The sequence below is a fragment of the Myotis lucifugus genome, unplaced genomic scaffold (assembly GCF_000147115.1).
Source record: "Myotis lucifugus unplaced genomic scaffold, Myoluc2.0 scaffold_31, whole genome shotgun sequence".
In the NCBI taxonomy this organism is placed as follows: Eukaryota; Metazoa; Chordata; class Mammalia; order Chiroptera; family Vespertilionidae; genus Myotis; species Myotis lucifugus.
Window position 1 is genome coordinate 946,061 of NW_005871079.1, and position 125,051 is coordinate 1,071,111.

The 125,051-nt window shown below is 43.6% G+C and overlaps 1 protein-coding gene across 1 annotated transcript; it reads right to left on the reverse strand.

Annotated features, from left to right (window-relative positions):
• Positions 1-26,448: 26,448 nt before the first annotated feature.
• On the reverse strand, positions 26,449-115,615 carry TRPM3 (transient receptor potential cation channel subfamily M member 3). Its single transcript, XM_023752353.1, has 13 exons — positions 115,511-115,615; positions 112,629-112,658; positions 111,418-111,707; positions 109,587-109,815; positions 106,046-106,213; positions 99,335-99,475; positions 92,302-92,430; positions 87,080-87,331; positions 81,202-81,376; positions 39,416-39,566; positions 39,104-39,303; positions 35,980-36,112; positions 26,449-28,409 (listed from the first exon to the last, which is right to left on the reverse strand). Exons 1-13 carry the CDS (start codon positions 115,586-115,588, stop codon positions 26,957-26,959), a joined length of 3,429 nt encoding a protein of 1,142 aa, XP_023608121.1. The 5' UTR covers positions 115,589-115,615; the 3' UTR covers positions 26,449-26,956.
• Between the last annotated feature and the right edge of the window lie 9,436 nt (positions 115,616-125,051).

Consider the following 125,051-nt stretch of genomic DNA (forward strand, 5'->3'; position numbering starts at 1 on the left):
GGGCTCGGCCCACGTGATCTCTCATCTCCTCCCTTACCCACCGCAGGTGGGACCAATCTACTTCTGCTCAACAGGCCCAGCTGCGGCCTCAACAAACATTTTCAACACGCCTGCAGGAAGCCGCTGTGGTTCCTTGAGTTTGGCAAGTGAGATGAAACCGGTTTCCCCTACTCTCAGCTCTTCCAGGGAGTGAAATGTTAAACTTGTAAGATGGATACAAGAAGACAAGAACAAGCCACTAGAGTGGATCCAAAAGTCAGGGGGGTGTCTCACTACTGGGGATATGATATCTGAGATTTAAACAAAGTGTTTTCCTCATTTCCTGGTGCCCCTAGCCCTCCCCTGTATTCAGGCTAAAGATTCTGCTTCTCCCCCACACCCCACACCCCCTTCTTGGTGAATGAATGACTCAGCAAAAATGCAGAGAGAAAGCTAAAGGACCAAAGAGGCTTGAAACTCCTGGCAGACATGGTAATTCGAGGAAAAAAGAAAAGCTTCTGAGTTTTAAAAGCTTAAGTCTTGGAGTTTCAAAAGCATGGCTTTCAAGGGGACTCAGGACACAGAGAATATATGATGAGTAGAAAGAATGAAAACAGGCACACAGGGAAAGCTATTCCAGAGTGAAGTCGAGGTGGGAGGAGAAATACTGGGGAGGAGTAGGTCCTTGAAAAGAGTTCCTGTTTCTTGCACGTCCCTGGGCCAAGGCTGGGTGAGGAATGATGGGGCCCCAGGTGAGTTTGGGAAACTGAGGCCACTCTTTCCTGGGGTGAGTCAAGAAGTGGTATGGAAGGTGAAGGTCCTCAGACAAACCTTCTGAGGTTCTCGAAGCGCAGGGGAGGGTGAGGACTTGGGACAGGGCGCTGTGCTTCTGAGAGTGGCAGAGGCACAGAGAGATGGCCAGAAGGAGGAAGCAGGACAACAGGGCCAGGGCGGTGAGGGTGGGGACTCCGCTGTGATACCGGCCGGGTAGATGAAGACCAGGCATACCCCTCTCCTGCCCGTTTAGGAGCCCTGAGGAATGAGAATCTACAGAGGTCCTGAATTTACCGAGATGAAATTTCTGCCATGGAGCAGAATGGGAGCTGGGAGGGGAATTTACATTTAATCACAGAAAAGGAAAGGAAGTTACCTCTTGGTTACATTTTAGCTGATATTTGTATGCATTACACAGAGAAAGATGTTCCCCAAGTTATACTTATGACATGACATTTTCTGGTTCTTGACTATGGCTGGGAATTGTCATTTATGGTCTCTTTCAGGAAGCATGCAGCTTACTGCAAGGGCTTCCTGTATCCGGAATATTGGGTGTGGATCTGGTCAGTGAACTTCAAGAAGGACCTACTGTTTCAGAGAAGACTCGGGATGGCCAGTCCTGAGAGAAGCAGGAAGCTGGCGGGGACACCAGATGTGCAACTGTGACTGAGCCTAGGAGCACAGTGCTGATAGGCAATTGAATCAGAGTCGGCAAGAATGAGAGCTGGGCCCATGGATTGTTCATGAAGTCCTGGAGCATTATAGATATAGAAACTAGGCCAACTAAGTCAGATTGGAGAGAAGAAAAGACAGAATAGCTCATAGAAGATAAAATATCCTATATAATAAAAGGGTAATATGCAAATCGATTGAATGGCAGAATGACTGGTCGCTATGACACACACTGACCACCAGGGGGCAGATGCTCAATGCAGCAGCTACCCCCTGGTGGTCAGTGCACTGCCACCGGGGGAGGCCGCTCACCCACAAGCCGGGCTGACAGTGGCGGTAACTGGAGCCTCTCCTGCCTCCGTGGCAGCCCTAGGGATGTCCAACTGGTGGCTTAAAGCTGTCAGGCGGACATCCCCCAAGGGCTCCTGGACTGCTAAAGGGAGCAGGCTGGGCTGAGGGGGACTCCCCCGCCCCCCATGAGTGCAGGAATGTCATGTATCTCTGAGCCTGTTAACCCTATGAGAAAATACAGGTTGTAAATATTTTAAAGAAGGAGTTAGTTTAGGGTTTCTTGACCTGGGTAATTCTTTGTTGTGGAGGAAGGGATTGTCCTGGGCATTATAGCATGTTTAACAGCATCCCTGGCCTCTACTCACTAACAGACAGGAGCCCTGCCCCCTGCCCAGATGCAGTGATAGTCAATAATGTGTTCAGATATTTCCATATGTCTCCTGGGGGGCAAAATCACCCCTCGTTGAGAACACTGGGTTAGGGTTAGGATGAATCATGAAATTGGGGTTGTGCAAAAAAAAATAAGTGGGGCCTGTCGCTAAGTAAGTCTGGAAATGCTGAGTTAAAACAAGCTAAACAGAGCTTTGATTGTATTTGTAGGCCTTCTGAGGCCTGCAATATGCCAATGGACACATTAAATCTCCGTGGGAACGTGTGGGATGAGCATGCATGACTACACGCTGGGCATCGCTATGTTATGTATCTATGTCTGGCCTGTAAAACATGAGGGTTAATAATAGCAAACATGTCATTAGTGCTTTACAGATGGAAGTATCTGCCAAATAGATTCTGGTGTTTCCTTATCACAATTCTCCAAGCTAGGTATAATTATTTCTTCTTAGAGCAGAGAGAGCCAGGACTCAGAACACTGAAACATTTGCCCATGGCCACACAGCCAACAGATGGGGAGGCTGGGACTTGAACGGGTGTTTGATTCTCAGTTCCTTGTTCTTAATGGGTTCCTGCCACATCCTGGGCATGACCCTAAGTTTCTGAAACTGATGTTGTGCCAGCGTCAAGTGCATCCTTGCTCTCGGTGACACTCTTATATTTAGAGTTCTCTCGAGAGACTTTGCCGGCTGGGTCCACATTTACGTGGGCAAATGGAGGGCTTGATGGGAAAATATTGGCTATCTTCAGCAGGATAGTGTCTTTTGATTACAACTCTTAAGTAAAACTTTTTTTCTCCTTTCTGAAAATAAGAAGAAAAAAAAACACCCCATAATTGTGTAGTTTTACTTTTTCCTTGGTTGCCAGGAAGCTCAGATGCAAAACTTCCATCTTGTCTGACAGTTTTGTGCCCTTTCCCCTTGGTTCTCTTGTTATTTATTGTGTGTAGCTTTATACAGTGTGTATGCTGCCTCAAATGGTTGGCGGGTAAGAGTGGATGTATACATACATACATATAATTAATGGAAATTTTCCAGAATATTCATCCCTAAAAAAACCACCCACAATACTTAAAAATGGTTCCATCTGGTTTTATTTCCTAATCATATTAGAATACCCATGTGTGGGTTACACTTGAGTGAAAGATAAGTAGCCGTTTATATAGGATAATTTATTATTTCTTAAAATTTAAACTGATATTTGTACAGTGTTTTGGGTTTGCATAAACATCTTTTAAAAATGTTTTTTTTTAATTGATTTCAGAGAGGAAGGGAGAGAAAATCATTGGTCGGGTGCCTCTTGCACACCCCACACTAGGGATCAAGCCTGCAACCTGGGCAAGTGCCCTGACTGGGAATCGAACCCTGACTTTCTGGTTCATAGGTCGATGCTCAACCACTGAGCCATGCTGGCCGGGCTGCATAAACATCTTATCTGATCTCATCAACTCTGAGAGCTGGAGCAGGTGTTATTAATGACTATTCTCATTTGACTGCTGCTGAGTAAACCTAGACTCAATTATTGTAGGTGATTTATTTTCTCTTTCTAATGTTACTGGCCCAGACTGGCTACTGGAAGAGCTGAGAGGTAGAGCTGCGTCTTTTACCTCCGAGTGGCATCTGGGACCTGAGCAGGGCTGGTGGCCTGTGCACATGCAAATGACCTATCTCCGCCTTCTCCTCCCTCCCCCACATTCACACTCCAGGGTTCAAGAGGCGGCAGTAGCAGCCCTCCTAAGCTCGCTTTTCCCATGGAGCCCAAACAGCCAGTGTCCTCAGGACAGTGCCCCAGGCATGCGCACCAGGGACAACGTACAAGATAGCCCGGGACTGGACATTTTTCAGAATTCTGTTAAATTCAACAATTTCCAATTGTACGGTTGCTTACTAGATTAGAAAACCTGAGATCATCAAACATAATAGATTTTGTCTGTTGCACCTGCGTGGCAATTTTTAAAGTAGCAGTGTATATATAATACGTCCTCACTTAACATCACCGATAGGTTCTTGGAAACTGTGACTTTAAGCGAAACGGCGCATAACAAAACCAAAGTTACCACAGGCTACTAGATAGAAACAAGAGTTGAGTTCCTACTGCATAGTTCTGGTCACAAAAGCATCATCAAACTTCTAAATAAAGACCCCCAAACAGTGCTGATATTAAACACTGAAATAAACCGAGCTATACATACATGTAAGAGGGATGAGTAAAAAGTAAGAAAATTCTCTTCCTACCCACCAGTTCCAGTCCAGGGTGCGGGGTGGCGGAGCCTCTCCTAGCAGCTGAGGGCACGCAAGGTGGGGCCCACCCTGACAGGACGCCCTTCCATCCATCGCAGGGCCCCTCACCCCCACAACCCCCACCCACTCCGACTGGGACAGGGAGACACACCAATTCACCTCGTGTGCACATCTTTGGGGTGTGTGTGGGGGGGGGCGGGGGGGGGGGACCGGAATCCCCGGAGAAAGCCCAAGCAAACATGAGGAGAATGTGCCAACTCCACACAGACAGTAGCTCTGGCCGGAAATGGGCTTTTTTCTTTTTATCAACGTTATAACCAAACGACGTTATTCAAGGACCAGTGGCCATAACAAAATCTCATAGACTGGGCAGTTCTAACAACAGGAAAGTATTGCTCACAGTTCTGGAGGCTGGAAGTCCGAGCGCAAGGTGCTGGCCAATTCCGTTTCGGTGAGAGCCCTCTCTGGCTCATGGAGGGGCCGCCACCACTGTCTGCACGTGGCCTTTCCTCAGTGTGTGTGTCTGGAGAAACGGGGAGGGGGTGAGAGAGGGGAGGAGGGATAGAGGAAGAGAGAGGACAAGAGGGGGAGAGAGAGCACACAAAGAACACGCCCTTCCGCTTCTATGACACCACAGTCTTTTTCAATTAGGATCCCACCTTTATGACCTCATTGAACCTTAATGACCTCCTCAAACTCCTGTCTCCCAATACAGTCATACTGGGGCTTAGGACTTCAACATCAGAATTTGTCAGGGGGGACACAATTGAGTTCACAGCACGCAGATATGTCATTAGGAGCAATTTTTATTCCCAAGGTTCATTCCAGGTGGGATGGGGCTAACTTTTAAAGCAGCTGTTACTAATGGACTAAGCATAGTGCACACAAAACACCTGCAACAAATGGTTACACCTTCAAAACACTCTGGTTGCTTCTGCTATGCCGCATGGAATTCCCTTTTAAGCTGATATTTGGAGTCCTGCACTCACTGTAACTGCGAATCTTTTAACACTGGCCAACGTAATAGTAGAATTAGCTGGGAAGAGGGGAAATGTGTGTATGAATGTATGTATGTATGTAAGTTAATCTCGCCTGAGGATATCCTTTCCATTGCTTTTTCAGAGAGAATGGAAGGAAGGGAAGGAAAGATAAAGATAGGTAGATAGATAGATAGATAGATAGATAGATAGATAGATAGATAAAAATTGTTGAGAGAGAGACACACATCGATTGGTGCTGTGCCTTTGATGGGGAATCAAACCCGAGGCCCTTAAGTGTGCAGGCCGACACTCTAACCACTGAACACACTCGCCAGGGCTAAAATGTCTTCTATTAGCTGTTGAGAATGGCTCAAGCAAAATCCAGTTCTCATGGATACCATGATCTCATCGTTTTTGCTTTAATAAAGCATTAATTTCTCCAAAGTCTTGTCTTTTATCTCGCTTGCAGTATAAGTTAAGAGCAATTAAAATCAATGATTTGCTTATTGCATGGTATCATTTATCATAAATTTGCTGCCTTTGCTATCTGTAAAATGTCTGTCGTCATTGATCAGATGGTGAAATCACAAATCCTTCATCTCAGGACTGTTTGTTATCTAAGGCCATGCTTGTGTTCTTTTTTATCTAATTTCCTTAATTGTATGCGAATGTGCTAGAAAATGGCCAACTGAGAAAGGAATTTTTGGACCACTGATTGTCAATCATGGATCATCTCTGTTTCCAATTTCTCCCTCTTTAAAGCATAACAGATCCCGAGCTTTGCACAATAAAGCCACAAATGGGACTAAATTATGCTGAGCAAAAATAAATTCTTTTACTGAGAATTTCCCAGGAGTTTTGATATTTTTGACTCTTGCTCACTAAATATGGAAAAGAGTGAGACACCATGAGAAGCAGGGGAGCTGTTCTGCTTTTTTTAGTCCTTTTAAGAAATCATTTCATCCCTTTAATGCTGTGTTCACAATATATCAGAAATCCCCTCCATGTAGAAAAGTCACAGCCCCCTGTATGGTAGCAGTTCTGGAGATGTTCTCTAAGTTTCCAATTTTATATAAGGAAGAAATCTTTGTGAATTATAATTTATATTTTCTAGTGGTCTGAATATTGCCCAATATATGGAAATGGACAATTTACAGCGTCGTTCATCTTTCAGGAATTAAACCCCATTTGATAATGTCTTTTGTCTCCCAGGCTCACAGTATTGTCCAAATTTAGTGGGTGTGTCAGTGGAAGGGTGGTGGGAAGTACTTCTGCACAAAAGCGAGGGAAGGAATTTTGTACTCCTTTATAAACGTGTAGGATGCCTTTTTATGAAGGGATAGGCATGACCAGGAAGTTCACGTAATGCAGTTTATCCGAAGGATATAATTGTGGAAATCAAGAAGACCTGGAACACTCTGAACAGTTCAATGGCGCAGCTTCACCAAAAATGAATGTACTGTTCCATGATCTGTAGGACTCATCAAGAATTCCAGTAGTTTGACAATAGTATCCATCCAACAACAACCTGGTGACCTGCAATCCTCCCGATTCTTTCATATCTTTCTCTGGTGCCACTTAATGTGCTTCCCTGTCCCTTTTGGCACGTGCAAACTTGTAGTAGACCTAGAGGTTTGGTTAGATGATTCGTCTTCATTTTCTTCCTCTTCTCCTCCTTATTCTTCTTGCTATGACTTCACAGTTAGTGGTGTATTTTTTCGTCTGGTTATCTTTCACTTAGTGTTGTGAGTAGCCATTGATATTCATTGTCTGAATATCACACACACACACACACACACACACACACTGTGCGTGAGTGCACCAGTCTTAAAACAATAATACCAACACCACAACCAATAACATAATTACTAAATATAGTTGAAAACTTTTTTTCAGTTCTATATTATAAACTGATTTGAAATAGTTCATCTCTGTGTGGTTATGCCACCAACTGGACACATAGGTTTCTTTGCTTTCTATTGTTTCTGATTTTTAGGGTTGTTTTTAATTAATCTTGTTATAATTATGCAAAAACAATAATGAGATCTAATGTTAAATCTACAAAAGAAGGTATATGCAAAGAAATTGAACTCTTTCCATGTTCCTCCCTCTACCTATATCTTCCTCTATCTACAGGTAACTTTTAAAAAATTATAGCTTATTATTCCACTTAAGAATATAAGCAAATATGCATATTTACTTTCATCCCCCTCATTCTTAGGAAAATGACATATCATACATACCCTTTTCCCTCTTTGCTTTTTTGTACTTAACAGTCTACCGTGAAGATCACCTTTCAGTGGCCTAGATAGTCCACATTCCGAGAAGGGCGTGTTTCTAACTGCTCATGCACTACCCAGACCTTTACAGCCTTCAGAGCCACACAGCCAAAAGCAAGACACTTTTAGAAAAACCTCATACACTGTTGGTGGAGATGTTTATTGTTGCAACCCCTTTGAAAAGCAATTTGGCAAAATCTAGAAAAAATGAAGGTGTGTTTCTACAACCCAGCAATTCTCTTTCTAGAGCAACTCTTAATGTTGAAGCATACACTATCATGTATAATAGTGGCAATAAAAAACCTTAAATGTCCATCAAAAGAAGAAGGACTAAAGTAAACTGTGATATAGTTAAGTGATAGAATACTATACAGCAATGAAAAGAAATGAATTAGATCAATATGTAACGATATAGATTTCAAAAACATAATTTTAATAAAAGACAGACAGTAGAGTGAGTATATTGATGCGTTACTCATATAAAATTAAAATCTACAGGACAGCACTACATGCTATTTATGCTACATAGAGAGTAACAGTATTAAGTCATGAACAAAGGTGCTTTTCTTTGTGGTGGGAACAGAGAGTTGTACTTCATAAATTGAAGTGTTTTTATAGCGTTTGCCTCTCTGTTTCTCTGCTAATTGCTCTGTTTTGCCTAGTTTCTCCTCTAGGAGTGAGCATTGGTTGATTGATTGATTGATATTTCTACTTTGATTCATTTTTGCCAAGAAATAGCAAGAGAAATGTATTTACCATGCTGGGCAGCAATGCATCCTGGGGGACCAGGGTGGAGGCAGCAATGGTAGTTGAACACCAAGGTCATAACTATTTGGTGATCCCTGCAACTTTCCAGAAGGAAGGTCTTGTTGTGTAAACATGTCAGATCTCTCAAAACTACATGAAATCAGTTTCCTGAGATTGCAAAATGTCAGTTAGAGAGCTACGTGTTCTGTGACAGTGTAAAGTGCACATTTTCATCATCATAGAAGACAAAAACAAAGCAAGACCGAGTCCCGGGCAAGGGCGGGCGGGAGCCACGGTGTTCTGGATTGGGAGAAACAGCCTTGCTTGACAAGAAATGAGATCTTGGGCTACAGGACACAAACTGGCAGTCCGCAGGCATTTTTGTTGAAATTGTTTTGGAAAACATTTTTTGCTGAAATTTTATGGAAAAAATATGAAAAATAGCTCATTTTAAAATGTTTAAACCTGTAAGTATTGGGGCATTTTACATTAAAAAAAACCCAGCTATCTCAATTCTCGTGGAACATCAGAATATTTTGTCTGACTGGGCCCACCGTGCAGCTTGGCAGGCAGCATTCAGCTGGAGGAGCTGGCCCTTTAGGTGGAACATGTGCTCCAAGGCTAACCACAGTCCCCACCTGATAGTGACATTGATGTCACCGGCCTGATGATCACACTGAGAATGCCTGGTTTAGGGCAGCAGATAATGGCATTTGTATTTCTCCCGCTAACACCTTTTCCTCCTTCCAAACATTTCAGTCATGTGTTTTCAACTTTATTTATTTATTTAAACATATTTTTATTGATTTCAGAGAGGAAGGGAAAGGGAAAGAGAGAGATAGAAACATCAATGATGAGAGAGAATCATTGATCGGCTGCCCGCCTGCACGCCCCACACTGGGGTTTGAGCCAACAACCCAGGCATATGCCCTGACTGTGAATCAAACCATGACCTCCTGGTTCATAGGTTGATGCTCCACCACTGAGCCATGCCGTCTGGGCTCAATTATATTTATATTGAATCTCAGAGGACTTGCAAGGCAGGGCTGCTAGGGCCCCACCATCCTTCCTTGGGGCTTTGTTTTATGTGGGGGTTGGGCAGTGTGATTCAATTAAAATTACAGCCGGAAGGTCCTGGAAGCCCTGCTTCCTCAGTGGCAGGACGATGGCCTTGGTACTCATCCTTGGTGCTACGTGGGCATGAAAGATGGCTGAGTAAAGAAAGCAGAGTGTACCAGGCAGCTCAAAATAATTTTTACAATTCTGAATGTAGACCACACTCTATTATTTATAACACCTACAGCAACACATCCTAGAGAACTAAGTCTAATTAAGAATTCCTGCTTATTATCTAGTGAGAAAATAGATTGTGATGAGTCCCAGACCCCATCCATGCCTATGGCATGGGGTGGGTGTGGGAGGGTGAGGGCTCACCAGGTGGTTTCTGTCAGAATGAGGCAAAAGAGACCCAACAACAGGCTCAAATAGGTCATTCAATCGAAAGGACTTATTTCTACAAGGCAATGTCTCCGAGGACTTCTTGTTCAACGCTGTGGGTAGCGGTGGGTTCAGATGAGTTGGTATAAATGAGAAGGCTCCAGTACAATAGATATTGCTGGACTAAGTGGAGCACATGCAGCCGTAGCTGGACTTTCTTCATAAAGTGGGCACATGCATGATGTCAACCGAGGCATGTCAGGAAAGCAAGACCCATAGAATCCCCTCCCCCTCCACCAAAAGTTTCCAAACTTCGTTTTCTGTCTCTGCTTCTTCATCTGCCCAATATCACATCATAGACACAGAGAGTCATTCCTTTGTACTCAGACACTATCCCTAGGCATTGCCTTTTTTTGTAGAAATATCTTCGGGGCAGGCTTTTAAAAAGCTTTTAAAAATACATTTACTGTCTCTGCCAGGCTCTTTCTAAAGCATGAATTCATGCCCAAGGTCACACAGCCAGTAAGTGGTCACCAGGATCAGAGCTCCTTTAACTCCAAATTCATTGCTCTATGTAGTGGTTTTTCATGTATGTTCCTTTGAATCCTGGAGTGCTGGAGATCCTTCAGTGAGTCTGTGAAGTCATAACTATTTTCATAGTCATACCAAGAGAGCATTTGCCTTACAAAAAACAAACCTCTCATTCCTTAATGAATGTATGGTGGAAGTCTTTCAGAAGCTTAATGACATGTGATCACAGCAGATCCAAGGCAGAAGCAGATCTGAGAATCCAGCTGCCTTCTAGTAGTTAAGCTGGACACTAAAGAGGTTTGCAAACATGTAAAACAATGACATTCTACTCACTATTTTTTTTTGTTAATTTTGGAACTCTTTGGAATTGTCAATAATTTTGAAGAGTGTTAAGCATCCAGAGATCACAATATTTGAGAAACACTGCCATGCGGTACAGTTAGCATGGTGCCTCGCTATCTTCATCTGAGTATGGGCTGGATTATTTTTCCTCTGAGAACGCTAGTTAGAATGGCATGGGTGTGAGAGTGGGTTGGGGAGAAAGGTGGTCTCTACCCATGGAGGATGCAGACTTAGACATGAGGAGGTAGCAGGAAAGTGTTTGGGAAGAGGAGAGGGCACAGAGAGGGGAGTGAGGCAGCACTAGGAACAAGACTTTCTCCCTGCTCAGGACTGATATGGTATCATGGTAAGAACCAAGACATGGTTCAGAAGACCTGATTTAGGAAAGCACTTAGAAATGGTGTGATCTGGGCAAATCACTTATCTTCACTGGGCTGTTATGCTCCTTGGACCAAATCAGGATTTTCAACCCAGTATTGTGATAAAATAATAGGTAATGATCCCTATAGCAGTAATTAAAGCTAAAATAAGAGATAAAATAGCAAAGTTTGTAAATAATAAAAAATTAAGGCATATTTAATATCATCTTCTATCACAATGCTACTCTACTTGCTTGAATTCTGATGTGCTTTTTTGACTGGGACTACTGTTGACCCAGAAAGGCTTAGCCCAGGGAACGTAAGTTACCGTAGCAGAGAAGAGAGATGAAGAGCCATTAAAAGTAGATGACATAGTAAGGTTCTCTTCCAGCTCAAAATCTCTAGAATTCTAAAAAAGTCTTTGGTGCCCATCCTGTAGACACATGTCCTCAAAGAACAGAAAAGAGCCTACTTAGAAGGAAGGTCAAGAGTCATCAAACATTCCAGCCACAGCAACCTGGGGGTATTTCTCAACTCTGTCACCTGATATTTGTGCCTTCTTAAGCAAGAGATATAATCGCTCTGTGAAAAGAGGGTAACCATGCTCACTTTATAGGGTGATTGCAAACTCTTCAATGAGAAAGCATGCATCAAAGAGGCTGGCTCACAGCCAGCAGTCAATAAACATTGGCCTTCTTGTTTCTCCACATGCACAAATAGAGAACTGAGAGGTATGACATGGAAGGTTTGTCTTTTTTAGTGCCTCTGAATGAGAGGGAGGGCTGCCTCAGAGTGAGGTTTGAGCACTTAGATGCTGAATAGGAGAGGAGGCACTTGGGTAATTCTGTCTTCTGTAGCTGAGCAGGTCTGGACCTGCCATCTTGGTGACCTCTTCCTTCCTGGCCACATGGAATGTCTCCTCATTCATTTCTGTTCCCCTGGGTCCCACTTCCTGGGAGACATGATGGATGAACCACAGCCAGCAAAGACTTTGCTCCCCATTTATCATCTTCTGGCTTGCTTAGTGGAGCTATTTGCTTCCCAACAGGTGAGTTGGATGAGATAGATTACATGTTGTCAAAATAGCAAGTAATGGGAAGCTGTGGTCATTCCTTTGTGATGTAGAAGTGGGAAACATTTAAGCATTTCAATTTAACTTAACAGCAAGCTCAGGAAATGGATATTTATGATTCCCAATCCTCTCTCCCCTATCTGTTTTACTTATTGGCTTTAAAATTACCACAAAGAGTGCCTTACTCAGGCTTTAAAAAACAATCCTCTTGGCACAAAAGTATTCGGAAAAGACAAAGTAAACACCGACGGGAATTAAACATTATTTTACAGAACTTGGTACAAATAAACATGGTAGGCCGAGATCTGAGAAGATGTCAGAATTCATTGCTTAGTTCCATTAAATGAGTTCTAATTGAAGAGCTGCCCTTTAGCAGCCGAGAACATAAAGAGCCATAGAACTCCCAACGCATGGTTTGCACGCACTCTGAGAGGCAGGGGAGTAGAAAAAAGCATGGGTTTTGGAGGCCAGGAATTTTGGGTTTGAATTGGGGCTCCACTCCTTACTAGGTGTGTAACTGGAAATGCCTTTTAACCATATTGAGCCTCAAATTTTCTATCCGTAAGTTGGAGGTAATAAAATGTACCTTGCAGAACTGTTTTGAAGATTAGACACAAAAAGTATGTCACTCACGCAGTGGTTCTCAACCTTCCTAATGCCGTGACCCTTTAATACAGTTTCTCATGTTGTGGTGAACCCCAACCATAACATTATTTTCGTTGCTACTGCATAACTGTAATTTTGCTACTGTTATGAATCCTCATGTAAATATCTGATATGCAGGATATATTTTCAGGGGTTGTGACCCACAGGTTGAGAACCACTGAAAGTGTCTTATAATAACAGATGCCTAATAAATGGTAGCTCTGAGGATGAGGACGGCTGTAGCTTGTGCTGACAAATGGGGTACAACTAATTTAACCAGAACTATTTGCCCTGTAGGGTTACCTCAAAGCACTCTTTTATAAACATATGCTTCTCAGCTCTGTCCTCTAGTGTGGCTGAAAATTACTAGGTTTTGGGAGAGGTTTACATAATTAATTGACTAGCTTAACATGTATAGTCACAAGCTGCATAACTAACCTCAGGAAGAAAGTACATTAACCACTACAAAAGCATATGAGCATATGTATACTGTGTAAGCGTAAGACCAATTGCAGGTACTTTATGGATGGATAGTATATGAGAGGCTCCACCATTAGTATTTCCCTATCTAGAGGTGGCAGCAATAACTTTGAAATCACTAGCCGAGACCGGTTTGGCTCAGTGGATAGAGTGTCAGCCTGCGGACTGAGAGGTCCCGGGTTCGATTCCGGTCAAGGGCATGTACCTGGGTTGCGGGCACCACTACAAAAGCATATGAGCATATGTATACTGTGTAAGCGTAACTCTCATCGATGTTTCTAACTCTCTGGATAGTATATGAGAGGCTCCTGTGAAAAATCAATAAAACATATTAAAAAAAAAAAAGAAATCACTAAAAGCATCCCTGAGAAGGGGGGTGGTAAGTACCTTAGAATCACTTGTGAGAGACACTCTTAGAAGGACACATTGTCTTTGAGTCACTGAGCATGGCTTCCCTTAGAAGGATGTACAGGAAAAGGGAGCATCATCAGACTCACTCTTCAGAGTTATAATGGAAAAACCACCTGCTCCCTAATGTGGATCGTTGGGAAAGGAATGGAGTTAAATCCATCACAGAGTCCATGAGGTAGAAGATGACAGAATCAACTGGTATCAGCACTTGGGGGTGGGCTGATGTGCTGCAATGAGTCTGTGTATATCAACCAGAGAACTGAACTGGGGACCTCTGGAGAAGGCACCCAGAGTTCCACTTAATACCGGTGGGTGGGGATTAGCCTCCTTAAGCAGACACAGCAGCCTGTTCTGGGATCTAGACTGAAGTGGTCTGGTCTCACAGTGGGCCAGAATTGTGAGGACTGTGCAGGGCCAGACTTCAACAATGGCAATGTGTGACAACAGCGCAGTGGTAGGCTGATCAGCCTCATTCTCACTTCACTTGAGTATGAAAGTAGGACTGATCCTTTGGATTAATTCTCAAAGGGGGGGGGTGCATTTTGCAATCCCCAATGTAATAATGATTTAGTCAAGGGCTGTATTAACTGATACTCAAACCATCAGGTGAAAGATTGTTGGGTTAATGGCACATTCACATATTACCTAAGTATCACCCCAAGGTTACTTGTGCGTTATGAAGGGAAAAATGTATCATCACATTGGAGAGATCTAGTATCAAACTCAGCACCACTGTTAGCAGTGAAATACTTGGCACTATGCGCCACCAAGTGTGATGTGAAAGTATGTGAGATATTTGTGAAGTATTCTTGCCAAATAGGTTAACCTGAATCTGATAAAGTCTTTACACTAAACTTCTAGTTTACAGGAAATATGGGAACAGAAGTGCATAAACAGGACAGGAAAAAATAATTGCACAGGTTCAGAATATGGGGCATCCTACAAGACAATTGGCCTGGACTCTTGAAAAAGTTAAGTTATGAAGAATAAGTGTGTGCTCTAGACTAAAAGCCTAGAGAGATATGCCAACCAAATGTGATGATTTGGAAAAGAAAACTTAGCCACAGAAGTAAATTTGGAAACCATTGGAAGAAATTTAAATATGAACCGGATACCAGAAAGAAATTAAGGATCATTGCTAATTTCCTCAGGCACGATAATGGTGGTGTGATTATGGGGGAGAATATCATTATTCTTAGGAGATAAATTTTGAAGTATATGGACATGAAGTGTTTTAATTATTGCAACTCATTTTTCACATATACAAAGAATACAGAAGCAAATAGAGCAAGATGTTAATAGTCACTGAACATAGGTGGAGGGTATAAGAGTGTTCATTGTCCTATTCTTTCCATGTTTCTGTGTGTTTGAAAATATTCATAACTGAGAGTTAGTGGAAAAAAGAAGGAGTGAGAGACTCAAGAGTCAATACCAGCCTTGTGCTAGCAAGACGAGAGGATGCAAAAATTCACTGGAAAAACGATGAGATGTGACAATAGTTGTAGTACATGTTTGTGGAACAGCAGTTTATAGTGGGTTTAAAAAATAGCAGACAGCCCGACCAGTGCGGCTCAGTGGTTGAGCATTGACCCATGAACCAGGGGGTCACGATTGGATTCCTGGTCAGGGGGTCAGGGTACATGCCCGGGCTCTGGGCTCCATCCCTAGTAGGGGACATGCAGGAGGCAACCGATCAATGATTCTCTCTCGTCATTGATGTTTCTCTCTCTCCCTCTCTCTGAAATCAATAAACACTATAAAAAAATAGCAGACAAAGCCTGTTCACTTAGAATGTCTGTGTGACAGAGAGGAAACCTAGTTATGTGTCAATGCCATAAAGTCACGATGAGAAAGGCCGGTGTTTAGATATGGGTGGCTTTCTTATCAGCAGGTGGTCCTTCATGGAGGCGGGGAGCCTGCTCTGAAGACAAAATGAGATAATGGACAAGACTATTGGTTAAAATTCATTTGAAGGCAGAACTTACAGTTGGAGGGCTGCAGAATCTTTGGTTTGCAGGAGACTGCAAGGTGCACAGTCTGTTCGCATTGCCTTTGTCAGGAATAGATTGATTCACTTAATTCAGGATCTTACTGTCTCGACTCCAGCGCATTTGTTCGGCAGCTGTGGAGGAGGATGGGTGAGCGCCTGCTGCTTACATCGTGGCTCATCCAGCTGTCAGCTGGAGTCCTTCTGCAGATAGATGTTTCAAAACGACGGTGCCAGCCTGCACGGAGTCTCAGAGCTTTAGAGCTGGGAAGACATTTGATTCTTAACCTGGGGTTCAGAGGCTCTCCCCTTGGTGGGCGAGTGTCCGGGGTTCCCCGGTCCCCTTTAAAGCGTCTCCAAAATCTAACCTCTTTTTTTCCCCTAGGAAGAATGCTTAGTTTTCCACAGAGTCTGATAAATGGTTAGTTATAACTCGAGAAATTGAAGAGCCACTGACCTGGTACAACCTCTAAACCCCACATAACAGACAGAGAAACTGAGACAACAAATTAGGATCAAAAGCAGCTATAGAAATTTTGGAATGTCTGTACACTTTACAGAACTGACCTGGTTTTCTGCCGCTGCAGACTGAGCTAATGGTCCAGTAAAATTGGTTGAATAACACAGAGCCACTAGGGAGCTTTTGCTGTTGGGATAGAAACCCCAAATAGCAGAGACGAGTCTGATTGAAATCCCTAAGAAGGCAACATAAATTAGGAGCAGTCCCTGCGGTCTCTAGAAGCCAGTGACATGGTGGGGACCAGGCAGATTCTTTTGCATGGATTACATCTGTGTTCTGAAAAAAAAATCATTGAGAAATATCTGTGTCAACCAATTCCATCCCTCTACCCACTTCCCACCTTTTGCCTAAAATCCTTTGCACCTCTTTCCTCTGCCATACTTCTAAATGTCACATTTTTTACCCAGAACACTTCAGTCACTTTCTTCTTATCACAGAACAAAGTCCAAACTCTAATCTGGCATTTATATATAAAACGATGAGTCACTTTCCCCCATCTGGGACAGGAGAATAATAATGTCAATTTCAAAGACATGCAGAGAAGATTAGGGGAACGGAAGGGGTTGTTATACTTTCCCACCAGCCTCCAATGTGAGTCCTCTGCCCTGATCAGGTTGGTTTCCTCCTGTTCCCCAAGCACTTCCTCATCATTTTTGAGGCTACACCTTTGTTTCTCCTGGGACTCCAGCCTCGGAAATGCCTCTCATCTTCTGTCTTCTTTAGTCCTGTCTATTAGGGCCCAGCCAGGCTACAAATGTTGATCCTTTCTTCTTAATCCTAAAACCATGTCTAGTTTGCTCCACACAGAGGCTCAGAGTGGATTGTGTGGTCCGATTCCCTACCCGACTGTGGGAGTCGTCCACACACCGCCTTCCTGGGGGCCATTTTGCCTCAGCGTGAATACTTCCAGTGTTGAGGAGCTACACTTGGGCCGCTCAGCTTCATTTTTCCCCACAGCTCCAATTAAATAGCTACAACATATAATTATATTCTTAGTCATGACAGTCTTGCCTTTTGAATAAAAATTTCAGTCCTTCCAGAAGAATAAAATAGCTGCTTGGAAGGCATTGATTGTATTTATGCCTCAAATGATAATTTCATGACATTAGTAGTTAACCCACTGCTACCACGTTTATTATCTTTTCTTCCAAGTTTTACCACTCCTTGGAGGAGGCAACTTGCCCTTACAGGGCACATGAGTGTTGTGACAATGCCTAGAACGGGTTTCTGAACAGAGAGAAGGCAACAAAAACCCTCCTGGTTGATATCTATTGGTGCTTAGGCTAACTCCTCTTAGACCACTTCAGATTACTCTTAAACAGCATGTAAGTTTTTTGGAGAGAAAAAAAAGTTCTGTTGCAAAACTCTTTACTCCTTTTGGTGTATTCTTTCAGTCCTTTTATTATCATATACAAATATATTCATCTCTGTATACCTGGTTTAGTTTTTGCAAAAATTCATATTCGACCATATATGCTGCTCTGAGAGACTTAATAATATACCAATGACATCTTTTCATGTCAACCTACAAAGATTTAAATATTTTTAATGGCTCCATGGTATGGCATATTGTCTCCTATTGATCAATACATGTTGTTTCCAATTGATGCTTGAATTCTGATTTCTTTACCTGAAAACATATTAAAAAGATAAGTTTGATTATGACACTTCCACTGACAAATTCGCCCAGTGTTAAAGGTTGAATTTTGTAGTAGCCCCCCCCGCCTCAAAAAAAATTCTTACATTGAAACCCTAGCCCCTTGTATCTCATAATGTGACCTTCTTGGGGTAATGGGGTCATTGCATATGTAATTAGTTAAGATAAGATCATACTGGAGCAGGGTGGGCTCATACTGGTGTTTTTTTAAAGGTAGCCCTAGCAAACGAAGTTTTGACAAGCATCCCCAATGTTACAGCGCTTCATCCTGGTTGGAACCTCCAGGCAGCCTGGCTTTGCGGGCTGCAGCTCCAGCATGGACCCCAGTTTTGAGAATGAGGCTTTGCTCCCAGCACTTGTATTTTACCTTCCTTTCCCATGGGCTAGGTCTAGTCAATACGCTGAAAATGGAATGGCTGACATAATTTTCTGCAAGCAACTTGTCTATGTTAATAAATATGTACATTTATGTTACAGATACAATACTCAACCATGTGTTGAAATGGGTTTTTAGTGCTTGAGACAAAGAATATTGGGGCAACAGTTGATGATTTTGAGAGAAAACAGGCCTTCCCATGATGACATAGTGTCTACCCTGATGATATGTTGTAAGATAATGACTGATGCAGACCCAGGCTTCCGGAAAAGGATTCATACTATAAGAAAGCAACATGCTAAATGCCTGGGAAGAGGCTAAGTTAGCAATCTCAGGAAGGGTAAAAAAGAAGGAATTGCTGAGAACATGTTACTGATGAGGGTATAATAGCCCAGGCCTTTCTATGGCAAGCCACGTTCTGGCTTTTAATTAAATAGGGTAACATAAACAAATTCATTCAGAGAACTCCAATGCTATCTCCTTCAGGGAAGCCCTACATCTGTCTACATCTAAGATCTTGGCAGCAAATGATGGTTGACCTGATTTTCCAGGAAATCTGAGGGCACATGGCCAAATATGGTATGTGTTACATAAGTGAGTGTATTTCTTAACATAAACAAGTTGCTTGCAGAAAACTATATGAGCTATTCCACTTTCAAAATATTGACTAGACCAAGTCAATGGGAAAGAGGAAGAGAAAGGAGCTGGTGGGAGCAAAGCCTCATTCTCTAAACCAGGGTCCATGCTGGACATGCAGTCAGTGAGACTGGGACTGCCTGAGAACCCCAACCAGGAGGAGGCACTGTTACATCCGGGTGCGTGTCAAATTAATGTTCCTCTTACCTGGATTGTACTCCTGTATCATTAGTTAAACCTCCCCTGTCCTTCAGGGTACATTCCAGTGTGGCCTTCTCCACAGACACTTCCCTGAGACACAGAGCATCATCTCTGAACCTCTAGCTCTTATTTTTCATCCTCTATTTCTTAGGCAACTAGATGGTAATGACAAGATTGCACATAATTACATCGCATTACAGCTAGATATAAAACTCCACATGGCAGGGCGTTTGCCACTTTACTCACTTTGGCACACCACCGGCACATAGTAGGTACTCAACAAATATTTTTTTGAATAAAGAATTGCACGTATATATGTTCTACCTTTTTTCCCCCACTGTTATTTGAAATAAAAACATTTGTTTGCTCAAGGACCATTGCTTCTTCTCTTTTTGCAGGAGCTGCAACCAGTTACTTAACGAGGGATGGGATTGAGCCCTTTCTCCCGCCCCTCAGCTCTCTCCAGGCCAATCCCATTAAAGATCCTAATAATATACTTGAAAATGGATTGTGGAAACATGCCTGCTGCACCTTCAGTGTGAAGACAAGTTCCTCGTGTCTCTCTCATCCAGGCAAATTGCTACCTTAAGCTTTTCCTACTTAGAAATTCAAGAGCTGCCTTTTCATATCCTTTAGTATAGGGATCCATACTCCCATGCATATAGGGCTCTCCAGGTAATGTTAATGAACGAAGGGAACCATTTGCAGAGACAGAAGGGAGTGGTAGGGATTGTGGTATATCACAGAGCACACGCTTCTTAGAAAAAGGCAGCCAAGATACCATGATTGAGGTAGTGATTGTCAAATGGGAATACAGGTCTTGTGTTACCAGATCTTCAGATTTTTCAAGAGAAGTCAGAAATATGGAATTAAGTGGGAAATCTATCCATTTTTAAATGATTCAAATTTTTAAAAAACACTGTGCTGCCCACCAACACCCCTTCTCTGCTAGTTAGATGTGACCCATATGCCGTCAGTTCGCAACCTCTATTTATGGGCCCTAAGCAAGTATTTCTGTGGCCCCCAACAGTTCTTGGCACGCGGATGGCAGAGATCAAGTGGCGGCAAATAAACGCACAAGGAAGTCCAAGTCATATTTTGAACTACTGAGGTTTCTCTTTTTTTTATTGCAAAACATGTGTTACAGAAATTTCAGAAAGTTTTTCCTGTGCTATCTGCCAACTTCTGCTTCGAATTACATATCTAAACAAACAAGCTCAAAGTGCATTGTGAATCCAATAATAGACCTTTAAAAAAGAACAATTCCTCTAAGAATTTATAGATATTTTACGTCGACAGATATGCAAACCGCCGCTTGTCCATACATAAAGAAGGAAAAGATTATACATATTTAACAAACCCAATTCCAAAATTGTTTTTATCATAGGAATTCCTTTAAAAATGATATTTCAACAGTATCCCCCATTACAAACTATGGTTAGCACATTACAAACGGGAGTCTAAGCGCTATGTTAGGAAACGGCGACGAGGACAGAGACGGCAGGTATTGCTGTGCACCGCAGGAGCAGCAGCAGACACTCAGGCCAGATGCTGTGGGGACAGGAAGCAGGCGAGCCTGACACCAGGCCACGGCACTCTCCTGACTCTCCCTCACAAAGATCTCCTGCGTTCCGGTCCAGAATGATGGGGCACATATCATTCGGGAGAACGGGATGCCCCGAATAGGGTGAGCTCCTTTCTCCCGCCCCGGTCCTCAGTGTGTTTCGTGTATACACTCACTGAGTTGGAATCAAGAATCTGATCCCCGTTGGCTCTAAATCACAGGTCCCGAGCTATTGCCTTTGGGACTGAATGCTGCTGGCAGGTACATTTGTTTGGCTAGCGCGGTGTTTACACATCTGAATGTGAGCGTCTCCGTAGTGGGACGTGTGCTCTCTCATGCCCTACAGACCCTGCTTCTTCCTGTTGTCTCTCACCAGTCCCATCCACACACTGTGTTCTGCATCCGGCTCCCCCCCCCCACCTCTCTGAGTTTGCAAGCCCACCATCTAAGTGCAGATGGCTGGCTCTGATGACATGTGGGAAGCTGGGGTAGAGATGTGAAGGACCCTTTTGGGATTCAGACAGGCAAAGAATTGGTTGCAGCTGATACAAACACCAGCCAAGTTGGTTGTGTGTGGGTAGAATTGGGGGAGGAGGCTATGTTAGTGGGAAGATCAGGGCTGGGACAAAGTCTGAATGTTTGGCTTTTGTTAAGTAGCCACTGTTTCAGCTTACTGTGCCCGAGTCCATGGGGTCCTGAGGTCACGGGAGCCAGGGTCTGTTGGTCTGGCCAAAAAGCATCTTGTACTGGGCTAAGAGAAAGGACGAGAGTCTAGGGGGTGAAGAAGATTGCTCTCCAGGCATGAGGCTGAGCCCCCACTGTGTCCCCCAGCTCTCGGCAGCCTGCCCCCGCCAGAGCAAGGCCTGGGTCTAGTTGGATCGGACACTCCTCAGAAAGCCTAGGGATGCGTCCCTCTCCAAACACTGTGCAAACAGGCAGTGGCCTGAAGGGAAGGTGGGGGGGGGGAGTTCACCTCACTCTTATTGCCATGGAGACTCCTCGGCCCCTGAAATCCTTAGGCCACATGTAGAAATTGTCTTGATTTCATTCGCAGCGATCAGTGCAAGAGATGCATCAGATAAAAGTCACACAGCTACATTCTCAAGTGCATTACAAAGAAACAAGAAAGGGGGGAAATCTTGTTTTCCTTACATCACAACCAACTCCTCCTTCGGTTGACTCTAATCTGTGAGAGTGAGAGAGACAGATGTCACAGGAAGAGAAAGCTCAGGCGCTGCAGGCTGAGAGAACAGTGTTCTCCACTCGCTTGAGGAGCAGTCACCTATAAGACTGGGCAGGTTGGCTCCTCTCTTTCCCTGATGTGGGATGGCTTCTAATAATGAAATGGTAATTTTTTTTTAAAAGGGCAAACTCTTCAGTGTCACCCAGGGCCCAGTCACCCATCTCTCTGGCCCCCAGGCAGGCTCAGCTACCAGAGAAAAGCCACCAGGTAGGAGGGAAGTCATATATCACTGGACCACTCATTCATACTGGTCTGCGCATCCCTGCACTGTCATCAATGCGCTTCTCACTCTCATCTCTGGCTTAGCAATTTGTACCCAGTGGCCCTGAAGAATCAGAAATGTGTCTTTCCTGTATCACAGATGCTCCAACACCTAGACCGCAGTAAACCCAAGAGGTGTTGGCTAGCCACCTCCAGGCCCCATCGCTATACACCCTGTGGTTAATAATTTACTATTATTTCATATTATTTGTTCAGAGCTTAAAAAAAAAAGACTGGAAAAAAACCCCTTGGTTACTTTTTTGTTTTTAATTTCTAAAACTTGAACATAATCTCCAAACTAGGAAAGCCCAACATTCTGAGTGGGTTCCTAACTGGTTTCAGTGTCACAGCAGGCAGGAGTCAAAGGCTAGGTGCCTTTAAAAAGTCAAAAGAAACGCATAAAGCCGTGCATGCATTCTGTTGCCACAAAATTAAGACTGGGTTTGAGCGGGATTACTTCATTTAAGTCACATTGCTATTGTTAAAGAAGAGTGAGTTATAATGCAATATCTAAAACAAGTATATTACCATCTACACATTAGCATCACTTTATCTAGAAACAAACATAGTAGTGCTACTAAATGAGCGTATTTATAAAATACTGTACACTGCTTCCGCACCGGTCAGCAGATGTAAACAAACAGCTAATTAAACTGGAGTTTCAAATGTTAGTTTAAGTTCATTTGTCAGATAGTCTTTTGCATAACATGCCAGTTCGTCTTTCACAAAATCACAACGTGCCTACCACAACTCGCAGGGCTGGACAGAGGCTGTACATCGGCTTATACAAGTACTGTATAGTGGTCTACAGGAAAGTCAAAAACATAAAGCAAATCAGGAACAAAAGTGCCCATTTCATGAGGATGCTAAGTCGCAGGGAATTGGGGACATGATTAATCCTGGCAACATGTGCTTCTTTATTGAATGTTACAGATTTGTAAATGATTATGAAGCTGTCCTGTAATGTTCATTAACACAACCACATGCTACAACTATGCTGGGTTAAACATGGGATACATACATGTTTACATGTATTTTATAGTACAGCATTGCCCAAGACGTTGAATGGTACAGCCTCTAGATATAGCATGATGGATGACTGGATAATATTTATTATCATTGGAGAAGTTAAACAGCCCAACATTGAGGAAGATTAGACTGCACAGCCTCAGAAAGTAGAATAAATGCACTATCCAGTGATCCACCAGAACCTTATCTATAGAAACCATCTTTTAGAATACACTGGAAACATTCAGAAGAAACACATTTTGTGTTTTTTACAAGTACATTTCTTTCCATTTGATTATATAATCAAATATATATATATATATATATTCAAGGGGGAACTTTCAAAGTGCTAAATAGTATGTTAGACCTAGAAGCCTAGACTTAAAAAATATCCAGTTCTATAAAGTGCTGCATTCTGACCGCTGATACACCGTCTGGCTCGGAGAAATACACAAACAAGCCATGGCAATTATCCCCAAGCCTTCCAGTTCCTCATTCAAATCCATTAAGGAGGGCCTTTCTAACTATAAACATAAGGTATGTTGGTTAGTCAGGAAATTTCCACGGTCATTTTCATAAAACATCCCTTTTTTTTTCCCAAAAGGACCAAGCAATTTAGAATAAATCATTACCTATAGTAGTATATAAAAATTGGCACCGTAGAAGCAGATGATTAAACCAAAGCTATCACTTCCTTGAGTTCTCTATGACTTTGTTTATGTTCCTCAGTAACTTGCTGCTCATGAGCTGCTTCATGCACAGAGACAGGTCATTAACGGCCCCTCCAGCAGGGACATGGCGGAATAAATGAGCAGCACGCAAGCTGACTGTACAAGGCCACGGAATCGATGCCACATCAGTGTGCAAAGGATCCAGGAATAGAAAGAAATGGATTGAAACATAACACATACATGCGCATGGGAAAGAAATGGCTCATGACTGTGACACAGTTTGTGTTTGAAGTCATTGACATTTGGCTTATATATCTCACACACATCCCAAAAGAACTTTATTTCCATGCACAACAGAAAAACAGGCAGTCCAAAGGTCAGAACTGGGAAGTATTTGTTTCCCAGGTCCTGTCTGTTCACTCCAGAAAGCGCGATGGAAACACCAGGCTTATACTATCCCCCACTTTCAATCTGGTCCAGAATAAGACTCTGGAGGTGCCGTGAGGTCCTGCTCTGTGGTCAGTGAACACTGCCTTCACCTCCTGCTTGGATTCCTCCAGGCTCCCTCTCAGAGAGTGTGAGTGTGCTCCACACCTAAAATCATCCTTAAATCAGGACGTAAGCACATCAAACTAGCAACACCTAATCTAAGGAACGAATATAACAAAAGCTCGCTTCTAACTCTGGTGTCGAGACTTGGCCTTCCTGAGAATCACAGAGAATTGGTCTCAAAATGTAAAGTGCCTATTATAACCATATTGATTATGAACAAACACGGTTCCTCTTCCTATCAATCAATATGGAAGCAGGGGTAGAGGAACCCTTTAAAGTTACATTGCAACTTGCATGTCTAGACATTTTTTTCTGGGGAGAGGGCCCAGAGCTTTCTTCAGGTCCTCACAGAGATTCGTGACTCTAGGAAGCTTAAAGGGAACTGATTTATTCTCAGACCAAATGCATGTTTGTTGAGGGAGAAATAGCCAATTTGGGTTAAAAAAAAGTGTTTTTTAGGGTCATTATATACAAAGGATTCTGGTTGCTCGTTTCTGATTCACCTAAATACTAAGGAGTGAAAAAGGAATTTCTTAATTCTTTATATGTGGCCTCATCACTATTCCTACACCTGAAAAGTTTATTCAGAGGTTAATAAAAAAGTCAAAGGCTAGAGGTTTTGTCCTCATATTTACTTGATTTCACATAATGAGAAAATTGGAAGTTCATATCTACAACTAAACAAAAGAACCAGATTTTGTTTAGGGACCAGGAACATTAAGTCATTGTCCTTCAAGACCTTATTCTTTTTTAAAATCAATGATCCATATAGAAATCCAAAGATTTGAGGGTCAAAATTTCTTTATCCCACTTCAAATCCAGATTCTGATCTGGAAGTGTGAATACCTGTACCCTAGAACTCATAATACTATCTGAAAGTTAGGTCTGTTCAGATTGAACTTGATGTAATCACTTTGTGCAGGAGAAACCAGACTGACTGAGATGTTATGATGGTGACTGCATTTGGACAAAAAAAAAAGGGGGTGGGGTGGGGGGGGGTTAAGGGCAGGTAGCAAGTCATTTTGACAACTCTAGTTGGGTACAAGAAAAAGTTAAGGTTATAGGGATTTTAAAAAGTATAATGTCAACATCTGTTGAAATATAATGAATTCTTTCAATGAAATTCCTTGGCTATTAAAAATTCTGGTTATACCTCAAGGTGATAGAAAAGTCCAAGCCTCTTAAGAAAGCTCTATATGCTTGTTTATATACTATATATAACATGTCTCCGTGTAAATGCATATATGTGTGTATAAGCAGCATATGCTCTAGAACTCTTTACATGGTTTATCTGCTTTCTATTTTAGTCTACTGTATCTTTTTTATAGCTCTGCATATAAGAAAAAATATTCATGGCATGTCTGCATCTGATGGCTCTGGGTTGATACCAAACTCCCAGTCAATTCTAAGGTTATTTATGGTTTTGAGACTTCCTTAAAAAGTACTTTGGAACATTTCCATAAAAAAGATACCAGCCCTTGAAAAACTCCGATTAAATTTATGCTGAGCTCAGATTGAATGGCAAAACTCTAGGTATGAAAATATCCACCAGATAGTCATATATAAAATGGTCATGTGATGAGTGGTGTGAAAAATTGGCAGTTACATCTTGGAGGTGTTCAGAAGACATGGTGGAGTCATGCACATGATGAAGGTCACACAGCAGCGTAACACACGACATGGATGGGGAGAATACAGCAATATCCCACACGGCAATGTTAGGCGCGTGCTGCCCACTATATTTTTTGTTAGTTCACTATTATATATTCAGTGAGCGAATTCCTTGATGACAGGTGAGATACAAATAAATTAAAAAATATAAAATTATTTAGTTACATTCATCCTGAGCTTGCTCGACTATCCTTGAATGCCCACTGTATATAATAGGCCACTTGACATTTGTTTTTTTTTTTTTAACATCAATTCTTCTTTCATTCCGCTCGCAATACAGAAAAGGCATTTCTTTTCCCTTATTTTCTTCAAAAAATATAAACAGTTGTGGCACCAGAAGTGAATATATAAGAGACAGGTGAACTATGACTGTTACCTTGTTCTTTCTTTACAATGATCAATTACAGAAGTGGTGGCATGAGAAGGATGTGGGACGTTAGGTAGAACTGCTTGCTGCCGGCTTATACTGAATAAAAAGGATGCTCTTCATCAGTCACCAGTGATGGAGCCAATGTGAAAAGAAAACAGAATTGAAGTTTAGAATATCTCATTTGTATGCTGGCCACTTTATTTTATTTTATTTCGCAATTTAGCCCTGCATCCTACAACTCTTCATAACGGTCAGAAATTGCAAGACGCCTCCTGGCACGGAGAATGCGTGAAGCCCCTTCCTTCCCAGAGCTCGAGGCTTTCCGAAGTGACTAGTGATACACATTCATCTCAACCCTCCTTCTCCCTCTCTTTCCCCTCCCTACCCATCCGGGGTGAGCATGACAACATATCCCCTGTGTTTGGGACTGGGCCAGATCAAATGCTTTCTCGGCCCAGAAGTCACTTTTGAGTGAACACCTCCTAAGGCATTGCTTGTTTTGCTCAGCTAAGACTAACGCAGGTAGGTTTCGAGGAAGGGGAGCAGGTGGAGTTCGGGGAGAATTCTAGGGCTGCATTCGTGAGCCTCCTGCAACGCTGCTCAGGAGGGGTTAGTTGTGCTTGCTTTCAAAGCTGTGGGAAGCGGACGTTCTGGACAGTCTCCGCATGGACAGGCTGTCCCCGCGGCCCTCGGGCTTGGAGGACTTGCTCCTCTGGAAGGGGTTCCGCAGGCTGGCTGTGTTCCGCTGCCGGTCGAGTTTGTCACTGATGGAGAAGCTCTTCCTGGTGTGGGCGTACGGCGCGCTCGGCTCCTCTGCCGAGTAGCTGTTGGCGCGCTCTATCTTGGGAACCGTGATGTTGTTGGACAGGGTTCTGTCTGCGTGATCGCCCTCCTGCGAGGGGATGGCCAGGGCGGCTCTCCGGCCTTTGGCCTCGTTCTCCTCAGTGTCAGAGCTGGGGTGGCTCAGCTCTGCTTCTCGCTCGGGGTGGCAGCAAGAGGAGTCCTCCACTTTGCCTCCGAGACCTCCGGGGAAGGTGGCTCTGTCGGCAATCGCTTGAGGGGCATTGACACACCTGGTGTCAATACAGTCTGTAATGCTCGTGTATTCCGCCGTTTTCACGGGCACCCCGAAGTTGGCGTAATAGCTCCTCGAGGGAGAAAACATAAAGCTGTGCGACTTCACGATGGGCGCCTCCTCTAGGAGGAAGGGCGTGCTGGGCAGGTAGCGGCTGCTTTTGGAGCGCTCGATGGCGTGGTACGTGGGGGGGTCAGCGTCCCAGGGGTTTTGGCACTCTGGGAGGTGGGTGTAGTCTGAAGAGAAAGATCTCGTGTCCAAGGTGGTGACGTCCTCGAAATCGATGCTCCGGCTTGGAGGCCTGTCGGTGGGTGCGAGAGTTGCATAGGCACTACTTGAAGGAGCGGTGGAAGGAACTTGAGCCAAGAAGCTTGGCTCGCCCAGCCCAAGGATGTTCATGGAATTGTCCAGAGGGTCGATATCACAGTGGAGCTCATCCATGGCCGAGACATAGATGTCTATACATGATGACGGTCTTCTGGAATCGGGAACGATGGCCAAGGTGTTCGCAGGGGCTGCAGGAGTTTTGGACTCCTTTGCTAGAGAGTGGGAACTAGTAGCCCGGTGCAGGCTCAGGGACCTTTCTTTGAAAAGACTTTCCAACTTTTCTATACCACCTTTGTCTTTCATATTGACCGAATAGAAAGAATGGCTTCGCATACGGGGCATTAGGGTTGGAGAAGTTGGGGACATGGTCTCCTCACCTGCAGGGTCTATACTCTCTTGGAGCTTGAAGGTGTTCCCCTCCTGGCTGTTGAAGCTGCTCTGGCGGACGATGTAGGCTGCGTCCGTGCAGTCCGAGGAGGTCCGAGAACGGATTTTGTTGGACTCGGCTCGCTCCAGACCTGTCAGACGCTCCAGGGCCGTGGCCATGCGCCCGATGAGGTCCTCGAGCTGCGCCAGCCGGATGTCCACGGTCTGGAGCGAAGCCTTCATGCAGTGCTCTCTCTCGTTGACTTCCTCCAGTCGCATGGACATGTTCTCCACCCTGCGGGAAGCAGAGAGAGGGAGAGTCACTCGGGGCCAGGTTCCTCTGCTGGAGGCTTAGAGAGCATGGGCAGAGAGGGAAAGCCGGGCCTGGACCTTGGCCATCCATGTCCTACCAGAGGGAAATGGAGCGGGTACAGGTGAGGAGGGGAGAGGGGGGAGAGAATGCACGATGCTGTCACCGAGAATCATGGAATCCAAATCTTTTTGAGCTGGAAGAGGCTTTAGAGACTATTGAATCCAGTGATTTTTAATGGCTAATCCCACTTCCCCTCTTTGATGCAATTTGATGCACAATCCTGATCAGTAAACACCAAACCAAAGCTGAGTAGTTCTTATTGGCGTGGATGCCCGCCCTCGTACCACTCCCATGGCTGAACTGTGGCTTGGGACAGGGCTCAGTGACCTAAATAACTATTAGGGTGTTGGCTTATCAGAGTCCCTAACAAAACCAGAATGTAGCATTTTGATGACTTGACCCAGAATTTTGCAAAAGAATGTTATTATTTTATTTTTTTGGCAAAAGAATTTTAGAGTCTAGCTATTCTTATTGCAGTGTTTCTGGACTGGGATTAATTTCATTTTGCATTTATATAATGATCTTTTTTTGTTGTTGTTATTCACAATAACCTTTTTAGAATTTAGTACCTCCAAAGGAATGAATATGGTCCTGTTACTGAGGCACCTGGAGTTGATTTAATCGAATCCAATCCTGTCAGTAATAAGAGAGGAACAAACATCAAGTAATTTAACCAAGATTACATAAGGTGACTTGTGGTAAAGTCTGGAGCGTCTATCAGTAAGTAGGCTAGCCTACTCCCTCCTCTCTGTCTCTCTGGGTAGCTGATCACAGAGGCGTTATTTACAGTTATTTCGAGGTCTTGACTCTCTCCATTGGAAATCTGTAGGGGCACAATCTGTCTCATATTCCTGTTCCCATTTCCGTGTTGCCAGCCCAATACCCCCTGGTGTCGATACAGGTTCACTGAGCCAATCAGTGTTATGAACTTGATTTCAATTGTCTAGTAAACGACCTGGCCATTTATTTACAAAGAGAGAAGCCACATATTTAACATAAAATTGTGCCATATGTTTTCACCTGCTTAAATTAACTTGGAAAAGACAAACCAAAGCAAAGTCATGGTTTGAGCTCAAATGTTTTAAATGCCCAAAGGCAAATCTTTTGGAGAATCTGAATGCAATCCATTCTCAACTTTTCCAGAGAGGATAAAGATACTTTCCCAATGCCCTAACACAGTGGTCGGCAAACTGTGGCCCCTTGAGTGTGGCTCTTCCACAAAATACCACGTGCCAGCCCGCACGTACAGTGCGATTGAAACTTCGTGGCCACACTCAAGGGCCCAAAGAGCCGCATGTGGCTCGCGAGCTGCAGTTTGCCAACCACTGCTAACCGGTTTGGCTCAGTGGATAGAGGGTTGGCCTGCAGACTGAAGGGTCCCAAGTTCGATTCCGGTCAAGGGCATGTACCTTGGTTGCGGGCACATCCCCAGTAGGGAGTGTGCAGGAGGCAGCTGACCAATGTTTCTCTCTCATCGATGTTTCTAACTCTCTATCCCTCTCCCTTCCTCTCTGTAAAAAATCAATAAAATATATATTAACAAAAAAGATACTTTCCCAACACTGCCAATATGCACAGCAAATCACTTGACTGCCTGCGTGTACAGAATACGCTGTGCAAAGAACGGTGGGAATCAGAGCTGGGTCCCCAGCTGTTGTGCTAGTGGGGGTGGTGTGTTAATAACAGTAACACCTTTTTTAGGGAGGTATATACATTTCAGTGCCAGAAGGAGGCATAAGAGGCAGTGGTTCCCCTCTCTGAGAGACCTGTGGGCTTAAAAAACAAAAAACAAAACCCTGCTCTCCTGCTGGTCACGGTGGGGGGAGGGGAGCGTGTGATTCCTTCCCTTGGGCACATTTCTTTTTCTTTCTGAATCCATACGTCTCCCCCCCCCTCTCCTGTCCTCCCCCCCCCCCCCCGCCAACTCACTCCATTGTCTCTGTTCTTTTTTTAAAAATAGATTTTTATTGATTTCAGAGAGGAAGGAAGAGGGAGAGAGAGATAGAAACATCAATGACGACAGAGAATCACTGATTGGCTGCGTCCTGCATGCCCCACACTGGGGATCAAGCCCACAACCCTGGCATATGCCCTGGCCCCTGACTGGAAATCGAACTGTGACCTCCTGGTTCATAGGTCGACATCTAACCACTGAGCCACGCTGGCTGAACTACTCTGTTCTTTTATCCTTTAGCTTCGCTTCACCCAGCCTAAGGTCTTGGAGACATTTTTTTCCTTTGCTCTTTCTTGCTGCCCCATAACCAGCTCGGCACGACCCAGGGTCCAGGCCCCCTCAGCCACCATGGCCAGGTATATTCTCAAAAGACTTGTACATTGAGCATTTCTGCATCTGGCAAACCCCATGCTAGTCACCCAGCTAACACAGCTATTTCAGAAGGAAACTACAACTTTTCCCTGTTTCACTTTGTTTTGTGGTATAAACATAGCCTGAGAAACAAATTACTTAAAATAATAAGTTTGTGTGTCTTGCAGACTTATAATTTACTTTTTCATCATCTGGCTGATGGAGTTTGATTCTGCAAGTACTGCAATTTCATATTTTGCAATACAATAAGCTTTGGGTAAGTGGGTAAAATACTTCTTCATTAAAGTCAGGAGAAGGGCAGAGCGTGCATTTCTGTAGAATGAGACTTTACGTTTCGGGTGCTCTAGGTACTGGGTCCCCCTAGTAGCTTTTTAGTGTTGGCAGAGTAACAAAAGGCAGGATAGTTTTCTTCCTCATCCTCCTTTCCTGTCTTGGAGCCCAGTGTGTACAGGGCTGATACCGAAAGAGATGAAGATGCTCTTTTAGTATAGTTGCATATGATCATTGGTCTGAGCACTGTGAAATCTCTCTCTGAACTGTGGGGACCCTGCTCCTCACACCTCACTCCCTTCAGCCCCAGGATCTTACTCTGCGGAGAAACTAGCAGGTGAGGGACAGAGCTAAGGCACCAATATGAGGCAACAGAAGAGTTGGGACCCGGCAGTAAACGGGACACAGAGATGAAGAAGCCCAAGGAGATGGGAGGAAGACAGGCGGTGCAAGGAGGAAGAGGATCCTCTGGGAAAACAGGAGGTGCCCAGTGGGAGCCCCAAGAGTGAAAAAGTGTGGCCTTAGGGCACGGAAGGAACTGGGGGAGGGAACAGGGTAAAAAAACCATTCTTCACAAAACTTTCCTAATGGCTCTGAGGCTCCCAGGGACTTTGGAAAAAAGTAAAATAAAAAAGGACTGTTTTATCCATTTTCTTCCAGAATTCTGGATGTGTTTAACAACCTAACTGTATAATAATTTAGGTCATGATGCAACTGATAGGGGTTTAATGTAGGAGTTATAAAAGAATAAATGTTCCCAGAGTCAAATTTATGTTTGTTCCATAACTAAAGTGTGCCCCTTAATTTTTTTAAAAGAATTTATTGATTTTTAGAGAAGAAGGGAGAGGGAGGGAGTAAGGAAGGGAGGGAGAGGAGGGGGAGAGAGAGAGAGAGAGAGAGACCCTGATGTGAGAGAGAAACATCAATTGGTTGCCTCCTGCATGCCCCCTACCAGGGATCAAGCCCACAACCTAAGCATGTACCATGACCAGGAATCAAACAGACAACATCCTGGTGCACAGGATGATGCCCAACCAACTGAGCCATACTGACCAGAGCAAGTGTGTCCCTTAATTTAAAAAATAAATTCTTGGAAAGTTAAGTATAAATGTGCATGCATGACAGATACAAATAGCTCTGAGGAACAAACCAAGAGTTTTGGGTCATGATTGTTAGTGATTAGGAGCTCATGCTGGTCAAACCACTCAGGAGATAAAATGGAGATAAGAATGATACAAATTTATGGAACAACTAGAGGCCCGGTGTACAAAAATTTGTGCACTCGGGGGGGGTCCCTCAGCCTGGCCTGTGCCCTCTCTTAGTCTGGGACCCCTCGGGGGATGTCCACCTGCTGGCTTAGGCCCGCTCCCTGGGGAATAGGGCCTAAGCTGGCAATCAGACATCCCTCTGGCAGCCCGGGAGCCCTCAGAGGATGTCCACTTGCCAGCGGGGAGCAGGCCTAAGCTGCAGTTGGACATCCTTAGCACTGCTGAGGAGGCGGCAGAGGCTCCCACCACCACCACTGTACTGGCAGCCATCAGCCTGGCTTGTGGCTGAGCAGAGCTCCCCCTGTGGGAGTGGACTGACCAGCAGGGGGCAGCTCCTGCATTGAGCGTCTGCCCTCTGGTGGTCAGTGTGTGTCATAGTGACCAGTCATTCCCAGTCGTTCTGCTGTTAGGATCAATTTGCATATTACCCTTTTATTATATAGGATAGAGGCCTGGTGCATGGGTGGGGCCGGCTGGTTTGCCCTGAAGGGTGTCCCGGATCAGGGTGGGGGTCCCGCTAGAGTGCCTGGCCAGCCTAGGTGAGGGGCTGAGGGCCATTTTCAGGCTGGCCACATCCCCTTCAGGGAGAGGGGTCCTGCTGGGGTGCCTGGCCAGCATGGGTGAGTGGCTAATGGCTGTTTGCAGGCTGGCCAAGCCCCCCAGCAGGGACCCATCACCCCATGAGGCTGTGGCCAGCCTGGGTGAGGGGCTGATGGCTGTTTGCAGGCTGGCACAGCCCCTTCAGGGTGGGGGTCACCGCTGGTTTGCCTGGGCATCCTGGGTGAGGGGCTGATGGCTGTTTGCAGGCTGGCCACGGCCCCCTGCCACCCAAGCTCCCAGTGGAGGCTGACTGGAAGCAGGTATCTGGGATTTATTTATCTTCTATAATTGTAACTTTGTTGCCTTGAGTGGAGGCTGCCGGCCAGGGCAGGCAGGAAGCTTGGCTTCCTCCATCACTGGGGAAACCAAGCCTCCTGCTTGGTCCAGCTCTGTGGCTGCCGGCCGCCATCTTTGTTGGGTTAATTTGCATATAGTCACTCTGATTGGCTTGTGGGCGTGGCTTGTGGGCGAGGCTTGTGAGTATAGCGGAGGTACAGTCAATTTGCATGTTTTTCTTTTATAAGATAAGATGGGAAGCCACAGGGGACAGATAATAGAAGTGACTAAGTAACAAAAGAACGAAAGACTATGGATAACATATAACTCCTGCCTTAAACCTATCTGTGGTTTGACCAGAGTCAGCTCCTAATCACTAACAATCATGACCCAAAGAAGGCAGAAGCTCATCTTTTTTTGGCTTATACTATTTTTTTAAATGAATTCCATACATCCTAAGTTATTCCTGCCTCTCTTTGTCTTGAAAAGTTATAACTTGACTGTACTATGAATAGTTATGTGTCTATCACTTTTTTGGATCTAGGTGAAGTGAAAAAAGGATACAAAGCCTATTGGCTCAGGAAAGATACTTTTAGATGAAAAGATGACACTAGGAGTAATGTATGTCCCAGTTTGCTTTCATTGTTATTGCCAAGAAGAAAAGTTACCATGTCCTAGAAGATGCTTGAGAGGGGTAAATGGAGCCACTCTTCCCTTAGTTATCTCTGTTCCCTTGTGCACCTCATGGTAGTTCTGATGTGTCCAGTGCAATTCTAGTGTTTAAAGATGCTATTTTTGGCACATTTACAAACGTAAAACACACCAATACCACTGCCACCACCATCAAAAACAAAACCCTAAACACAGACAGTGGCATCAGGAGCAAAAGAAGGCCTTGGTTTGGGTTCACTTCTCTGGCACCTGGGCTTGGTTGTGAGGTCATCCGGGTCTTTCTGGCCCCCATTACTCCAGAAGGTCAGCTAATGCTAGGGCACACACACAAAAATAAGCCTGCACTCCGCCCTGGATTTCTGGGAATTGCTCACCCTAGTCACCCTCCTGGAGGGTGGGACTCCTTTTCCGCCCAGAGAGGAACAGGGTCTTGGGGGAGGAGTCTCCTGAAGTGTTTGCAGGCGTGGGGTGAGAGGATCAAGTAGAGAGGTGCTAGTTCCTTTCCAAAAGGAATTGGTGATTTAGTCCCAATGAGTCACATGCCCTGCTGCCTGCACCTCTCAGGCTAGTTCCCCAGAGAGGCAAAGGCTTCTTTGTGTCTCAACACTTCCTCCCCTGCCTTTCTTTCTTCCCAGTCTATGGCTTCCTGAATTCAAAAAGCATTTCAAAGGCCCCTGGACATAGGCTTTGGAAATAAGTCTGAGCAATGGGCAGTGTGTCTACATGGCACAATTTTCTGGGAACCATATGGTTATGTGCCCATTAATAAATAGCTTTTTCAAGGCCTCAGAATGAGGAAGATCTTTGGATTTGCAGCTCCTTTCTGAGTGTGCCAGAAAATTGCTTCACATCATATCATCATGGAATGTTCTATTTTGCAATGACAGATGTGTATAAGATCTATTCATGCTTTACACTTTATTAATGTTGGTTGAGTACCTCTGGATACAATGGCATATGCATTATACACCTACCTGTGTAGGCTGCATTCTTTGAAGAAATAAAGGGCCAGGGACAGAAAAAATGCCATTTGTATAATTTCTGCAGAACCACTAGAAAATGTATAAAGTGGGTAAGCAGACAAAATGTCATTTGGTGAAAACTAGAGGTGACGGACTCAAATCTTGGGAAGTGTGAATTACATTGATTAAAATCATCAATATATTCTATATCCCTTTTCCCACTATTTATAATTTGCTTCTGATCTCTTTATATTTAAAATATAAATGTTTAAAATGTGAAGTTACACCAAGTGCTCTGTACCACTCTGGGTGTTCTTTAGAACTGGTTCCCAAATTCCAGGTTATGACTGTGCCAGCCCAGAATGATGTTTTTATTAGTCTGCAGCAAAATGAGGAAAGTAAGACAATGTGAGTTCCTTTGCATAAAGCTAGACTTATTAAATGAAAATGATTCTTTCCTGTTTATTTTGAGATTTTTCTTAGAGCCCTGCTAGTCCACAAAACCATTTTGTCAATGAGATCTAAAAATATATGACCACTGGGTAGAAAAAAACTGCTTTTATTCCTTTGCTTTTGTCTTGTTATATAAGAAGAAAAACTAAAATAATTCCTGAAAAAACCTAAAAACCTCAACCATGATTCTATGTAATTCACAAGTCTCGTGCTGTTGTTTATTCAGAAGGTACTCAGCACGCATGTAAGCCAGGCACTAGGACTGTCTATACTTTGGAGAAGATGCTCAGGGTGTACATCATACACAGACCTGCTGGAGAGCCTTGGGTTGGGCTGGGTTTCTCCTGGTTTGTGTCTGGGTCAGAACTCTCCAATTTCTCGCTGAGCAAGTAACTCCTGCCCTGTTCTGAACATAGCCATGTCTAGTGTCCAGGAAGGTGGCGCCACTGCCTGCTGGAGAATCTAGGATCTGTATATCTGGGATTTTGATCTGTGAACCTTTCAGATAACATTCCGTGCTCTCCTAAGCTTCACAATTTCTTGGACAATAAAAATAAACACAGGGGTCTCTGATATTTTTTGTGTGCGGCTGCACAAACAAAAGCAATGGATAAAGCATGCCATGGCATAAAACCTCCCAGGAGACATGTGACCAGGGGACACACCTTTCCGAAGTCACCCGTATCCTCTCATCATTGGACGAGTTGAAGTGATCGTCCTTTTCTCTGAAATATTCCTCTATGCACTGCTCTTCAAAATCATGCACTTTCTTGAGCTCATCATCAGTTATGAACAGTTCTGTGGAAGAGAAATGAGATGTGAGGCAGAGAAGTAAAAGCGATGGTGCCTGATCTGTGGGCCTAATGACATTCCAAATGTGAACCAAGGTTAGGGGAACGGGCCTAGATTCTCTGCTAAATCTCAGACTAAATCCAAACCCCATCAGGCAAAGTGTGTCACTGTCCCCTTCCTGTGCATTAGAGTCACCGTTGTTCTTTGAAGTCCATCTGAACGTAGCTGATTTACTGCAGGGACTGGTTACAATCATTCAAGTTGTAAGGCCAAACATGTAGCTAAATCAAGGAAAGGGAAGGTACACAATGAATGGAGGTTTCTCAAAAGTTCCATTTCCAGCCTGGCTGGTGTTTCTCAGTGGTTGAGCATTGACCTATGAACCAGGAGGTCACAGTTCAATTCCTGGTCAGGGCACATGCCCAGGTTGCTCGATCCTCAGGATGGGGCATGCAGGAGGCTGCCGATCAATGATTCTCATCATTGATGTTTCTATATTCTCCTCCCTTCCTTTCTAAAATCAATAAGAAAGAAAGAAAGAAAGAAAGAAAGAAAGAAAGAAAGAAAGAAAGAAAGAAAGAAAGAAAGAAAGAAAGAAAGAAAGAAAGAAAGAAAGAAAGAAAGAAAGAAAGAAGCTCAATTTCTGGGCTGAGGAATGTGGCAGACAGACACTGTTCACTGGCCTTACTAAAAGCCCCTTTGCAACCTCATTTCCCCTTTCCCACTTCCTACTACTGAGGCTGGAAAGCCAAATACACACATTTCCAGCCTCCCTTGAAGGTAGCAGCTATGGTGAGACCCAGTTTAGCCCAAGAAACTGCAGGGAGGGGAAGAGATTTGCTTTCTTGATAAACTGTAGTGATGTGGCTGCGTCTTTCTACATTTTTTTACTTTCTCCTTTTCTTTTTGCCTTGAACATAAATGATGACGGAAAGTGCAGCAGCTATTTTGCTACCTCGAGACAAGACAGTGCATTCACGAATAGCTGAGCCTAAAAATAGGACTCTGGGTCTGTGACTTCAGTGAGCCACTGTTGTGCTCGGGGTTATCCACCTAGTTGCTTTGTGAGCAAAATGAAGCCTTATTTATTATTATCATTAATTATTCTTACTCAACCTTCTTTTTTTTAAAAAAAATGTATATATTTATTGAGTTCAGAGAGGAAGGGAGAGGGAGAGAGAGATAGAAACATCAATGATGAGAGAGAATCATCGATTGGCTGCCTCCTGCATGCCCCCACTGGGGATTGAGCCGGCAACACAGGTATGTGCCCTTGACCGGAATCGAATCCGGGGCCTTTTGGTCCACAGGCCGGCGCTCTACCCACTGAGCAAAACTGGCTAGGGCTTTATTTTATTATTTTAAAATAAGATTTTTAAACCTCACCCAAGGATTATTTTTCCTCTTTTTTTTTTTTTTAAGAGAAAGTGGTAGGAAGAGGGAGAGACAGAGATAGATAGTTAGATAGATAGATAGAGAGAGAAACATCGATGTGAGAGAGATACATTGATTGGTTGCCTCCCACACACAGCCCTGGAGCCTATAACGGAGGTTAATGACCTGAATTAAACTTGGGACCCTTCAGTCCACAGACCGATGCTCTATCCACTGAGTCAAACCAGCTAGGGAAAAACCTTATTTATTTGTGCTATTGTTAGCCTGGTTTTCTGTTAATAACAGGGAAACTAATTCATAACTGATACAGGCATAGAAAGTGATCCACTGTGAATCTGAATCCTCACCCCCTCACCAGCTTTCTATTTGTCTAAATTTATATTTTATATGGAAATAGTGAACTTTGGAATTCGTAGTCCCTTCCAACTCTCCAATTTTAATGTCTAGAAAGAAGTCAGCATTGTTGTGTCAGGGAAGTTGTTAAAAGTTTTAGTCTTAGAGAAGCAGGTGGTTAAATGGTTTTGGTTTCAAACTTTAGACCCACCAGTGATCACCTGGAGGGAATTTCTGGGCCTTCATTCTAGAGGCTCGTTCAGTAGGTTTGGTGGAGGTGGTGTACTTGAGAAACCATTGTAGCTTGCTTGGATGGGGCTGGATGCCCAATGGTTCTTAACTGTGGGTGGTACCCAAGGGACACTTAGCATTCTGCAGGAGCTATTGCTTTTTAATGTGTGGAACCGGGATGTGCAAAATCCCCTACAATGCGTGGGACAATCCTATCACTGAAGTATTGTTCTGCCTCAGTGCTAATAGAACCTCCTTTTAGAAACACTGGACTAGAAGGTGGTTGGTGGAGGGGCTTCTGTTTTGCCCTTTGAATACTGGAAAGCAGGGCTGGTGTCCTCATGAAGTCACATTAGCACAGTCTCTAAGGCTTGGAAAATGTTCAAGGCCTACAAAACGGTAGGTGCAGAAACGATAATGGAAAATCAAGCGGAGTCACCTGCAACTCAACTCATGTAAGAGGCTCAGATGACATATAATGCAGCCTTGGGAGCCTATAAATATGGCTGATATATTTCGTGGTGGGACCTCTGGAAAGTAAGAATCTTAGAACCTAGGAAGGCACTGAAACAGCCCTGCTGGAGGCTGGTTTTATCTCACTAAGAAAGATGTGAGGCTGCCTGGCCAGTGTGGCTCAGTTGGTTGGAGCATCATCCCATGCACTGAAAGGTCATGGGTTCGATTCCCAGTCAGGGTACATACCTAGGTTTCGGGTTTGACCCCCCAGTCAAAGCATGTACGGGAGTCAAACGATCAATGTTTCCCATTCTCTCTCTCTCTCTCTCCCCCTGCCCCTCTCTATAAAATCAATGAGCATGTTCTCAGGTGAGGATTAAAAAAAAAGAAAGAAAGAAAGATGTGAGGCTAAGAATGCTTGATTTCAGCCTCTACTGTCTTCTTCCTGGCACTGTTTCTCTGGCAAGCCTGCCCCTCTGTTCCCTTCCAAGCTGTCAGAGACCACAGTCCTGCAGGACTGCCAATGGGAAGCAGTAGGGCTATGGAATGGGTGGCTGCTGGGGGCTGTCACTCAAAGCTTACTCAGGCCGTAGTCCCTTTCATCTGGGTCACCCTCATGCTTCCTCCATCGGCAGCACAGGTGCTGGAATATCATGGTCATGTGGCTGAAGATGATCAGAGGTGGGGGCAGAACTGGCCTTTCGTGGAAAGTCATGATGAGCTGATACCTCTGAAACTTCCACACTTGGTTGGATATTGATTTTACCTCAAAAAACGTATTGCTGAAATAGAGACCAGAGAGAATGAGGTGAGAAACTCCACTGCTTTCTGAAGCATCACACCCTTCTAGTGCCCCCACTTTCTCCCAAGGGCTCTGATGAAGGGCCCACGTACTTAAAGACAGCGATGAGGAGGTTGACCAGCAGGATGTTCGCCACTAAAAGGTAGCAGGCCATAATGGCTGGCACGATCCAGGCTCCAGTCTTGCAGGGAGGCAGCTGAATTATTTTGCCGTCCTCTCGGGTCTCATTCTGTCCACAGGGAGCTGCAGGAAGCAACACAGGCAAAAAATGAGAAATGATGGCTATTTGAATTAAAAAAAAAAAATAAGACTGATTGTATGAGAGGGTTTTTTTTTTTTTGGTTTTGGTGGGTTTTTTTGTTTTTTGTTTTTTTTTTGGTAGATGGAGGAAAAATACAGCCATCTCAAGACAAACGGAAAAAAAAAAAAGAATAAAAAAAAAGCCAACATGGAAAAATGAAAGCTTCATGACTACCCCAAGGGGCTGCTGCTACTCCAGGGGGGACCTGGTTCCTCCTGTCTCCCAAGTTGTCATTCACCTTGAAAGAGATGGGTGGAGCCCCAGTTTGCTCATGTTGTCCCTTGACCCCTGACTTTCACGGAGGGGCCTTGCTGTCCTTAGGAAGCCCGGTGAGGGCTTTCCTGGGGAGCAGTGGGAGGAGCAATTTCAGGACCCCAACAAGTTACTTTCTGAGTTGCTGTGGAGGCCAGAAGCCGACAGCTGTAGGAGCAGCATGGAGGGGCTATTGATTGGGAATTAACACCAGGGCAGCTGTTAATTGCTGCAAGAAACAACCGGGGGCTCTGAGTTAATGATTTGCTGTCTCAATGAGGAAGGAACCAAACCGAGCAGTGTCTGGGGAAGTATTTAGAGGGCTTGTCTCTAGCTGGTCCTGACAAATGGCATTTCATGGCGAGGGCGTGAGCGGTGATGGGCCAGGACCCCAGAGCCCTGAGCCCTGAGCCCCCCGCTTTCTTCCAGTAACATTTCCATTCCAAAAACGTGCTTTTCAGGGCACAGGGAACAAAACCCAACTGCACTGAAAAAAAAAAAAGGGCAAATAGGAAAAAAAATAGATCTGGAGGTGGGGGTGAGGAGGAGGGTGATGTGTGGGACTGGGGGAGCGTGAGTAATGTGCTAATGAGGCCTGCTTAGAGTTTCCGGGTAACTTCAGGGGAAAAGGAATCCTTGACAGAACTCCTTAGTGCCGCCCAGACAGCAGGGTTCAGGGAGTGAGATGATGGCCTCAGGTGACCAGAGATGGGTGAGTCAGCCTCCCGCTCCAGCTGTCCCTCTCCCAAATTTGGCTTTAGAACAGGGTCCTTTTGCAGCTATCTGTAAAAAGGTGGTGGGACAATGAAGAGGTCTCAGCAGGTGCCACAGGCAGCTTTTGAAGATCTGCCAAGAAGGTTAGCAAAGTTGACCCAGAATCTTCGTAACAAGAGTACCTGGCAAGGGGAGTCCGATCTCTTATCAAGAATGACTGTTTCTAAGCTGCGCACTTTTCTGTAGTCTCCTATACTGGCTGCACAGGGATCACAGGGGAGCTTCAAAAAAAATGCCAGTGCTTCTCTGAGGGTGGCCCGGGTATCCGTATTTCTTTAAAAACGTTCCAGGTAATTCTCAGGTGCCGCTAAGGTAAATTCACTGAGCTAAAATGACGCTAGAAAAGTTATGTGATTTCTGACATGCCCTCCAGGCCAAAATGCATCTTCTCCGGCTATGAGGGTTCCCATAATATCAGGACACCAAGACCCTGAGTTTATAACCATAGAAAGATGGCCCAAGTGCTTCCTTTGGATCTGCCCGCAAGATGATTGGGTCTTAAAATCGGATGTTTTCAAAGAGCCAGCATCTTTTTTTATCATTGGTAGTGGTGGCATTAACCACCCAAGACAGCTGTCCCTTGGAAGGAAAACCTGGTGATGGAGGCCCCCACTGGCTCCAGGATGAAGGCCAGACTCTGAGGGTGGCCGGCCCAGTGCCATCTCTGGCCACTTCCCACTCCTCCTTCTAAGCCCAAATTGGATCAAGTTCCTGGTAGTTCCTAGAAATGTCATGCTGTCTTTTATGGCCTGATTTGCTTCTTCTTCTTTTTTTTAAAAAATATTTTTATTGATTTTGGAGAGAAAGGGAGAGATAGAAACATCAATGATGAGAGAGAATCATCAATCGGCTGCCTCCTGCTCGCCCCACACTGGGGATCGAGCCTACAACCCGGGCATGTACCCTGACTGGGAATCGAACCATGACCTTCTGGTTCATAGGTCAATGCTCAACCACTGAGCCACAGCAGCTAGGCTGAGCTTTGCTTCTTTTGCTTCTAAAAGGCCCCTCTGGCACCTTGCTCCCACTCCAGTCTTCGCTTGGGTAAATGCTATTCAATTTCCAGTGCTCACTTAGCTCTCTAAAGCCCACTCTAGCTCACTTTCTGCCCCTGGGCTTGGGATAGGTATTGACAATGATTTTCTGCTTGACCCTGCTCTACTCAGGCTCTCCTGAGCTCTTTTCCAAGTAGGCCTTTTGGACTTTTGTGTTTGTCTCTGCATTGTTCAATTTTAGCAAAAATCCTGCTAAGTCTGTTTAGCTTGAATCCGCAATATCTGATCACAGTTGATATCTAATCAGGTTTCTCTTCTCCACCATCCCTCAGATATGTCTGATCACCCTGGCCTACCATCAGCAAGAATCCTGTTAGGTCAGGTTCGCCAGCATCCTCCTTTTCCCTGATGTTTCATCTTAGGAATTTTCCATCCACTGACCTCCACCGTGCTCCTGCTATGAATGCCCAGTTTTCCTTGCTGTGTTCAGAGTTGAGTCCCATCTCTCTCCCCTATTACAAAGCGCCATGGCAGTGGTCCCACCCTCCTGAATAAAGTCTTCCTTACCATCTCTAACAAGTGTCACAATTACTTTTTTCTTTAACACATAATCTTTGTTTAGTAATTCCATCTTCCTTATAATCCCAGGGACACTCTGCTTACCCCACCATGTCACTTACTCATCCGTGTCTCACACGAGATCCCCAGTGGGAAAATCGCTCTTCATGGTTGCCCATTACCTGCTCAGTGCACACACACAGGACATCCACACGTTATCCACACATGATCACTGTTTGTTGAATGACAAGAGGAGATTACTGACAATGACAGACATTTCCCACAGCTCCACATGCCTGCTCATGACGGACGGACCCAGCTCTGAGCGGTTATTGGCTCCCTCGGCTTGGGAAGAAGGCGTCTCACGCTCAACCCGTCTGCAGGGTCTCTGTTACCCACTTGGCCACAGGCCAATCACTTGCTTTGCTTTTCTCTCCTCAGGGTCCCTTGCCCCACTCACCCACCCCCTCCTCCCAGCTGACCTCCCGAGGGGCTCCCTCCTGTGCTGCCCTTTTCTCTGGCTCCTGCTCAGGTCTCTGTGGGGAAATGATATAGAGCAGCAGAAAGAGCTGCTTGGGGTAAGTTACAAAGTGCACAGTTTAACAGATGTGGTCCCCAGTCTCCATTTCTCAATGACATTCTGAGATTTCTCTTTACGTTCTGTGAGAACTTAAACTTGGGAGGGGCAGAGCACAGCCATCTTGCTCTTTTGACCCCATGTTTAGAGAAGTGTGCAGATACTTCCTTCACAGGGTCACTGACATATCTCTAGATCTCTGCTTGGAGATTCCTCAAAGGCTCCCTATAAAAACTGGACCAGCCTAATACCTTTACACAAGATTTGCTTTGATGAAGAAACTCCCTGCCAATACTTTGGGAATTAATTTATTTCAGCTTCTCCCATACATTTTATTCATCCTGCCTTTATAGAGGTGTATTACTTTAGTGGCTAGAAATATGCATTATAATCAGGCAGACCTGGGTTAAAACCCTGAGTCCACCATTTTCCAATGATATGATATTAGCCTACTCCACGAACTTCAGCTTTCTTATCTGTAAAATGGGGGTAGTAATAATATGGAACGAGGGGGGAGATTGTCAAGATCATTAAATGAGATAATGCATGCAAAGCACTTAGCTCAGTATCTCACACGTAACACTGGGTTAACATTAGCTGGTGCCATCCTTAGTGTTGTTACTTTTGTAATGAATAGACTTGAAGTTCCTCAAGGTTAGGGACTATGCCTTATTCCCCTTTGTTTTGCAACCACTATGCGTAGCATTTATTCTCCAAGCACTTAGTGAGCGGTTATAATGTTTTGGGTACAGAGGACATTGGGGATCAAAGAGATAATCCCTGTTGTTCAAGCGCCTCATGGTTAGTAGGGGGCACAGACAGGGAACAGAGCAGGGCATTAAGGTGTGATGTGAGCTCTGGGGGCTCTGAGGAAGCACTGCAGAATGGCTGCACCCCTCCAGCCTGGGTCACACGAGCAGTCGGGTAGGCAGAACCAGCCCCGAGGACCACCATCTAGATTCTACAGCAACAAGTGCAGCATAAATGAACTAGATGATCCTTGTGACAACGATAATGATAATAAAAATGAATCATTAAGAAACAACCCTCATTTGGTAATATCAGCAAAGAGGCAGCGAACATTATATGCAGCAGTTAGTGCAAAGCGCTATTCTATAATGGCTCCTAATGATGTCTTTGTTCTGGGTATTTACCTGCGTAAGAAAGTGCTCTGTCTCAAACTCACAGATGCCTACCACTGATGGGCTGAGCTGGGCGAGTTAAAGCCCTGACAAGCAGCAGATTTCATGACAGGGGGTACGTTGTCTGGATTGTCCTGAGACACCAACCAGTATCTGGGGTTCATGTTCCCAGGGAAATGCTCCCTGGCACATGCATCCAAGATGACACATGGGTGGAAGTTTAGGGGCATGTGGGCTGGTGACTGCCACTGTGGCTCCGCCCTCCCCGCTGAGTGGTTATTCTCCCAATCCTCTTGCAAGAAGTAAATGAATAAACACTATCACCTACATACCAAGCAGCATGCTGTCAACCTCCCCCGCCCCCCCGCCCCTTCCTTGGTAATGAGGCAGAGTGCCTCTAGTGGATGTTTGCTGCTTCCACCTGCCCAACATACATTTTTCCTCTGGTAAGAGCATCCTGGTTTCCCTCTATGGAATCACCCCTGCCCCACTGCCTCAGTCCATGCAGTTTGGGTGAAATGAATGCAATTCCATACTTAGGAGATTAATCAGTGTACTCTATCCCCTGATTGCAGTGATTGGTTCAGAGATAGACATGTGACCCTCTCCTGAGCAGCCAGAGCTGATGGGCATCAACTTTGGGAGTTTTGCTGGAACTAGTTAGTATGAGGCAGGAGCTCTCTTTTTACAATGTGATGTAAGGCTACCAAGTGGAGAGGACCTGCCTGCGAGTGACTGGATCACAGAAAAGAGAAACTGACTCCTGATCCAGCCAGGCTTAAGCTAGCCCCCTTCAGTTATACGAACCATAAGATTCCTTTCTTTCTTAAGTCAATACTACTTGGGTTTCTGAGTCCTGGCTAATACAATCACTCTCACCTCTGCCTGCTGTCCACCGGCCAGCAGTAAAAGACACATTTTGGGCACCCCACTCCTGACCGGCTGCATGTGGAGGAGCAAGAAAAGACCGGAAGGGGCACTGGGAATGGGACATCTGACCTGATACCAAGGTTGAATCACAGTGTCAAGGCTTTGGGAGCTGGAGCCACTGTTGCTCTCCTTCTTCCCCGAAGTATAACGGAGCCTCAGGGGTCTACACTGGCCTCTGACTCAGCAACTAATAACACAGATGCCACCTATTATCAAGTAAGTAGGGTAAATGCAGTTGGGAAACTTCGGCCAAGCACCTGGACACAACCAGCTGCTCCCAAAGGGAAGAAAACCTGTTTCTAGAAGCAGATAAATTAGGTCACAGGAGCAGAGGCGCGCAGGTGCAGGGGCAGAGTGGGAAGGCCACGTCTGCGCAGTTGCGGCCAAACCAGAAGGATCAAACGTTTGGAGACTCAGCCTCTCCCTGGTTATCTGTGTGGGTCACGTTGCCACACGGCATGTGTGGAGGAAGGAAGGTGGAGGTGCCATTTCTGCTGACGAGGCATTAATAGGTAGAAATGAAATGGATGTTTGGGCTCCGAAATAATGATAGCTTGTGCAGTCAAAATTTGATCCTAGTGTGTGAATGATAGTAAGAAAGCTCTCCCTTTGCTTTGCATGCTCTGGAGAGCAGCCTTCCAATAATTGGACCTTCTATTTTTTCATAAAAACTTTCTATCATAACTAAAACAAAGGTCAACAGCATCCCTCACTAGAATATAATCAAAACAGCAGCTAGAATACTTCCTGGCACATAGTAGGTGCTCAATAAATATTTGCCAAATGAACACATATTGTACATTTGACCTGCTTTGTCAGGCATTTCTGCAAGTGTTACCTGATCAGTTTCACTGGGTCAGTGTTTTTTTTTTTTTCCTTTTTAAGATCTCGTGTCACCATGACCTGTCAGCATGAGATGGTTCCTGTAAGAGCAGATATTTATTTGTTTGTTTTTGCAATTGCCAAGTTTTATGACTAAAGAAACATGCCTTGTGTTTGGCAAAGGCTATAGCAGATCTCCCGTCTGAATGCTGCTGTGTGAATCTCCAGGCACACCAGCCATAACACCCCATCCTGTCCTTGTGCAGTCCTGTTAATCATGACACACTTTCCTGCTGAGCCGAGTTTGGTCTTGGAATCCTTTTCAAGACAAAACTACCAAAAGCACAACAACTGAAGTTGACACAAGGGAGTGAACCTTTCCCTCAGTTCCTTCAAAAATGTGAATATGAGGTCTGGGGTAAAAGATCATTTTTGTGCGTGTTTTCAGGATCCTCCTCATGCCCACGTTGCCTGGCCAGTACCCAACCTAGACCACTTCATAGTTGCCCAGGAACCAGAAAGTTGGGTCAAATCAGACATCCTGCTTTCCTCAGATTTTGAGCAGATTGTGGGACCTCTCCGTCATGCATCCTGGGCCCTTAGACACTCGCACTGTTCATTTAAAAGACAGCTTTTAAAGTGGGTATTTCTCCAGGAAATTCTCATCCTGCTTATTTATTTGGGATCATCAAATGTGAAAGACAGTAGATATTAGGGAATAAACATCCGGGAAAAGCATAGCATGTGCCAGCTTCAGTGCTGGGCACTTTACATTGGCCATTGCATTTAAGCTTCCCAGTAACACTGTAAGAAATATATTATCTTTGCTTCACAGCTGAGAAAACACACACTAAGGGGTGACATGGTTTACCCAAGACCACACAGCTAATAAGGGATAATGCAAGAACCATCCCCTCGTTCATTAAAAAAATACTGAGTTCTTGCTATGTGCTAGTGAGATTGGCACTGGAGATGTAATTATGATGATACAGAAATGAATCCTATCTTTTCTCTAACCACAAAGCTTGTATATACTGTGCTCTATCTCATGTGGCCTTTCCAATGTAATAATACATGATAACAGTGACCACCTATTGCATGCTTAAATGTAAGGCCCTGTGCTATGAGCTTTACATATATCACCTTATTTTAATCTTTACAATCATTATACCCATTTTACAGATGAGGAACTGAGGCTCAGAAAACTTTAGCATCTCTGTCAGTATCTCAAAGACAGCAAGAAGAGAGATAAGAGGTCCACTCAGGCCTGTCCCACTATGAAGTCTCTTTCCCCTGTGCTTCTGAAGAAGGAGCCCACATGGGGTTGAGAGGAATCTCTCAATTATAAATAAACTAGAGGCCCAGTGCACAAATTTGTGCATGGGTGGGGGACTGATCGGGACTGTCTTGCCCAGTCCAGGGGGAGGGACCATGGGAGATTGTCTGCGAAAGCACACTGACTACCGGGGTCAGCTCCTGTGTTGAACGTCTGCCCCCTGGTGGTCAGTGCACGTCATAGCGACCGGTCGACTGGTCGTTTGGTCGACTGGTCGTAACAGTTGCTTAGATTTTTATATATATAGATAGACAGGTTAATAGACATCTGAATTTTTCTTGTTTCCATCAACACAAATAATGGCCTGGACAGTTCAGATGAGGTAACAGATGTATGGAACACTGTACTTCAGAGTGTGGAGAAAGAAATTCAATTCATATAATAGGTATCAGGTATAGGCACCCATGTCCCAAAGATTAAGACATTTGCCCTTTTGATATCATTCTATAATATGAGAGGAGAAGAAACACTTATTTATTTAATGCACATACCACACTGTTCCCCCAAAGCATGTGAAATTAAAAAAACACCAATGTTTGATATATTCAGCATCATTTAAAAAATTTAATAAAGAAGGATATTTCTCAAAAATTGTCCCTCCCTCTCTTGTCTGAAGAAATGTCTCAAAAGCTTATTCCAAATCACAGGCAGTGGAATAAAGAGCTTAGTTTAGTGTATGACTACATTTATCTTATTTTTTTTAAATAAAGGATTTTCAACTAAAAATCCATCTTGAGAAGATAAGGGGACAAAGAGGATTTTTCTACCTCCTTTTGAAAATCCATACAGTTTACCATGGAGGATTTAGGATGCCATTGGCACAGCTTCTATAACTGAGTCCCAGGGTGAATTAAATTTAGGTAACTCTGCTTTTTTGGCCTTTTTCCTGATACAGTGTTTTTCTTGGTGAGACAACTAGAGATGTCTCCCTTTGTATGGCTACATCTTTCTAGAAGGGTCTTGATCTGAGAGTCTTAGTGGTAGATCCAGGCAGAAGTTTTGTTTCTATTAAATTTAGGTAACTCTGCTTTTTTGGCCTTTTTCCTGATACAGTGTTTTTCTTGGTGAGACAACTAGAGATGTCTCCCTTTGTATGGCTACATCTTTCTAGAAGGGTCTTGATCTGAGAGTCTTAGTGGTAGATCCAGGCAGAAGTTTTGTTTCTATTTATTGCAATAGGCCAGCACCAACATCCTCTAGTAATGAGGGGCAGGAAGGACAGAGGTAATTGAAAAGGTAAGCGCCAATTTTGTAGAGTCCGGAGCACCACCCCAGTTCAGCCTGTTACTTCTTTTTGTGGTTCATTTCTTTTCCCGGCTCCAAATCCAACTGCTGGTTAAGATGCAAATCGGTAGTGCCGTGGCACAAAGGCAAGCGTCAGAAAGGAGTAAGAGGAGGCCTCAGTTCCTTCATCTGTGAATATAAGGACTTGGACTGTTGGTGTTCCCTACAGTGTGGTGCACACACGACTCGGGAGGTCCGAGATGATTTTAGGACACAGGAACAGGACATTAAATAACATTGAACGGGATAGTGAAAAAGCGATGACTTTTTCAAGCCTCTTTCAATCTTCCTGACTCCATCAGAGAGACTGTGTCGCGTCGGGGATAACAGTTCTTTTTTCTTCTTTTTTAAAAAAATATTTTTTTATTGATTTCAGAGAGAAAGGGAGAGGGAGAGGGATAGAAACACCAATGACGAGAGAATCAATGACTGGCTGCCTCCTGCAGGCCCCACACTGGGGATCGAGCCCGCAACCCAGGTACATGCCCTGACTTGGAATCGAACTGTGACCTCCTGGTTCATAGGTCGATGCTCAACCACTGAGCCATACCAGCTGGGCAGGGTCACATTTCTTTAACATTCCTTCACATTTGCTAAATTCCCTTTGTGGTCAAGACTGGGCAGGCTGAAGGCTCAAGCACCTGGACAGAATTTCATAACAACGTGGTGTTTTCATTCTGCTTTTTCTATGGTTATCTTCTATTTGCATTAAGTCATACTGATTTTTTAACTTATGACCACCATATTAATTTTAAAAAATAAATTTATTTAGATTTGAAGAATGAGCCAATTTAACTAAAAATATTAAAGAGTTTCAAAACAATGAGTGGGTTAACTCAGTCACCACAGGGCAAAAAGAGAATTATGTCAGGGCTTCTGATCTATTTGCTATATGCACACATGTTCAGCTTTGAGCTATTTAGAAAACACAATTAATTTGAATAACCCTCATTTTTTGATCTGGCGAATTAGAAAGCAGGTTGTCACAAGCCTAGTATGTTGTGTGTGAGTTCTGGGGAGAAAATTCACTTCCCTCTGTTATCTTGGTCTTGTGTGATTGCTATTCAATATATCTAGCTTTACCTAGAGACAAAATGGTCATTTTTTTGCTGTCACTTGAGAGGGCTTCAAAATTCCAACCTTGGTAGTTTATTATTTGCTATCAGGAATTAGTATCAGAAGTTTGACAGGGAAGTATGTACATCTGTACTAGCCTGTTGTACATGTTATGAGTTTGTTGCCATGATGTAGCAGATCGATTGCAGTAATAGCTCCAATGCCTCTTCCTTCCCTGTATCCAAGCCCCTTTGTCATGTGATTTGATAGTTATTCTCACTAAATAGGTAGGATCTATGACCTTGCCCCTTGATTCTGAGTTTGGCCATGTGAATTTCTTTGGCCAATGGGAGATCGGCAAATGTGACCAATGCAGCCCTAGCCTGTTTGGCTCAGTGGATAAAGCGCCAGCCTGCGGACTGAAGGGTCCCAGATTAGATATCGGTCAAGGTCACATGCCCAGGTTGCGGGCTCAGTCCCCAGTGGGGGGCGTGCAGGAGGCAGCCAATCAATGATTCTCTCTCATCATTGATGTTTCTATCTCTCTCCCCCTCTCCCTTCCCCTCTGAAATAAATAAAAATAAAAATGTGACCAATGCAGAACCGTGAGAAACCCTTGAGTGTTTCTGTTTCCACTCTTCTATTCAGCTAGCCTGCTGGAGGATGAAATGCACGTGCCTCTGCTCCCAGTCGCTTCTGTTGTCTGAGCTGAGACTGTTCTGGGTCAGCTGACAGCCAGCTGATTCCCTGGCAGGTCACTGAGGGTGACTGAGCCCAGCCAAGTCCGGAAGAACCATCTAGTCAACCCACAGGCTCCTGAGCTCAACAAATATTTTCAGCTTTAAACCACTGCCATCTGGGGTAGTTTGTCCTATAACATTCTCAATAGGTAATGTAAAAAAATACCTGATATACATGCTCCACTTCCCTTGTCCTGTTCACAGCCAGGCAGCCTTTGGTCTTTCAGGTTGACAAAACCCTTTCCTAATTTCTTCACCAATTCCCAAATTCAGGCCAGGTCCCATCATTGCACAAAAGAGCAGGTCCCATCATCACCCAAGGAGGAGCAAGTTCACTGACTGACCAATGACTATTCAGACTCTGTCTTTAGAAATTGAACTGAGGTGTGAGCCTTTAGGTGAGGGCAGGTGGTTAACTGAAAGATCGTATAGAATCAGACCATGTTAAGTCATATAAAAGCAAAGCAAGCCATCTGAGAGGGGAGGGGGGAAAAAGGGAAGAAAGAAAGGGGAGAGACAGTGGAAGAGCAAGAGAATGTGAGAGATGATTGACTGACTGAGACTGGAGAGAAGCAGAGAGAGAAATGGCCAAAGTGGTCAGGTGTTCACATTCTGGCTCCCCATTTCCAGTCAGCTCACACCCTGCTTTGTGTCCTGTCGTTGAATGCCTTTGAGTCTTCTTCTTATTTGCTTACAGTTGATCTTTATTTAATCTAGTTAAGTGGGTTTGGTTTTATTGTGGTGAACATTTTTCTCTAGTTAACGCCATAGAGAGAACCAGCTCTCAGGCTGGTAGTTTCATCAGAGCCAAAGATCTTGAAAGACTGCTGGGAAACCCCCGGCAATCACGGAGGGGCCAGTGAGAAGGGGCCCCGGGAAAGGCTGGGAGGGTGGAAATAAAAAGCATTTAACTTACAATTTTAAGGAGGGCTCGCCTTATTCATTCTGCTATTTGTCTAAGCAAAACAGGGTTAAACTATTTTCTTCTTCAAACGAAAACAAAAAAATTCAGAGAAAAAAATCACATAAATGATTCACTCTCCCAAATTGTTATGCTACCGTCCATCTCCATTGTAATTCTTGACTGTGATTTTTCATCACAACTCATCGTGTGGCAGCAATACACCCTCCAGAGCTACAAGGTCAGGAACAGGTGTCCCTTCCATCACAGGTGCAGGGAGCTCGATTCCATTCTCATCGCCTTAACAGCAGAAGGTTTCTCCTCGGGGTCCACACCACCTTAATGGCCATGCCACACATTAAGAATATGCTCGTTGTTTTGTTTGAAATAGGATTGCATGATTTTTCAGAAACCCATACATCTGTCCCTTAGAGTATCTGAAGAGGGAAGAGCCAAGGCCTTTTCAAGAAGAAAAAGCCAGCAACCATACATTAGGGCTTTCTGTGCTGAGGATGGTCAGTCCAGTGAGCCACACTGTGCATTCCTCTACGTGGACAACAGCAGGGACACTAGACAGTGTCAGCTCCACAGAAATGATCCAGGGCTCCTGTGGACTCCTATTGGATTACATCCTAGGGGTTATACGACACCCAGGGAAAGAATCAATGTGACCCCGAATATTCAGGAACATAAATATAAGCAAACACATGTTCCTGTGGACATAATTTACAAATTCCCTGGTAAACTACAGACAATGCAGGAAATCCATTTGTACTCACAGCTCACACTCCTTGCTGATTGGCTGGTGCACTCTCCTCTGCAGGCTCCTGATCCCCTTACTGTCCTCTTAATCCCAGGCTCTATTCTCCCAGCTCTCTCTCTTGTTAAGACCAAGCTGCCCACTGAGCTCTGTTTACTATTAAAACTTGAGCTTTCACACTTCAACTGACGATGCTCCTCAAACAGTAAAGGATTCAGATCGTGATCAGTCCATGTTCAGCTTCAACCTAAATGGCTACGAATGGGCTCAGGTTCCAGTGCCCATCACCTGCTGTCATGTGGTGAATGAGTCAACTGTAGGCCCAATATAAACAACATTACTATTATTATGTTGGGTGACAGTATACCCTTGTACAGGGGATTAACAACTTCCCACCCCAGAAAACACTGACATAAATCAGTTAAAATAAAATAAACACTTTCATCTCGAAAGATTTATCTGTTAAAAATAATAAACTCAGGTGCCGAACAAGTGGATCTGATCCATTGTTTTGGGATCTATACATAACTGATTCATCTTACGAAATCATTCTTTGAAGTCAGTAGGCACAACACACTAACCTTGGATGGGTACAGTTTACGTCCCAGATGTGACATTTTGCCATCTACATACTATTGGGTCAAATAAAGTGTCTGAACCTGAGTTTCCTCATCTCTAAGCTTGATATAATAATAATAATAATAATAATAATAATAATAGTAGTAGTAGTAATGGAAATAGTAATAATAATGATGATGATGGTACATGCCCCGCTTCCCTCACCACCAATTCAACAATGTGCCATACATGTTCTAAGTGTTTGGGATACACCAGTGAGCGAAATGCCAAAGATCCCTGACCTTCCACAGCCTGAGTTGGTGGTAGATGGACAGACACGCAACAACAGCATAATGAAAAGTAAACTAAGTGGTATGTTAGAAGGTGATAAGCACGGTAGAAAAGAAGGAAAGGTAGCAGGGCAAGAGGATCAGGAGTGTGTGGGTACCTGGGAGCCGCATTGAGAAGGTGAGATGGGCACAGACTCCAGTCTTGAATGAGGGAGTTGGCCCAGAGGCTCTCTGGGGAAAGGGTACTTAGAGCGGCAGGCACTGCCGGGGCAAAAGCCCTGGGGCAGAAACCTGTCTGCTGTGTTCTGTGAACCATAAGAAAGTTCCAGCGTCTGAAGTAAAGCAGAGGAGAGTCGCTGGAGAAGAGGAAAGAGCGCTAAGGGGTAGAGGGAGGAGAGCATTATTATGTACTGGGTTCCTTTATTGGCTTTATTAGAGAAACGGAATAATTCCCCTTCATCCATTCTGGTTCCTGTCTGATGGTTTCTCATTCCACTAAGCCCTCTCTTCATTACTTCAGTGTTTCTGAATAGATCCCCAGTGACCTTAAATGAAGTAGGGACCGACCGGCTCTCCCTGGTGGGAGAATGGAAGGCAGTGAGCTCTGGGCCTCGGCAGTTTGCAGTGGCAACTCAGAGACTTCCCTTTGCATCCAGCTGCCATAAGCAAATAGACGGCTGATAAAAACAGGAGCCCGTGCTCACTCAGGCTTTCTCTCAATCCGACCCACATATATAGCTGTCTTGCCTTTACTGGCCAAGCAGCAGCCCGCCGAGGGAATGCTGAAATCTGATGTAAGCACAATCCACTTTTATAGATAGAAGAAACCCTCCCAGTAGGAGGCTTGGGAGAGGGAACAAGGTTCTTATTGATGACTTCCGAGCACAATCCCAGCCTTTCTCATTACAGCAAAACTCCTTAGTGGTTGCTGCTTAGTGCAAACTGTTTGCGAACCTACTGTGTCAAAGAACAATAAGCTTAGGTACAGACAAAGCCCCTTTGTTGCTTAAGTAACCTTTCTGAGGCAGCATTCCCAAACATAAGCGGTAGCCAGTGCTTAAACTGAAAATGTCTCACCAGTTTTATTCAACAGTTTGCACATCCATCACAAAGTCCATGAAGAGGAAGGATAGATCCACATTCTCATTTCATTCCTTTGTGAAGATAGGAAGGTTGTTATTTCTTTTTGCAGTAAAATTGATGGTTTATATAAAATCTGTATTTTTCTCTTAGACCTGAACAAAATCCACACACACACCCCAAAGATGCTGCCGGTCAACTGAGTTGACCATGTTGGTTAGATTATATTTGAAAATATTTTGTCATTGCACAAATTACAAACTAGTAAAATGTGAAAACTGACCTATATTTATTTTTAAAAAATATGGCCATCTGATTTTTAATAAGCTTATGCCTTACACAGCCCCACTCTAAACAATGCTGTGTGGTGGCATGTCCCTTGGCCAACTTGGTCTGAATAGACCTGTGGAAAAACTCAAAACCAAACCACAAGCAGTATAAAATTGGCTAGTTTCTGGGTCCAACATAGAGAGGAAGTAAGTCGGGCTTTTACTGACTCTATCCCTTGCCTAATTGTGAAACTAAGGCTGTTCCCTGGGCTCTGGTAGACCAGCTTGTGGGTTGCAAACTTGGGGAGTCTGTAACCGACTGTTCTGTCTTTATTTCTCCACATCTGTACTCCTACTTAATCAAGAAAGGATGGCGAATGTGCAGGCTCTGTCCTGCACGCTCAATGACACATTACACACACAGCCAGGAGAGAAGAAAGAGAAGAGGTAAGCCCTAAGCAGTTTGGCTCAGTGAATAGAGACTCAGCCTGCAGACTCAAGGGTCCCAGGTTTGATTCCCGTTAAGGGCATGTACCTTGGTTGCGGGCACATCCCCGGTAGGGAGTGTGCAGGAGGCAGCTGATCGATGTTTCTCTCTCATCGATGTTTCTAACTCTCTTTCCCTCTCCCTTCCTCTCTGTAAAAAAAAATCAATAAAATATATTTTTTTTTAAAAAAAGAGAAGAGCTAAAAGGAAGTTTGGGTTCAAGTCCAGCTTGATTACTAAGTTAGCTAACAAGATAGAGAGGAGTAGCATCCTGCATGCATTTAATGTAAGACCTGACTACAATCACATCCTAATATAAGATGCAATTTTATTTAAGGCGAAAAAGACCAATGTCCAGTAGACCGAGATTGAGTATTGGCGCCACAATGGAGCATGACAACTTGGACAGACATAAGGTAGATGGCCAAGTTTTTCTCTACAACTTTTCAAAGAACAAGGCTGCTATGGGTCTGATGAACCAAGTTTTAAACTCAAGAACAGCAAGCATTTATCATAATATGGCAAACAATTGTGGTTACAACCATCCTAGGGATGGATGTGTCATTCTATGCCAGATGCTTTCACATATATTAGTTAATTCTCATAATAACAAACACAATTTTAAAAAAGATATTAAAGAGGCTGCTCATTAAGACAAAATGACAGAAATTCTGCAAGAAAATCTTTAGAATGTCCCACCCATTCATTTACTTTAAAACATTTTATTTGACAGACAATAAAGCACTTGCTATAGTCCAGGCATTATTTTGCCTGCTTTATAAATTTCAGCTCATGAAAAATGTGAGAAAAAAAACATGATTGTGTCTTAGTCGCTCCAAATGCCCTAACAAAATACCATAGACTTGTTGGCTTTTAAACAGCAGACATTTATTTCTCACAATTCTGGAGGCTGGGAAGTCCAAGACCAAGCTGCCAGCTGATTCCATTCCCCAGTGAGAGCCCTCTTCCTGGCGTGCAGATGGCTTCAGATGGCAGAGAGGAGGAAAGCTGTTGTCTCTTCTTAGAAGGGCACTAATCCCATCATAAAGTTCCCACACTCATCTAAATCTAATTACTTTCAAAGGCCCTATCATAGTCACATTGGGGGCTAGGTAATCAACACCTGAATTTTGGGGGGACACAACTTAGTCCAAAACAGGTAGGTACTATTATATCCATTTTACAGATGAATAAACTGAGGCACAAAGGGACAAGTAACTTGCCCAATGACAGACAGCTAAGTAAGAAGCCTCAGAGTGTGGATTCAAACCTATGATTTTATCATCTAAACTACACACATTGTGCTATTTCTCATAATGAGGGGGTTGAGAGTTATGTTAAAGTCCAGATGGTTTGAATGCTCAGACATCTGCATTTAGACTTTCCTTGTGTTTCATTCTTTTATCTGGGTCAGTGGTTCTCAAACAGTGATGTCCATTAGTCATGCTCTTTCCATGTTATAAAGAGTTTTGAGACTAAATTTGACCATAAGTGAGATTTGGCCAACAGGCTTACTTTAAGAACCACATCTATGTGGCTGATACATTCAAAGTAAATGGAAAATGTATATTTATCACCAAAAATATAATAAAAACTTTTAAAGTCCAATTTTCATTTTATTTATTGTCCGATGATACCTTTGGAAATGAGTAAACTGATATTCTTTGGTAGGGAAATGAACAATTCCAGACTGGGAGGTGTCATTTATAGTGCCTTGGACAAGATGAGTCATCCCACAGACTTGAAGACTTGATTTAAGTCCTCTTCAGGTCTCCTTTATCCCAGTTAACAATGCAAACAGTCTGTTTTTAACCCATGGAAACAGAGAGCTCTCCATTTCACTAGGGTGTACAGATAAGCTCAAGAATAAGCAGTTTGCTGAGGCGTAGCTATTAGCCCTCACTATGACTGATAGCTTCATTTTGCAGAGTAGTGTTGCGTCTGCAGTAGAATCTGTTGAGAAGAGGCTGAGGACTGGCCTAAAATAATGTATAAGCAATGAACAAAGCCAAATCTTGTTTTGCTGTGTGTCATGAAAAATAGTCTATTATTTCATGTTACTAGGTGAGTTAAGGAACTGGTTATATCAACAGTTGCCATGGATACTCACTGCTCCAACTGGTCCCAGATTACAATAGGGAGCAGTGATGTTGAGTTGAGGAATATTAAGCGAAGGGCTTTGATTTACCAACTGGTGGAAGTCTGTGTGTCAGCATCAGACACCAATGAAGATGTTCAGTCATGTTTATGTGCTTCAAAACCCAAGAGAATTGCCATTGTTATGGCAGGTTTACTGGGCCAAGTGGGCAGAGTGGTCCCAATAATATATTCACTGCAGTGCTCTTTTCATTTAATTAACTAAATTTTCATATGAATTGGTTTCTTTTTTGTACTTATGTCTTGCTTATGTCTGTCTTCAGTCTAAGTTATATTTCCATGGAACCGACTCAGAATATTGATCCACAAGCTCCTGAGACTTAATTTGCTCTCTTTTGAGATTTAAAGAGATAAAGTTAAGGATGTTTCCACCTTTGTATAGATTTGATCATCTGAATTACTTAGTGCTCAAGATTGGAGTCACGTTAGATTCTGGGACTCTTTGTGAAAAATCTTGCTAGGCAATTCATAACTAGGCCTAATAAGATATTGTACACATGCAAAATAATGGAATTGCATTTTTAAACATTCTGTAATTTAGTGCTTTGGGTTTTTACTTTTTCTAATTTGGGTTCACCTGATATTTAAAATTAGTAAAGTTTTAGGTCATTTTATTAAATAATATTAGGTCAAATTTTAAAAAGTCAATTTGCTGGAGAGCAACATTTGGCTATTTTTTTCTTCTCTGCCTAAGGGAATCCTGGTGTAAATTAACTCGATTGAATAGAGGGTCATTATGATCTGACCACTTGACTGTTGCATAGAGCAGATCCAAGAACCAAATGTCCATTGAATGGCCAGCAAATCATTTAAGAGGAGGGAGAGGCTAGCCAATTGCAAGTAAAATACTTGATAGCATTTTATAGTCTATCTTCCAGTCTTCCACGTTCTCTTTTGCTCCTTTTGCTCCATTGTCTATCATTCTCTGTTTTCTTTCCTTGCTTATTTTTAAAGAGATTATGAGTTCAATCTTCTACTCCACCAGAATAACAATGGCATTCGTTTTGAGCTGGCCAGAAAATATAATGTTCCCTCTTGTGTGTCCTACCAAATGCAAAACCCTTAACATCTGTTCTGAGGTTGGACAGGAAATGCCTCTCCTCTGCAGATTATAGGTCTGCAGTGAAAGCCTGTCTCAGTCCAAATCCTGCCACACCACACAAACACGAGAGGTAGGGAGCTCTGAACCCAGGCTGTGGTGCCAGCCAGGATGGGTTCAAGTCCTAGCTCTGCCATTTATTTAGCTGTGTAGCCTTTGACACATCATTTAAAGCTCTCTGGGCTTCAGTTTCCTCAATTATACACTGAATGATTATCATACCTACCTCAAGACTGTGGAGATAAATGAATTGTTGTTGATAAATATGAGGCTTTAGATAGTGCTCAGCACATAATACACACTCATGAAACGCTGGCCATTTCTGTAAGAGCCCCCTACCCTAGAGGCCCCTAACTCAGGTTCCTGAGCCATGAGCCAGGGTTCAAAGTTCAGCTTCACCTCACAAATAGCTGTGTGACTTAGGCAAATTACTTAGTAGGTCAAACCATATGAACTTTCTGAGAGTCGATCATTTTGTTCTACAAAAATGGCAACTTCCTAAGGTTCAGCTTAATATATAGATAATATTTTTTGTGCCTCAGTTTCCTTACCCATTAAAAATAGGAGCAATAGTCCCACCTCATACCTTATAGAATTGTTATGGGGAGTAAATGAGTAAGCTTTCATAAAACATGTGTTACAATGACTGATATATAGTGAGTGCTATTTAAGTATTTGCCATTATTATTTTTATTACCCTCACATCTCATTACTGCTTGAACTAAACTTTCCCCAAGAATAGCCTGCTTATTAATCCCCCTTTTTGTTTCTGTCAATCAGCCTTTCTGCCTTACTTGCAATGGCTCTCTGCTCCTTCAAAGTTGGTCTCGATTCATCTGATTGATCCGCCCTCTCCCTTCCCTCCATTTCTGCCACGTCTCTTGGCATTTGTATCTTCACTGAGGACGTGCTGTTTTCTGTCGGGTGGCAGAGGTTCCCATGTTGTCTTCATCTTCAGATATCGACCCTGAAGCGTAAGGATCCAGGGAAGGTATGATGTTTCTTCTGCTTCAATGGTTTCTTCTTATGCAATGATTACTTTATATCTTTAGAACATTTTCTTAAGTTATGTTTAAATGTGGGACCCCTGATGTCTCCGTTTTTTAAAATTTTAAAAAATATATATTTTATTGATTTTTTACAGAGGAAGGGAGAGGGATAGAGAGTTAGAAACATCGATGAGAGAGAAACATCAATCAGCTGCCTCCTGCACACCCCCTACTGGGGATGTGCTTGCAACCAAGGTACATGCCCTTGACCAGAATCGAACACCTGGGACCCTTCAGTCTGCAGGCCGGCGCCCTATCCACTGAGCCAAACTGGTTAGGGCCTCTCTATGTTTTTTAAAAAAATGGACTTTTAAAAACCTTGAATAATTTTAGATTTATAAAAAAGTTGCAAAGAGAGTACAGAGAATTCCTGTATCCCCTTTACCCAGTCTCCTCCAATGCCAAAGTCCTACACAACCCTTGTATATCTGCCTAAAGGAAAAGATGACATTGGTACATCACTATGAATGAATCTTCAGACTTGGTTCAACAGTTCATCAGTTTTCTGTTCCAGGATCCCATCCAGATGCTGCATTGCATGTGGCCATCACATCTTCTTAGTCTCCTCGGGTTTGTGATAGCTTCTCAGTCATCCGTGTTTTTCATTAACTTGACAGTTTCGAGGCGTACTGGTGAGTCATTTTGTACTGTCACTCAATTTGTGTTTGTCTGATTCCCTCTCTCCCATGATTAGACTGGGGTTATGGATTTGGGGGGAAGAATAGCACAAAGGTCAGCTGTCCTTCTCATCATGTTATAATGGGAGTAATTGATACCAACACAGCTTCTCACTGGTGAAGGCAACCTTGATACCTTTCTGGGTTATTAACAAAGTACAGTTTTTTATGTAGAATTTTCTATATGTTAAAAGTTACCAACCATCCAAAGATAGTAAGTAGCTAAATCCCTAACCTCATAGCATTTTTGAAGCACTGAATAGACTTGTTCAGTTGTTCTCAACCATATCAGATCCAACATCTTCATTTTAAAAGAAATATTTTCTACTGCCTCCTTTACTATTCTGAAATAACATTTATGAGTAGCACAATTTACCTGTACACATAATCACAGAAAGGTCAATATAATGTCCTAATTTTAATATAAAGGAGAAATAGAAGGAAGGTAATTTCAATCAAATCATACTTATTTTGATATATAAATGCTGAGGTCTGACTAGTCTACAAGACACAGTGAAATGGTCAGATGCTTCTACCTCAATGAAGAATCTCTATGAATGAGACCAGCCCAAATGTAGACTGATAGAAGACTCGAGTAGAATGAGCAGCATTTTCATTGCTGAGTTGATTTTCTAAAAGGGTGAACAACCCTTGGGAATGTTCCGAAGCAAACAAAATACCATTGCCCTCAGTGCTCATGGTGGTTTCATTCCTGGAAAAACGCACTGCTTATTAAAAACATGCAAAAACATTGTGTCTTTAAATGTAAAATAGAGTTAGGCTCAGATAATCATAACCAGGCTTTTCACCTGCATGAATGTCTCTGGGACACTGGAAAGCTGTGTGGGACAGAGAGAGGTACTTGATTGTGGGGTGTCCTGTGCTGGCAGGATATGTACCCTCCCTGGACCTCATCTACTAAATCCCAGTCAGGGAGGACAAACAAAAAACACTCCTTGAATTTCAACATAAAACTTCCAAAATATGGAGGCCATGCTGCCCCAGTCTACAATTAGGAGCTGGGCTCAGGCCCATGTAGCCAGCACAGGAGGGAAAAACTTAGCCTGGAAGTCAGGCTTGCCAGCTTCTAATCTGCATGACCTGGCGCTTGTTGAGCCCTTAACAGTACCTACTGGTAAGTCTTGGATTGATGCTGATTGATCAAATCATGCAATTCACACACCACACACACACGCAAACACAAAGATGCACATACATTCACATGGCATATACACCCCCCACCACCACTATAACCACCACCATAGTCACTACAACTCAATTCCTGTACCAAACTCTTCATAGATTTTCCATTAAATGTAGAGGTAAATTCACATCCTTTTACTGGCCTAAAGGCCCTGCTCCACCTGGTCCCCCTTCAGTTTTATTTCATACTAAAGACCTGGTGCACCGATTCATGCACCAGTGGGGCCCCTTGGCCAGGCCTGCAGACATCCCCCGAGGGGTCCCTGATTGTGAGAGGGCGCAGGCCAGGCTGAGGGACCCCATGGGTGCACGATTGATCAGGGCCAGCGGGGGACCGCTGGAGGGCTCCAGGGCGTGTCCGGCCCGTTTTGCTCAGTCCCGATTGACTGGACCCCAGCAGCAAGCTAACCTACTGGGCGGAGCGTCTGCACCCTGGTGGTCAGTGTGCGTCATAGCTATAGGTCAAACGGTCGAATGGTCTCTTAGGCTTTTATATATGTAGACTATTTTTTCCCTTGCATGTTATGCTTCCAACGTGCTGGTCTTCTTTCAGTTGCTTGCAAGGGTTACCTCCTTTCTGCCCCAGGGCCCTGGCACGGACTATACCACACCCTAGACTCTTCTCTTACTCATTGCCTGGCAAACTCTTTCTGATCCTGCATAGCTTAGCTTATAAGTCACTTCCTCAGAAAGCCTTTCCCACGAGTCTCCTTGTTAGATGCTCTCACAGCTCCCTGTATTTCTTGAACATATTCTCATCAGAACTTATGCTTAAGTATTTGTGTGATTCCGTGTTTGATATCTGACGACTCCATTAGGCTATTAGGTCCCCAGGAGGCAGGAGCTCCCTGGATTTACTCATTACCATACCCCCAGCACATAGCAGAGTGCCCAGAACAGAGTGGGTCCTAAATATTTGCTGAACCCATCAGTAGATGAATAAGTCTATTAGCTGGCCAGAATGACTTTCAGGTTGGCTAGAAGGCAGACACAGTAAGGCAAACAAACTTGTGGTTTTTCCTGAGTAGTAGGAGCAATAGACTCTTGGTTCTATTTTGTTGTGAGGAGGCAGAGGCATGCTATTTGAGACAGCTTGTTTTGGCTTCACTGTTTCACTAGGATTGGTTTTAAAAGAAAGTGGTGGAATAGAGGAGGGAGGGTAGAAGGTACCTCGCTGTTCAGACAAGTCAAGGCTCTGGCATCTACCTAGAGCTGCCTTCCCTGCTGGAAGGGGCTGGTGGCTCAAGTAACAGCTTTGCAAGCTGTGGCGTTATAGGACTCGACCCTACAAGAAATCTCACTTCATCCTTCCCCTGTTACTTAACAACACCTTCTGTCTGAGCAGCTCTTGGTGTTGTGTCTTTTAAAGTGCAAATTTTGTTTCATTCTTTCCCAAACTTCAGTCCTTTGGGTATCACACTCATTAATTTGGCATATCTGCACATGGCTAGTGCTATTATTTATTAATGTTTTCCTTTGAGTACATCACACCCTGACATCGATGCAGATTTCAGCTTCATCATAAACACTAATATGCATGAACTCCTGTATTTCTTAGGCTTAGTCTATTCATTTGGGAAGGACTGCTCTTTTCCTTCACAGGGTTCCTGTGGGAGATGCACACCTTAATTTGTTAAGAATACTGAAGAACAGAGAGGCCCGCTGACTTGCTCAAGGTCACAGAGTCATCGGAGGTGACAGAGCAGGCATGCAGAGGCTCTGGTTCTGTCCTCGGCTGTCCCTGCCCCACTAACTGAAACCATTCTTAACCCAGTTCTCCACCCACACCAGGCATCCCATGCATGTGAGCGGCTATGGGACTAATCATCATCCCAAAGCAAACTCTTCCGGAGGTTTTCCCCCTCTGAGTACATTATACCCAGACATGCTGCTGGTATTTTGGGGCTAGCAATAAAAAAAAAAAAGATTTTCCCTTGCCGCTTTGGCTCAGTGGATAGAGCGTCAGCCTTTGAACTGAGGAGTCCCAGGTTCAATTCTGGTCAAGGACACATGCCCAGGTTTCATGCTCAATCCCCAGTAGGGGGCATGCAGGAGGTGGCCAATCAATGATTCTCTTATTGGTGTTTCTCTCTCTCTCCCTCTCCCTTTCTCTCTGAAATCACTTAAAAATATATATAAAAAATAGAAATAGAAATAAACATTTTTATTGACCTTAGAGAGAGGGAGAGGGAGAGAGATAGAACATTGATAACGAGAATCAGTGATTGGTTCTCTCCTTCATGCCCCCTACTGGGAATCAAGCCCAAAATCTGGGCATATCCCTGACCAGGAATCAAACCCTGACCTCCTGGTTCATGGGTCGATGCTCAGTCACTGATCCACTTTTTAATTGCCTCTTCGCAATTTGTAATTTTGCATTCCTGTTTACATTACTAGGACATCACAGTGTTGACTGAGTGCTATTTTGACATAATTCATGGGACAGGTACATCTCTGCTTGAAAGGTAGGATGTGTTTTTCATGTGAGTGTCTAATTCATCCTGATGGTGCTTCCAAGGGCCTCCCGTGTGTCCCCACCCCAGTGCCAGGGGGACCTTTCTGTGAGGTCACAGCACGGCTCCTCCAGCACAGGCAGCTCCCTCCTGATTCCGGAAGCTGTAGGCTTCTGGAATATTCTCTGCCATCCCGGCAGCCAGCATATGGTGGCGTGATGTTTCCTGAATGATCACAGAGTTGCTGATTCCGTTCTTCAATCCAGTCCCTAATTTAGAATTAAGTCGCACACTTGCACCAGGAATCCCACCATGACGCCTTATACCAACTTAAGCTGCTTTACAGCTTAAACTCCAGTCACACTGGCATCTTTTCTCATCCCAGTGAACACATTGAGATCATTCCTCCCACACAGCTTTTGTCCTTGCGAGTCCCTCTGTCTGGAATCTTTCCCCCCAATTTCTTGCCACACCTGTTTTCATCATTCACATTTCAACTCAATCTTATCTCTTCAGGGCCTTTCCCAGACCACCCCACATAAACCTGCACTCCCAACTCCTCACCTCAATGACTTCCTAGCCTGCTACTTGGATCTATTTCCTTCACAGAACTTACTGCCACCCCAAAGTAACTTATTGTTATTAATTTTTTACTTACTATCTCCCTCCTGCCCTCAGTAGAATGCAACTCTCCTGAGTCGTTTACCACTTTCTCTTCAGCACTGAGTAAGGCATTCAATAAATAGATGCTAAGTAAACAAATGTGTAACTGTGGTCCAGCCATCACCGTGGGATGCCAGCAAAGAGCTGGACTGTGGAGTCCGATGGGAGAAACCTTCTGTTATAATGTAGACATAGAGCACCTGGCTTAGGGGTTCGATAGGCCTGACTTCCCATTCTGCTTTTGCCTCTTCCTGGCTGTGTGCTGTACGCAAGTGAGCCAATCTCTGCTCTTTATGTACACCCACCGTAATCACAGCTGAATGAGGTGCGGTGTATCATATGCCTGGCCCAGTGCCAGCCACTGTAATAGGATCTCAACTAATGTCAATGGACTTTTCTCCACCCAGAAATGCCAGGAGAAACACACGAAACTCCCTTTGTAACACACTTGCAGCCAGTAAAGAACTCAGCATCCTTACACAATCTGCCTAAGTACAGCTGCCATACACTTTTCATAGAGCAGCGGCATTTTCGACACTTGGTTATTTTATGTGGACTCCTGACAGGGTGCATGATCTTAAATGCACCGAATAGAATCGAGCCTTTTAGTGAATGACCTGTTACAAAGAGGTGTCCCCCGCCCTGTACACTCAATTACTGGATGTATAATAAAACCGCACGCGCTGCATGTCGTTCCTTCCGCAGCGGAACATTATGTTCCTCAGGTGGCTCCGTGACTTTGAAGTGCTTGTCAGGGACTGGCTTTCCTGGAACCATTCAGTTCACGGTGGCATTTTTCTTACAAAGCCCTTGTTCAGAATATTAAAAAGGGCACGCCGCAGACTTCATTCCTTTGCTTCAAGGGCTGTGATTTTGTAAAGCCGGACCCGTGGTCCCCTCAGGAGTAAGACAGGGGCTCCAGCAAATGTTCCAGAACAGCTTGAGTCTGGTCCAGTGGTGCCACGTTGGTCAGTAACTGTAACCAGTGAGTCTGATCGCGGGGAGGGTGCGTCTCCTTCCTCCTTCATCGAACCAGATCACTTCATAGGCCTTTGGAGGTCGCTCAAACCACTTTCCCTCTTAATCCGTGATGGTGTTTTTCTATTTCAAGAAAAATCACTGGCATCTCTCAGACATAAACTTGGGAAGGGAAGTATTAAAGTCTGCCAGCCTTCACCTGGATGGGCAAAATATTTGGTGAATTCTAAACAAGTTAAGGCTTCTGGATTCTTCTCAATCTTCAATGGTAGCTCAATGTATTCTATCCAAACTGGTACCCAAGAGCAAGACACAGGATCTACTGGTGTTTGTCATGTTCAGACACCATCACTGCATGATGTCCTAACTTGGTCTTTGGTCTGAAGATAGAGTGAGCCGAGTGGAGAGATGTTGGGAAACTCTGAGGGATGGGCAGATGGGGGCTTGGAGCACGCCGTTCCTGATTTCAGATTGTGAGGACGTGGGATCTTCTCACATTCGCCCTCTTTAAAACTTTGCAGATGTCCACAACAACTACTTTGTGTCACTTTTCCTTGAGAAGCAACAATACGAAGTTGGAATTTTGGATTCTGACAGACCAGGTTTTCGCATCCTCAGTGCTACTGACATTTTGGGTTGGATAATTTTTTGGGGGGTGGGGGGTTGGGGGTGTCCTCTGCGTTATAGGATGAAAGCAGCATCCCTGGTCTCTACCACTAGATGCCAGTAGCATCCCCCCACGTTTTGACAACTGAAAATACTTCTAGGTAGTGCCAATGTGCCCTGGAGGGCAGGGGTGGGGCAAAATTCCCCTGGTTGAGAACCAGAGAGAGAGAGACCTAACTGTGGGAGATTGTTTTGTGGTCACAGGAAAACTTGGAGAGTATTCCAGCTTCCCTTGGCTGTGCTGGGCCTTTTAGGCCTTTGAGTTTCCTGGGAAATAGATTTTTGATGTACCTACAGATAGGCAAAGGTTGGACTAAGGGAGAAGGTGAGAGGGCGGTACCTGAATGCACTGAACTCCTCTCCTCTGTCTTCCTCCCTCTCCTTTGCACCTGTTAGTCTTTTAGCGGGGATAGGCCAGGAGAAACCTGGCTGCATTGGAGACGCTGGTGTTGGGAAGCCCAGTGCCTGCAGACTGAACTGGGGGAGCCTGAGGCTCTTAGAACTTCAAGCACTCCTGATATTTAAATCCAGGCATCAGCAATTTACGGCAGACGTCACAGAAGGTGGTTTTTGGAGGCAAGTGGAAATCTGCCAGGGCCCTTGGCAAAACTGCAATGTAGGCAAAGCTGTGTTTATCACCACCTCTCTTCCGGAACCTCCCCCACACCCTGTCTCGCTTTCGGTGCCCTCCAGGCACACCACCGTGGAGCCTGGCGCTGTCCTCTGGCTGTTCGAAGTCCAGCTCACCCGGCCTGAGCCATCTGCTTCATTACCTGCCCGTTTCCTCTCTCCTTCCCTGAATGCTGATCGGGGCTCTTTGGGGGTTAAGATGAAAGAGTCACATACTTCACACTCAGGGGAGAAGAGAGAGTAGGGTTAACCTACTCAGGGGATGCTCCCTCTCTTCCAAGCTTGCCACGCCTCTTGAAGACATTTTGGAACACAGGGCTTTTCTATGGCTTATCTTGTTTTCCTGAAATGAGCATCGATGTTGTCTAATTTCCAGCCACAATCTTCCCACTTGGCAACAACAACCTCTGAATTTCATAAATCAGAGCTTTACCTTTAAAAGGGGCCCCACACCAGGTGAACAATGTATTTCCCACAGGAAAAGATCTGAATTCCTTAGTTTGGCACACAAAGCCCTTTACAATCTACCTTTCTAGCCTCTTCTCCGTTCATTTATTCAAATATGGTAGAAAAGGTGGACACAGACCCTGCCCCCACCTTCCAAAAATGCAGATAATCCAGTAGGGAATCCACCTAAGAACCAGACAAACACAACAGGGTGCCATGTGCTAACCCAGGGTAGGTATAGGAGGTTTGGGGACACCTTGTAGAGGAACTAACCTCCGACTGGCTGGTCTAGCAAGAAAGTCTCACTTCTCTGCTGTCTCCACACGCCCACAGCTGGTACACCGTGTCACCCCTCTCTCGCTTTGGACATGATGGTTCCTCTGTCTAGAATGCCCTCTCAGGATCTATCTGGGACATTTTTTAATATCTTTGCAATCCAGCTTAACTGTTACCTCCAGGGGAATTTCTCTGGCTGCATTTTGCCCGCTCTTGCTTTTCTTCACTTCATTATGTTCCGCCCTCACCACCACCACCCCACACCACAGGCCACCTACCCACCAGCAACAGTATGTTCTTTCCTTTGACCTAAGTCTTTATACATCACCCCTAAGGAAATAGGTATCATACTGATTTCCAATGATTTGTTCACTTGTCTATCTTCCCCTAAGACACGTTTTTCCAAGCCGAGGCAATAACACGTCTCCTTTTACCCTTCAGCTCCCAGCACAGTCCCTGGCACGCAGATGTGCTCAGTGAATGTCATCGAATGAATACACCCACTCAAACTAGACTCTGGAAAATGGGATGGCAGAGTGATTGCTTTATTCCTTGTTATACTACCATGTGAGATATATCAAACATACAGAAGAGTCCATAAAACATACACATGTCCAGTGTAAAATGAAAACTCATACAACACTACCCAGGTCAAAAAATAGCCCCCTCTATTCTTAAGTCATCAGTGGATGTCATGTACTTGAATTGAGCATGTCACTAAGATGAAGACTCAAAATTCTGTATCTGACCTGAAGTGATTGGGGTCTTCTGCCAGGCATGTCCTCATCTTGAACCTCAGGCCTGAGATTCTAGATACCAAATATTTGGCTGAAAGCCACGCAAAAGATCACTTGGCAGACAAGGTCTGAAATCCACTGCAGAAAGCTACTCGCTCCACTGGACAGAGTTCTGTAAAAGATCTAGGGCACCTGCCTTCCCCCTCCATCACGAGGCTGCAGGCTTGTTTAGACTCTGTCACGTTTGAGAAAAGACAACCTGTGAGCCTTGCTGGGATTCTCTGCTAACAGTTAACCTGCGTTGAGATCAGTCTCATTTTTGGTGGCTGTTAATACAGATCAGTTCCAATCCTGCCATGTTATCAGAAGGGGGGTACTCTGCTCTGCTTGGAGTGAAAGCAGCCATCTGCTCCCCTGCGTGGTCAGAACACTGTGCCTTTGGAAAGGCGGTAGTTACAGGATGCATGGCAGCCTCCTCCAGGTGGCACAGCATGGAGTTGGCAGGGCTCTCTGCTTGGGTCTCATCTGGTCCCACTGCTAGGCTCACACAGTTTGCTCTTCCTTCCTCAGCTACCTCCACAACAAGGGCTTTCTCTCCCTTCCTCTCTCATTCCTTCTCCCCCTCTTTTCCTTCCTCTATTCTTTGTTTGTTTGTTAATCATCATGAGAGGATATTTTTAAATCGATTTTTAGACAGAGTGGAAAAGAGAGAGGGGGAGAGACAGAGAGAAACATCGATGTGAGAGAGACACATTGCTTGGCTGCTTCCTGCACGTGCCCCAACCAGGCCTGGGGATGGAGCCTGCCACCAAGGTACTTGTGCCCTTGACCGGAATTCAACCCTGGACCCTTCAGTCTGTGGGATGACACTCTAGCCACTATCTAAACTGGCTAGGGCTCCTCTCTTCTTCATAGCTGAACAACATTTGCTCTCTGCACACAGACTAGAATGACGACTTGTTCAATGAATATTTCTTGAACCTAATTTAACTAAATTGCAGGAAGTTACCAACTCTAAGATTCCCTTTGAGCTCACTTTTTCCTCTCTTTCTCTGAAGCATGAATCCATGATCCTTACATTTAACTTATTCCAAATTTTAAATTCCTTTATAATAAATTTAATGCCCTTTCACCCTCTCAACTGACAAATTTCTAACTCCTTTATACATAGTCATTGAAATCTTTTTTGATTGTGTAAAGCTGATATCAACCTTGCTCTCTTTTTATTCCTTCAGGAGGTTTAATTTATGCACCGACTATTTAGTGAGCACTGACCACAGTTTTCGATGCTGAGGCTACAGCAGGGGACATAGAATTGGCATTCCAACGCATTTTTATAGTCAGACACTGAGCTGTCCAATAGGGTGGCCATGAGCAACATGCCACTTTTAAAGTTAAAATGTAAATTAATAAAATTAAAATTAAAAATTCACTTTCTCATTCACCCTGGCCACATTTTCAGGGCTCACTAGCCACATGTAACTAGAAACTACAATCTATACATATAAAGAGGTAATATGCTAATTTGTCCATTACGGTGTCCCAGTCACTAACAGTCTGTGGGCGGGGATGGGGGCGGGGACTTCCACCCCCACTGCTAACGTCAGGCTGCCTGTGTGCATCCCCGCCCAGCGCTGAGGTGAAGCTGCCTGCCTGCATCCCTGGCTAAGGATGTGACACTGCCTGTGTGCATCCCCATCCAGTGCTGACGACGCTGGGGGAGGGGGGGTGCGGGGGAGGGGAGTGGGGGGGGGCTTGACGGGGGACCTCAGGCCCCACCCCCCGCCCCGTGGGGCTTGATGGGGGACCTCAGGCTGTGCCCTCACCTGGTGGGGCTTGATGGGGAACTTCAGGCCACACCCTCCCCCCCGCACCCCCTCTGGCACCGAGCCGGGACACCTCAGGCCACACCCCCCCCCCCCGCCCCAGCGCCAGGCCAGGGGACCTCAGGCCATGTCCCCCGCCTGGCAGAGCTTGACAGGGGACCTGAGGTTGCACCCCCCCACCCAGCACCGGGCTGGGGAACCTGATGCTGTGCCCCCCACCCAGAGGGGCTTGACGGAGGTGGGGCCAGCCAGGTCTGGGTCTCACCCAATGGGGGTGGGTCGGCTGCGTCTGGGTCTCCCGTGTTTTCGAAGTGCGTGTGGGTGTGGGTGGGGACTTGACTCCAGGTCCTGTGGCACGCCCCAGACTCTGACAGGAGGGAGATTTTATTTACATTTTACTAATTTTCTTTCATCTCTGACACTTCTATTATAGAGAAAGGGCAAATAGCAATATTAAAATATTTCTTCTAATTAATTCCCTTTTAATGTGCATGAATTTCGTGCACCGGGCCACTAGTATCAGACAAAGCAGATCTAGACCAATTCCATTGTCACAGAAGATTCTATTGGACCGGGCTATTCCGGAAGAATCTGCTAGGCCTACTCCCATTCTAAGAGTTTAAGAAATCCCTTTGTAATACCGTGAGATGATTTTTTATGACAGATTATTATTCTTTCACAAGCCACACTCCTCTTTGGAACACGAAGATTATATATAGAACATCTGGACCTTTAGTGCCAATAGGTTTATTTTGGGGATCCTGTTTTTATTTACAAGATGGTTAAATCAGTGAGATAGGATCAAATTTTGAAATACTCATTTTTCCTGCCTATCTTTCAACCAAGTATTGGCTTTGTACCTGCTTAGGGGGGATGGGTGTTCAAAAAAGAAATAAGTGGAATTATAATAAAAATAAAGTTGATTTTCTGGCAGCATCTGCATTTGTGGTCTGAGAGCCACACTCATGCCTATACCAGCGTGGTTTCCTTATGCACTCACTCAACAAAAGACATAATCTTCTCTTTTGATCTTTTTTATTTGAATCAGTAGAATAAAAAAATGAATGCACAAAGCAGTGTCATCTTATGTATTTGGATAAAATGTCAAGTAGGAAATTGATTCCATCCTGGACCTCTGGTTTCACACATTCCTCAACTGAAGTAGGGGGAAGGAGTGGATGCAATCGCATGACTGGATGGTGTAGATGAGGGGTCAGTGAACTACAGCCCATGGGCCAAATCTGGCACACTTCAAAGGATTCTTGGCTTAAGTATACTGGGATTTGGGGATCCATTTCATGTTTACTTTATCCACTGAGAGAATCACTTAGGAAGTTCATTGACTTCAGGCATGTGGCTTTCATTTTTCATAGCGAACGAAGAGCTCCAGTCTTCCCGATCTATCTTCAAATTGCAGCTTTTCATTCATTCCTATGATTAGTTTGGCTGCTCTTCTCCAGCTCAATGTATTCATATCTTCCTTGAGAAATAGTGATCAGTATTATTCTTGGTGTCCCAGGCACAGTACACAATACGGCTTTGCAATAGGTAAAGATAGCCCCTTCTGTTTTATTTTTAATGCTATGTTAGATGTTTTCTAACAGCATTTTGGGTTGAGTTACACACCATGATGGTGTCTCCAGTATTCAGTCTATAGCAGTGATGGCGAACTTTTTGAGCTCAGCGTGTCAGCATTTTGAAAAACCCTAACTTAACTTTGGTGCCGTGTCACATATAGAATTTTTTTGATATTTGCAACCATAGTAAAACAAAGATTTATATTTTAAGATTTATATTTTTGATATTTATTTTATATACTTAAATGCCATCTAACAAAGAAAAATCAACCAAAAAATGAGTTCGCGTGTCACCTCTGACACGCATGTCATAGGTTCGCCATCACTGGTCTATAGTGATTATTTCTTACCTGTACTTGATTGTATCTAGCTAGAGTATGGAGTATTCTTGTTTTTTAGTGACTAATTTCATCTTAAACACGCTCATTGTAAACATTCTCTGCTACTTTTCTGCTGACACACACGAAGCCTCTCTGAAGTCCCTCGCTGTTGGCTTAGTATTCAGGATTGCCATAAACTTTAGTTTCTTCTCTAAATCTTGTAAACTCCCATTTTTATGTTTAAAAATATTTTTATTGATTTCAGAGAGGAAGAGACAGATAGAAACATCAATGATGAGAGAGAATCTTTGATTGGCTGCCTCCTGCACACCCCCCACTGGAGATCGAGCCCGCAACCCAGGCATGTGTCCTGACTGGGAATTGAACCGTGACTCCTGGTTCATAGGTCAATGCTCAACCACTGAGCCATGCTGGTTGGGTCAGACTTCCATTTTTAGATCATTTTTCACATGTTGAAGAGCACAAGTTTCAACATAGTTTTTAAGGAAGCCATACTGATTTGCCTTTATGGAGGGGCACACAATTTTTATCCCCTTCCCCCAACTCCGTGATAAGTTATTTCCTCATAGAGACAAAATAGTTCCAACAACTAGATGGGAAGTAACTTTTCTCTCCCAAGTACAGCTTTTTGGGAAGTGGTTTGGTGCTCTTTTGAAAAGGTTTCGAGAATTTCAAATATGTCCCATCTGCTTATGCCTTCCTTTTCATAGGGTTACGTAGGACTTACTTGGGGTGTTTGTGCTAGAGTAGAAAAAGCATAGGCTTTGGAGTCATGAAAACCAAAGATGTACCCCAAATACTCTGCTAATGGCAGAGTTACAATGCAGGCTGAAAAGGGTCAATTGGACCAAGCACTAAATTTAATTATAGGCAATATATTAGCAAGTTTAGACAAGGTTAAAGAAAAATTGAATACCCCAAGTTGATAATAAGAGCTCATTCTTGTGAAAGGTGTTTCTCTAGTATCACAGACCACTGCTAATTTCAAAAGGAGAGCCTCCTCTGAGATAGAGAATTCCCCCGCCATCTGGGGAAGTTCCTCTTTAGAATCTGGTTGCTCTGCATCACTACACAAAGTCTAGAGTTCCATCCTTTTAAGGCACCAGAACAATCTGTCCCCAGTACGATCTTGAGCAAAGGTCACTAGACTGCCTGTGAGACCTAGGTACCTAGATACCATTAGCCTCATCTGGCCTCTTAGACTACTAGGGTTCCAGTCTTTAGCTGCCTCAGAACTCTGGAAAAGTTATTCCCACCAGACTTCCTTTACCTGTCATCCTCTATTCCTGCAATGCAAGGCCCTCTGGTCAACTATCCTCCCCTATGCTACTGTCCTCAAATGACACTGGGCTTTCTGACCACTGAATTTTCCCATCACTCCTCCCTTTCCTCCCTTGCTCCAGAGCCTTCTGGAACACCCTTGGCACTGAACACAACTCTACTGCTGTCTCTTATGTTTATAAGCCCACTAGAGGCCTGGTGCACAAAATTTCGTGCACTGGAGGGGGGGGTCCCTGAGCCCAGCCTGCGCCCTCCTGCAGTCTGGGACCCATCACTCCTTACTGCCCGCCTGCAGCAAAGGTGGAAGAGGCTCCCGCCATTGCCATTGTGCTCGCCAGCCATGAGCCCAGCTTCTGGCTGAGCAGCACTCCCCCTGTGGGAGCGCACTGACCACCAGGGGGCAGCTCCTGCATTCATTGAGTGTCTGCCCCTTGGTGGTCAGTGTGCATCATAGTGACAGGTCGTTTCGCCATTTGGTCAATTTGCAATTAGGGTTTTATTATATAGGATATTTTCTTGCCTTAAACAAAACCCATTTTGCAGGAAGACACCACCTTCTTGTAACACTGTCAAATGGAAATTGTACATTCTTGTACATCCACCACTGTCATTCCCATAAGCAATGTCTGCATTTTCATTGATACTCTTCCTCTTCCAAATCACTGTTTTACACTCTTGTGCAAAGAGCCCTTTCTTTGAGTTTCAGGTCTTCCTGACCAGAGTCTTCTTTTTCACACCTCCTGTCATTTTTACAAACACTTCAATATTTGTATTGACAAACACAGAAGAACCTAGCTTCAAGACACTTCAAGACCTCAATTCCAGCATATCCTAGAATCCATTCTCATGGCCATCTCTAGACATTGTTTGAATAGTTCCACCTTTTAATTCTGAATGGCAATTTACTATTCTCTGACCACATCATCTTATCATCATTACTCTTAGGATTCTTAGTTCTCAATTTACTTGGTGCTCAGGCTAGACCTTTGATCACTTTTTTTCCTCCTAGGTACTTACTAACATTATACCTTTATTTTTAATTTTTATTGTTTTTGTTAATCCTCACTCAAGGATAGTTTTCCATTGTTTTTGTTGTTGTTGTTTTTTAGAGAGAGTAGAAGGGAGATGGAGAGAGAGCGAGAAAGAGAGAGAAACATAGATGTGACACATCAATTGGTTGCCTGCCACACGACCAGGGCAGGGAATTGAATCTGCAACCAAGGTATGTGCCCTTGACCAGAATTGAATCCGGCTCTATCCACTGAGCCAAACTGGTCAGGGCTATACTTTTATTTTCTTCTCCTGCCATCTTAGATCTCAAAAGGCATAACTTTAAGAACACTTGCAAGCATCTTCAGAAAGGCTAGTCCTCTTTCTTTCTGCCATAATGACACTGCAAAGCTTCAATCTTAGATTAATCCAATTATTTGTTTTTCTTGATCTGGACTGCTGAGTCTTGACTGAGAAAATAGAAAACTGAGCTATGCAAATCGGTGGCCCTAGAGTTCCCAGAGTGGTGATTACAAAACATTAGAGTAGTTCCCCTTATCCAAGGTTTCGCTTTGAGGTTTTAGTTACCAGTGGTCAACTGCAGTCAAAATAATTAAATGAAAAATTCTAGAAGTAAACAAGTTTTAAATTGTGCGCTATTCTGAGTAGCGTGATAAAATCTCACACCATCCTACTTGGTCCCACCCAGGATGTGAATTATTTCCTTGTCCAGTGTATCCATGCAGTATACTCCCCTCTCATTAGCCACTTAGTAGCCCTCTCAATGATCACAGTGCTTGTGTTCAAGTAACCCTTATAGCACCCTAACTTTACTATGTCACAATCCCTACGTAATTCATCTCACTTCATCTCATCATGTAGGCACTGTATCATCTCGTATCACAAGAAGGGTGAGTACAGTACAATAAGACATTTTGAGAGAGAATGTGAGAGAGAGAGAGAGAGAGAGAGAGAGAGAATGAGAGAGACCATTCACAGAACTTTTATTATAGTATAATTCTTCAATTTTATTATTAGTTGTTATTAATCTCTTACTGTTCCTTATTTATAAATTAAACTTTATCTTAGGTATGTATGTATAGGAAAAAACAGTATATATAAGGATTCAGTAGTATTTGTGGTTTTAGGCATTCACTGGAGGACTTGGAAAGTATCCCTCAGGGATAATGAGGAACTACTGTACTCTTCTTCTCAAAGCCCCCCTTCATTGATACCTCCCATACACATACAATACTTCTCTCTCTCTTCCCTAGTAAATGCTTCACCTTGATACTCATCTACTCTTGAAATCACTGTAATTGTCTTTTGCACTCACCACTGAAATGATTATTCTCTAGCCAAAATTACCAGCGACACCCTGAAGGTCTCATTGAATGAACACTTCTAAACATTCACCCAATTAAACTCTTATCTTGCATTTGATACTACTGATTCCTCCATTCTTAGCATTCTACCCTGGACTTCTCTTTACTCTCTACCTGTCTCCCCTGGCAAGCTTACTCTCTTCCATAGCTTTGACAGATAGTTATGTTCTTGATCTCCAAATCTCTAGGTCTAGTCTAGCTCTTTCTAGTTAGCTCCAGAGTTTGATATATAAAATAACCTTCTTCATGGTTTTCTGGGAATTCCCATGGGAATCTCAAACTCAATCCAATCCCAACTGATCAACTCCCCTCCTCCCCATCCTTCTTCTTCCCAGGTTCTCTACATCAGTAAATGATATCATCTTTTAGACCAAGCATGTCAAACTCGCGGTCTGTGGGCCGCATGCAGCCCACAATGAATATTTTTGTGCTCCAGCCAATATAACGGTATGTAAGAAACGTTTTAATAAAAATTTTGTAACTTAATTTTTAAAATATTTGTTATACATAATTATTAATAACGAACTACAACGTTTGCTACTGACTGATAACTATAATCATGTTGCATTCATTTCCCTTATGTGCCTTACATGCAGGCACACCATTTCTCTCCACTAATACTAGCAGCGGATATTTTAGCAGCTGATTGCCACGTCATTAGTCTTGGACTGACTTGTTTGGTGTGCACAATAGGAAATATTTCGCTTTAGGAGAACAAGAAAAATAGGTTTATTTGCATTATGCTTATTAATTTGTGCAGTTATTCAGTGTCTGGTAAGTTAATGTTCAAGAAAAAATATTAACTTTTATTAAAATGTTCTATTATTTTATGTTAACAATGACTCATTTTATTTCAGCCCTTTGTGTTCAGCATGTCTCTATCGAAATAAACCTACGTTTCTATGAAAATTGAAGCTTTTGTTTTGTTTTTTTTGCATAAACTTAAACCTTGTTTATTTGGCCTGCGTTAGCCTTTGAGTTTGACACGCTGGTTTTAGACTAAGCCAGAAACCTTGGAGTGACCTTCAATTCCTTTATCTTAAATCCTCATCCACTTCCATCTCCTCCATCTTCACCATCTGACTTTTGTCCAGGTGCTTCTGATTTTACCTTCCTGAAGTCTCTTCTCCACCCCAAATGCTATTGCATTAGCTAATGTCCTCTCACCTCCCATCTCAACTCCTTTTATGGACCCTTTACAGTTTTGCTGATAGCGCTCACTAAATCATATACCAGATCATGGCATTATCCAAGCATGGAGTGTGAGTCTTCCAAGATCTATACTCCTGTCTCTCTCTTCAGACCCATCTGTCCTGCTTCCTGCCTCCTGCCCTTCATCTTACAGCCAGCCATATTAAGTTACCTGCCGTGCCTGGAACTTTCCATGCTCGCTCTCAGTGTGGAATGCCGTTCTTCTCCCTCTCACTCCTCTGCTCCTTTCTGCCTAGCAAACATCTGCTCATATTTCAGGGCTCAGCCCAACCTTCTCATTCTTTGCCAGGTTATATCTATTGGGCTCCTACTCTCACCCCAGAAGAACTGACTACTTTCTTGTTTGGGCTCCATCTCCACATAATCCTGTCAACATCAGTTTCTCTCCTGGACGGTAAGCTCCTTGAAGACAGTTTATCTGTCACGTGCATCCCTATACCTCAGTGTCCAGCTCATTAATAGAAAAATATCTAGTGAATGAAGAATGGACCAATGAAAAATGAAGGCCAAGCTGGGAGCAAAGGCTCAGTGAACATTATGATAGTGGAACAAATGTTGATCACACTGCATACGGAATCACCACAAGGGCTTGTCTGCCGATAGTGCTGCTGTTTGTAAACCCACTAAGCCTCAATGTGCACTGTAAACAAGTCAGGTGGGTATTCCCGAGAATGTAAGCTGACTTTCAGGGACAGAAGATGGGGGTGGTGGCTCATATTGGCTGGCTTCCCTAGCAATTTGTGTAAACAAAACCCAGCAAAACAATTCCCCCTCTCCCAAAAGTTGGCACTGTCTCAAGTGTTTCTTCTCCAAAATACTTTGTTTGGCCAGGCAACACTCCCCGTGCAATAGCTGTTGGGCATTAGTGTGCGCTGCATCCTTTAGAGGTCAGTCCTGAATACCAAACAGATGCAGAGCCCGAGTCCCCAGAACTGGAGTCTAACAATTGAAATGCATAACAATATCCATCTTCTCTGTTCACACTGCTCTAAGTTTCACCATAAGCAGGCACATTTTAGAGACTGGCCTTGAGTTATTCTAATTTCCATACCTGAAGAGAGGAACAAATAATTTGAGGCAGAAAAGTAATGCAGGAGAGGGTTTTAGCTTTCCATGCTCACTCATACTCTTTGTTTCCTGATAAAAACAGCACTTCAAATCAAGTCAACATCACAGAGACAACAGGGGTATAAAATAGTGAGGATTTTTTTAATAGAAAAATTTTGTACTAAGTAGAGCAAAACCAAACCAAAACAACAAAAGAACCCCCTCTTATTCCAGATTACCTATTAATTTCAGATGGAAAAGCCCTAGGCAGTAAGAGAAAATAAAATTGACCCACGCGTTAAGTAGATTGGCTAATTTAGGGCGAGTGGAAACAGCCAAATAATATTAAGTTGTCATGGTAGAAAGTAGTGCTTTCGTATTACTACCCAAACTTGTAAAAACACTCAGAGAAGCAGAAAGAAGGACTAAATTTAGAGCCTGGTTTAATGCATTCAAGAGCATGACTCATTTCCCCCCTGTCCTGGTACGGCCTAGGGAATCTGTGTGTACGACAGGCAACACAAGGATGCCTTGTAAATAAAGAGTCTTTTCATTCATTCAGAGGTGGGAGGAATCTGCCAACAAAGGTGAACTTCCAGGTACCTCACACACCCAAACAGAACCAGATTTCTCAGCTGGCGAGAGGCCCACTAGCTTTGCCCTGGCCTTGGCATGAATATGCTGGAAATTGATTTTGCTGCGCCTCTTCTCTAAGTGGCTTTTACCTCACTTGGGCTCCAGTGGGATCCTGACCAGCTCTCAGAAGCCATGCAACATGGGTCACCTTAATGAGATGCCCAAAAGAATGTCATCATTTGGTAGCGAAGCATTTAGCAACCGGCAGCCTAAGTCACCTCATGGTGGCCCCTAGGCTGGGTCTTAGGGAGTTAGCCTTTTACATAACAAACACCTGGGGTGATTTTGAGCTATTCGGAAAAAACAAAGTGAAAACAAACAGACTAACAACAGCAAGTTCTGTTCCCATCAGTTCATCAGGGTGTTGGTCAAAGTGTCCAGACAGAGCCGCCCATTGCTGTCCCTTCCCCAGTTTCACCATCTGCTGCTTCCAACCACGTATTTGCACTCACTTCTGCTCCCACCACCAAAGCAAATATTTTAGCCTCTACAGATTATGGAGACTAAAGCCAGACTATCATTTGTGTTAGCTCAACCTGGTTTAGAGGTAAAAGCACCCATGTTATTTTCTGAGTTTACAGTGACTCCATTCTTTATTATTTTTCTTTTAGTCTGTAAATACATCTGGAAAGTAACCTTATAAGTCTTATTCTAGCTTTTTTGGCTTTACTAGATAGTCTCTGGGTTTAGGGAAAACTACAAAAAGGTAATGTACATAGAAAATCTGTTGTTCAGTATCATTGCTCCCAGAAGTGAGGGCATCAAAGCTGTTCTCCCTTCTGAGGTGTAAGACGGAGGTTAGCGACCCAATCCTAGGGCCCCATTATATAGCCATATATATTCATCCCAATGAAGAAAGATTATTTCCCCAAACATGAAATGGGTTCAGCAAGTTTGCAGTTAAAAGCAAAAAGTTAGATATAGAGCGCGTGCATTATGTTAGAAATGAGTCGCTCTGAGGTGTGTGTGAATGAGCAGCACTTGGAGAGGCCCACACAGGGCACAAGGCAGCATGGAATTGGTAGGCCCTGGGCAGGGCTGTGGGTCAGGTGGATATGAGATCCGATCAGCCTGAACACATGCTTCACAAACCAACCTAGACACGGCACAGAAAAGAGGCAGGACACTACAGGCCAGCATACATGATGTGTACCTTTCTCAAATAGCTTGGTACTTGGGTCTCCCAGGCAGTTCTGAATGACCGGGTGGGGTAGTCACCCAATCCCCCTTGGGCCCACCCAGTGCCATAGCATGAAAATCAAATAATTTAGAGGACAGGGATAGCCAATGACCTTGGCCAAATGTGATGACAGATTTGGCGGAATCTTTCTATACCCATTTGAGAAAGGACAAATACTCTTTAGCACTCTAGATAGAAAACTGGCTGATTTAGCTTAGAACAGTGGCTTCGAACAGTTCCTTCAGAACATCAAGAAGGAAGTGGCTAGGGGAAGCGTGTCATGAAGGTTGCATCCAAGGCTGGGTCGGTTACATAGTGGGATCTGGGGTAGAAATTTATCCTCACACACATAGAGCACCACAGATCTAATTAACAATGTGGGAAATCTATTTTCATACTTCACTCAGACGGAACACCTCTCTTCTGTATCCGGGGTGGTTTTCAAGTTCTAAACTACAATCAGCCCTTCTTTTAAAATAACAAGAATAAATCCTCTTATTCAGCCAGATGGAGGTGTCTGTTGCACTAGGCTGGGTTCATAGTACAACATCAATAAATGGCCACTTGTAGAGGGACAGACAGAATCCCATTCATAAAACACACCTGTACCTCCCTTTCTCTCCCATCCCCAAATGTTACCTTGTCAAAATACCCGGGGGGCTGAGTCTCATTTTAGGGAACAAAGGAAAATGAGAAAAGGCAAAATAATGTAAGTGGAAAAGCAATTTCTTGCGGGGGAAATAGTACATTTGGTCTCTGAGGAGAAGGATCATTGGTGGGCTTTTGAAGTATTGTTTTGCCTCGAGGGACCATTTGAAAGGAAGATTCCAAAAGAGTTTTCTCTGGAAAGCTGTCTTGGTGAAGGCTGCACATTGTCAACCAAAGATATTTCAGCTAGGAGACCGAGTCAAAATTCTTCCTCAGTGAGTTGGCTGAGTCTTATGAAATGAGTATTTGTTCCAATTAGCCTTCTTGCCTCAGAAAACTCATTCTGAGAGGGAAAGGGTATTCGTTCAAAATCCACCAAGGAAGGGAAAATGACGTGGAGGTATGTTCTGTCTCCTGTGGACACATGCTCTTCCCCGGCCTGCAGGATTCACACTCTTTGGTGCTTTGTCCTTATTTTCCTGGTCTCAGTCCTACTTGGGACTGGCGGGGGTGGAAGAGGGATGCTGACTGGAGTCTGCTCTTGCTCTTAATAAGCTCTACTACCTGGTTATGTAACCCTAATCCATGTCCACAGTCCAGGGCTCAAATGGCTGGCCTGTCAGCAAAAAAATGTCTGAAAAATGTTAATTCAACAGTGTTGGAGGGATGTTATTTCTAGAGCTAAAGTCCTCAGGGGAAATGAGAAATAGTTGCTCCTGGGGTTCGACTCCTCCACACGGAAAGATTTTTCTTTCCTGATGCTTTCCTCTCAAACAACTTCCCAATGCCTGGTGCGCCCTGACATTTGGTCCAAAAAAAATTCTGGAACAGACTCCTAGGATACAACTATCTTCACACTCTATACAAGGAGAGTGTTTATTATTGAGAATCAGCACCTATTAGGGCTTGAAACATCAGGGGCCTGGCTGCTGCTGCTGCTCGCTCCCCACACTAAATCACTTCATGATATAGATACTATTTTATGTTTAGCCTTTAGAGCAAGCAACTCAATTTATAACCTAAGGCATTTTCCATACTTCCAGGCAATGAATACTAGCTTCTGTTGAGTCTCAAAAGTACATAATTTAAGACAGTGGGGAAAGGAGCTGGAGAATAGTTTCCAGTGCAAGGAAAACACCATGCAGATGTTGGCCCTCACTCTTGAATTCTGATGGTGAAATTGAGAATTGTTTATTTGTTCTAAAGTCAAACCCAAGGAATTTATTTTTTACAGGCTGGGGTAGGGGTGGGGAGTAGTGATGTAATTATATTACTAATACTGAAATAGTCAACACATGGCCCTAGGATTTTAAATTCCCAAAGAATTTCAATCTTGTTAAATGGTTTATTTCTTGATCAAATTTGGCATAGCAGATGTTGATTCGTGTCACAGAAAGGACATACCTGAAGAAACACCCGAGGATTACTTTACTAAAATTGTATATTCAGCTTCTGTAATTGTTTTTTTTCCCTCCAAGGTAGCAAGCTAGGAATTGGTCCTCTATCTTGAGCCATTTATTGAGAACAAACAAATGAACTTGGAAAAGACATGACCCGATTGAAGTTAAATACCTGACTTTGGTGTATGAGAATCATAAACTTGCTTACGGTCTATCTGGTCCGCAAACACCTCCCCATAAATCATCCAATAGGGCATGTAGAAGATGTTCTTGGCCAACTTCCATGATGGCTCCTCATTGGGAAAGAGAATGGCTTGCCTGGCAACCCCAAAACTCATCAGCACCACCAGCATAATGATGACAAAGTACATCATGTCTATCATCTGGAAGGGTGGGGAAGCAGAGGGAGAAACAAAAGAAAACTCATATGATTGAATGTTCCAATGACACTGACCTTGATGGGAACCTTTGAAGGAGGTTCACTTTCGATAATGCTGATAAGGGATGTTTAGATAGGGAGCTGTGCCCAGGTAAAAGGACACTTGGTTTATTGAAACCAATGTCCATGGAATGTTATAAATAACTCAAAAGATCATTAAAAACAAACAAATCCTCAAATATATGCCCAATGGAACCCCTTCATTTTCCATTGTTGTCTATGGGACCTAGTCAAAACCAGACTTAGGAGTCAAGTAGCATAGAAACTTGGGTATCTATATGAATTTAGTACTAACTTTTTCTCTGCTCTCATGGGAGGCAAATGTCCTTCTTGGTTTCTTCCTTATTAGCAAAATTGGAATTGGGACAGCTGAACTATTTGAAGAATTATTGTAATGTTGTAAATTCTCTAAGTTCTGAAAAGCTAATGAAGAGGTGGAAGCTCATGAAAATAATCATTTGTAAACAAAGCTAGGCCAACAAATATCCATCATATTCCATCTTCTCCTTGTAGCCCCACCTCACTGCGTGGTATTCTACAATAAACCTGTCTTACAGAAGAACCACTCTTCCTGTACTTCTCTTGCAGGATATGCTATCAGTTAGGAAGAGTGTTTTCATAGGCATTAGAATCAGGTAGCCCATTCCTGTGCCTGCTGTTGAAAGGTTGGATTTTCATCTTGACATGTTCATAAAATCCTCTTTTGACTGCTTTCAAGTACAATGTTATCGCTTGTTTCTCTTTCTTCTTTTGTTTGTTTTTATGACACATGCAATTTGGGATCTGTTTCTTATATGCCAAATGACTTTCCTATTATCACCAAACATAGATGAGAATGTAATAACTATTATTTTACCTGGTCAGAACCCACTGCCTTCTTCTTTTAGAAACAGTTCCCACCCATTTGGGCCAGGCTTGGTTAAACATGGTACCACACCCTCTGGCAACAGCAGTCATAGGAGGGAAGCATGTGACACAAGAATCCAACCAGAATCCTTTCTTTGGATATTTTTCAGCTGAAGCTGGGAAAGAGGCACTGCCTTTATCTCTCTGTAATGATGTTAATCCAGAGTGTCTGAGTTAAGTGCCCCACTACTGATCAAAGTGAATGAAGCAGATACTTGAGAGAGAGAGAGCGAGAGCGAGAGCGAGAGCGAGAGAGAGAGAGAGAGAGAGAGACTGACTGACTCAGTCCTAACCCTGGTTGAGAGCCTGACTGCAGTAGCCCTTAAGGCCAGTTCCATCACATCATGGCAAGCTATAAATCTATCTATCCCTCCTGGGCGTACGCCAGTTGGAGATAAGTTTCTATCCTTGCATCAAACCATCTAATACAAAAGACTATTTTTTCTTGGATATCAAACTTCCTCAAAGGATGCCCACCCATGAAGATAATTGATGGTAACCTTATCAAGGATAATAAAGGCTTTAAATTAGTTTAAAATTTTTATTTTAAAAAAGTGCATTCCATGGTGCCTGTTATTGGAATTACAACATTACAGCCTTCCTGTTTGCATTAGGACACTGGGGGCTCAATATATTTTATGGGGGCTCAATATGTTTTATGTCAATTTATCAACTTTCAAGGCAACTTCAAAAGCCATCTCTCAAGTATTATGTGACTTTGAAACTAAATAAGAGAGTCTCTCAAAAGGTGACATTAATTCTTATTTGTTCACTGTCCTTAAAATATATATGCTAGTCAATTAGTTATTCCTTTCACAACTTAGAGGCCTCAGAACTCTCTTAAAATGAGCAAGCCAGCTGTGTTGAAACAGTTTTATAGGAAACAAGGGTCTGCTTCTCATCTTTGCTCTTTTTTTATTTTGTAAAATTCTTTCATTATTTATTTACAAGAAGTTCTACCAATGAAGAAACACTAATGGGTTTTTCATGTTATATTTATTTAGATTGACTAAGAGGGGTGGGAAGAGGAAGGTGTGTACTCATGAGATTTAGGAGCTAGTCTGATCCAAGAAAACTCAGCCAGCAAATATAGCAACTGTTCTAACTTCTCAGGACTGTTTTCATTCAGATTGATTGTGATATTTACCCAAAGGATCAAAATAACCAGAGAGCAGAGACATTCTTCCCAAACACTCAATTGCATATATTTCAAAGAAGTCTTAGCTTCCATTCAAATACCAAAATCTAACAGAGCGGAGTGCAGAAATAGAACATTATGGGTGAGAACGGGGGCTGGCTACTTATGTTTTAAAGCTAATTTGTCCAGTTGGTTCAGTATTAAGAGACCTGATTCTTATAAATATTCTTTGATTGTGTTTTATAGAGAAGAGTATATACTCCAGTGGCTAAGCACGGGTTCTCAGGTGTCAGACTACCTGAGTTTTTTCATCTTGGCTTTGCTAGTAAAAACAGCGAGGTGGTCTTACTTAATCTTGTGTGTGTTCTTTTTGTTTTGTTTTCATTTTCAAGATGGTGATAACAACAATAATAATGCATATTGTTTTTGTAAGGATTACATGAGATAATATGTGAAATGCTTCATGTGGGTAGTTTTCAGTAAATGTTAATGTATTATTATTATTAGAATTGGAAGAAGGTCAGTCTGTGGAGTCAGGTAGACAGAAGTTGGAATCCTGCTTTTGTCCCTTGCCCAATTTCAATTTATTCCACTATTTAATTCATGGTGATGAAATAGGTTATAATGATGATGACCTATCTGACATGGAGTTTGGCACATAGTAAATGAAAGCTATTATTGCTGTTGTTTTTATTCTTATATTTCATTATATAAGTAAGCTTAGCACTAGGCTTGGAGAATCCCACTGAGAAGTGGGATCCTGGATCTAAAGATCAGTGGGAATCATACTTGATCAGTATTGTATTCAGGTACCTTAACAGCTGTGTCTCTCCCTAGACCACAGGGCACAGTTACTTGGCAGCTCAGCACTGAATAGAAACTCTCTAATGCTGAGGGACTTTCAGTATAATCACATCTGGGCATATTTTGTTAACCTCCCTGCCTGGCAGTCCATCTGGCTCCCTGATAAATTCTATAGGCACATTTTACCTACCTTCTGGATCAGTGACTCAATTATTAAACCAATTATCCTAAAAACCCCGTAGAGAACAAAGCCCCCAAATATACTCATTTTCTACTTATTCTTGACTGATAAATGAAATCATTCATAAGTTAGAAGGTAGAGAAAATGCACTACGTTTTTCTTGCTTATTCCATAGTAAGGTTTAATTCTAATAAAAAAGGGATAATTATGCCATCATTAAAATGATAGACGTGGATTTTAAAATAATCTTGCCGCTTTAGTTTGACTTTAGTTATTTCAAATATTTAAATGCCACTCAACCTTTTTAAAGTAATGTATTTGGTTGGTTTGGGTCTTTTCAGATTTTACTTATTGAAATAAAATAAGGTAACAATTAATTAGAATAAAGCAACCAATCAGATTATGTAATCACCCAATGTAGTGTTTCTCAACAGGGGGTATTTTGCCCCCCTACCCCACCCCCCCACCCTCAGAACATATGGCAATATCTAGAGACATTTTTAGTGTGTGTGTGTGTGTGTGTATGTGTGTGTGTGTATGTGTGTACATACTACTGGCATCAGTGGGTAGAAGATGCTGCTAAACATCCTATAATGCACAGGACAGCCTCCCAGAACAATGAATAGTCCAAAATATCAATAGTGTCAAGATTGAGAAAATTTGGCCTAATTTTATAGCTGTTACAGTCCTTCACTTTCATTGGGCCCATTTAAGAAACCATTTGACAATCTTATTGGAAGCTTCTCTCTGCTCAGAAAATTCATACACTCACATATTTTTATATATAACTTGGGTAAAGGGTCCACTGATCCTCCCTTCTAAATGTCTCCCGTAGACTCTAAGTTGAGACTCTGCTTTTAGACGTAGGAATTTTCACCACAATCTCAAATTCACTACTGAAGTAGAAAGAAGATTATATAACAGGCAGGGTAATAGAGTAAGATGCTTTTCTTTTTTCTATCCAAAATACCCAAATGAACTGGGATACAGTTTTGGGATTAGTCTTAAATTCAAGCTTGTTCAATTTAAGGTTTTCCTCTCTAGAATGGGTTTGGAATATTTTCCCTAAACAATGCTGTTGTTATACACACCAAGCTTTTGTACAAAAGTGTCAGGAATAGAGCAGAATAACTATACTCACCAATTTCTCCCCATTTCATTGTATTTTAACAGATATAATATGAACATAATAACAGATACAATTTATCAACTACCTACTATGAGCCACCTACTGTTGGCTATTTAACATGTGTAATTTCTAATCATCACAACAACCGTACAAGCTCTGCATCTATTATAACTACTTAAGAAATGATTAAACTGAGTTTCAAAGAGGTTAAATGAATTGTTCAAGGTGTCATCACCCCTTCCTTTTGGATTCAAGTTTTCCCTCTCTTTACATGACTTTGTCAGTGCTTTTGTAGGAAGAGTTGGTTACTTAAGATTCCTTTTAGTAGAGTTTCACACACATCCACGTAATAAATATTGATTTGTTGACTGAAAGGTAAGCAGCAATAACGTATATTATTTTAAAACTTGAGTAAGAATGATAAAGAACACCTATTGACCAACTGTTGGTTTCAATAGCTCATAAACGGAAGTGGAGTGGAGGTTACTAACGAAGAGGCTTTTCGATAAGAGGTGTTTGGCATTATAGAATGAATGGCTTGGCTTTTCCACATATGTGCTGTAAAGGTGAAGTAGAGGATACACTGAGAAAAGTGGAAAAACTGACTTAAAAAACCAAAACAACTCAGGCTCTGATTCTCCCTCTGGTGAGTCTGGAGAGGGAGCTGGTTTACTTGGGCTCTCCCAGGTTCACACTAAGGCTGTTCCCCTAGGGCTTGGTCTTTATGGAGGTCTGGAAACTGATGTGGCCAAGAAGTTGGAGCAACTCCGCAGCCATTGTGGGAAGCATATTAGTTTGCCACTTGGGATTCATTAAAAAAAAAAAGATAAGTAGGGCATCATTATAGAACCTAGTTTTTAACAGACATCATTTTCCAGTAGTGTAATAAGACACATGATATAGTGATAGAACTTAATGGTCAATTCAAGCACAACCTAACAACTGAATTCAAATAAATGATGTTTTTCTTCTCTTTGCGTAGGGAAAGGCATTTTCTTAGCACTTCATTAAAAAAAAGTAATGTTAAAAATCTTAAAAATCTGTTATATATTTGGAGTGGAGACTTACTCCTCCAAGATCCAGCAAAAATATAACCTCCATTTGAAACCCTCCCTGACCTCTACTCTCTTTTCTATGTTCCTATTGTACTTTATATACATGTCTATTACAGCATTCTCACACTGAATGGTAATTACTTCTCTTCCTCCTATCTTCAGTCTCATGGAATTTGTATACCCAAATCCTAGTCCAGTGCTTGGCACAAAGTATATACTCTTTATATAGTTTTCAGTAAGTAAATGTGTGAGTGATGGATGATTGTCCAGTTATGTATATAGATGTAGTCAAACTCCAGATTAAAAAATAAAACACCCCCAGGACCATATCAGTTAGACCTTGGCAGCAGGCCCAAATGAATTACCTCCCTCTTCCTATTATTAGCACTCCTCATTTGAGAATTTATCACATGGAATCAGAGAATTCTACTTACCATTTTTCCAATCATCATTACATATGGGCCCAAGTATTTGTTCACGCCGAAGATGTCTAACAGACGGATGTACCAATAAATGATGTTCACACAATAGATGACCCTCCCATCACTCCTGAAGGGCTGGTCTTGGAGACGAAGGATCATTCCAACAGAGAACAGAAGGATGGCTATGAGGTCTGTGACATTCCAGTACTCCTGCAGCCACACCTTCACTTTCTGTAGCAACTTCCCTGGCTCTGACATCAGAATCTAAGGGGCAAGGAAGAGAGCGGGGCTAGTTAGGATTGCGGTCTATATTCTCAGCCCAGTTGCAAAGTGCTTGGCCTATTAGTTGACAACTGTAGCTTGTTTTCTTTTTCTGTGTCTACTGGAATACTTGCATGCTGCCAATGTACAACTGGGCAAAGTGTGGGCCATCCAGAGGCAAATATTCCAGAGGCAGATATAAGTAATAAGTTTGATCTTTAGGGTTGCCTCACAATTCCTAGACATGAATTAGGGTTTCCCCTGTAAAATGATTGATTCTTAATACCCCACAAATCTCTGAAATCCTCCTCCATCTGAGTCAACAGCACCACCCTATTGAATTACTCAGACCACCATCTTGGAGGACTCCTTTATTCTTCTCTTTCACACCAGATTCTTTACATCAACATGTCCTATCACCTCTATTTCTAAATCTTACCACTTCTCACCACCTCCACTGCTGCCACTCTATCGTAAGCCCCATCACATCTCCCAGATGACTGCCACAGCCTTCTAACTGGCATCCCTGCCGCCACTGTTGCCCGCGCTGCCTCAACCCGTTCTCTGAGCAGCACACTCTTTACAAACGTAAGCCATGCTCTGGGTGGGGATTCCACAGTTTTATGTATAGGTAAAAACTCACCAAGCTGTACCCTTACAAGTTATTTCCTTACAAGTAAATTACACCTCAATTTAAAAAGAGACTTGAGAGATAAACAAGAACAATAAATACTAAAGCCAATTTTGATAATTGAATGCTCCAATCATCTATGATGCTTTCATTACAGAGAAAGATCCAAGCTCCTTGATGTGACCTCATTTGATGGCCTACCATACTCTCCTCATTCCCCATCCTGCAGCCATGGCGGTCTGCTCTTAAGCATGGCAAATGCATTCTAGGCGCAGGCCATTGGCACTTGTTCCTTCTGTTGGGCATTTTTCTTCTCCAAGATTTTTACATGTTTGGCTTCTCCTCATCCTCATCCTCAAGGTCTCTGCTCACGTTTTTCCTTCTTAGGTGACCTTCCTTGAGTGCCCTCCCTGCAGTGGTCTCCACAGCCCCAAGTCACTCTCTGTTACTCTATTCTATTTTTTGAAGATTTTATCACTATATGAAATTAACTTCTGTGTGCATGTATAGTATGTGTGCCTATGTGTCTGTTTATCTATCTATCTATCTATCTATCTATCTATCTATCAGCTACCTATCTATCCATCCACCATCTCTCTCCACTAGACTCTAAATTCTGAGGGTAGACCCTGTGTTCCCCAGAGCCTGTTACATAATACTCAAAAAATATTTGTGGACTGACTGATTGTTGCAAAGACAACTCACAGCAATTCTCCAGTCCCTTTACTGCTGGGTGGGGCTCTGACTGAGCTTAATTCTAGAGGAGCCTTTTTGCTCACACACACTCTATGAAATGAACAGATACATAGCAGGAGTCGCCACCCATCCCGTCCCACAGCCTGCCCCAGGATACGAGGAGCCAGGGAAGCCAGCCTACTGAGGCAACGTCACAGGGCTACTTGTAGGAATCATTTGTGTTTACCCCTGAGCTTCCATCTCTTTGACTTATGACCCACCCCTTTCCCAACTCAGAACCTCTCAAAGGAGAGAGAAAAGACTGGGGACAGTTCTAATCTGCAGCTATGTATTTGAATTGGCCTATCCCTCTTTATGGCTTACTTTGGCCTGAAATAATAAGGAAGGGAGGTCATTGTAAGTCAGGACGAGGGCTTGGAAGGCTAAGCAAGCTACCAGGAGCCACCTGCTAACCTCATTCCTAAACCAGGCCTTCTTAACCGTTAGCGTGGATCAGGATTACCTGGGGGACCGCAGGTAGCTGGGCCCTACGCCTGGCGTTTCTGCTTCAGTTTGCCTGGTGTGGGGCTTGAGGATTTACTTTTCTAACAAATTCCCAGGCGAAGCTGGTGAACGCAGATTGAGAACCACTGCCTCCTGCATCAGGAATTCCCGCAGCTGCTGTTGTCCCCGTGGCTTCTCACCCCCACTCCACCCTACGTGGGCAAAAACCTGTGTGTGCACCTGTGGGGGCAAGGAGGAGGGGGCCACGAGTTTCTCTAACCCTTTGCCCACACTTTCCTAAAAGTGTTCAACACAAGCTTTACAGTATCATTTTTTATTTATTCTTTAAAATATATTTTTTTGATTTTTCAGAGAGGAAGGGAGAGTGAGAAATATCAATGATGAGAGAGAATCATTGATTGGCTGCCTCCTGCACGCCCCCTACTGGGGATTGAGCCCACATCCTTGGCATGTGCCCTTGACTGGAATTGTACCCGGGACCCTTTAGTCCGCAGGTCGACGCTCTATCCACTGAGCCAAACTGGCTAGGGCTATAGTATGGCTTTTTAAACAGCGAAAATATTCTTGTGATTTCCCAACATTAAAAAAATAAAAAGTGACAAGCTAACTGGCTGGAGGTGAAGCTGGAGTGGGAAGTCGAGCCCCACCCTCCGCCCCTGTCACTTCTCCAGCTGCCTCGGAGGCACCTCTCAGGCTCGAGGAGGATCCCGGGTTGGCACCCACTGAAAGAACAATGGGCGGGCCTAGCGGGGGACTAGTCAAGTTTAAGACCTAGTCCCCTTTCCAGCTGTGGACTACAGAAAAATAGCCCAAACAAACCCGGAGTCTTACCAGTACTTTCCATGACAGTGAAGTGGGGATGTCGGAACAGCCCCGTTGACCTCACAGTGGTGGGGAGGACCCCATGAGACAATGTCTACCAGCACACGCTGTAAACAGTCCCGCGCCATTAAGGGATTACCGTGGCTTGTTGGGGTGACTACACGCAGAAGTATGTGGTTCTGGGAATGGGAGGGCAGCTTGCGAAACCACATATCCCTGTATATCCCTCCTCAGAAGCCTGCAAACTTGGCCATGTTTCCAGGGTCTTGCACCTGAGATCTTGCGGGCCTGGGGCCTGCGTGCTGACTGTGAGGAGGGACCTGCGGGGTCTTTGCTCTCTTGGCAGCTGAGCGTTTCTCGAAGGGGTTCAGGGCCATGGGATGGGCAGGAGGGGGCTGTCTCCCCAGGCTGAAGAGGAAAAGGTCAGACACTGAGGTGGTAGGTCCTCCGACCTCACAGCTTCCTCAGAAGCCAGGGCTCTCCTGCTGAACCCCCGCTGACCCTCTGCTGACCCCTGCTGACCCAGGCTCCGAGCCCTCTGCTATTACATGCCACCTCAGGAGAAATGGATATGCAGCCCGAGGTTCCTGGCAGCCCGCCTGCTTGGCCGCGTCTTCCAGAACAGGCTGTGGAGTACAGGCTGCTCCCTGTCTTCTTCCAGTCCCGTCCCTGGAGAGAGTCCAGCCTCCTTGCTCTAGTCTTTCCCTTTTCTGCTTATCGCAGGGAAGGAGGCGCATCTGGGCGTCAAATCACAGGGGAGCGAGCTGCCACCTCTCAGCGACCGAGTCCTTAGCGGGAGGAGGTCTCAGTTCTCAGAGAGCCACGCAAAGACCACGCAAATGTACGCAAAAAGCCACACCCGGGTCAGGAAGTAGAGGCCTATGGACTGGTCAGAGCAAGGCAAGAGGGCAAGGCATTTTTTTTTTTTAAATCTAGTCCCTTATAAAATGGGAGTAATGTACCCACAGCCAAACTATGATTTTTTACGTTCTCAATAGGAAGGGGTCTAATAAATACTGCATCTTTCCCTCTATAGGAGAACATTGTAGAGCTGAGACCTAAGCTAGTAAGGGCCTTTTAACCTGTTTTTGTAATGAAAACAATGGTGGATTTGTGGATTCGCAGGAATCCTTTTTCCCGTGGAACTCAATAGATTTCCCCACTCACTGTAGTACAGAGAGGAGGATGTTCGGGATAGAGGGAGCAGGAGACTTGACAGGAGCCTTCTTCCAGGAAAGGCCTCTCCTGCAGTGCAGTGTCAGGGGGAAATGCAGAGGAATCATACCCACAAGCCTGCCTTCCCTATGGGTTTGGGAACGGGAGCTTGGGGAGGCTTTGAATAGGGTTGCAGCGCCCTCTGGTGGACTTTTATTCATTTGAGCAGTTCTGTACGTGATGGCCTCTGAGGCTGACTTAACTGTCATGTGGGGGTGGTGTTATGATGGCTCCTTTAACTCCACGGGGTTAGGGGGGGTGGGGGGGGGAAGAGAGGGACCTACACTCTCAACCTGAAGGGTGAGAAATATGCTCAGTTCACTCCAGTGACGCCCGGGGCTGGTGCCCAGCAAGTACATAACAAATAGTGAGAAGGAATAAATCAGAGAACAAATTAACTTCCTAGAGCAGGTGAAACGCACTTGGAGAATCATAGGTATTGGCGCACCCTGTCCAAAGAAACACCCAGAGGGATGGGTTTGCAATGGGAGTTAAAATCGGAAAGATTTAAAGATTAAAAAAAGGTAAAAAGTGGAAAAACTTAAAAAGTCATGTTTATAGGGAGAAGTAAACACTTTTGTAAACAGCCCAGCCAGTGTGGCTCAGTGGTTGAGCATTGACCTATGAACCAGGTAATCACGGTTCGATTCCCCGTCAGGGCACATGCCTGGGTTGCCAGCTCGATTCCCAGTGTGGGGCATGCAGGAGGCAGCCGACCAATGGTTTTTCTCTCATCATTGATGTTTCTACCTCTCTCTCCCTCTCCCTTCCTCTCTGAAATCAATAAAAATATATTTAAAAACAAACAAACCTTTAAATAGTGTTGAAAACAACTTGAGGGATTCCTCGGGCAAATGCTATGTGAGCAGGAAATGTACTAATCCTTAGGGCTCATGGAGTGATGACCCTGGGAACTCACTGGAGGCCTCCCCCGGGGTTGTCTGCAGTCCTTGAAGCCACGTCCACATTTCTGTGGCCACATTAGAGAACATTCTCTTTAATGTTCTGGATTTGCTTGGATCGGGAGCGTCCCCCTCTCCCCACCATGCACAGATGTAACCGACCACGGTGTTTTCCCTCAGTTCTTTTTTATGAAAGTGGTTACCTCTCTCATCTTCTCTATTCCCAGGGTGAAAATGTAGGAAATGACGATCCATTCCTGGGTGGAAGGCCAGCGCTCCATCTTCACTAACACGATATAGTTGAAGAGCATCAGGTATCCGATGTACGCCAGCTGTAAGGAAACACAATACGGTGCTCTGGCTGCGAAGGCCCGGGAGCCCTGCCCTTGGGCAAGGCTACCTCACAGCAGGACAAGAAAAAGGTCAGCGAGCGGGACTCGGAACTCATGAACTTCAAAGCTCTAAACTCTCCAAAGGATATAAAAAGATGGTAACATTGGGAATAATTTGATATGCAATCTCCCTTTTGACTCTTACATTTGTCTCTGTGTCATGAAGCATCACTTCGTTTTGCAAGGACCCAGGCTCTCATGTCTGCCTGGCTAAAAAGGGAACCTCTTCGCCCCAGAGCTGCGCTTGCTCATGCGTGAGCTCGAGGTTCTTGAACTAGGGCAGCACAGTGGATCGTTGCCTAATGAGTGCCAGGTGGATTGAATGTCGGTAAGAAGGAAAAGAAGACGCTTGCTATACTTGTAAATCGGTCGAGCCAACACAAAAATAGCCTGGACTTTATCTAGAAGCCTGACTTGAATTCTCTTCTGAGATACTGTCTCTTTCCCCCCACCTCCTCCTACCTTAGGATGGTTGGCCTGACAGTGCCCTGGCAGGGTTTTACCTGTTTCTCATTGCACCACCTTCCTGCCCTATTCAAGTTGGAATATTCCTTCCTGGTTTCTGCTTCTTTGAAACAAAACAAGGGAAAACAAAGCAATGTTTTCGAGAGAAATGGCCGACCGTGTGGCCATTCTGTGTGGCTGAGTGTAGCTTGGAGTGAGCTCATGAGGCGCTGGCATCAGAGACTGAACCCTGTTGGGACTGGCTGGCTCGCTTGCTGGGTGTCCCTGGGAGCCTCGGGGTTCAGGTTTGGTGACATCCCTGGTGGACTCAGTTATGTCTACATGGCCGGAATGTAGGAGGGCTGGTGGGTTCTTGCACAGGGGCTGGGAGCCTAGGAGGGAAGACTCACCTAGGGGGAATGGCATATCAGTTAAACCTTTTCTAGGCAAAGCTTCAAGCTGAGGAAGGCACTTGCTGGCTCAGGGGCCTTAATATGAGTCAAAGGTATTTTTGGAGATCCTATTATGTTGACACATTTATAAATACAGCTGTATAATTTCTCATCTCTTAAAGGCAAAGGATGGAGGCCTTGAGGTTCTGGAGATACAAGGAGAAACTGGCAGCCTACAGAGCTAGAGAAATGCTGCTTTCCCTACTAATGGCCTGGGAGGTTTGTTCGTGTACACCCACCCCCTCAGGGACCGTCATTCGTGTACACCCACCCCCTCAGGGACCGTCATTTTAACCCACGTCTCAGTTCCTCCCCCACTCCCTCAGGATCATTAGCACATCGTGAATGCCTCACCTGAAAAGAGTCTACTCGACCTGAAATCCTGTGGGGTGGTGTTTAAAATGGCATTTGGTTCACCTGGTTGCTGTTTACCATCACACACCCTAGTCCCCGTGCATATGGCATTTTACAAGCGGCAAAAAAAGGACTTCGATGGTTAAACTCTAAAATGTACTCTCAGCCTCCTTCTGACCTGAAATCCTTCTCCCTTTCTTGTTGCTTCCTTCTCCTGTTGGATCCTATTCTATTACTTCTAGGTGAAATGAATCTTGTTAACTGCCCTGGTTTTTTTTTATCATTTTACCCAATTCATTGCAAAACATTACAAAACATTATCTTCTCTTGTCACATGTAGGCCCAGTGACACACAACTTCTTTCAGGACCTTTGCATATTAGTACTTAAGTACAGGCAAACAACCGGAGATCTTGCAGTTCAGTTCCAGACCACTGCAATGAAGCAGGGATCACAATAAAGCCAATCATCATCTTTTTGCTGGGGGAGGGTCTTGCCTTCAATTTGTAAGAGACACAGCATCTGGGAAGGGCAATAAAGCCAAGCGCAATAAAACGAGGTGTGCCTGTAACTCTGTTGCCTAATGAGTTTGCCGACCACTGGTAGCGTATTTGTTTGGTGGAAGGAATAGTGTTTGGGGAAAGGAATGTAGACACAGAAGTCAGTCAAACTTGGATTTCAATCCTATCTCAAGTACTTGCTGGCTGCATCATTTTGTGATTTCACTTCACCTGCTTGGACCTCCATTCTGGGAAATGGAGATGACTACTCCTGGCTTTACAGAGCTTTTGAAAGGTTTGGGGTGTTTGTGAGAGGGGATATGCATTTAGCTCAGTGATTCCCAAACTGGCTCAATGGATGGTGGCTAACCTCCACAAGTAGGGCTTTAAGCATGTTTAACAGCACAACAGAGGAGCAGCCGCTGTGCTGGAAACAACCTATCTTAGAACTTGCCGAGATTCATGGAGCCGGCTGCAGACCTCAACATGACATACTTAAATGGTGTGTGTGTGTGTGTGTGATTAGCTCCTGACGCAGTGCAGAGGCTCAATGGATGGTGGCTAACCTCCACAAGTAGGGCTTTAAGCATGTTTAACAGCACAACAGAGGAGCAGCCGCTGTGCTGGAAACAAGCTATGTTAGAACTTGCTGAGATTCATGGAGCCGGCTGCAGACCTCAACATGACATACTTTAATGGTGTGTGTGTGTGTGTGTGTGTGTGTGTATTCACACACATATTTTGTGAGTTTTAACAAACTCTATGTAGAATGTCAAAGCTTTGAAAAGGAATATAACCTATGATTCTTAGTTAAGCCAGCGGGAATCCTATAAGAATTGTTATGCTTATATATCCTCTTTAGAAATTTCCCATTAACCAAGGTGTATGACTCCTAAACCATGAAATGCAAGCGCCAAAGCCTGCCTCAGCTGCCTGTGGATCCCGGTGGGGCTGTGCCATTCCTTGCCTCCTTTTCCTACTGCCGCTAGAGAGTGGAGGGGGCACGTGGCGTTTTTTATAGGAAGGAGTCCGTCCCTGCTGATGCCCTCTGACCTGGGGCCATGTCACCTTGAATTTGCATCCTCTCTAGCTGGGCACTTGAAGCCAGCTCTGATCACAGACATGGCCTGCGAGCCAGCTGGGTCCCTCCCTCCTTTCCTCTTGGAGCAGAAGGGGACCCAACCTGCTCCTCCGGAAACTCGCTATGACACAGAAGTGAGGTTATGTGCAAGTGAGGTGTGTTCCACTTTCAGGACCTTGAGCGTGTAGAAGGAGATACTTTTGGAATTAAGGCTGGGAAACACTCTTACAGAAGAGAACACCACAAAAGCACATGGCCCTGTTGACCTAAAGCTGACTTTTACGGTGAAGCATCCTTGGGGATTTAAAAGGTTGACACCCCCCATCTCCATTTACTTCCTTGAGGTTGGGTTTGGTCAATACATAAATGTGGATTTCTGAAAACCGTGTAAACACAATCGAACATGCCCGGAGCATCCAGTCTGATGGGATTCCTGAGGCTGATCCAGCCAGCCAGGCGGAAGGAGCGGATACGCCCCCACTCCTCAGAGAGGCGGCTTCCCCGCCAGCGCCTATGAAACAAGGGAAGCAGTGCATCCCGTTTCCAGGCCCACCAGGCTCACCTGGGAAGCTTGTTACACACACAGCTCCTCAGGCTCCTCTCCCTGCACACTCAGTTTAGTGGGTCTGTGATGGGGCCCGGACTTGCATTTCCAACAAATCCCTTATCATGATGGAAACACTGGGCTAAAAACTAGCCCTCCGTCTGGGCTGGTGGTTGCCAGTTCTGGCTGCTCATTGTGACTGCCGGGGAGCTCTGAAATACCCTGGTGCCCAGGCTGTGCCCCAGACCAATGCCGCCAGAATTTCATCAATGAGTAGCCAAGGCAGAGAACCAGGGCATTTGTGATTTAAAAACCTTCTTGGCTAACAACTTGCCTCAGATGAAAAATGGGGACTGGAGTAATCAAGGAAATAAAATGAATACAGAACACAGGTCAAGAAAAAAAGAGAAATGCCTGGGAAGGACCAGAGAAGGGAGCGCTCTTCATAAAGGGATGGGTAATTCTCCTATTGGCTTGGTTTCTGCTCTCAGTCCGGGACCTGCAAATGTTTTGTAAAGGGCCAGATAGTTCATTTTTAACGCTTTGTTGACCTGATGGGCTCTGAAGCAAGTAATCCACTCAATAGCATAAAAGCAGCCAGGGTGTAGGTCTGTGGTTGGCAAACCGCGGCTTGCGAGCCACATGCGGCTCTTTGGCCCCTTCAGTGTGGCTCTTTCACAAAATACCATGTGCAGGCGCGCACGTACTGTGCGATTGAAACTTCGTGGCCCATGCACAGAAGTCGGTATTTTGTGGAAGAGCCGGTATTTTGTGGAAGAGCCACACTGAAGGGGCCAAAGAGCCACATGTGGCTCGCAAGCCGCAGTTTGCCGAGCTGCAGTTTGCCCACCACTGGTGTAGGTGAATGAGTGAATTGGCTGTGTTCTAATAAAACTTTATTTATGGACACTGCAATGTAAATTTTATATAATTTTTATGTGTCACAGAGTATCCTTCCTTTGATTTTGTTTCAACTCTTTAAGAATGTAAATCCATTCTTAGCTCACAGGCCACAACAACAGCAGTGGCTGGATTGGGCCCGTGGGTTCCAGCTCGTCAAGCCCTATTCTAGGCGAGACACCGGGGCAGCCCTGAATAAGAGGAAGGACAGACCTGAGCAAAATGCAGTGAAAATATTACCTTGATGAAACTATTAGATTCGGGAAAGTGTATATGAACACCTAGAACAGTGCCTCATAGTAGGTGTTCAATAACTGATACTTCATTATTGTTGAGTGGGCGAATGAATGAAACACTAACTCTTGCTCCGCAGTAGAACTAGCCTAGGAAGAACAAGGTGCTCTCAGGCACTGTTCTCAGTGCTTTACACGTTTTAACACATCCAATCTTTACTAAACCTCCTACAGCAGGCGCTGTGGTTACCCCCAATCTTAAGAAAGCTGGGGACAGAGTACTAAAGGAACTGGCTTGAAGTCACAAGTTACTTTACTAAGACAGGATTTCTACTCAGGCAGTCTGACTCCCAAGTCCATGCTTGTCACTACTAAGGTGTTTTCTGCAAGGTAAAAATAACCAACATCTGTATATACACATGCATAGAAATAATCTTTCCATGCCTTCGTTATTATTTTTTAAGAGGGAATTAAAAAAATATTAATATATTTAAATTTTGCTTCCCTAAAAAAAGCCCAATCTTTATATTTTGATAATATCCCATCCTCTCTCAAGGCTGTACGTTCAAGCAGGGGTTTTCAACTGGTGGCGATTTTACCCCACAAGGGGACATTTGGCAGTGTGTGGGGACAATGCACCATTGGGGCGTGAAGAGGCCAATGTGCTGCTACAATGAACAGGACAGGCCTCCTTCACCAAGAATTACTCTGCCCCAAATGTCCACAGTGCTGAGAAAGCCCCATTTAAACCCAGCACGCAGTGTTAGCATACAGGGCCGCACGAAAAGCACCTCATCTGGTCACTTGAGTCACTGTGGCCTCAGACTCGGGTTATCCTGTTGCTGACTCAGTGACTGGGATGTAGCTGGTTGTGAGAAAGGCCGAAAATACAGACGTACAGATGCCTCCTTCACCTGGCACAGCTCCACTGTGGCCGGAGAGAAGCAGACACGACCTGGGCCACAGCTCAAACTTAAAATATCGTTGAAAAGTAGAAGTAGAAACCCAACAGTTGAGCCATTTCTACCACATCAGGAGGCTGTTTCAGGGACAGTCTTTCTTTTTTTTTTAAAATATATTTTATTGATTTTTTACAGAGAGGAAGGGAGAGAGACAGAGAGCTAGAAACATCGATGAGAGAGAAACATCGATCAGCTGCCTCCTGCACATCTCCCACTGGGGATGTGCCTGCAACCAAGGTACATGCCCTTGACCGGAATCGAACCTGGGACCTTTCAGTCCGCAGGCCGACGCTCTATCCACTGAGCCAAACCGGTTTTGGCTCAGGGACAGTCTTTCATCGTAGGGGCAGGAAATGTCTGCAGGGTGTGCTCACTGAACAGTATTTGCCATGATTGCAGTTTGCTTTAGTAGTTGCTGCTGCTTTGTTTGCATGTTAGCTGGGTCAGAGCAAGAAAGGTTGTCCGATGACACTACCAGACGGGGAGTGATGACACACTAACGCTACTCATCGTCAGTGGTGTTACTCCTACCACTCTGCTCAGCCCATACCCACCAACGTCCCCCAAACCCAGCGCTGGCATCTAAAATAGGCAACTCTGAAGCCCTGGCTGGGTAACTCAGTTGGTTAGAGAGTTGTCCTGATATGCCAAGGTTGCAGGTTCGATCCTGGTCAGGGCACAGACAAGAATCAACCATTGAATGCATAAATAAGTGAAACAACAAAAATCAATGTCTCTCTCTCTCTTTCTCTCCCCACCCCCCCCAAAAAAACAAAACAAACAAGCAAAAAATACGCAACCAGGAACTCTAATCCAGCGCTCATCCACCTAGAACAGGGAAGCATTTTATAAAATGACATCTATTTTCCTGCTAGACTAGATTCATACTCATCTCACCTCTATTTCTGTAAGTTCTCGCTTTTACTATTCTTTATTTTCTGCGAGGAGCAGAAATGTAGATGCTATGTAAGCTGGCTCACAGACTCCACAAATCTTTCTAAGCGATTGGAAAAAGCAAGGTCTCCCTAAGGCAGTGGTTCTCAACCTTCTGGCCCTTTAAATACAGTTCTTCATGTTGTGACCCAACCATAAAATTATTTTCATTGCTACTTCATAACTGTAACGTTGCTACTGTTATGAATCGTAATGTAAATATCTGATATGCAGGATGGTCTTAGGTGACCCATGTGAAAGGGTCATTCGACCGCCAAAGGGGTCTCGACCCACAGGTTGAGAACTGCTGCCCTAGAGTGTTTGTTTATGCCTGTGTGGTCTTCATACTATGACTCACAGAGGACACCACCCAGGTGCGTGAGAAATTGATGTTGGCTCCTTGTGGCCATCTCTCAGGAAGAAGAAAAGGCAAGATACTCACAGTGTAGAACCAGAACTTCACGATGGGGGCATTGTAGAACTCGTAGATTTTTCTGCCCAAGGGGATTAACCGGTGCCTGCTCTGAACTTCTTCTTCATCCTTCTTCCTGGAAGATTCCCCGTTGCTTCGTCCCAACATTGCCTGCAGAGGGAGAGAATGAATATCATCACAGCAAGGCTCTGGAGGTCATGGAGTTCAATGTGTTCGTTTACACAGGAGGAAAACATGCTCATAGAACCTAAGGCATTGTCCAAGGCTACCAGAGAGTTAGAGACTGTGCCTTTCCTACATGTGCATTTTTTTTCTCTCTCATTTTTAAAAAATATGTTTTTGTTGATTTCAAAGAGAGGGAGGGAGAGGGAAAGAGATAGAAACATTGAGAGAATCACTGATTGGCTGCCTCCTGCACACCCCCCAATGGGGATTGAGCCCATAACCTGGGCATGTGCCCTGACTGGGAATTGAACTGTGTTCATAGGTCAACACTCAACCACTGAGCAACACTGGCCGGGCACCATATTTGTGCTTTTGCATTATACATATAATCTGGCATGGAAGCCCTTAGGGATATTTCTTGACCATTCTTGTCTCTTCCACCCTGGGGACCTCTGGAAGATGTGAGTGACGGGAGAATTCTGAGAGGGAGAAAGAGTGTTGCCTGGGAAGGCCATGACTCTGGCTTGTCTCCTAGTTCCACTATCGTCATATATATTGTGAAACAAGCAGGTCTGGGTTCAAATCGTGTCTTCCCTCATGCTAATGACGCTTAAGTCAAAGGTAAATTGGATCACTAATACCTAACTATTAGAGTGCCTAGAGCTTAGTCAGGTTAGAACATCTCCCCAACCCTTTGGCATCTGCCTTGGTTATCTGATCTCAAACACCACAGAACCTCAATTACTGCTGATGTTAGTTTCATGGCAACTCCTGGACACACTGCCTTCCTCTGCGTGGCAGCGTCATCCAGGCGGGGCTAGAAGCCAGGCCTGACCTGGAGAGGCCCTCATCTCAAGCTGCTGGAGCTTTCCTCAAGAATTATTTCCTTCTCATTCATAAAAATAGCAGCAGCAACAATAATAATGATGTAACATCACGGAAAAGGCAGAATTTGAGAAAAGACAGACACAGGCCTGTCTGGATGGCAAGTGACAGGATGTCCCAAAGATGGCTAAGATCCTAGGGGTGAAGAGTTCCAGGCTTTGGGTCGCTCAGAGGAGCATCGAGTCCTAACTTGGACACTTGGACTCCATGGCACCTTGGTCAAGTTTTTTAACCTCACTGAGACTTAGTTTCTTTGTAGAATGAGGGTAATACTAGCACCTGCTATAGGGTTGGTCTATAATCACTAAGCATCTGGCACTTAAGTATTAGTTGGTCTTTAAAGGGATCTGAGACTTTCTCAAATACTGTTGACTAAAATGATCTAGTTGATATCTCTCATCAGAAAAGAAAGTATGTTATTAGGAGTCTATTACAGCATAATTTCTTGGCTTTAATTCTTTCAATATCATTCTAAGACAAGGTTAGTTCAATAGTGTTTGGGATATAAAATTTTCATTAAATGTGAGAACAAGGTAAAACCTTTTAACTGCTTATAGACTAATTTGGGATAAGAAAAACTTGGGAATACAGGTTTGTAGTTGAGACATCAAATTATAGAAATAATTTCTGGTTATTTTGAAGTTGAGAACACAGACAACCCCTAGGTAATCCTGTTTACAAACCACCTTACATAAAATCCTAGCGAATAAAAGCCTAATATGCAAATTGTTCGATTGGGAGTTCATCTGCTTGCTATGACGTGTGCTGACCACCAGGGGGTGGTGCGGAACATGGTGGGCATTGGTGGCATTGGCAGTGGGCGGCATTGGAGGTGCTGCCGGCCCCAATGGGCCCTGATGAGAGCAGAACCGTGGTAGGATGGTGGAGTAGGTGAGTGGGCGGTGCCAGGCCAAGGTGGGTACGGAGCCCAATTGCCCCACCAATCGCCCCACAGATGGCGACCAGTAGTGGTGGCGGGGGCGGGGCCACCCCCTGGCTCCCAGGCACTGAGGGAGCTGGGTGGGGGACCAGGCCCCGATCCATCACCCCCCAGACAGTGACCAGTGGCCCACAGGCCTGATTAATAAATTAATTTAAAAAAACATTTTTAATACTTTACTTAAACTCATGAAAGATAAGCCATTTAAAAATACATCCACTTTAGAATATAACTGAACAATAAAAGCAAAACAGGTTGTTGTATTTTTGTTTTTGTTTCACCTGCATTGCCAGATAATGTCTTGCATTTTGCCTAATAACGTCTCAACATGCCCACAGACCCAGGACATTGTTCTGACTCTGTTGGGAAAGCCGCTGTCCCTAGAGGTTACCCAAAGATGCCACTCTCCCAGATGCCTAAACCCTCCAAACTGCCTTTACTCTCATCTCACTGTGTTCCCAAATAGCATTGTATTGTTGAGCACATAAATAAGTGAACAGAAGTAGGGTAATTGTGTTTATGTTACATAAATTATAAGTTATACAGGGACAAATATGTAGCCTCAGAGTTTCTTGGAGCCAGTGATCAATATTTATGAAACTCTATTCCTTTCTAGTTTGCTATATCCATCATAAAGATTGATTCAACTTACTGACCAAAACCAACTCCTAACTAGGCCAGAGTATAGAATGGTACCTATTCATTAACTCAAGGTACTTTTCTAGCCAAAGGGTCCATAAAGGAATGGAAGTTACCTTCTCCAGAAATCCTGTTGGTCACAGGCAAATCATTTGTGATTGATAGATATGTGAGTGACGTGGATATTTGAGACAATGACAAAAATAGTCAAAGCTAATATTTTATACCAGAGGCCTGGTGCACGAAATTTGTGCACAGGGTGCGATCCTAGGCCTGGCCAGCGATCAAAGCGCAAGCATCTGGTGTGGAAGGGCAGGCAGGTCTCAGCTGACTTCTGGGCCCTGGGCAGCACCTGGGCCCCACACTCCCCCCTCCACCTGAGTCATGGTGCCCGAGTTCCCACCTGGAGATGTGGTGAACACGGCAGGACACCACAGGCTGGGGCACAGCATGGGCCTCTGGGCCACCCAGCAGTGCTGCATGGAAGCTAGGTGGGCAGCACACTCTCTCCTGGCCAGCCTCACAGACTGACTCCTGCGTGAACCCACAGGGAGCCCGACCGGCCCCTGAGGGCCCGGAAGCTGCAGCCCGTCTCACCTGGAAGAGACCGCACGGGTGCGGAGTGGGCTCCTCATGGGCACCCAGCACCTGAGGCTTCCTGGCATGGGAGCCCTGGCGTCCTGGGGGAGGGTAGCAGGGGGAGTGAGAGCGAGCTCGGCGGATACCCCGAATTCTCACCACACCTCCATCCCCGTCACCTCCACCCCCAGATAGCCAGCGAGAGGTAACAGCCCCCCACCCAGGCACCGCGGGAGGTTGGTTGCTGCCACCCACCCCCCGTATGAGAGAGAGAGAAATATCAATTTGTTGTTCCACTTATTTATGTATTCATTGATTGATTCTTGTATGTGCCCTGACAGGGGATCGAACCTGCAACCCTGCGTATCAGGATGATGTGCTAACCGACTGAATAAAGCATTTTTGATATTTTATTAATTCCAGCCTAAGCAGCTTAATTTGCTGATCTTGTTAATTTCCTTCCCCAGTAGTCAAACATTTCCTTTGCCTACATTCCTTAAAGCAGAATGTAATAGGGCCAAATACAGACAAAACTGCACAATATAAACTTGAAAAATCTTTGCTACCTGAACACAGATGTCAAGTCTGGTAAGAGCCTCTGAGGTGAACGAAGCTAGTAAACGCCACTAAAATTAGCAAAGGAAGGCTGATATCTCACGCACAGCTTTGGAAGGGCCAAGAGAAACGGCCCCGTTCTAAGAGAGGAAATGCTGGTTTTACAAGGAAGCTCAGGTATTAATCCTATAAAAAGAGCAGAGGTGCAACGAATTGCATTCTCCAGTCCTGTCCAGGGTCCGAGCCAATACCAGGGTCCGCACTGTGACAATATTTATCATTAGGGTCAAAGGAAGTCCTACCTTGAAGACAACTGCCATCCAACCCTGACTTTGCCAGCCCACAAGTCCCTTCCTTCCTTCCCTTCTCCCTGCCCTTCCAGCCTGTAGGGAAGAAGATCGAGCAGCAATGACATGTTGGTGTCTTCTACTTGCGTTCTCAATAAACAACCAGGGGCTACTCTCCAGGAAGCAGACTTTGTCTCAGCCCAGAGATGCATCTTTACTGTGGCTTCTTGAAGGGTCAGGTTCCCAAAGCTCTAGACCAGGGGTGGGGAACCTTTTTTTTTTTCTGCCAAGGGCCATTTGCAGCCATACAGAATTATCAACGTAAAAATTAGCCTGCTATATTTGGTCAAACATTTAATTAACTCACCTCTAATGCCTTGGCAAGGCCAAACCAAATGATTTCACAGGCCTTATACGGCCCGAGGGCCGGACATTCCCCACCCCTGCTTGACTGAGGAGAAGGAAGCTGCCTCCTTTATTTTCTTCTTTGAGACCCAACAAGAAAAAAATACTGCCTTCAGCTTCTGGCTACCTTCCTAAAATCCTCCCTCGAGCCTTCTTAGCAAGTATGCCAATGTCAAGGCCATGTCCTACTTGACATAGGAGTCCCATGCATCACTTTCAGATTCTCTCTGCTACATGGTAGATCAAACCAGCTGAGTGCCTACATTTGATACTAGGACAAAAAAAAAAAAATTAGCATAGCCTATCAGCTAAAAGCAGGGCCAATGAAATCTCTATGCCTGGGTTCTAATGCCCGAGTTACAACTAATTAGCGGAGTACCCTTGGGCAATTTAACCTCTCTGAGTCTCAGCTTCCTCATCTATAAGATGGGATAAATAATAAAGGGTGTCCCAAAATTCACGCAAAAAGTAATTTTGATAGAAAACACAGGTTTATAATTAAAAATTGTAAATTTTTTATTGATTCATAAAATATACAGTATAGGGTTACGTATGGAATAGCATATCGGGTAAATGGCCTCCACGGCTTTTCTGGCACATACACTTTTGTTGAAATTTTCCATGACCGAAATGTGGCTGCTCAGGCAATAACAGTTAATGGTGCTCGCTATCTCGACATGATAATCCAGTTTTTTGTGCCATGGAGGCCATTTACCCGATATGCTATTCCATACGTAACCCTATACTGTATACTTTATGAATCAATAAAAAATTTACATTTTTTAATTATAAACCTGTGTTTCTATCAAAATTACTTCTTGCGTGAATATTGGGACACCCTTTTAGTACCTACCTGTGGGATTGTTGTGAGGACTCCACCAGTAAATGCATGTGAAGCACTTAGCACTGTTTAATCAAGGCTTACCTCGCGCTCGACACCAGTGTACATGGTTTACATGCACACTTTTTATATAGTCTACATGCACCTGTAAGCTACTATTATTCCCATGTTAGAGGTTAAAAACTGTGTCTGTGGTTCCAGAGGAGGTGATGGGGCAGGGTTCTGGAGCCAGGGCACACACTCTTTACCCCTCCGCTGAAGCTGTCAATAAAGACCCTGTAGTACTACTACAACGCTGCTGCTCATAATCAAAATAGGTTCTACCCTCGAAGGGTGCAGAGGCCAAAAATATGTTAAGATCCTTAGGGAAGGCAGTCACCCCTATCACAGAGGGAAGTAGACGGCCAATTTTTACACATTGAAACTGAAAGCAAACATTGGCTTTAAACTCAATGAGTCAAAAGCTGTGAATGATTTATCCATCAAAAGAGTGTCCCAATGTATATACCCTGTTACACGTGAGGCTGAAACTGTGCCTTAAAATAGATCTTTAGAAAGGGCCTAGTGGGAGGAGATAGTGTTTATTTGGAGGAAAACGCAATTCACAGAGGTGTCCTACTAGGATAATAATGCAAGGCCTTTTGTCACCTGAGCAAAACCAATTTTTGTTTTCTCCCCTTACAGCTTCTCTGGGTCATCACAGTGACTGGTGAGAGGGCAGGGGAGGGTGGGGCATATCAAGGAGGTCCTGTGGAGTTGTTGCTTGATGTCTCTAAAGCTATGAAGCCTTGTTTGTCCCTTTAACAGCCTGTGATATTTTTAGACCTTGGCTACAATCCAGTGGCAGTCACGCTGCTCCGGCGGGGGTTGCGGGAAGCTGTCCCATGCCCAGCTGCCCCATTTGCCCTGCAGAACAAAGCATCCATGCTCTATAATTACACCAGGAAGAGCTAAGAAAAACCTTCCATACAAACCTCAACATTCTATTAGTCCTGCATTGTGAGCCCGACCCTGAAGACAGATAAAGGCTCAGCTTCTGATCAGAAGAAGAGTTCCAGCTCAGTGAAGCCGGCTGCTCCCAAACCACCAATCTCCTTTCTTTCCTCAAGTGCTGAGGCTGCCACACCACCTGGTTGTTTATACAGCACTACCTGATGGGGAAATTAAGGGTGCCTTGCTTTTGAATTTCATTGGGTTGTCCTGTACCACTAACCCTGGCTGAAAAATTTCACATCTAATTAGTTTCTATAGTCATATTATTTGTGCATAGAGAGGGCACTTTCATAATACCCTGGTCTCACCACTCAAATGAAAGCACCTGGTGGGAGGCTGACCTCAGGAGTTACGGAATCTGAAGCCATATCAATGGGACACGTGGATGAGGGATTGTCCCCATGGACAATAACTGAGGAGTATTTTCTTACTGTCAGTTCCATATCCTCTTCGTCTTTTTCTTTCGTGGGCTTTTCTGGTTCTTCTGGCTCCTTCTCTTGGAGATGGATTTCCTGGGCCTGAGTCATGTAAGGCATGTCGTCTTTGTTCTTGAACTCCAAGCTGAGAATTGAAGGAGGAAGTAGAATTCCCAGAATTACCTAAAGTAATAATAATGATAATAATAATAATCACATTTAAGGGATTAAGATTAGAGTGGTTGCTTAGAATCAGAGGGCCTGGGGGTGGTGTGTGTGTACGAGTGTGTGTGTGTGTGTGTGTGTGTGAGTGTGTAAATGAGTGTTGTGTGTGCCCCAAGGGAGGACCTGCATATTTGAATAACTATGTATATTAATGCTACAAGAGTCATTTGTGTCAACCTGGGAACTGTTATGCACCATGTAGGGTATTTTTACAATAAGCTTCTTTGCCGTAAACATCTTCACCACAAGCATTTTTGCTGTTAAACTAATTGGCTGTAAAGCAATTTTGTCATAAAAGATAAAGTAACTGGTCAACAGTTTGACAGTGTACTCCCGTTTTTATATTACATAAATCTTAGCCCTCATATTGGTCTATACCAGTGGTTCTCAACCTTCTGGCCCTTTAAATACAGTTCCTCATGTTGTGGTGACCTGCAACCATAAAATTATTTTCGTTGCTACTTCATAACTGTAATGTTGCTACTGTTATGAATCGTAATGTAAATATCTGATATGCAGGATGGTCTTAGGTGACCCCTGTGAAAGGGTCGTTTGACCGCCAAAGGGGTCACGACCCACAGGTTGAGAAACGCTGGTCTATACAGTGACAACTAGACATGGAGGTCTTAAAATAGTGAATGATAACTATGTATATCAACTTGGTAGAAAATATGGTGACAAAGTTACTGAAAGTGTGAAATAACAAAGTGTAAAGCCAGATTTCATACTATACTAGAGTATGATCACTGACATATCAGTTTGCAAATCCTTTGGTGATTCGAAGGTGGGGAGTTGAACCCGTATTTCTCATAGAACTTTGCGATGTCTATTAACAGCCATGAGACAAGACGCCAAGAATAAAAACAACAGGTAAGCAGCTCAGCTCAAAAGAGGAGACAGATCAACATGCAATGAATGTATGAGTGCTTAAGTACAACCCACAGAATAAAACCGGGTACATGCACAGTATTATCATGAATCTACACGTTTTAAATGAATTCAGATATTTTGTATTTCATAATAGTCTTCTTAATTTTGTGACGAAAAATGGATTTCACTATGTCCTTTTTAATGTCCCTTTTTATTTTATTTTATTTTATTTATTTTATTTTATTTTTCCACCACCATTTATCCCCCTCGTACGCTCTTCATCTCCAAATCCCTCCTCCCCCTTTACCACACCCCCTCTTCCCATAATCACCACACTATTGCCTGTGTCCATGAGTTCCTTCTCTTTTTTTCTTTTTTGCTCCATCTTTCCACCTCCCCTAACACCCCCCCCGCCGACCAGAGCTGTCTGCCTGTTCTCTATCTATGAGTCTGCTAATTTTTAAAATTTTATCTTGTACAGAAAAATTGCCTTATGGCCAATTAGTTTTGTGGCAAACATGTTTGTGGCAAAGCAGCTCATTGCAAAAATGCCTAGAACCGTTGTGCACAATAGCTCAATCTGATTTTGGAGAAACAAAGCATCTTACCAAAATATATATTACCCAATTAAACTCACTTTGCATGGGGGAAACTGAGGAAAAAGAGAGCGCCTACCCAAGGCAAGAGTGGGAAAGAACTGAGTCTCCCATTTAGGCATTAAACAGCACTTGATTGGTGAAATCAATTCATACGTATATCCATTGGCATTTATTTGCTAGTGTGTCAATTGGAGTTGATCGTGTCATCTAATTATCTCTAAAAAATGCTGTCCTAAGTTGACCTTGAGAAAGTCCATGTAGGAAAGCATTTTATTCATTATAGAGCTTTCCCCTGTCATCTACTACTATCCCACAGAAACACACACATACACACCCCAGCGGGCTCTGTATTCACTACGGGAAGCCTCTGTTCAAATACAGGGTCCCGCACTGTATTTCTCTCATGTCTAAACAGCATGCTTAAGTCTCTATGTGACGATACTGAATCCACGGGCCTTTTTCACAAGAAGTAACCCCATTCTCGGTTTGCCAGGACAATGCATTTCTGAGTGATAGTACTGACATCTGACTTGTGTTTCCTAAATCTTCCACCTCTCTCCTAATCCTAAAATGGTTCTATTGCACAAGATTCCAGAATATGAACCGAGGTGAGGGGCAAAGAGGATCCTGGAGGGTAAGTAAAAATAATTCTCAAATAACAAGTTAAGGACAGCCCATGCTCGAATGCCTGCAGGGACTCTGGAGCAGCTAAGGGAAAAGGGAGAGCGATGGCCCTGAACTCAGGGTGCCTGGCAGGCTGGGCAAGCTCAGGTGGCCTGCTGGCAGCCTTCAGGGGACGTGACACCCTGTCCTTGGAGCTGACAGCCAGGCTTGGCCAAGGTCACCAGCAGCACAGCTAGGGAACACCCATGACCCACTTCATGGCAACCTTCTGTGACTCCTGGCCAAGAGCCCATGGGAGGGTGGAGCAGAGGAGGGGGTGCTGGTTCAGCCAGGGTGGCCTCAGTGATCCCTCTGGTCCCGTGGCCCTTCTGCTTTGGGCTGCTCTCAAAGTTACCCAGATCAGGTGGTTCTAGGTAAATATGAGCCTGGTTTCACTTGTAACAGCCACAAATTCTAAACAGATGAACTATTTTAACATTCATTTAATCTTCCCCCTCCTATTTTTGCCTTTCTTTTACTTCTTTCAGTTTAATGTTTTCTTTAAAAAACATTAAGAAAACATACAAAGCAAAGCCACACATTATTCTTATACTTCAATCCTAGAGGTAACACTACAATGTACTGTGTATTGTTCCTGTTTGGTTTTTTTAAAAAACATCATCTATACAATTGTAACTGTACATGTACATGCTTTAAAAAAACAAAAATGGTCTCAGGTTACATACATGATGATCTGCAACTTTGTTTTTCTTCATTTAAGAATAGATCAAGATTATCCAGCAATGTCTTTACCTATAAATCTATCTCACTATTATTTCAGTTTAAACAATTTCTCAAGTACAGCTGAATAAGAGCCGATGTCTCTTTTGACCTGATGTAGAGAAGGCCAGGGTATTCCATCTGCCTCGCAGTGAACAGTTGCCCAGGTAAACGACTCCTTGTACAGCATAGCTTGTGCCAGAGCACATGGCACCCCTGCGGAACCTGAGTGAGACTATCACATTTTGGATCTTCTGAAAAATATTAATGCCTAGGCACCATCTCTATCGATTTAGCAAAATTTAGAGGAGGTCTTAGCCTCTACATGAAAACACTACACAGAAGATCCTGGTGCAGTTGGAGTGTAGAGTCACCCTCCTGAGATATGAAAATGCCTAATCCCACTGCATATTCAGCTTGGAAAACTCCAACCAAGCCTCTGGTGCTCATAGCCAGTAGGGCCTTCTGGCTGCACTGACCTTGAGGCCTGAGTTCTTGCGCATCCGGAGCCGGCCCATCCACATGTCTGTGAGCAACATCTGGCTGCACGTGTGCGCGATGAAGTCGCGGTGCTTGGCAGCCACCGCGAGCTGCAGGCATGTGGCGTTGCTCCAGTTCTTTAGCTCATATGTCAGCAGCTTCATGGCCAGTTGCTCATCCTGCTTGTAGGACTGGTCTAGGAGCTCCACGGCCAGCTGGCCAAAGTCCCTGAAAAAGAGAATGTGAAGGGCCATCTTTTAGCCATCTTGGAGTCTTAGATGATGAAAGTGGAGACCCACTGGCCAAGCCAAAAAAGGTGGGTTCTGAATGGCCTATGGTTCATTCATTCATCCAACCAACATCCATTAAACAGCTCTACGTGCCAGACACCGTGTTTAGGACTAAGGGCGTAAGTCAAACAAGGCATGACCCCTGCACTCCAGGCCCTCAATTCAAGGTGTATGGATGAGGATGGCAGACCAATAAATCAATGATCAGAGTGCAGTGTGTCTTCTTCAATGTGGCAGACCTCAGTTCAAATCTGAGCCTAGCCACAAAGTTGTCATCTTGGACAAGTTACTTAAATTCTACATCTCATTTCCTTTAGCTGTAAAATATGCCTAACAAGAGGATCTGTCTCTTGGGGCAGGGTTCTAGGTGTTTTTGCTGTAAGCATTTTTGTTGCACAACTAATTGGCTGTAAGGCAATTTCACCATAAAAGATAAAATAACGGTGGACAGTTTGGTTTACGTTCGACAAACTGAATTTATTTAAGCTAGTTGTCAATTTGGTTTCATTTCTCCATGGAGGAGGTTCTCACAGTTACTTCCATTTTTACATTATATAAATCTTAGCCCTCATAATGGTCTATACAATGATGAGTAGATGTGGTGGTCTTAAAATAGTGGATGTTATATTTAAACTTCAAGTGTATAACTTCAAGTGTATAGACTAAGTCTATTGTATAAAGTTAGGTCTATACAATGATGAGTAGATGTGGTGGTCTTAAAATAGTGGATGTTAAAAACTACGTTTAAAGCCAGATTGCACACTATACTAGAAAATGATAAACATATCAGTTTGTATATCATTCAGTGACCACAGTCATCCTCCCACCCAGCAGAACCAAATGTTCACCAAGCTATGGCAAATATGAAAGAAAAGTATATATAATACTATGAACAAAAGATTTCGAAGACAATGTATTTTCATTTTTTGCAACACAGTTTTTAAATTTTGTTAATAATTTTTCATGTTCCATGATGTCATTTTTCATTATTTTATCTCTTATGGCAAAATTGCTTTACAGCTGATTACCTGTGTGCTAAAAATCCTTGCAGCAAACATGCCTACAGTGAAAATACCAGACATGTGGGGGAGGTGGAGAGGATGAAATAAAATCTTCTATAATCTGTTTGTACCTCAATAGCTAGTGCTGTGCACCATAAACAGTGATTCTTTTTAAAAAAATATATTTTTATTGATTTCAGAGAGGAAGGGAGGGGGAGAGAGACATAGAAACATCAATCTTGAGAGAGACTCATTGATTGGCTGCCTCCTGCATGCCCCACACTGGGGATCGAGCCCAGAACTCCAGCATGTACCCCTACCAGGAATTGAACCCTGACTTCCTGGTTCATAGGTTGATGTTCAAATACTGAGCCATGCCAGCCGGGCAACAGTAATTCTTCATGTACACCCTCTCTGTGCACCATTGGGGTGATACTGCCTTGCCTTCAAGTTTTGGGAAGTTCAGACCTTCCATCCATTGTTTGGGGCCCACCTTCCCTTTTTGTCCCCTGATCACCCCATTTTCTGGGCTGGCCGACCTGGAGTTGTGGTTCAGCTCCTGGGAGATGTCATCGACCATGTCGTTCTCGGAAGCCTCATGAGCCATGGCCTTGCAGAGCTTGCAGGCCACCAGGGCCTTGGCCATGGCCTCCTCGCCGTGCTGCCAGAAGAACAAGGCCATTTTCTGCCGCTTCATCAGGACGGCCCACACCATCAGCTCGTGGAAAGGGAAAGGAAAGTGGTTGATCTCAGGGTCGTCCAAGTCAATGTCTACCTCTTCTTCACGTTTCTTGGTTGTCTTTCTTCCTCTCCTCAAAGGAACGTCATCCTGTAATTTTAGGGTGAAAAAAAAATAGAGGTAGAGTTAGAGATAAACCAATGAAATTCAGGCAACAGTTATTGTATATTTACTACTGGTCCAGGTTTGACAGATGCATAAATGAACTACTGGCACACCTCATTTGATTGTGTTTCACTTTATTGCTCTTCCCAGATGTTGCATTTTCTACACATTGAAGGCAAAAGATCACGACTTGCTTTATTGCGGTGGTCTGGAACCGAACCTGCAATATCTCTGAGGTATGCCTGTATCCTCTCCTAGCTCCAATCCTAAAAGAACGCTCAAGCTCATATATGTCTAATTTTAAAATGAGCTAGAAGAGCATGAGCACAGTCCTATGGGAACATTCATTGTTATACTTTAAATTAGAAAAAGTATGTTCAATGGGCCATTTTCTTTTTCTTTTCACTTTTGTCCTTTTCCCCCTCTGCAGGCAGGGTTATTTGTCATGCATGATGGACAGCACTACCCTTTTCTCTCAAAGGACAAGGACTTGCATTTGCATACAGCAATAACCACATTAACAAAAGACGGGAGGAAGGTAACCTCTCCAGTTTCTGCATACCTCATTAGGTGCATTTGTGAAGTCTTTTTGGCCTTTGGATTTGTTGGCCATTTGTAAACACCCATGAATAGATTTTGCTTACTGGAATATATATGCTCCCTTGGTTTTCAAGTTAGTATTTCAAATAGGACTTATTTCCTTGTTTGCAATGCTAATTAATATAACCTCCATGGTGAGATTTTCAAAGCTACTGTGACCTGTCCCCTCACCACTGGGAAAAATGTCACTTCCTCATTGCAGAATTACGTACTAATCCTTACCACTGAACTGAACTTATGTATATATTTCAAATGTGTAACAAAGAGATTAAATAATTGACACTAATAATTTGAGCAAACACTTACCTCCATTCCCAATAGTTTCAAGGCTTTGGGCTGTTAAAAAATTAATGCACAATGTTAGATATTTCTTTACAGATGTAAGAAAAGAATCCTACTTTATCTCAAACAGGTAATGAAACAATTCCATTTACCATATAGCATCTATCTATTTCAATAAATAAAACATTACAAAGGGAACCTATTTATAGAAATTCTTAGAGAATTAGGGATTTAATGAGTTTGGGTGAATCACAGAAAATTAGGAAACTGACAGGCATAACGTGATTGCCTTTTGTGGACCAAAATTTCTTCCATCTTCCTAAAACTGTCCTGCTCGTCATCTCCATGACTTCAAGCACTTATGTGTATGATGAAACATTCAATCAAAGCAGGTGTTTCTCAAACCACTGAATGACCTCTATTCCTGGAAGACTTGAGATATTATTCATAAATATATGTGTAGATGCTTCATGCTGGCCATCTCTCTATGCTGCTGTCCGGTAGATCAAGGGTGAGTGGGGCCAGAGGGGCATGTGTCGATGGCACTTAATGGCATGGAAAGTATCAGCACAAACAGAAGCATCATTGCTCATGCTGGGAATGTGCAGAACAGGCACAGACCGAGACGGACAGAGAAGGCAACTCGGCAAAGTATAGAACTTGATTTATATTTAACAAGGGGAGATACAAAATTACATTTCAGGGGTCAGGAATTCCAATTCCACGTTGCAAGTATCACGGAAGGGTCGGGTACCAACTTGAAAGTTCTTTAAGTAAAGAGTAAGGTTATAGCACTTATGGTTCCTCCAAATTTTATTTGACCATTCAAGTCGGAATAGCTTGAACCTTGTCTCTCCCCCTTTCTTTCTTTTAGCTTTTATAATGGCCACCAGTTTAAAATTTATGATTTTTAAAAATTAATACTTTTTGGTGTTTTCAAAGGTCTCTTCCAGCATCACAAAATACTAGAATAATCAGAAGATAAGGTTTGGTAAAAATAAAAAATTATGCCTGCCACCAGCTATAGCAGCAGTTCTCAAAATGTTGTCCTAGGACCATGTGACCCTTTTGGGGGTGGAGGTCTTTCCTGAGACCCTTCCAGGGGCCTGTGAAGTCAAAGCTATTTTCATAATAACACTAAGATGTGTTAATATTTGCACTGATGATACAAAAGCAACGGTCGGTAAAATTGCTGGGTACCTTGGCAAGAATGAAGGCAGTGGTACCAGGCTTTACTAGTTGTCATTAGAGTTCACTGTTATACATTTGAAGATTTAACCAAAACAAAACAAAACAGTTGCACTTAATAATGTGCTTGATGAGTCCTGGCTGGTGTGGCTCATTGGACAGAGATGAGGCCTGTGCACTGAAGGGTCGCCAGTTTGATTTTTCAGTGGGTTACAGTGAGTGTTTGGGAGGCAACCAATTGATGTGTCTCTCTCACATTGATGTTTCTCTCTCTCTCTTTCTCCCTCCCTTCCACTTTCTCTAAAAATCAATGGAACAAAACAACAACAAAAGAATGTGCTTGATGAGGCCTAAAACATTATTACGTGTATTCAATTTCTACTCTTGCTGGTAAAAAATGTCTTTTTACTATTCTGAGGGGTGAAATGGGAAGTCGCATAAAGCACTGCTGCTACATACTGAACTAGGATGGGTGTCCTGAGGGAGAACACTCATGGGGTTGTTTGGGCTGAATTATGGCCACTTTGTGTCATGAACTATCTGTGTGAAGAAATGACTGGTAGACAATTAGGGTTTCTTAGACCTGGATGGCAGACGTTTTGGAAATGAACGAAGTAGGACTGTCATTTCAAGGAAGACAACTCTCAATATTGGTTGTCAGTGACAAAATTCAAACTTTCAAGCAGATAATAGAATCTTGGAAAACCCACCCCTTGACCTTGACAGTTTTTCAGTAAAGGAATGCAAGTTTTTGCAATTGTATAATAAACTGTGTCAACAGTTAGAAGATCAGAATATAACTCAACAAACCAATATTTTACAATGACCAATCTATGATGTTAAAAGATCCATACAAACTGCAGTTTGGATTTTAATAGGAAAAGTTCACTGACATGGTTTCAGATTTCATGTTGCAAACGAATCTTCAAGAAATTGCCACTTGAATTTTGATGAAATATCAAAAAAGAATAGCTATAATTATCACTAAAGATTACTTCTTCCTTTGTTTGAAACATTTGTCATATTTGTCACATATTTGTGTGAGGGCAGATTTTCTTCATATATTTTAACCAAAACAATGTCTTGTAACAGACGACTACAGAAGTAGATATGAGAATCTAACTACCTTCTGTTAAGTCAAACATTACAGAATTTTGCAAAAAATGTAAAACTATGCTACTCATCACTGATTTTTGTTTTGAAAACATAGTTGTTTTTCATAAACATGCTCTCTATGTTAATATGTAATGAATGGACTTATGGTCATCTTAAGATGAATTAATAAATAATTATTTTTTAATGTTTCAACTTTAATTTCCAGCATGATAAATATTGATAGAACCCAACATAGATAAAAAAGCTTTTGGGAGTCCTCAGTAGTTTTTAAGGGTATAAAAAGATCCCTTTAGACCAAAAACCTTGAAAATTGCTGCAGTAGATAATAAGATTCATTTGAATTTCATTGCTGTTCTCTGATCATTAAGGCTCACTCTCAGTGTGTTTCTGATTTGAATTGGACCTAGGGAAAGAATACCCCCTCCATCCCCCCGCCCACCCCTGCCTTTATAAAAACAGATTTGATGGTGGAGGGAAGAAGAGGTGGGGCAATTGCCTTCTCATCTCATTACCCACTAAGAGAGAAGGAAGCCACACCCTGAATCGGTAGCACCCTAGTCCACCCAGGAGTCCAGGAACCCGAATTTGCCTGCAAGCCTCACCCTCTTGGGGCCGAAGAGATTGTGGTAGAGCGTCCGGAAGCGCTTGCGCGTGTAGTTGCAGCGATAAGCTCCGCCCATCAGGTATTCTATCACCAGGCCGATGTCGATCAGGCTGATTCTGTAGTCAGGCGGCAGGTTCCCCTGTTAGGGAAGAATGAAAAACAAACAGAGCCAAAGGACAGCGTGATTTACCAGGGATTCGATCCCATGTGTTCTGTAACTATTTTAGAGTAAAAAAAAATTAATTAAAAAAGAAACATATGAATGAATTATTATGCTGGTTAATTAATTCACCTTAAAATAGATCCAACCGAAACCTGGATATTCTCGCTTGGAAAGAAGACATACGTTAAATAAGAAGATGCAGTAATCGTCGGCAATAACAGAAAATCAAAATATTTATTCGAGTCTTCAGCTGAGGAGAAAAACACACCAGCGTAGCAGAAAGAAACACAAGGCTAGACATGGCAAATGCTATGGCTCCCAGACACTAGGAACTACGTTCCCCAGCTGTCCCCAGGCCCCTGGCTGCTCTGCCTCAGACCTAGGCCTGTTACCACCCTTTGCTGATCATCTATTTCTTCACACTCACTAAATGAAGACTCCTTCCAGAGGGGATTGGTATTGCCAGGGCTTGCATCAGGTGGGGCATGCTTAGAGCTCAGATAGCCTTTAATACCAAACTTCTGTTTAACAATGAACACTTGGCTTCTTTCCATACAAGGAGATCAGGATGGCTGTCAGATGAAGTCATTTATGAATGTCCCTTGTGTTGAAAGAGAAAGCAGGGAGAAAGAGCCTTATAATATTCATTGTTTTATTTATCGTTGTATTCCTAGTGCCTTTTATAGTGCCGGATGTGTGGTTGGCATTCGAAATGCTTTTTATTGAAAATATGAATGAGTAAAATAGTGAAATTAACTGATGTGGTGGGATCAATCTCTCTGGGTGTGTGTGTGTGTGTGTGTGTGTGTGTGTGTGTGTGTGTGTGTGTTTTGCATTATGTTCTCAGTAAGAGAACTAACTAGCCACAGTGTGTGAGTCACCCCTGTTTGGGAAAGTCTCGGTTTACTGCAGAAATCTGTCTTGAAATATGCATATTGGTGTGTCTGTATGGGCAGGAATGAATGGATAGCAATTGATGCACCAGCCCAAGTGTGTGAATCCAAGTGCTGCTCTTTCAACCTCCTTGCTGCTTGTGGCCTTAGTTCTCAGCCCTGCCCACTGTATTCTACCTCTCCCTGAGCTGGGGATACAAGGCAGGCTCGGGGACCTAATCTGAAATGGCTGAGCGAAGTGGGACTGTGTGAAGGGCATTTGAGATGAGATGGCAGCACTTTAAGGCACACAGCCCCTCCCATCCCTGACCTGGGCTCATCAGGATCCATGTCTTTTGCTGAATTGTCCCTTCACAGAAATGGTCTCTCACTCCTCCCCCACTTTCTCAGAATTTCGGGATCTCTTTTGTGTGAAGATTATCTCATCAATCTAAATTGTCAAATTAAGCTATCCTCTGGCTGCTAAGAAAGACCAATTGTCTGGCTTCCTTATGCAAAGCATGGTGAAAATATAACAAAGGGAACATAGACAAGGTTTTATTTGAAGATCATAACTTCTCAGGTATTGCCCTTTCCATAAACATTAAGCTGATTTAAAATATATTACCCATGCAACGATTTTTCTCCGTTATTTTGGGATAGGTTAACAAGGCTGCAGTTTCTGTAAGGCCTGGCTCTACCAGATTGTTAAGCACCTCTGTTATTTCAAAGGTAGAAGAGCCCCAGAGCCTGGCCACACCCAAGTCAGCCTCCTCTCCATGCCTTTGGCTCCATGAAGGGTGCCCTCCAGAGGAAGCCCACCCTGTCTGTTATTTGCTTGGCACTGTGAGGTAGGCAGGGTAAGGGACACTGGCTGGGACTCAACTGCCCTGGGCTTCTGTCTATAGGACAAACCAGCCACTTGCCCTCAACGCCCCAGTTTTCTCACTGAAAAGAGTTGAACTTCCTGGCCTCTACGGTCTGTAATGTACCAGGTTTTGAAAAAATCCCCAGAGGATCTATTATGATGCTATTGAAAGGCAGCTATAGCAAGTCTAGGAACTTGTGCTTATTTTCAACCTTGTAACAATTTTCTAAATTTAAAACGTGGGTAATATCGAGTCTAACACCTATATATTTTCATTTGAGAAATCCATATGGAAGCATTAGTTTGAATTCTAAGAACAAGAATCGATATTGTCTGACGACCAATATTGAATGGCAATATTTACACATTGTATGCGGGAAACGTATTTATACGTTTTACAAGAATCGATATTGTCTGAAGACCAATATTGAATGGCAATATTTATACATGTGATGTGTCTGTAAGAGTGGGAGTTGTCAGGAAGAATAGTTATAGTAGTAAAATTCTAAATAAATAAAATTTAAGAGGGGCAAAAAAACATTTTTTTTTTTTGTAAATGACTTCATTCATAAAGGGCTTATAGGTTTATAGACTACCAAAGAAGGTGCCATAATCTTCTTTTCTTTAGAAACTTCTCATATAAAGCTTGATTATTTTAGAGTGATGGATGGTCTGGTCTGAAGCAGGGGAAAGGATTCAGAGTATCCTAGGTTCTCCCCAGCTTTTAGTGAAGGCCAGAAAGAAAACGGGCCTGCTTTCTGTTTGACCACAAGGCGGCGATGTTCACCTCACCCAAACCAATGCGGGCTCCTTCCTCCTCAGCATTTGCCTGCCCGCTCTGTTTTGTGTAATAACTGATGTAAATGAACACAGAGCAGATTGGAGGATTTGGGGATGAGGAGAGAGTCAGATGCTTTTGTTGAAGTGATATCTGGAGGAGGGAAAGCTTACTTTACCAAGCAATGCGTTTGAACTCAGTCTACAAGACTGCAGCTGTTTCTTTCCAGAGGCTTAAGGAAGCAGAGAAATTAAGGGAAATTACTTTCACAATTTTTACTGGGAAGAGAGGAAACCTTTTGGGGAAGAAGAAATAGATTTAATAAAATGAGTAAAACTGCCATAACTGTGTCCTCCTGGGTGAACGCTGAAGGGGATGGCAGCATTGGTGCCTGTCTGGGCTGATGGCCTTGGGTACCTGTGACTGCAGGGGTAACATGTGCAGAGAACAGCAGCAAGATGACCCCACCGTGGAAATAGCACTGGGCTGGACTGTGGGCGTGGCTAGATCACACCCTTTCTCTGTATCTCAGTTTACACGTTGAAACCATGCAGTTTGGACCCAGTTACTTTTAAAGTCTTGTCTGTTTCTCAAGGTCTGACTACCAGCTGGCAGGCTGCTCTTACTTCTATGCTGCCAGGTCACTGGACAAAGACTCTTATCCCAGCTTCCAGGTTGATGTAGTTTCCACGAATCCCCTGAGGTTTGGTTAGTGGAGCTGGGGGCTTAGAGACAAGGGGTGGTAAAGGGGCAGACAGGGGTGGGGTTGTGCTCTTCATATCCACCTCCTCTGGACAAAAGCAGAGAAAGTGCACGGCACCTCACATGCCACAGGTAATGTCCAAAAACCTTCTGGAGGAGTCTTCCTTTGCTGGGGTCCTTTTCAGGTAGGAGGTCAACAACGACACTGGTGTGACACTCCTCCTTCTGCCTGCTGTTTCTGGTATTTACCCTCCCCTTTTTGGCAATGACTTTGGTAACTGGTAAAGCCTGAACACTTACCCCCATTTCATGGGAAGCCACGTGATTTAAGTAACCTGACCCATAGAATGAAACAGAGAAGCTTGGGTCTGCGGATAGGTACAACGCGATAACTTGAAAACGTCCTCTCCCTTTTTCGTGCTATGAGCTACTACTACTCAGGAGCTGAGTTTTAACCCATGCCATCCTGAAGGACAGCTGTTAATTCAAAGAATAGTTTACATTCACATAGATCTGCTCTCCTAAATGCACTCTAGTTTTCAGATGTCAGCTTATGACATCACAACACATTTCTACTGTTTAGGAAACACCTTTTTTGCTTTTCTTGAAACTTGGACTGTTTCCTTCTGATGCATGGAAGGTGTTAATGATAGCTGGTTGTCAGGTTTACCAAGGGAGAATGGGGAAAAGACTATTCCGGTGAAAGTGTATGGAAAAAGAGGGCATTCCCCCAATGTTTGGCATGGTAATAGACTGGGCAACTAATCTCATAAAAAGTAAGAATGCTTTTGTAAATTTGTGTGAATTTAGATGGGATTATAAAAAGTCCTTTCTTTACCCAAATTGTGTCTGAAAAACTTTTTTTTCTTAATTCTGTAAAGTTCTGAGTCTTGATTCCCATGTGAATTAATTTAACTATACTAATTTCACACTACTTCTATATAAACAAATATCATACTCTTTTGGTGGGGAGGGATAGTAGAGGTATTCTGAAGTATTAGCACATTTAATTAAGAAAGAAAAACTACTACTTTAAAACATAGAGGCACAAAATGAGCAGGCAAATAGCTACTAAAATGACAAGTTAGAATTCACGAAAAAGCAGACAGACTGGGCCACTCTGGTTTAATAAGAGAGCATTGGTGCATCCAATGGATTTATGCATGAAAACAGTCCAGGGAACTGGGTTGACTTAAATAATTTTAAATTTCTGATAGATGCTGAATAGCAACTCTTCATCTCATTGCTCCTAGATTGTTCCCTTGGTATAAATAATTTGAAATTTGAAACTAGCATGGGAGCAATTCTCCACATTCAGTTCTGTTGATTTCAAAGGTTAGTTGGACTTGCAGGTGTCATGCTGGTTAACTTATGATGGTCTGATAATTCCTAAATGCATTCCCCGGGTTTGTCAGAGTTACTTACATTTAGTTTACAGACATGTTATCAAACACGATGTTTAAGGTCCAGAGCGGTGTTCATACTTATGAACAGCATTTTGTATCAGGGTTTATCACTTACTAATTTTTTTAACCACAGATTAAATCAATTAATATATACACAAAGTCCTATAATCATAAAGCACAAAGTACATACTAATTATTATGGTCTTTAATTTTGACAATTGCTTAAACTGTCCAAGATTTCTTAGCATTTTAAACCTTGTTTTTTGAGAATCTTACTGGCCTAAACTGCTAGAAGTCTTCTGGAACCATCTGAGGAAAATGTGAACCACCTGAGGAAAATATTAATTTCTCCATCATTTAATTCTTAAAAATACACAAACGCCCTGGCTGGTGTGGCTCGGTTGGCTGGGTGTTGTCCTGTGCACCAAAAGGTTACCGGTTCGATTCCTGGTCAGGGCACATGCCTGGTAGGGGGCGTGCAGGAGGCAGCCAATCAATGTTTCACTCTCACGTCAATGTTCTTCTCTCTCTCCTCCCTTGCTCTCTCTAAAAAAATAAAACAAACAAACAAACAAACCCCCAGCATTTTCAGTCCCCTTCTTCCCTGTAACATAAAATGGAGACACTTCCAGCTCCTTCGGCTCCATTGTTATTCTTTCCTGCTTTCCAATAGTCAGATGCTCATCTTTATCACAGAAATAAGTGAAGGCTGCATTTCCTGCTCCTATTTCTTCCCAAAAGAAGAAGCTAAGCATAGACTTTCCGTTTCTTCCCACCTATTGGCAATCTCTAGTCCCTGGTAAAAAGATAAATTGTTCCTAAGCCAGTACTCTCCTGGGTGGTATGTTATCATTTTTTTCCAGTTACTAAGTTAGTAAGTAAATGAATTTTTAGGTAACTATATCCTTGGGCTTTCTCTTGTGCATCTTTAGCTAAGAAGTTTAAAAGAATCCTACCTTAAAAATACTGTACATGCCTTTTAATACAAGTGATGTAACGCAAGAGGCAGCTACTGGGATTTCAGAAAAGAAACAATGATATTGCAAAGCAGAGTCCAGCAAGGCAGAAAACCTAATAGGAGGGATTTTGATTATTTGTACTCAGTAAGATCTAACTACAAAATCCTTTTGAAAATCATGCGGGACATTGAGAACCTGCATGATGGAAGTGGACTTTGTTTGAAGGTTTGGATTGGCCGATGGCTGGCACTGAGGCACAAAGGCACAGTTGTCCCCTCAGAGAGCCTCACAATACCTTCAGTGACACCGGGCAGCTTAAGGTGAGGGGATAATATCTTGTTATTTTAGAAAAATCTCAAGACATTTTATTGAATACGAGCAACAAATATCTTGGCAAAGAATACACAATCTCCTGAGATATTCCCCTCTTTTAGTTTCTAGGCAATTTTCAGCCAGAATAATTTAAAAGAAATTGGAAGACTGAGGAAAAGAGAAATAGGCTTGTTGAGGGCAGGTACGCTATGGCTTGAAGTGGGGTGGACCAAGGGAAGATGCGATCGTGGGAAAATGCTTGTCGGGTTGGGTGTACAGGCTGCACAGCATCTGTTTCCCTTGCTTTGAAAGAACAACAGGCTTCACTCACTCACATGGATCGGAAAGGTTCACCTGGTTAATGGGAACATTATAAGCAGACCCAGGGCCTTTGCTTGACCTTTTGAAGGAAAATGAAAAAGTGCCTACAGGACACCTAAGGGTCAGTTCTAGCCATCAAATGCCTATGACATGAAGGAACTGGAGTCTATCCTTGACCTTACTTTGTAACTTGCTCTGAGTATGCCTTATGGACTTTGGTGAAGAACTGCTACAAATTGATAGAGGGGTGTACGTGTATGTATGTGTTTGTGTGTGTGTATGTGTATGGGGGGCGGGAGTGCCACCATCTATTTTGTTCATTACAGTTAAAGCATCACTTCCTGGGAATGCTGTCAAAGGCTCAGACCAAAGCTATCCCTGAAAGAGATTGTATGGGGCCAAAGAATAAGTTCTCAGGTAAGTTTAAAAATAACCTCCTTGTGTCTCACTCCTCTCATCTATACATGGGACTATTGCTATATAATAACAAAATAATAGTAAAAGTTCTACTCCACAGAATTGTTGTCAAGATGAAATGAGATAAGGTGCCTAGAAAGCGTAGATTGGTGTCACACACCTAGCCATCACTAATATCAGATATTATTTTATTATTAATCAAAGTTTCCGAGTTCTAATTCTAGTTCTTCACTGATCACTTAATCAGCTCTTTGCATTTCAGCCTCCTCATCTGTAAAATAGGGATAAATCTATTTGATCTAAACCTACTGGATTTTTTTCCTCATCAAAATCTTAGATGATGAATGTGAAAAACTATACTGGAAAAAATAAAGTGTTAGAAGAAAGGTATACATATATATGTTTTAGTCTCTGTGGCTCTGAGCCTTGGTATTATTCTACACCCTGCATAATGCTAGATGTGACAGTGATATATTGCATCAGGAGCTAGTACATGAAGATACCTCTTATAACAGGTTGGACAGCATGGAAACAAACTCCCCAAACGGAGAGGGGCATATGGAAAAATACAGGTAATGGCATAAATCCACCTGGCATGGGGAAAAAGCCTGGAATTCTACTATCCAAAGCACTATATTCAACAAAAGCGTCTAAAACCACGGAGATCGAAGATAAACCGCAGCTGCATCGTAAGCAGAGATGTCAGAGTTAAAAGACACACACACACACACACACACACACACACACACACACACACACACACACACACTCTGTGCCCTGAAATGAGGGGCGTCTGGCAGGGACAGGAGTGCTCTGGCGGCTCATGCAATGCAAAACAGAGGTGCTTTCTAATCACAGGAAGCAGTCAAGACAGGGCCTCTGACCTGCAGTCGAGAGGGTTCTTACCTTTTTGACATCCCTGACCAAGTGGTACAATGTGTTTGAGGGCCCATGTCTCTGAAAACAATAAAGAAGAATCAAATGGTTTTGCTAGTCGGGCTCTTCCTGGCGAGGCAAGGAGGATCTGGAAGGAAGGGGCTGGCTGGCAAGGGACAGTCAATCAGATGAACCTTGTTGTAGTTGCTCAGTTGTACCTGTCTTTCCTAAAGAAACACACTGGCAGATTTTTGACTTGTGGTTCCTCAAGGAAAAGCATCTGAGGCTCTAGGTTCAAACTCTATAAAGGAAGCCATCACCGCCGTGGACAGCTAAACCAAGACACCACTTAAGGGGCTAGTTTTGCATCAGGGGGAGGCAAAGGGGCCAGTTTCCCGCGCCGGAAATACACTTCGGCACACTGCCAATCACATCTTGTTTGTTGCCCACATTGAATGAGAAATTGTGTAAGGGGTTGGTAAACTTCTTTAGTAAATAGCCAGGTGGTCAATATTTTAGACTATGTGGGGTATAGAGTCTTCATGGCAGCTGTTCAATGCTGCTGTTGGTGCGGAAGCAGCCAGAGATGATACCTAAACAAAGGACCTTGCCTATGTTTCAGCAAAACTTGATTTGTGGACACAAAAAGAGAGAAAATTTCATATAATTTGAATGTCACAAAATATTCTTCTTTTGATTTTTTTCAAACAATGAAAATGTGAAAAAACCCTTCTCAGCTCCCAGGCCATACAAAAATAGGCAGCAAGCTGGATTTGGCTGTTGGGTGGTAGTTTGCTAAAATCTGGTCTAAAGAAAAGGCCACAGGAAGTCTGGGAAAGAGAGGCCTGGGGAAAAGCTGTATGTTTGCTTAAGGCAGGGGTGGGGAATGTCGGCCTGTGGGCTGGGGGCTGTATGAGGCCCCGGAATCACTTGGTCTGGCCTGCCACGGCAACCGCAGGTGGACTCGAAACTCAATAAATCTAGGAGTCTTTTCCTGGTGACATAAATTTATATTAAGTGAATTAGATTAAGCAAACGATGTTATAAATATCCAAATGGCCCCTGGCAGGAAAAAGGTTTCCCACCTCTGGCTTAAGGAAGAATAAAATGAAATGGTTTGCCACTCCATTGTCTTTCAGGAATAGGCATGCTGGATAAAATATAGGATGACTAGTTAAATTTGAATTCCAGATAGACAGTGAATGATTTCTAATATAAGTATGCCCCATGCAGTATTTGGGACACAATTCTACTAAAAATTATTTGTTGTTTGTCTGAAATTTAAATTCACCTGGGCATCCTGTATTATTATTTGCTAAATCTGGTGACCCCATGAAAATATCTCAGACAGTGGTGGCACACCCTTAAGCATGGCTGAAACACGTTCAAGGATTGAGATCATCCCCCTCTACGGCCTCAGTGACCTACTTGCCCACTCAAGCAGACATGCTCATCAGAGCTTTTTCCACTGAGGGATGCAGGTCGATAGGGATTAAACATGCAGACTGTGGAGTCAGAATGCCTGGCTCCCCAGCTGTGACCGCAGGCAGCTGCCTCACTGTGACTCAGTAGTACCATCTCTAAAATGAGGATAACATTTTGTAAAATTTACCTATGAAGCCACCTGGTCCTGGGCTTTTCTTTGTTGGGAGGTTTTTGATTACGAATTCAATCTCCTTACTTGTTATTAATCTCTTCACATTTTAAAGTTCTTTATCATTCAGACTTGGTTGATTGCATATTTCTACATGTGTCCATTTCCTCTATGGCTAATCGTTGATCTTTTTTGTAGGGATGAAAGGTTATGTTGCCATCTTGGTTTATTATTCTTACGGAAAGTCTCAGTATGCTGAACAACCACAACA

Coding starts and splice junctions, on each gene's coding strand:
- TRPM3 (XM_023752353.1), bottom strand. CDS start 115,588: ATGGGCGGAGCTTATCGCTGCAACTACACGCGCAAGCGCTTCCGGACG. Junction 99,476..106,045: donor AAGAGGATATGGAACTGACA/GTAAGAAAATAC, acceptor CTCCCTCTGCAG/GCAATGTTGGGACGAAGCAA. Junction 39,304..39,415: donor CTCCTCATCGCTGTCTTTAA/GTACGTGGGCCC, acceptor TCTCTATTTCAG/CAATACGTTTTTTGAGGTAA.